Below are 142,892 nucleotides of genomic sequence, written 5' to 3'. Positions count from 1 at the left end.
ACCCATTTTAATCGTACAGGTCAATGAGTTTTGACAAATGTGTAAATACACAAAATCACAATCAAGATGTAGAATATTTTCATCACCTCAAAACAGTTCCTTTAGGGCCCTTTCCTGTCCTCACCCCATCCCAGACAACCACAGATCTACTTCTCTTACCATAGATCAGTTTTCCCCTTTCTAGAATTTCATATAAATGTTGTCATTAGTGGCACCTGGGTGCCTCAGTTGGTTAAGCATCCAACTTCGGCTCAGGTCATGATCTTGGGGTTTGTGAGCTCAAGCCCCGAATCAGGTGAGCTCAAGCCCTGCTTTGGGCTCCACACTCCCTCTCTCTCACTCTCTCTCTCTCTCTCTGCCCCTCACTCACTCACACTCTCTCTCTCAAAAATAAATACATACATACATACTGTCATTAGGGGCACCTGGATGGGTCAGTCAGTTAAATGTCCGGCTCTTGACTTTGGCTCAGGTCATGATCTCATGGTCATAAGATCGAACCCCCAGTCAGGATCTGAGCTGAGCTTGGAGTCTGCTTAAGATTCTCTCTCTCTCTCTCTCTCTCTCTCTCTCTCTCTCTCTCTCCCTCTGCCCCTCCCCAACTCTAGTGCTCACTCGTTCTCCCTCTCTCTCTCTCAAAAACAAATAAACTTAAAAAAATGTTGTCATTGGATCTGGCTTCTTTTGTTCACTATCGTTCTTGACATTATTCATGGTGTTGCATCTATTGCTAATTTGTTCCTTGTCTTCCCAAATAATTTTTAGAAAATATACTTTTTTTTCTTTAATTAATTAATTAATTAATTTTATTTAATTTATTTATTTTGAGAGAGAAGAGAGAGAGAGTGTGTGTGTGTGAGTGTGAGAGGGAGGGAGGGGCAGAGAGAGAGAAACCCAAATGACAGTGGCTTGAGTCCATGCACGCTTAGTGTCCTCATGTCCTCGTGTTACAGGAAGCACGTTGCTGAGCAGTGTCCAGGGCTGGAGCAAGGCCCCAGGTGTCGTCAATGTGCCAGGATTTCTTTCTCCTTGTCTCAGGCCATCTTTAGTGAGGGCCTCTGTCCTCATGCTTTCAGGATGGTTTTTCCAACTCTAGGCACCGCACCCCATTCTGGGCAGTGGGGTTTCTTTCTTTTCTCTTTGTCCTGTTTCTATTATTTCACTCAGCGACAGGGGGATTTGAGAAGGAATTCAGAAAAAGTGCAGGCTACCATGTTAAACAGAGGTTGATTACCTACATTTTGATGAGAGATGTCGGAGACCAGAGTGGCCTTCCATCCAAATGAATGAAAAAACCTCTCAAGTGTGGGGAAAGGGAGAATAATTTTGGACTGCTCAGGCTTCCAGGAAACCCCAGCTAACCAATTTTGGCAATCAGTTATCATCACTGCATGAGAGATTATAAGGATGATGACGAGAGACAGTATCTTCCGTCTACACTCTCCCGAAGTCTCAGCCCTTTCCTTCTCTGAGCCTTGGTTCCCAGGGAACTATGCTAATTCTCATTCTGGTTACTTAAAAAACTTCCAGTTACTGGCCAAGCTCAATGTGTTTGAAATTGGCAAACATTATTCCTTACAAAGTGACATCTCTTAAGCATTCAAGTTAATTACACTCTTCTTCTTTTTTTTTAATGTTCATTTATTCTTGAGACAGAGCGTGAACAGGGGAGGGGCAGAGAGAGAGGGAGACACCAAATCGGAAACAGGCTCCAGGCTCTGAGCTGTCAGTACAGGGCCCGACGCGGGGCTCGAACCCACGAACCGTGAGATCTTGAACCGTGAGATCATGACCTGAGCCGAAGTGGGACACTTAACCCACTGAGCCACCCAGGCACCCCAAGTTAATTACACTCTTGAACACACATTTTCTTCTGTCCCTGAAACCTTCAATTCACTTTAACATTTAGCATTCTAAAATATTTAAAACAGGAAAATTAAGCTTTGGCAGGCTTGGGATGAGCACTGGGTGTTGTATGGAAACCAATTTGACCGTAAATTTCAGATCAACAACAACAACAACAACAAAAGCTTTGGCAGGCAAAGATAAAAATTACTAAGATTTCTTGGTCCCCTTTTCCTGGTTCATGTGCCATTTCTTGCCAGGGGGGCTCATAGCTAATCAGTGAGTGGGACTCCACTAACAAAACCATTGGTAAAAGTCTATTTTGGGCACTTTATGGCAACTTCTAAATAGGAACAGCAGTCTTAAAGCTGAAAGATACGGTCATATTAAACGTGGCATAAATATTTGACCTACTGTAACTATTAGGGATCATTAGGAAGGGAAGAAAAATTCTGGGAAATACCGAGTGTGAACAATAACTTGTTCTTGGCTACGAAGTTCTCTGGCCAAAGCTCTAGCACTGAGTGGACAGAAAGTGAATCTTCTGTGTGTTTACTGCCATCTGCTGCTGCCTCGAATCAGAAAGGCATTTTGCAGATTATAGACAGGAGGACGATTTAAAAAAAAAAAAAAAACAAAGCTCATTTTGCGGACGTTACACGTCTTTTTTTTTTCTTTATTGCTAAATACTTGGCCCAAGTATGTTCATTTTTTTCTGTGAGCCCTGAATGTCCTAAGATATTTGTGAAGGGCAAGAAGCTTCTACCTGGTCATTTGTGTCGATTTCCCATCATGCAACTGCATTCATTTTGAATATCAGTTTGTGTCAAACTGTCTAAAATTCAAGGGCGATAATCGGGAAACATATACACTTTTGCACCAACAAACTGTACGGTTCTTGTAACATTAAACCTTGTTAAAGCCCATTGAAACATGTCGTCCTAAGTTATTTGGAGTAACTACTTAAGAGATTTATATAACGAAAGTGAAAGTACTTGTTTCGGCTGGTCCGATGGCAGTGGGGTATCAGAACTTATTAACATTAGTGTCACTAAAGTTGGTATACACCCCCCCACTGCTAAATTTGACTGGCTTTTTAGGTTTGATTTTGTGTCCGATTACAAAGATAACCTTGCGTTCTAACCAATTACAAAGATAACTTTCCAAACTTTTCACTTTGGGGGAAAACAGTCTTAAAATGAGTGTACGTATAACAACCAGGAACAACACTATTCTTTTTTCTAAGTTTGTTCTTTTTTGTGTAATTTTTAAAAATATTTATTTTATTTTTCAGAGAGAGGGAGGCAGAGCGTGAGCAGGGGAGGGGCAGAGAGAGAGGGAGACACAGAATCCTGGACTCGGGCTCCAGGCTCTGAGCTGTCGGCACAGAGCCCGACATGGGGCTCGAACCCACGAAGGTTAGATCATGACCTAAGCTGAACCGACTAAGCCACCCAGGCGCCCCTCTAAGTTTAATTATGATGGTATGTAATCTCTCTCTCTCTCTCTCCCTTTTATTTTCCTGTTTTTTTGTTTTTTGTTTTTTGTTTTTTGTTTTTTGTTTTTTTAACCTGACATGGTCTTTTGCAGGTTTGATTCTTTCGTTTGTACTTAGCCTAAATGCAGACAATTTCCTATGGCTCCGGCTCCAGGGATTGAAGCCCATCTCCTCCGTAGAAGCCCTCCGGGATAAAGGTGAGGGTTGAGCCTCAGATGGCAGCTGAGGAAAAAGGTGGGCTCTACAGGGTGCCTGTTTGCTGGGGAGGGAGGAGCGGTTTCAGGGGACTACAGACAATCTCCCCTGCTTGTCCCCTTTTGAGGATCAAGGCTCTCCTGGCCGTCCTGGTCCCCTATTGTTTGAGCTGCAAATGCTTGTCAATATCTGTCTCTGGGAGCATCCCTCGGCAGCTCAGCCCTCCCCACTCTGTTCAGAGGAGTTTGTGTATGAGAACCAAGGTGCGGGGCAAAGAGGGAGAAATCCGCTAGTTTCTCCCCCACCCTGTTCTACTATATTTGCTTTAGTTTAAAATAATAATGATGATTAAAAACAATAATAAAACCAGCATAATCTTTCCTTCCTAGAAAATAAGTCTGGCCACTGGAGCAAGGCAGAGAAAATAACAAGGGTAATGTTTATTCCCCAAAGCTCCTGATTGTGGACAAAAATAATACATATTTCTTTTTCTGTTTCTTTTTTCTGCAGTGGGAAAGAGGGGCAAGGGCTGGTGGCTGAGTGACAGAATTACAAATAGGCTGCATCCCCAGAAATACCACTTTAGATGATGTCTAGTCCAAACCTCATCGTGATTTCAACTGGTTACAGGAAATGATGAATCAGAGCAAACAAACATCTGGGTAATTGAAGCAACTTTCCGATTGCTCCCCAAACCACTTTGCCTTTTGTATCTGAATAGTGTTTCCTCAGTTGCTTGAATTATGCCCTCTGCTCTTGTGTGTGTGTGTGTGTGTGTGTGTGTGTGTGTGTGTGTGTTGAGATCAGAGTTCCAGAGACAAGCACAGCAAGAACTGTGTACAGACTCACACTGTGTGGCAAAGTGGGCTTGTAGCAGCAGCCCCACGACGTCTCCTCTGCGTGGTCCCTTAAGGACTGATCATTGTTTTGATCCAGATATCAAATGTCTTGCTTTCCAGGGACCAGCTCTCTGATCACCACCCTCCACCCCATCTCTGAACCCCCAGCCACTGCCTTTGGCAAAAAACACCCTCCATCACCTCCAGGCAGAGTCCCCTGTGTGGCCCTTACCCTGCTCCCTACGGTCTCATTTTCTCATTCTCCACCCACTTTTCTGGCCGGAGAGTTAGTGTTTCTCAAGTTCTTTCCCCCAAGCATTCCTTGTGCCCGGCACCCAAACTCCCACTTCCCAGGTGCTCGATAAGTGTTTCTGGGGGCGTCAGTTACGCATCCAATTCTTGATTTCGGCTCAGGTCATGATCTCGTGGTTCGTGAGTTTCAGCCCCGTGTCAGGCTCTGTGCTGACAGCTCAGAGCCTGGAGCCTGCTTCGGATTCTGTGTCTCCCTCTCTCTCTGCCCTTCCCCCACTCACACTCTGTCTCTGTCTCTCAAAAATAATAAACATTAAACAAAATAAAATTTAAAAAAGAAAGAAAGAAAATGAAATTCTCATTAAATTAAAAAAGATGTGCCTCTGGAATGGATGAACAATTGAGTGAATAAATATTTCATAAAATTCACTGAGCAAATATGCAAAATTTTCAAAGCCTTGGTTTAATAGCTTATTCCTTTTTAAAAAATGTTTATTATTTATTCTTGAGAGAGCATAAGCAGGGGAGGAGCAGAGAGAGAGGGAGGCAGAGAATCCAAAGCAGGCTCCAGGCTCTGAGCTGTCAGCCCAGAGCCCGATGCGGGGCTTGAACCCACAAACCGTGAGATCCCGACCTGAGCCAAAGTTGGACACCTAACCGACTGTGCCACCCAGGCATCCCCAGAAATAATTATTTTTCCTTCCTTGCTTCCATCTGTGCAGAACGGAAGTGTGAGCTTCCTACTGCAGCAAGGAGTTAACCAACAACAGAGGTTGTACTGGGAAAGAGACAAAATCGACCACAGGAAGCTGGATTCTTTGGTGACAACCTACCTCCTCGGTGGCATGATCTCCTTGCTGTCAGTGACGGATGCTTCTGAAGAACCTCCGGGTGGGTTTCTGAGCACCACCGCCTCATGTGACACACTGATCAGCCCCGGGGGCCAGAGGACACCCCCAGCTGCTTAGTCATTGTTGTCACTACTGTTGTAAAATAGATCCCGAAGAACATTTGATTTTTGTTTGTGGAACAGCTACTAGTCCCTGACCCCTAGCCCCACAGCCGGGAGCCTCAGAGAAGGTGGCCCACATTCCTGGCATGGTGTGATGGTGTTGGGGTGGGCAAGAAAAACTTTGTCCTCCAAAAATCAAGGTTGTGTGTTTCGATGTGCCTGATGAATCATTGAGAGACCTACACGGATCTGGCCGTATTTCAACTGCCCGGGCCGAAGCAGCTTCTGTGGAAAGAGTTTAAAGAGATAGAAAGACACAGAACACCTTTTGTTCCTTTATTTTCTTATTGGATTCAGGCATTCAGATCACAGGCTGACTATGGAGATGATGGAAAAGAGACTTCGGTGACCACACATAACAAAGAATAGAGTCTTAGCAAAAGCAGTTCGGAAAAGTCGCTAAACAGATGACTATCGGCCTTTCCAAGCACCAACATCAGTTCCCACAGAGGGAGAAAAATCTGATTTCCAGAGTTACCACATTCCAATATTCAAACTGTCCAGTTTTCCACCAAACATTATGAAGCATATAAAAAAACAGGATGGCTGAGCCACAGGAAAGACAGAAATTGTCAGAAACCATCCCTGCGGAAGCCCAGACGTTAGACTTATGAGACAAAGTCTTCAGATGAACTGTGTTAAATATGCCCCAAGAACCAAAGGAGCCATGGACAAAGATCTAAAGGAGATCTTGAGTCTGAAGTGTGAAAAAGTAGGGAATCTTAACACAGAGATAGGAATTATTTTTATAAAGAACCAGAGAGAAAGTCCGCAGCTGGAAAGTACAATACCTGAAATGAAAAGTTCAGTTGACAGGGTTAACACCTCAGAAGAATACCCTGGGGCCCGTAAGTCATTGCTTCCCGTTCCAACCATATGCTGCTTATAAGACACTCACCGTAGATCTAGAGACACAGGGGTGCCATAGGACCCAGCAATTCCACTTCTGGGTATTTATCTGAAGAAAATGAAATCATTATCTTCCAAAAAAATATCTGTCCCCCCATGGTCCTTGCGGCATGATTTACAACAGCTAAGATACGAAAGCAACATCAGTGCCCGTCGATGGATGAATGTTTTTAAGTTTTTCTAAGTTTCTTTACTTATTTTGAGAGAGAGAGAGAGAGACACAGTGCGAGTGGGGGAGGGGTAGAGAGAGAGGGAGAGAGAGAGAGGATCCCAAGCAGGCGCCAAGCTGCCAGAGCAGAGCCCAACACGGGGCTCCAACTCAGGAAACCGCAAGATCATGATCTCAGCTGAAACCAAGAGTCGGACGCTTACCCAACAGAGCCACCCGAGCACCCCGCATGACATGTTCTTTATGTATATAGTATACATACTGTATATTTACAATGGAATATTATGCAACCGTTACGAATGAAACCTTGCCATTTGCAACAACATGAATGAAGCCTGAGGGCATTATACTAAGTGAAATAAGTTAGACAGAAAAAGATAAATATTGTGTGATCTCACTTACATGAGGAGTCTAAAAAACAACGACAAAACAAAACAAAACAACAGAAAGCCGCGAGCACACGGATAGAGAATTGCTTGGAGCAGGGGGTTTGGGGGAGGGGGCGGAAAATGTGTGAAGATGGTCAAAAGGTACAAATTTTCGGTTATAAAATGAGTAAGTCAAGAGGATGTAATGTAGAGCATGGTGACTATTGTTAATAATACTGTACTGCAGATTGGAAACCAGCAAGAAAACTGAACCTGCTCATCACAAGAAACAAATTTTCTTTTTTCTCTTTTTTTGCCTTAATGTTTATTTATTTTTGAGAGAGAGAGAGAGAGAGAGAGAGAGAGAGCACAAGCAGGGGAGGAGCAGAGAGAGAGGGAGACACAGAATCCGTTACAGGCTCCAGGCTCTTGAGCTGTCAGCACAGAGCCTGACGCGGGGCTCAAACTCACAAACCGTGAGATGGTGAGCCAAAGCCGGACGCTCAACCGACTGAGCCACCCAGGCACCCCACAAATTTTCTATAACTACATACAGTGACATGTTTCCTGGACTTACTGTGGTGACCATTTTGAAATACATACAAATATTGAATAATTATGTTGTACACCTGAGACTAATATAATGTTATCTCAATTATACCTAATAATAAATAAATAAATTGCAGCATACCTATAGCAAGTAAATAAATTGAATTAGTACTTTTTAATGTTTTTTCTTTATTCTGAAAGGGAGAGTGGGGGAGGGGCAGAGAGAGGGGGAGACAGAGAATCGCAAGCAGGCTCTGCGTTATCAGCACAGGGCTCGATCTCATGAACTGTGGGATTATGACCTGAGTCGAAACCGAGAGTCGGACACTTAACCAACTGAGCCACCCAGGCGCTCCTGAATTAGTAATTTGAAAGATTCCTAACAAAGAAAATCCAGGATCAGATGACTTTATCGGTGAATTTTACCAGACATTTAAAGAAGAGTTAATATCAATCCTACGCAAACTCTTCCAAAAAACAGAGTAAGAGGGGACACTATCAAAGTCATTCACTGAGGCCAGCATCACCCTGGTACCACAGCCAAACAAAGACACCATGAGGAAATAAAACTGCTAACATCAATTATGAATATAGACCCCCAAATCCTCAACAAAATAATGGCTAACTAAATCCAACAGCGCATCAAAAGGATTACATCCATGGCCAAGAGGCATTTGTCTTAGGAATGCAAGGTGGTTCAACCCAAGAAAATGAGTCAATGCAATAAACCACGTTCATAGAACAAAGAGGAAAAATCCACAACGATCATCTCAAGATGCAAAAAAGGAAACCATGGGACAAAACGCAAGACACCCTTTCATGATAAAAACACTCAGCAAACTAGGACTGAAGAGGAACTTCTTTAACCCGATTAAAGGACATTTATGGGGTGCCTGGGTGGCTCAGTCGGTTAAGCATCTGACTTTGGCTCAGGTCATGATCTCGAGGTTCCCGAGATGGAGCCCCGCATCGGGCTCTGTGCTGACAGCTCAGAGCCTGGAACCTGCTTCAGATTCTGTGTCTCCCTCTCTCTCTGCCCCTCCCCTGCTCATGCTCTGTCTCTCTCTCTCTCCATCAAAAATAAATAAACGTTTAAAAAAATTGTTTTAAAGACATTTATGAAAAATCCACAACTAACATCGTGATCGTTGGTGAAAAACCGAAAGCTTTTCTCTCAAGATCAGGAACAAGGATATCTATATTCACTACAGCCATTTAACACTGTACTAGAAGTCCTAGTTAGAACAATGAGTCAAGAAAATTTCCCTGTCTTGGCTACTGTGAATAGAAGCATATGTTTTCCCCAAACAAGGCAGAAGGCAGAGGCCTAGGATTCCACTGGGTTCATTACCAACCACAGCCTAGTTCAGTGGCCCTAAGTTGTCCCTCTGATTTTTCCATCAAATTATAAGACAGTTCCATAGTTTATGCTAATTGAGGGGTTAATTCCAAAGTGGAGAACTTTCTTCCTACTGCCCTCCTTCCAAGAGTTTAGAAGATCCCTCACTGTTACCCTTATGTACCTCTGACGTCCTTAACTCAAGAACTCAAGGTGAAAGTTGGAAGATATTAGCGTCGATGTCCCCGGCACGGTGAATTTCTGGCTTGATGAGGATACCTGTTCCCAGCCAGGACCCCACAGTGTGCGTTACACTCTGTGCCTCTGGTTGAAACTCTGACTCAATCCCTTCCTTGAGGTATCTTGGTCTCTCAATCGCAAGGGATAAATCGCTTTACAAGGAAGTAGCTAAATGTTGGTCAACTTTGAGTGGACCTGTTTGTTTGGTTTTTTTAACTAAAAAAATTTTTTTAATGTTTATGCATTTCTGAGAGAGAGAGAGAAAGCAGGGGGAGGGGCTGAGAGAGGGAGACAGAGACTTTGAAGTGAGCTTCCTACTGACAGCAGAGCCCGACGCGGGGCTCGAACTCACGAACCGTGAGATCATGACCTGAGCCAAGGTCAGGTGGTTAATGGACTGAGCCACCCAGGTGCTCCTGTTTGTGTTTAATAAAAAGATGAGCTTTTTACCTTAGACTTACAGAATTATTGAGAAGATAATACAGAGAGTTTCCAGATACCCTGCGCCCAGGTTTCTCTTATCATTAGCAGCGTGCAGTAGTAAGGTACCTTGGTCACAATTAGTAAGCCAATGTTGATACTTTATTTTTGGGGGGCACTTTATTATTAAGTAGGGCGATACTGGATTCACATTTCCTGCTTTCCCCTAACGTCCATTTGCTGTCCCGGGATCTCCCCCAGGATACCACATTGCATTTAGTAGTCAGGTCTAGACTTCTCTTGGCTGTAACAGTTTCTCCAGGTTTTCATGTTTTTGATGACTTTGACAGTTGTGAGGATTGCTGTTCATGAAGTTCGTAGAATGTCCCTTAGTCGGGATTCCTCTGATGTTTTCCCTCATGATTAGATCCGGGTTATGGGTTTTAGGGAGGAAGACCTCAGACATGAAGTACCGTTGTCATCACTTTGCATCAAGGTTACCTACTATCACTATGCCTTATCACTGCTGATACAACCTTGATCACTTGGTTGAGGGTTTGCAAGGTTTCTCCACTGGAAAATTGCTCTTTTTTTCTCTCCCTTGCCATACTATCCTCCGTGGTGGAAAGTTGACTGAGCCAGTGTTTTAATGTCATCAACATTTCGTCTTTACATTCTCCTGGTGGCCTGACTTCCCTTGGTCATAACAACACCCACGTCTGTGTGTGCGCGGGCACACACACACACACACACACACACACTTCGTACATTGGCTGCCACAGACACCTTTTCCAGATGGCTCTTTCCCTTCCTTGTGCATAGTTCGTTTTTGAGTCTTGCCAGTGAGTCTGAACTGTACTTTGTAGGGTTTTGTTTTGTTTTTAATTTTTTTTTAATTTAAATCTAAGTTAGTTAACATACGGTGTAACAATGAGTTCAGGAATAGAATTCAGTGGTTCATCACTTACATATAACACCCGGTCCTCATCCCCAAAAGTGGCCTCCTTCACGCCCATCACCCAACACTCCTCCGGCAACTCTCAGTTGGTTGTCTGTACTTAAGAGTCTCTTATGGTTTGTCTCCCTCTCTTTTTATCTTATTTTTCCTTCCCTTCCCTTACATTAATCTGTTTTGTTTCTCAAATTCCACATAGGAGTGAAATCATGTGTTTGTCTTTCCCTGACTTATTTTGCTTAGCAGAACACATTCTAGTTCCATCCGTGTTGTTGCAAATGGCGAGATTTCATTCTTTTTGATCCTTAATATTCCACTGTATATATATACCACATCTTCTTTATCCATTCATCAATCAGTGGACATTTCGGCTCTTTCCGTACTTCAGTGATTGTTGATAGCGCTGCTATAAACATTGGGGTTCATGTGCCCTTTTGAATCAGCATTTTTATATCCTTTGCATAAATGCCTAGCAGTGCAATTGCTGGCTCGTAGGGTAGTTCTATCTTCAGTTTTTTGAGGAACCTCCATCCTGTTTTCCAGAGCAGCTGCACCAGTTTGCATTCCCACCAGCAGTGCAGAAGGGTTCCTCTTTCTCCGCATCCTCGCCAACATCTGTTGTTGCCTGAGTTGATTTTAGCTATTCTGACAGGTGTGAGGTGGTATCCCATTGTGGTTTTGATTTGAATTTTCCTGATAATGAGTGATATTGAGCATTTTTTCATGTGTCTGTTAGCCATCTGGATGTCTTCTTTGGAAAAGTGTCTGTTCATGTCATTGCCTTTTTCTTCACTGGATTATTTGATTTTTGGGTATTGAGCTTGATAAGTTCTTCATAGATTTTGGATACTAACCCTTTTCTGATATGTCATTTGCAAATAACTTTCCTCATGGCGTCAGTTTCCTTTTAGTTTTGCTGATTGCTTCCTTTGCTGTGCAGAAGCTTTTCATCTTGAGGAGGTCCCAAGAGTTCATTTTCGCTTTTCTTTCCCTTGCCTCTGGAGACATGTCAGGTAAGAGGTTGCTGCGACCAAGGTCAAAGACGTCGTTGCCTGTTTTCTCCCCTAGGATTTTGATGGCTTCCTGTCTTACGTTTAGGTCTTTTAATCCATTTTGAGTTTATGTTTGTGTCTGGTGTGAGAAAGTGGTCCAGGTTCGTTCTTCTGCATGTCGCTGTCCAGTTTTCCCAGCACCACTTGCTGAAGGGACTGTCTTTATTCCATTGGGTATTCTTTCCTGCTTTGTCAAAGATTAGTTGGCCATACATTTGTGGGTCCATTTCTGGGTTCTCTGTTCTGTTCCATTGATCTATGTATTTGTTTTTGTGCCGGTACCATACTGTCTTGATGATTACAGCTTTGTAATGCAGCTTAAGGTCCAGAATTGTGATACCTCCAGCTTTGGTTTTCTTTTTCAAGATTGCTCTGTCTATTTGGGGTCTTTTCTGGTTCCATAACAAATTTTAGGGTTGTTTGTTCAAGCTCTGTGAAGAATGCTGGTGTTATTTTGATAGGGATTGCATTGATTATGTAGATTGCTTTGGGTAGCATTGGCATTTTAACAATATTTGTTCTTCCTATCCATGAGCATGGAATGTTTTTCCATTTTCTGGTCCTTGTCCAATTTCTTTCACAAGCTTTCTATAGTTTTCAGTGTATAGATTTTTCACCTCTTTGGTTAGGTTTATTCCTAGGTATTTAATGGCTTTTGGTGCAGTTATAAAGATCAATTCCTTGATTTCTCTTTCTGCTGCTTCATTATTGCTGTATAGAAATGCAACCGATTTCTGTACATTGAGTTTATATCCTGTGACTTTGCTGAATTTGTGTATCAGTTCCAGCAGTTTTTTGGTGGAGTCTTTTGGGTTTTCCACATAGTATCGTGTCATCTGCAAAAAGCAGAAGTTTGAGTTCCTCCTTGCCAATTTGGATGCCTTTTGTTTCTTTGTGTTGTCTGATTGCTGACGCTAGGACTTCCAACACTATGTTGAACAACAGTGGCGAGAGTGGACATCCCTGTCGTGTTCCTGACTTTAGGGGGAAAGCTCTCAGTTTTTCCCCATTGAGGATCATATTAGCAGTGGGTCTTTCATATGTGGCCTTTATGATATTGAGGTATGATCCTTCTATCCTTACTTTTTTGAGGGTTTTCATCAAGAAAGGATGCTGTATTTTGTTAAGTGTTTTTTCTGCATCTGTTGAGAGGATCATATGGGTCTTATCCTTTCTACTATTAATGTGATATATCATGTTGATTGATTTGCAGATATTGAACCAACCCTGCATCCCAGGTATAAATCCCACTTGAACATGGTGAATAATTCTTTCAGTGTATTGTTGGATCCGGTTGGCTAGTATCTTATTGAGAATTTTTGCATCCATGTTCATCAGGGAAATTGGTCTGTAGTTCTCGTTTTTAGTGGGATCTTTGTCTGGTTTTGCAATCAAGGTAATGCTAGGCTCATAGAATGAGTTTGAAAAATTTCCTTCCATTTCTATTTTTTGGAACAGCCTCAAGAGAATAGGTGTTAACTCTTCCTTAAATGTTTGGTAGAATTCCCCTGGAAAGCCATCAGGCCCTGGACTCTTGTTTGTTGGGAGATTTTTGATTACTGGTTCAATTTCTTTACTGGGTATGGCTCTGTTCAAATTTTCTATTTCTTCCTGTTTCAGTCTTGGTAGTTTATATGTTTCTAGGAATTTGCCCATTTATTCCAGATGGCCTCATTTGTTGGCATAGAATTGTTCCTAATATTCTCTTATTATTGTTCGCATTTCTGCAGTGTTGGTTGTGATCTCTCCTCTTTCACTCTTGATTTGATTTATTTGGGTCCTTTCCTTCTTCCTTCTGATCAATCTAGCTAGGGGGTTATCAATTTTGTTCATTCTTTCAAAGAACCAGCTCCTGGTTTCATTGATCTATCCTACTGGGTTTCTCTTTTTTATTTCAATATCATTGACTTCGGCTCTGATCTTTATTACTTCCCTTCGTCTGCTGGTTTTGGGCTGAACTGTACTTTGAATATTCTCACGAAGCAAGAGCTTGGCAAGCGGGTGTCGTTAGAGCAAGGAGACAGTTTCTGTGACCTGCAGTGATGAGGCTGTTGGTTGTGGAGAAGCCTTGTTTGTTTGTTTAATGCCGTCAGCTGTGACACGTGTGACAGCTAATCACCACATCACTCATCTGCCATGTAATTAGCATCTCCGTTAAAACAGCGCCCACTAGCAAGTATCATTAAGTTTAAATTGGATCCCTGGGCAATGTTCTAATTACAATATTGGAATTTTTAGAATTAACTCATAGCAAGATTAATTTCCTACTGTAATTAGTGATTTTCTCCAATTGGACAGAAATATGCACCGTGCATTTTTTTACAGTGGATTTTTAAAAAATTTTTTAATGTTTATTTATTTTTGAGAGACAGAGAGACAGACAGACAGACAGAGTGCAAGTACGGGAGGGGCAGAGAGAGAGGGAGACACAGAATTGGAAGCAGGCTCCAGGCTCTGAGGGGTCAGCACAGAACCGGATGTGGGGCTTGAACTCAAGAACTGTGAGATCATGACCTGAGCTGAAGTCGGACGCTTAACCGACTGAGCCACCCAGGTGCCCCTACAATGTATTTTTTGAAGTAAATGTTGATTTCATCCTTGTAACACTAAGGTGGGCTTATGTGTCTGATTCATTCAAGTAATTACATTTCACTTCTTATTAAAATACATTATGTATATAATTTATATATGTAACATATACCTCATATGTAAATATTATATGTTTATATATGTAGAAGTATGTTTGAATGTTTATATATGTATAGACAGATATACTATAGAGAATATGGAATGTAATAGTCTGTGTCACATCATATATATTCTATATTCTATTGTATGTTATATTATATACAATCTATTGTTATATTCTATATTCTGTATTCTGTTGTTATTGTTGCTGTTTTCAGTGAGCTCTTCGCCCAACGTGGGGCTCAAACTCGTGACCCCACGATCAAGAGTCACATGCTCTACTGACTGAGCCAGCCAGGCACCCTCTATATTCTTATGAGAATATATATGCATGTTTATAAAATATTGTGGTTGAAAATGGGGAATGTGGTGAAAGTGGGGAATGGCAAGATGCCATTTCAGAGCGAGGTTAATTACACCATGCAAAGTAACAAAGGCACATGGAGGACGAAAGCAGTTGGGATACAGGGACGTTGTGTTTTAACTAAATAGAAAATAGGGGCGCCTGGGTGGTTCAGTCAGTGAAGCGACCAACCCTTGACTTTGGCTCGGAGCACGATCTCACAGCTTGTAAGGTCGAGCCCCACATCCGGCTTCGCGCTGACAGCATGGAGCCTGCTTGGGAGTCTCTGTCTCCCTCCCCCTCTCTCTTCCTCTCTCTCAAAAATAAATAAACAAACATTAAAAAGAAAAAGAAAGAAAATATCCTCCTCGGTATTGACCCTATGATTTTTCAGGCTCCTGCCGGGCAGCCACAGGACGCGCTAGCCCTGGCAAACAGGGACGGCCAAGTGACAATGTGAACTTTCAGCCCCTACCCCAAGGCACCTTGCCCACTGCCACTGTGTTTCCCCAGGCTGCACACTGCACAACTCCAGAGAGCACCATTCATTCAGGGTCTGTAGCATGGCCATCCTGAGAGGCTCCTGGAGTTCTACCACGTGACTCTGGGTCTTCCACAAATTATGTATGTGGCAGAGAGGTTTCCTGAACACTTGCCCCACTTTTCTCTTTCTTTTTTTAAAACCCATAGTGCTCCTCGGATGCTAGTCTTTAATGATTCACTCATCTTGTATCTAATCCATTTGGATCTACCATCAACACCTGGGAAGGGCAGTCTGACCCTTTTTCACGTTTGATTCTTTCGCACCATGTCTGTTTTCAGTCGCTGGACAGATAGGTATCAGTATTTTTTTTTTTTAATTTTTTTTAACGCTTATTTTTGAGACAGAGAGCATGAACAGGGGAGGGGCAGAGAGAGAGGGAGACACAGAATCTGAAACAGGCTCCAGGCTCTGAGCCATCAGCACAGAGCCCGACGCGGGGCTCGAACTCACGGACCATGAGATCGTGACCTGAGCCGAAGTCGGACGCTCAACCGACCAAGCCACCCTGGCGCCCCAGGTATCAGTATTTCAGTCTGTGCCTCCCGGCGGGCTTTCCTTCTCTTATTTTGAAGAGCAGGCATGGAGAATCTTTTATTTCTTGCAATCCCACGCCCCACCGTGGTAAAAAGCGTATCAAAACCGGCTGAAATAGAGAACCGCTTAAACTCGTATTGGAAACTTGTATGTAGATGTTCATGGCAGACTTAGTCGTAATATTCCAACTCACATGTCCATCAGCTGCTGGGTGCACAAACAAAATGGGGTATATCCATACAGCAACACCTTATCCTGCCATAAAAAGAATGGGGGGCGCCTGGGTGGCACAGTCGGTTAAGCGTCCGACTTCAGCCAGGTCACGATCTCGCGGTCCGTGAGTTCGAGCCCCGCGTCGGGCTCTGGGCTGATGGCTCAGAGCCTGGAGCCTGTTTCGGATTCTGTGTCTCCCTCTCTCTCTGCCCCTCCCCCGTTCATGCTCTGTCTCTCTCTGTCCCAAAAATAAATAAACGTTGAAAAAAAAATTAAAAAAAAAAAAAAGAATGGATTACTGCTACACCATGGCAGAACCTTGAACACATCATGCTAAGTGTAAGAAGGCAGACACAAAAGGCCACATGTTGTATGATTCCATGCGTACAAATGTTCAGAACAGGCAAGTCTATAGGGACGGGAGGTCAGTGGTTGCCAGGGTTGGGAGTGACTGTCAGTGGATATGGGGTTTCTTTTCGGGGTAAAGAAAATGTTCTAAAATTGGATAGGAGTGATGCTTGTGAGTATACTAAAAACCACCGAAGTATACACTTTAAAAGGATGGGTTTTACGGTGTATATGTCAACAAAGCTATAAAAAGTTTTTTTAAATCGTATCAGAATCACAGAGATGCATTTTAGCGGTCTTCAGACACATTCCTCCTTTTACATAGGAGGAAAAGAAGGCTCAAAGCAGTTGCTTGCTTGTCCGCAGTCACAATAGTCTGTTAATGGCACCACTATGATTCAATTGCGAGGAGGAAGGTGTTTTTGTGGGGGTACGCATCCCATGTATGGAGTTGTTGATGTACCCGCGGGATGGTTCTTATACCTGGCTCCTTTCTGATCTTCTCTCCAGTGAGGAGCCCATCTCCCTGGTTAGGGATGAATGTAATGCCTTCAACTCACGCACTTTAGAAAGAATAAACAATGGGGCGCCTGGGTGGCTCAGTCGGTTCAGCCTCCGACTTCGGCTCAGGTCATGATCAAGCGGTTCGTGAGTTCGAGTCCCGCGTCAGGCTCTGTGCTGACAGCTCTGAGCCTGGAACCTGCTTCAGATTCTGTTGTCTCCCTCTCCCGCTGCCCCTCCCCTGCTCACGCTCTGACTCTCTCTGTCTTTCAATAATAAATAAACGTAAAAAAAAAAATTATAAACAATCAGAAGCACAAAACTGCATTGAATTAATCAATACAATGAACATTGTAAGGATACTTTCAGGGGCACCTGAGTGACTGGCTCAGTCAGTTAAGCGTCCAACTTCATCTCAGGTCATGATCTCATGGTTCATGAGTTCAAGCCCCATGGCTCAGAGCCTTCTTGGGACTCTTTCTCTCCCTCCCTCTGCCTCTCCCCTGCTCACTCTCTCTCTTTCTCTCAAAATAAATAAACATTAAAAAAAATTTTTTTTAATGAAGAATACTTTTAGCCCATTCCTAGGCCAGAAAGGACAAAATTACAGAAAAAGGGGAGACTGAAGAAGAGAAATGAGGACACAAGAAAGAACCCCAGAGACAAGGGCCGAGACCCCGGTCTCCTCCTCTCTACGCCACCTTCCCCTTCTGCTGGCGCTGAAGGAACAATAGCTCAGAATCCCCTACGCAGACCCTCCAGTCTCCCCAGCACCCCGGGAGGCCTGGCCCAAGACCACCTTGACCAAACGCCACTCCCAGGCCTCAGGGCCAGGACCTATACCTTTGGTGATTTCTCTCCTGCTGCTGGGAACAGACACTGCTCAGCTGGGACACCAGGGAAGTCACTGGGCCATTAACGCTGGCAAGTGAGATTTATTGAGGGGATTCTCTTCCAGACAAAATGGCACTGACTTTGTTAACCTTGGAGGAGACATTCCCCAAGGCCTCCCCAGTTCTAAAAGTCCTTTCATCCAGGATCTTAAGACTAGAAAGAAGGAGTAGATCAACACCTCAGGGCAGAGCACTTGCTGTGGGTCAGATAAAACTTGGAGGCCCCCTCAGGGCTGCTAGAGCCACACGGGAAGACAGAACAGCCTCGTGCATGCGCCACTGTTGGTCCCGCTCAGGAATGCAGACCACTGTCTCCTCAGAATTGCAACTTATGGCCAACCGGACGGCTCAATTGCTTAAGCTGCTGACTCTCGGTCTCAGCTCCGGCCCTGACCTCATGGTTTGGGAGTTCGAGCCCCCTGTGGGGCTTTGCGCTGGCAGCATGGGGCCTACTAGGGATTCTCTCCCCCCCTCCCCCCGCCCCTCCCCGCTTACTCTCTCTCTCCAAAAAATAAATAAACTTTAAAAATTAATAAAAAGGATTGCAATTTACTCTGACAAAGTTATTAGGCAACCATTGTGAGGCCTTTCGAGGGAGTGGATTTTATTTTTTTTATTATTTTTTAATTTTTTTAAAAGTTTGTTTATTTTTGAGACAGAGAGAGACAGAGAGTGAATGGGGGAGGGGCAGAGAGAGAGGGAGACACGGAATGGGAAGCAGGCTCCAGGCTCCGAGCCATCAGCCCAGAGCCCGACGCAGGGCTCGAACTCACGGACCAAGAGATCGTGACCTGAGCTGAAGTCAGACGCTTGACGGACTGAGCCACCCAGGCGCCCCTTGTTGTATTTTTTGAAATCGTGTATAATATGTATTACTTAAAATTGACCATCTTACCCATTTTTAAGCGTACAGCTGGGTCGCCTCAAGTACTCTCATCCTGTCGTGCTAGCCACCTTTGGAACTCTTCATCTGGCGAAGCTGCAACTCTGCTCCCATTATACAGCGCCTTCCCGATTCCCTCCCCCAGCCCTTTGCAGTCAGCATTCTACTGTCTGTCTTTCTGTCTGTCTGACCAGTGTAGGTGCCTCACATCAGTGGGATCATACAGTATTTGTCCTTTTGCGACTGGCTCATTTCACTCAGCATAATGTCCTCGGAGTTCGACCACGTTGTAACAGGCGTCAGAACGCCCTTCCTTTTTAAGGCTGAAGAAGATCCCGTTGTGTATAGATGTGCCCCATTTTGCTGACCCGTGCACCTGTTGATGGACACATGGGCGTTTCCACCCTGGCTGCTGGGATTAATATCTAAGTTCAGAGCAGCGTTATTCACAACAGCCAAAAGTGGAAATCCCCAAGCGCCATCAACCGATGAATGGATAAACAAAATGTGGTCTGTGGGAACAACGGAGTAGTATTCAGCTTCAAAAAGAAGAGGCGCCTGGGTGGCTCGGTCGACTGGTTGAGCGACTGACTCTCGGTTTCAGCTCAGGTCATGATCTCGAGGTTCGTGAGTTCGAGCCCCGTGCTGACAGTGCAGAGCCTGCTTGGGATTCTCCCTCTCCCTCTCTCTCTGCCCCTCCCCTGTGTGCGCGCGCTCTCTCTCTGTCTCTCTCTCAAAGTAAATACATAAACATGGGGCGCCTGGGTGGCGCAGTCGGTTAAGCGTCCGACTTCAGCCAGGTCACGATCTCGCGGTCCGTGAGTTCGAGCCCCGCGTCGGGCTCTGGGCTGATGGCTCAGAGCCTGGAGCCTGTTTCGGATTCTGTGTCTCCCTCTCTCTGCCCCTCCCCCGTTCATGCTCTGTCTCTCTCTGTCCCAAAAATAAATAAACATTGAAAAAAAAAAATTAAAAAAAAAAAACAAAGTAAATACATAAACTTAAAGAAAAATAAATGTTAGGAAGAGAAGAGAAATTCTGACCCATGCAAGAACATGGATGGACCCGGAGGATGTTAAGTTAAGCCAGGCACAAAAAGGACAGAGAGCGAAGGATTCCATTTACTTGCGATCCTTACAAATAGTCAGATTCACAGAGACAGGGAGGAGAGAGTTGCTAGGGGCGGGTAAGTGGGGAGTTGTGCAACGGATACAGAGTTCCAGGTTTACCGGATGAAAAGAGTTCTGGAGATAAATGGTGGTGATGGTCACACAACACTGTGCACGTATTTAATGCTACTGAGCTGCACAAAGATGGTTAAATGGCGAATGTTATGTCGCATATATTTTCCTGCAATAGAAAAGAAGGTGAAGGTGGGGAGCAAATGGTGAGGTTGCGCATGCCTGTGGGAACGGCCCCGAAAGACAAAGATCCACTCGTGCAACAGGTTACAATTGCTGGGCCCATGGGACCAGCAGCAATTAGAAAGACAAGGGACAGGGGCGCCTGGGTGGCTCAGTCGGTTGAGCGTCCGACTTCGGCCCAGGTCATGATCTCGCGGTCCTTCGGTTCCAGCCCTGCGTCGGGCTCTGTGCTGACAGCTCGGAGCCCGGAGCCTGTTTCAGATTCTGTGTCTCCCTCTCTCTCTGACCCTCCCCTGTTCATGCTCTGTCTCTCTCTGTCTCAAAAATAAACATAAGAAAGAAAGAAAGAAAGACAAGGGACCTGGGTGGAGTAGACTATTCCTTGCAAGCCACACTATTCCTACCATCGGCTTGGCTTGGAGTTGTAACAGTGTGAGTTGTAAAACACTTGTGCCTATCAGAGAAAAGTTAAAACACTCCTTTGAAACAATATATTCATTTCAACATCCAATGAGAAGGTTACCTGTTCTCTAAGGAGAATAAAATATCCCACATTAGAATACCAATGTAAGTACCACTGTGGAAGTGTCGGCTTAGCCCTGGTCTCCAGACACAGATTAGTTATTTATGCACATTTCCCTCGTCTCACTAGAGGGGCAGCCCTGTTGGAATGTGTGTGCGTACCTACAAGGAAGGAGCCTGAAAGATTACCAATGCTCCAAGGCCTGGGCTCCATGTACAGTTGTTCAGGGTGTACCCTGAGCAAGGGTACCAAATATACAGGGATACCACTCCCACTGCATATATCTTCACTGTTTTGCAGTATATTAATTTTTTTAACAGAGAGAGTGATCAGGGAAGAGGGGCAGAGAGAGAGAGGGAGACAGAGAAAGAGAGAATCTCAAGCAGGCTCAGTGCTCAGCACAGAGCCCGATGCAGGGCTCTGAGATCATGACCCAAGTCAAAATCAAGTGTCAGATGCTTAACCGACCAAGCCACCCAGGCACCCCAAAATATTAAAATTTTTATTATAATTGCATTGACTCCAATGATGGGTAATATATATATATATATATATTTTTTTTTTTTACAATGTTGCAGCAATAATATTAAAGTGGGGTTTTTTTAAACAAAATTATTGTATCACATTTACTAAAAGATGGAAGAAGTCTTGTTCTAACAGGATTGATATCGATCATTCCACTTGGAATTCCACAAGAAAAAGCTTGACAAGAGAAAAATCTTGTTGATGTCTCCCTGAAGTAGTCTACGCTTCCAAAAAAGGAGCTCTTTTTCTGCCCTGATTGGTGATTGCTTTCAAATTAAACAAATCCTCTCTTGGCCCTAGCTAGTACGTGCCTGATTTGACACTTTGCATTGTGGTTCTTCTCTTCAGCTCTTTCTTTCCCGTGTCAGACCTGTATTGCTGAATTCCCAAATAATACCTACAAGTGCTTCCATTGCGTGATAACATCAAATATCATCTAGGCAGAAATTAGAAATTACTTCATACTGGTTTACTATTTTATATTATAAACATTGTTTATTTGTTGTTGAGGGATTTCATCAGTACAAAAACTCAGTGCTCAAACGTAATACAAGTAAGTGTAAAAACTGCCATTTCCTTCTTACAAAAGTAGGGCCTGTATATAAGACTCCTGTGTAGCAAATTATTGTATCCTGGTGATTTTCAGCTTTTATAGTGATTTCAAATTGATATTTCTATTAGTTTGTCTTTACTATTTTGACATTTTTTTAATGTTGATTTATTTTAGAGAGAGAGAGACAGAGCGTGAGTTGGGGAGGGGCATGGAGAGAGGGGGACACAGAATCCGAAGCAGGCTCTAGGCTCTGTCCGAGATGTCAGCACAGAGCCCGATGCAAGGCTCGAACTCACAAACTGTGAGATCATGACCTGAGCCGAAGTCGGACGTTTAACCGACTGTGCCACCCAGGTGCCCCAATATTTTGACATTTCTACATGGTTTATACATTACATGGAAAGATTTTTTAAATTAATTTCTTAATTTATTTATTTATTTTGAGAGAGAGAGAGAGAGAGAGAGAGAGAGAGAGAGAGCAAGTGGGGGAGGGGCAGAGAGCAAGGCTGAGAGAGAATCCCAAGCAGGTTCCGTGCCATCGGCACAGAGGCCAAGTTGGGGTTCAGTCCCAAGAACTCTGAGAACATGACCTGAGCTGAAATCAGGAGTCCAACATCCAATGGACCCAGCCACCCAGGTGCTCCCACATAGAATGATTTTATATTTTTGCTGGTGTTATTATTGGCATATACATGACATTGATTAAAATTCACCTTTTACCACTTATATCGCTAGCCTTGCTTATGGCAAATCCACCTTCACTCCTGGAAAGGGTGAGGAGGGCATATAAAACACAGGTTATAGACGATGAATGTGGAAAGAAATGCCCAACCTTCTCCCCCACCCCCCACACACGTAAACTCTGGCCGATTCAGGAGCCAACTCCGTGCAGCCAGCCCAGAGGAGGGAAATAAGTCCCCCAACGTGAGGAACGAGGATGGGCGTCTCTCTGGGAGATTTGGAGGAAAGTCAGGGGAGCAGCAGCCCGGGAAGAGGTAGAGATGTGAAGAGCTTTGTGGCTTTTAGGGAAATGCTGGGGCCTGACAGCAGAAAGGGAACAAGATAAAGTGTCCCATGAGCAGCCACCTACAGACGGGAGTCAGCCTGTCAGGTCCCGGGAGGCTGTGAACAGAATCCTTTAGACCCAATGCCCAGATTGAAAAACAACAGAAGCAGCAGCTTGTCCTTGGGTCTGAGGATCTAAGGAGAGCATGCACCGGGAGGGGGATGCGCCGGGGTGGGGGGCACACTGCAGACAGGCACGGGCAGCCAGACACTGTCCAAGGGGACCGAGAAACTAGAAGGTGGTCTGCTTTTATTTATTTATTTATTTATTTATTTATTTATTTAGAGAGGGGTGGGGAGAGACAGAGAAAGAGGGAGAGAGAGAATCCCAAGCAGGCTCACAGCTGTCAGCACAGAGCCAGATGTGGGGCTCGATTCCATGCACCCCGAGATCCTGACCTGGGTGGAAATCAAGAGTTGGATGCTTAACCGACTGAGTCACCCAGGTGCCCCCGGCCTGCTTTTTATTATCCCCACGTGCTGGTAATTTTAAACAATGCCAGAGACAAAGTGCTCCTTGCCCCAAATCTATTGCTCATCCAAGTTCTAAAACATTGTTGCAGTTACTTTTGAATTTAGTATCTATAAGATTGGAATTAGCACATGTTTAAATGTTTTTATTTATTTTTGAGAGAAAGAGAGAGACTGAGCACAAGCAGGGGAGGGGCAGAGAGAGAGGGGGAGGCAGAATTTGAAGCAGGCTCCAGACTCTGAGCTGTCAGTACAGAGCCCCACGCAGGGCTCGAACTCACAAACTGGGAGATCATGACCTCAGCTGAAATTAGAAGCTTAGTTGATTGAGCCACCCAGGCACCCCTCGAATGAGAACATTTTTAAATGTTTCCTTTAATACACATCATATTCCAGGGCACCTGGGTGGCTCATTCTGTTAAGCATCTGACTTCGGCTCAGGTCATGATCTCACAGTTTGTAAGTTCGAACCTCACTTTGGGTGAGCTTGAGCCCTCTTCAAGTGAGCAGGAGCCCTGCTTCAAGTAAAAACACAAACACAAGCCCTGCTTTGGGTGAGCCCCACTTCTCTTTCTCTGCCACTCGCTCACCTGTGCCCTGTCAATCTCTAAAAACAAAACAAAACAAAAACAAAAAAACCACACTATGTTCTACATGGGAGTTAATTTGGAGACCTCTCAGGCATAGAGGCAACCAACACACGTGGACTCAGCTCAAGCATTTGTTTGAGGAAGGAGTTCCTCTGGTTCCCCACATTATTTAAGGTAAATCACTAGCTCACATCTATGAACCACTTCATTCAACAGCAGGATTCACATTCTTCTCAAGCTTACATGGGACATTCACCAAGACAGACCACATTCTGGGTCATAAAATACACCCTAACAAATTTAAAAGACTAGAAATCATAAACTGTTTGCTCCAGACCACAATAGAATTAAACTACAAACCAGAAACAGAAAGATAGCTGGGAAATCCTAAAATGCTTAGTAATTAGCACACTTATAAGTAACCCATGAGTCAAAGAAGAAAGCTCAAGAAAAATTTTTAAATATTTGAACTAAATGAGGATGAAAATACAATTTGTCAAAATTTGTGAGATGCAGTGAAAGTAGAGAGATATTTATAGCATTGAATGAATGTATATTGCAAAGAAGAAAGATATAAAATCAATTATCTAAGCTTTCACCTTAAGAAACTAAAAAAAAAAAAAAAGAGCAAATTAAATCCAAAGTCAGCAGAAGAAAAGAAATAATAAAAATTAAAGCAGAAATCAATGAAATTGTACACAATTTCATTCAAATCAATAGAGAAAAAACAAAAACAAAAACAAAAGCTGGTTCTTTGAAAAGATCATTAAAATCACTAAACTTTAGCCAGGCTAAGAAAAAAGAATATCTAAGTTACTAATATCAGAAATAAAATAGGGACATCACTACAGATCCTATAGACATTCAAAGGATGAGAAGCAAATATTGTGAACAACTCTATTCCCACAAATTTGATAACCTAGATGAAACAGACCAATTCCTTCAAAGCCACATACATCTGCTAAAACTCATACAAGAAGAAGTGGACAATCTGGGTAAGCCTATGAAAAGACATGGAGAAAACTTAAAAGGCATATTACAAAGTGAAAAAAGTTGGTCTGAAAAGCTACATATTATATGATTCCAACTGTATGACATTCTGGAAAAGGCAAAACTATGGAGACAGTAAAGGGATCAGTGGTTGCCAAGAGTTGGGGCAAGAGAAGGATGAGAAGGCAGAGCACAGAGGATTTTTGTAAACCTACTCTGTATGATACTGTGATGGTAGATACCCATGCACACTTAGTGCACAACACTAAGAGTGAATCCTATTGTAAACTGTGCACTTTGGGTGATCAGGATATATCAGTTTGTCCATTGTAACAAACATACCAACCAGGCTGGTTCAGAATATAGATAATGTGGGAGGCAGTGGGTGTGTTGGGGCAGGGAGTACATGGGAAATCTCTGTATAGTCTACTGGATTTTGTTGTAATCCTAAAATGCCCTAAAAATGAACCCTATTACCAACAACAACATCAAAAAAATTGTAGGACAACGATTGTTCGTACAAGAAACCGAACTTGAGTTACTTGATTTCTATCACTGTCTATCATCACTTGGGATTTTTATTTGTTAAAGTTTAATTTAAAATTAAATTAATTTAGAGGAATTTTAAAGTTTAATTTTAAAATAAGTAGATTTAAGTTGGTTTTTAAATTTAAATTAAAATTTTTTTAATTTAAAATTTAAAACACTGTTTTCAACAAGGAAGCTCAGAGGGAATTGCAAGATGTGATTTTTTTTTTTTTGGTAGTAAGAGCAAATTTTAATTCATACATTAAATAATTTACTGAATGTAAAGAAAATCTTTAAACTGTAAATTTCTTCCTTTTCAAATTGTTGGTGGATTGTTTTAAAACGAACGAAGGAAACAGAGATTACTCCTAATGATCGCGGGGAGTATGACTGAAAATAACTACGGTACAGACGAAAGTTCCAAATGGCCCCCTCCGGGGTCAGGCAGTGGTCCCGGCGGCTCCACCTGAGGACGAAAACTGCCGCCGAGCAGCGCGGTGCCCGTGTCCGGCTGCGCGCCCGGGTTGGGCGGACCGTGCTGCGTCCCCGCAGGACCCGGGACGGGGGGCGCGCGCGCTTGGGCAGGACCGCGCAGCCCGGGAGGGGCAGGGCAGGACGCTGGGGCAGGTCCTGAGGGAAACCCGGGAAGGTGCCTCCTCCCCGACTTCGGCCTGCGGTTACCGTGAGCCTCGTTTCTGCATCGCAGCTTCCTAAAACTGACTTCTACTGATACGTTGTCTCAGCCTCCTTGGGTGTCCCCTTCTGTTTCCACAGGGGACCCCCAGAGGGCTGACAGCACCCAGTTCTCCTAGAAACAAAACCTCTCGAGAGCACTGCCACGGAGACCGGCGGGTAGAGAGCAAGCGAGGCCCCCAGGACCCATGGTGGAGATCAGGTCCCCGCGGTTGGGCTCCTGGCTGGGGACACACGGCCGCCGAGCATCCATGCACCTGTGTCCGTCCTGGCAGGGGCCATCCCCAAAGGTGGAAGCGACCCGCGCTCAGGTGCTGTCTCAACAGGCGTCCTGCCTAGGAAGACGCCCTGATGAGACAGATTCAGATTTAAAGAAAATCGGGTGATTTCAGCGCACTGAACAGAACCGCCAGGACGCACCTTTTGGATTCTGGTGGATGTGGCTGCCGCTCGTTTGCATGCACATCACCCACAATGCTCCGAGCAGCGTTGCCTGGAACTCTTTTAATTCCATTGAAAAGGGAAAGGCTTTTTTCATGACAAAGTTGCTTAATGTTTTTGTCTTAAAATATATGGTTTATATTTGAAGTGTATAGTTATGCGTTTAAAAGCAAACCTTACTACAATCACCGTAACTGTAGAGAAGATGGAACTCTGGAGACTTATATAAGGGGCAGTGCAATACTGTGTCCTGGCTGGTCCGAGTGCAGTGGTGTTTACAATTAATTGATCACAGCCAGTTACAGATTTCTTTGTTCCTTCTCCACTCCCACTGCTTCACTTGACTAGCCTTTTGCTGCAGGGGCGGGGAGAAAAGGAAAGATAAAAATTTTTTCCCCTATAGGCCAGCCGGGTACTAGGTCCTGCTTGATGGCTTATTAAACACACCAGAAAACGCATCGTGCATGCCAAGGACCTGCCAGCAGAGATGACTACTGGACAGCAGCATGTTGAGCGATTATCGGTCTGCCTGGATCATGCTGAAAAGGAAGGTCCTCTTGTCTCCTGGTTATTTCTTGAGAACAGGGAGAACCAAGGGTTTAGGTGACCTGGGGAATAAACCGTGCCTCATGCACCTCCTTATCCCCAGTGTCAGGTGTGCAGGAGAGAGGGCAGGAAAGCAAGGGGCAGCATCATGCCCTGGAAAGAACACAAGTTGCAAAGTAATGTGCATAGAATGCTTCTATGTCACTCTATAAAGCAAAACAATGAACATATCTGTGCGTGAGTTTGTCTGTGTTCACAGAAAACACGGAGAAAGAAGACAAAGGAAATCCGAAGGCTGTTACACCATGGCAGAAATGAGGCTTTACTCTGTGCTGAGTCCTGGATAAACTGTTTATGCACCCTTATGCATTCCTCAGTCTCTGTGGTTCACGGTATTAGCTCTAAGCCTTGGGTCCACCAAGCTTTGCTTTTCTAGTAAAACAGAGAGGTTTTGGTATTGAAAAAAAAATCCCCTTTCTCTTCAAATGCCAGGTTTTTGCAAATCAAGATGATTTTGGCTTCAAACTACAGTGTATGCAATAATAGCAGGATATACCTTGCAATATTTGGGATATACTTACACTAAAAAATGATTTGTTATCTAAGTATCTTGTATTTTATCTGGAAACCCTATCTTAGTCACATGAGTCTTAGGAAAGAAGTAACCCCAAACTCTTTTCTTTCTAGGGTTATTATATTACTCTGGGCTGGCCCCATTGCTGCATTGGCCATTCATTATTGCTTTGCAGGTATTATTATCTGGTTAGGAACCCTCTAGAAATGAGATACATACATCATCAAGACTGATGGGGGGGGGTGCCTGGGTGACCCAGTCAGTTGAGACTCTGACTCTTGGATTGCGCTCATGATGTCACCGTCATGATCCTACAGTTCATGAGTTTGAGCCCCGCATGGGCCTCTGTGATGGTAGTGAGGATTCTCTGTCTCCCTCTCTCTCTGCCCCTTCCCTGCTCATACTCTCTCTGTGTCTCAAAGATAAACAAATACACACACACACACACACACACACAAAAGACTGACGGGATTGTGCAGTCCCCTAACCTGTGGAATGAGATTTTCCTAGGGTCAGAGAAATTGACTCTGTTCTCGAGTTTCTTAGTTTCCATGTTCACACTTATTCCACCACCAATTACTTACATCCCCTGAACTCGGTCTTATTTTATTATCTAACTATCTTTGACTTTTTTTTTTTTTTTTTTTAACGTTTATTCATCTTTGAGAGAGGATGATCTGGGAAGGGGCAGAGAGAGTGAGACACAGAATCTGAAGCACGCTCCAGGCTCTGAGCTGTCAGCACAGAGCCCGATGCGGGGCTCGAACCCACGAACCACAAGATCATGCCCTGAGCCCCTGAGCTACCCAGGGGCACCTACCTATTTGTATTCTAATACAATGTTTCCATTGATTGGGACACCACAGCAATTGGTTTCATGGTGTTGTTGCCATTGTTTCTTTGTCAGTTTTCCATTGTGGGGTAGCAGAGAGATTTCTTGGAAAAGAAAGGTAATTCTGGCCCCTGCAAGTGGTGAGCTCTGTGGTTGGCCTTGAGCTACTGGCATGTTCTCTCAGAACCTCAGTTGCTTCATTTGTGAAATGGCAACGTCTGCCATACTAACCTAACTGGGTTGTAAAGAATACTGTGAAATAACAATATGAAATAAACGATACGAAATATTTTGCACCTTATAAAATACAGTGCAAACATAGGGGTTTTCTTTAGCAAATACAGACCATTGGCTATGGCCAATAGACTGTTGTTCTCTTGTAGTACCACTTATTATCATTATTCTTCAGATATGACAGTCCTGTGTTCATTGCTGGTGTATGATCAGAGCATCATCAATTGGCTTGAACGATCCATTGTGAGTAAGGTGGTTCTCCTAAGTGTGTATCCATTACCGAGGAACCAATGAGGTGTACAGGGAAGGGTGTGAGATCTAGATTGAGAACACCCACTGGGAGCCCTTGGTCTCTCTAAGCCCTAGGGTGCTGCTCTTAACCTGGCCTTACCTCCCAGTGGAGTCACCTTGAGACTACACAAGACCGTACTCACAGAAGCGCTAGGGAAATCCAATGTCCTCTCAAGATACCTTGGATTGCCTCTACCTATGAGGACAAACCAAATCTTTTCCTTTATAGGATACACATTTGTGGCCGTCACACGGTACTATGCCTGGTTTCTGTTGCTGTTAGGAATTACACTACCATCCGGTAAAGGTGAAAGGCGGACCAGTGTTATGACTCCTACTGTCAGATGAGGGGGCAGCTGAATGGCTTTCTGAAGGTCACTCAAGAACGCAGGGGCAGAACCACGATGAGAAAGTGGCTCTGAGGCCCCACCTGGATGTCCCACAGTATACTCTGCCCTTCTCCACCTTCTTCTGTTTTCAGACTCTTGGGCTTGGTTTTCCTTCTTCCAAAATGTTTTCTCCTTGAAAATGTTCACATCTCTGTCTTCAAAACTTTGCAGGATTGTCAACTCTGAAATGTCTCTAATTCTCCAATGTTGTCTATTAAGTGTTGTATCATCAAATATTAGTCTCACATTCTATTGATATTCAAAACATTTTATAATCCTTACATATCTTCAAAGATGTTTCCTTTGGGTTGGTTTCGTGGGGTTTTGTTTTTGTTTTTGTTTTGCAAATGACATAAAGAATATAGAAATTAAATAAATAAGGGGCACCTGGGTGGCTCAGCTGGTTAAGTGTCTGCCTTTGACTCAGGTCATGGTTCACGAGTTCAAGCCCCACATCAGTCTTCTCAGCACAGAGGCCACTTCAGATCCTCCGTCCGTCTCTTTCTCCCCCTCCCCTGTTCTCTCTCTTCCAAAATCAATAATTAAACTTAAAAAAAAAAAAAAAAAGAAATTATATAAATTAAACAAAACTCCATTCCATTAAAAGGTGGGGGAGGGTCGCCTGGGTGGCTCAGCGGGTCAAGCCTCAGACTCTTGATTTTGGCTCCGGTCATGATCTCAAGGTTCCTGGGATCGAGCCCCATATTCCACTCTGCACTGACAGCACAGAGCCTGCTTGGGATTCTCTCTCTCCCACCCTCTCCCCCCACCTCTAAATAAATAAACATTTTTTTTTTAAGTGGGAAAAATAAAAGCCTTATTCACCCCACCACCATTTCCTTTCCTTGATCTCTTAGTGTACATACTATATTTATCATCTCTATTTTATTTTGGGGGGTAGGCAGGTGGTCCGTGTTGGCTTCCCTAAGTTCATCATTAGCTCCTGAAGGTTGAGGTAATGGATTATATTTTAAAACGCGTGTGTTGCTGTTGTTATTTGGTTGGTTTTTTCTTTTGTTTTGTTCTTTGTTTTTTTTTGTTTGTTTGTTTTTTGTGGGTTTTTTTTTTGTTTTGTTTTGTTTTTTGTTTTTTTTTTTTGTATTCCCAGCTCTTATCTCAATGATACAAACATGGTAGGACTACTTGGTAGTGTTGACTTGAAAATTTTTTAAGTAGAAACAGACACCTTTAAAAAAAAAAAAAGAAAAAAAGACTAGTCAAGTGCAGTAGTGAGAAGGGGGGAAAGAGTAGAACAAGGAGTTCGATCTGTAACTGACTGTGAACAATCAATTGAGATAACTCACTACCTTCGGACCAGCCGAGAGACCTGGTTTCTGCTTCCAGTATTTAAAGCCCAAGTATGTATTCATTTTTAGCTTGTGGTGATACTTCAGTTACTGTTTATAAACAACTATATTCACAGGACACAACTGTACGCATCCTCTAAGAACTCTTCAGTGCATCCATTTACCAGGAGATACCGCAAATGTATTTAACAACCGGAATCAGGAGCACTGCTGAGCATCCTGGGAAAGAGAATGCAAAATTAGCATCTCGCCACTAGGGCGTCTCTTTTCAAGTCCTGTTTGTCTGGAGTGGATCCAGGCGCAGCGTCTGGGCGAGCTGCCCAATCAGCGCTGACCTCCTTTGTTTATCGCGTGTGACCAGGGGGACCTGTGAGGTCCGGAGGCGACTCCAAGGCGGAGCACACGAAGTCCTGTGCTTCCCTGCCTCTGTGACCCCAGCAGAGCTCCGCACCCTGGAAGAGGCCGCCCTTCCATCTTGGCAGAGTTGCTCCCGTCGGAAGGGCAGAGATGCCTCCCCCGTCTGCCCAAGATCGTCGTCCTCCTCCTTAAACCCCGACTGATGGAAAACAGAAACCACTACAGGAACGGGAGGAGGAGGCATCTGAAACACCCCCAAACCTTGGATGCTGCTTAGGACTTCAGAATTCAAAAGGCAGAAGCCAAGATGACCAGGGGAAGCAAGCGGAACAGATTTCGGTAAAAGTGGCAGAGAGGCAAACCTCAGAAAGACCCAGAGTTCGCCCTCAGGGCAAAGAACAGCGAGAGGACAGCAGGGATGAACCTGGAGAAACAAGGATGGGAATATTCTGGAACAGGACGTAGAGGCCCCCAGAGCTCACAGCTCCGTTTTGCTCCCTAGGAAGGGCAGACCCAACTACAAGAGAGCAGACCGGAGGGAGTGGGGGGTGGGGGGAACAGGGCGGGCAGGAAGCTGCCCATCCCCCCCCCCCCTTGGCCAGAGAAAACGTGCCCCTGGGTACCCCAAGCTGATGTCAAAGGAGAATCGCTATCTGATTCCTTTTGGGGCCAAGCACAATGCCTGGCAGGTAGCAGGTGCTCAGTAAACGTGTTGTTGAGTGAATACGTGAGATTAAGGAAAATGAACAACCTCGGAAAACTAGACATAGGGAAATGTCTCCGTTTTCCGGAGGAGAAAAGTGAGAGTAAGAGTTTCATAAATTACCTTCTCTAAATTGCTGTCGCTTTCTGGCAACATTCTGGTATGGATTATGAAGGAGGGGGATATGACAGCGGGAGCCAGCTTGAAATTAACAAGGGAAAAAAACCAAACACCAAACAGAATAGTTACTTTCTGTTTTTTCAGTGTCACTGGTGTTTGCCTCCGTCGATTACATCCCTTCTTCTGCCTGTGTGTGGGTTGGGTCCAGTGGGCTGGAAGTGATTCAGCTGGATCACAACCTGGATCAGAGGCTGCTGAGGGGGATTGATGCCATCCTGGGAGAGGGGCGCTGGTGTCACGTGCCATGGTGTTGTTCGTTGGCCAGACCCGGTCTGAGCTGAAGATGGCCCTAGATTGATGGCACAATAGGTGATATGTTGTAAGAATCCAGAAGGCACTAGAGATCTACAGCTTGGGCTCAACTCACCTCACCTGGGTCCTAGATTTCACTATCCACTAGCTGTGTGTCTTTGGACAAGTTGTTTCCCCAGCTTGAGCCTCAGTTTCTCACCTAAAGTGGGCATAATCAGAGTATCCATTTTGTAGCAGGTTGGGGGGACTAAATGTGAGGCCATGTAGAGAGTTGTTCAGCCTGGCTCATTAAAGAGCCCTATAAGGAAGTTAGCTCTTGGGGCACCTGGGTGGCTCAGTCTATTAAGTGCCCGGCTCTTGACTTCAGCTCAGTTCATGTTCCCATCCCTCACTGGACTCTGTGCTGACAGTGCAGAGCCTGCTGGGGATTCTCCCTCTCCTCTTTCTCTGCCCTTGCCCCACTGGCTGCCCCAGGGGTGGCAGGCTGGGTCTAGAGCAGTAAGTGTAATACGATTCCAAGCCCAGCCTGGTCCCCAACACCCACCAACCTCCCTGCTCGCCCTCTCTCAAAATAAATAAATAAACTTAAAAAAAATATATTTTTTTTTCTTTAAAGTTAGCCCTCAAGGTTCAGAAACTTTTTCCCTGGCTCAACAGACACAGACTAACAAGAAACTAACAGATACAAACTAACAATATAATTGATACAAATCAACAGAGCTGAAGTTCCCCTTTTCAGTTAAGAATTTTTTTTTTTAATCTGAGCAGATGCCAGATAAGAGACTCTCACAGAGTAAAAATACAAATACCAGCTTAGTTACACAGAAGTTGGCTGTCGTCGTCCCTCTGAGATGCGCTCAGGTCAGGTGGCGCCCAGAGCCCAGGGGACAGTTTTTAAAAAGACAGCGGCAAACCAGAGTGTCCTCAGGGGAAGGTGACTGACGTAATGGTAATTTCCACTTCCTCCCACTCTGACTTCACAAAAATGCTTTCAACTTAAGGGCTCAAGGAGCCCCACGTGAGTTACCACACCACCCAGCAATTCCACACTTAGGTAGGGACCCCAAAGGCTTGCGAGCAGGCGCTCAAACAAATCCATGCACACGCATGTTCACAGCAGCATTTCTCACCGTAGCCCAAACCCGGAAATGCTCTGGAGTGTCCCGCAAAGCGTGAACGGGTCACCCAAAGGTGCTCTGTGCCTACAATGGAAAATCATTCGGCCATGAGAAGGGATGAAATACTGCTACGTGCAGCCACATGGATGAACCTTGAACACGCCATTGCTACGTGGAAGGAGCCACACGCACAAGGTCACCCTAGTGGATGATTCCAGCTGGGAGCTGTCCAGCATCAGTGACTCCACAGAGACAGAAGGCAGACCGGTGGTTGGTAGGGGTGATTGCCTAAAGGGCACCGGGTTCCCTTTGCAGGTGATTAACACCCGTTAGAACTAGATGGAGGTGGGCTGCACAGCGCTGTGATTGGACCAAATGCCACTGATATGTACAATTAAGATGGTGAATTTTATGTTCTGCGAATTCTTTTTAATATAATTTATTGTCCAGTTGGCTTCCATGCAACCCCCAGTGCTCATCCCAACAAGAGCCCTCCTCAATGCCCATCACCCATTTTCCCTCTCCCCACCCCCTGAAGTCTTTTTTTGTTTGTTTGTTTGTTTTTTCAATATATGAAATTTATTGTCAAATTGGTTTCCATACAACACCCAGTGCTCATCCCAAAAGGTGCCCTCCTCAATACCCATCACCCACCCACCCCTCCCTTCCACCCCCCATCAACCCTCAGTTTGTTCTCAGTTGTTTGTTTGTTTTGAGCGTGAGCAAGAGGGGGAGGGGCAGAGAGAGAGGGAGAGAGACAGAATCCCCAAGCAGGCTCTGTGCTCACAGCACAGAGCCTGACTCGGGGCTCGATCTCACCATGAGATCATGACCTGAGCCGAAACCAAGAGCCAGACGTTCCACCGGTCGAGCCACCCAGGAACGCTTGTCCTGTGAGTTCTACCTCAAGTTCTAAAAATATTTTCAACTAATCACACCCATTACATTTGGTCCTCGTGACAATCCGTGAAGGCGTAGGATTGGTGGTGTTTTTTCTAGTCGTATGGCTGAGACAAATGAGGCTGGGAGTAGTCTGGGGGTTCCCCATTAATAACCAGCTGGGTGGTGGCAGGCTGGGTCCGGAGCAGTGAGTGTAATACAATTCCAGGCCCAGCCTGGTCCCCAGCACCCACCAACCTCCCTGCTTCTCTGTCGCAGGCGTGTGGAGATGTGCCTGCTTCCCACCCTGCCTGCTGGCCCAGAGCCCTCCCCTGGAGGGCCACACATCCTGTGGCCAGACAGCCCTGCAGAAGGCCGAGGGGACTGTGGGGCCGTCCGTCAGTTCTGTCCTCCCTTGACCCTTCACCTTGTGGCCTGGTCAGCCCCACAGGGTGAGAAACACTGTGCGGTCAGGGCAGGCCCCTCCGTCCTTCGCAGGAGGCCCCATCCGTGGGCTGGACCAGGGAGGGCCCCCGCCTGTAGGGGCAGGTCCGTGTGGGTGACACAGAGATGCATCTCAATGTTATCTTACTTTTTTAGATGGCCAGCTGCCCTTGGCCTCCTCCTGTGTTACTTCCCTGGACTGCAAGGGAGTGAGGGAACAACAACAAAACTGGAAGGAATGACAGTTAAAATACTCTATGAGAAACTGGTGTAGACAGAAGTCTTTTTCTTACAACCCACCGGCATCCACCGGGACAGCTGGCTGGAAATCAAACGTCTCTCCTCTTAAGCCCCGTCCTGCCTTGGAATCGTGAAGATAAAGCCAACAGCAACAACAAAATGAGATAAAGAGACACCCCCCATGGGGCTTCCCTGGCCCCATGGGGGTCCGTCTGACTTTGGCACCCAGTTGACAGACCCTTTCGGGCCCAGTGGAGTGGCCCCCTGGGACAGGGCCCTGCATAGTCACACCAGGGATACTGGCTGTTTCCCTGGCTTGGGGGTTATAACAAAGCACCACAGGCTGGGGGAGGCTTAGACAACAAGGCACATACTTCTCACCGTTCTGGAAGCCAGAAGTCCAAGGTCAAGGTGCCCATGGGTTCCGTTCTCTGAGAGGACTCTCTTCCTGGCTTGTCAACGGGCCACCTTCCCCCTGGGTCCCCACACGAGGGAGACAGACGGCTGTCTTTTCCTCTTCTTGTAAGGACACCGATCCCATCATGGGGGCCCCCACCCCCGTGACCTCATCTCAATCTACGTGCCTCCCAGAGTCCCAACTGCCCAAATGCCATCCCACTGGGGACTAGGGCTTCAACGTACAGATGTCAGGGGGACACAAATGTTGGGTCCACGGCCCCGGTTCCTGCTGGGCTTTGCTTTTTCTCAACGCATCAGTGCATGGGCTGCAGTGGTCCCAGCAGTGAGGATGGACCCACTGGCCGCTCCCCACCGAGGCTCCCAGGGTGCAGTTCACAGTAGGTCCTGGAGCCCCATGTCCCGGCAGTTGTGGTGTCATGGACGCAAACCTGGGGGTCCCTGTTCCCCAAGAATCTGTGTCCATGGCTTAGCAGGTTTCCTCTTAATCCTTCAAAGATAAAGGGCCCGCCTCCACTCCTCTCCCCACAGTCCCACGCAGGTGCTGCTGCCTGCCAATGCGGGGACACTGGTGGGCGTGGGGACAGGAACCTTCAGTAGCTCTGGGGGGCTTTCTGGTGTCCCCCAGGCCCCCATACACCCATTCCATCCGAGGCATCATTTCCTAACTCACAGGGGAGTTAAAAGCCTAAAAAAAAAAAAAAAAAAAAAATCCCTCCTGACTCCTCTGGAATTTCAATGGACCGCCTCCTCCCTACGGCCCCCACTCCAGAATTTTCTCCTCAGGTTTCATCCTTCTTTCCATAAGGAGGCCCTCTCCTTGGTCCCCACATCCGTCTTCCTTAGAAACAGAGCCTCAAAGGGCCGGAGAGAAGGGCCCCCTGGCTGGTGCCAGTCTACATGACTGGATCCCTCCCTCCCCCCGCGGAGAGGCTCAGGGGACGCTGCCCTCACCCCAGCCCAGCCCAGCCTGTGCCACGTTGCCCTTCCTTGGGAACATTTTCTCAAAGCGCTTCTAGGGGCGCCTTGGTGGCTCAGTCAGTTATGATCTCACAGTTGATGAGTTCAAGCCCCACACTGGGCCCTGTGCTGACAGCTCAGAGAGCCTGGAGGCTACTTTGGATTCCGTCTCCCTCTCTCTCTGCCCCTCCCCACGTCAAAAATAAATACACATTAAAACGAAACATTCTAGGCACTTCTGAAGAGCCAGGTCACCTTCCTCTGCCCCCCTCGGTGACCACTGTGTATTGTAAACAGACCCCTTCTAAAAACAACATGGCTCCCTCTCCACTCCTTTGGTTTAAAACCCAGAAGAGGGGAGCTGGGAAGAAAGGGCCAAGGGACACTTCAGTCTGTGACCTGAGTGACAAGGGCAGGGCCGTGTGAAGAGGCTGGGCATCTGGCCGCCACAAGGTCATCGCCTCAGGAGCCTGGGCTGGTGGCAGCACAGGGGACAACAGAGTCCGCGCCCCGTGCCAATTCAGCAATGAGGGAGAGTCTTGGAACCCCAGGACATTGAAACAGAAAATACGGACGGTAGCTTCGTAGTTTGTAGTCTGGGGTATTTGGAAGGGCCCTGGGCCACCTCCGTGACTCGAGCAAGCCTATTTCTTCTCCGGGCCTCAGTTTCCTAAACAGGAGGGAGTTAGAAGCATCAAGGCTTCGGCAGGAACAGCAGATGCTGGTGGGCTTGGAACCCGGCTGGCTCAGCCCCCAGGGAACTGCTGCTGCTTCCGAGGCCCAAACTAGCTTTGGGGTGAGCAAAGGGCAGTGGTAAGAAACGTGGCTTAGCAGGTGTCCCTGTCGGGGGTGCTCCCATGGGGTCAGAGAAATAACGGGAAGAGGCTGACCACGCGCTGCACCCAGGTGACCCTGGAAATGGGGCGCGTCTGCCTGGCCGGGCGGCCGTCCTGTGTTCCAGTGTGGTTCAAGCACAGGCCACGGCCGGTGCCATGTAGCCAGCAATCCAGCAGAACAACCCAAACCCAGCCCAAATTCCAGCACTAGACTGCAATCTCCAGCTTTTCCGAAGGAAACCAATTCTTAAGCCTTTTTGCACTCCGTGCATCCTCTGTGATTGTAAAAGTCAGGAAGAACAAAGAGGGGTTTTGGTGAGGTCTGCGGTTTCTAACAGAATCCAGCTCTCGGGAGCCTTTTCTTTGGCCCACATAGTACCGTTACGACAGTGAATTAGATGCAACATTTTAAAACTGGGCGATTTCATGTTAAAATCCTGGCTTTTCTTTTTAAAGCACCTGAACAGCCACAGCAGGCCCGGATTCCCCCAGGCCACGAGTACCCCCTCTAAGTGGGACACAATCTCAACTGTGCCCTGGTCCCCACCACTCCCTAGTGCCCACCCGCCCCTTTGTGCAGTTAACCTGCCTGTCCAGCCCCTTGAACACTGGTTTTCGACCTCTGACCTTGAAGGTCCCTCAAGTCTCCAGCCAACGTGTTACCTGTGATTTCCAGGTAGGATACTCTCGTAGCAGGCAGGGAGAGGGAGAATTCAGGATTCCTACATAATCGTGACTGAGGCTTCAGTTTTTAATCCAACCTGAGCTGAGCTCACAGAAGAAAAGCCAGAAAGAATACAGAGCGTTCCCTTCCCACAAGATTCCTTCTGCAGGCAACAGCCATCACTTTCGAAAAGGCCCCCGTCTCCATTTTTACTAACAAGTGGTCCTTTGTCCTCCTCTCTGCCACAGGATCCCCATAATCTAAGGTGTGTTGGAACACACTGAACTGGAGAACTCTGGGGCTGGGCCAAGTGCACAGGGAGCCGTGGTAGCCAAGGGGGAGGAGGGGACAGTGGGGCCCTGCCCGGCCCTCGAGCCTGGTCAACCCAGGGATCTGGTTCTCCAGTAATTCATTCCAACAGCGTTCGTTACTGTGTGCTTGGCCCTGCCCCCCCCCCCCCCCCCCCGCAGCTCACGTTAGCTTTCCCAAGCCCCGTGCTAGGCCCAGCGAGCCCCCCGTCACGTGGGAACTGGATGGCTTTAAAGGAAAGCCACCTTTCCTTTCCGAGGTGCCAGAGGATGCACTTTAAATACCTGGGATTCGGGGCGCCTGGGTGAGCGTCTGACTTCGGCTCAGGTCACCATCTCACGGTTTGTGAGTTCGAGCCCCGCGTCAGGCTCTGTGCTGACAGCTCGGAGCCTGGAGCCTGCTTCGGATTCTGTGTCTCCCTCTCTCTCTGCCCCTCCTCCCGGCTCACGTTCTGTCTCTCTCTCGCTCTCTCAAAAATAAACATTAGAAAAGCAATAATAAATAAATACCTGAGATTCACGGTCCTAGGAATCAAGGAACTACAGTAATGTGCCCTCTCGGGTGAATCTCCCTTGGCCTCGGCCGATAGCATCTTGGGAACACCTGAGTGAGAACACCTGTAACTAGCTGTTGCGTGCACTGTGATGGGCTCAGGGGTGGGCTTGTCCCGGCCCACACCCTTCACCCCAGGGCCCGTCCACGGTGACACAGGAGGAGAGGAGGGAGGGAGAGACATCGGTGCTTCCTCAGGGCCGGGGACACTGGCACAGGGAGAGGGTGGTTCACCACGCAGCTCTGGGGACCTGTGTGGTTTGTGCTATAGAAGCCAGGTGAAGCCCATTCTTCTCTCGGAGTCCCTGGAACGCTCAGGCCTTAGAGGCTCTGTGAGCTTCTTCAACAAGATCCCCATTTAAGCTTTTTATTTTTTTGTAAGTTCTGATCTCGTCAAATTACTAACAGAATTCAACTTTAATTTTTTTTTTTTAACATTTATTTTTGAGAGACAGAGCGTGAGCGGGGGAGGGACAGCGAGAGAGGGAGACACAGAATCCGAAGCAGGTTCCGGACTCAGAGCTGTCAGCACAGAGCCCAACGCGGGGCTCGAAGTCGCGGGCCGCGAGATCGTGACCTGAGCTGAAGTCGGACGCTCAACCGACTGAGCCACCCAGGCGCCCCTAACAGAATTCAACTTTAATGGAGCATTTATTAATCTTCTTTAGAAATGTTCTTTCAACACACCTTGGGAAACGCTGGGGCCTTAACTAGTTCTGAGTTCTAGTTCCAACTGGCCAATTTACTGGCCCTATGGCTTTGGGCAAATTACATTTTTTTAAGTGTTTATTTTTGAGATAGAGCACACATACACGCACGCACAAGCAGGGGGAGAGGCAGAGAGAGGGAGAGAAGAGAATCAGAAGCAGGCTCCGGGCTGTCAGCATAGAGCCTGACACAGGCCTGACTCTGGGCTCAATCCCACGAAGCAGGAGATCACAACCTGAGCCGAAATCAAGAGTTGGATGTTTAACTGACTTGAGCCACCCCAGCGCCCCTGGGCAAATTATTTAATCTCTCTGACCTCCACTTCCTTCAGTATGTGATGGAGGTCATAACACCTGTCCTGTCTTCATTTCAGGGGTGAAATGCGATTCTATTTCGCAACTTCTGAAAACTGATACTAGGCCCCGATCCTGCTGGATCTGATTCAGTAGGCCAGCACTGGGGTCCACAAAGAATCTGCATTTTATACATACAAACAGACCCAAACCCTCCATTTGTGGTCTATCTTATCTGCACAACGCACGGTCAGGGGCCCCCTCCTGGCCCATCACAACGGGCTGGAGAGACAAAAAGACAAGCACTTCCCACATAGATGGGAAAGGCCTCAGATTTAGCATTTCAGAGCTCTGCAGAGCTTTGCTCTGGTGTCTGATGTTCTGTTCACCAACTTCCTCTTTTATGTACCGGGAATCCCATCGTTCAGTTGGCACACGCTGGGTTAGAGACAATCACTGACAAGAGGGGTGTGCCTTTGTCAACGAGAACTCCAAGCCTGGGACTCAGCGATGGACCTACCCGCGACGAACCCCTGCCAGGGACGAGCTGAGCCAGCACACGTCCTGCACGGGGTCCCTACAGGCACGCTGCAGAGGCTGGGGCTTCATGTTACGCAAGGAGTTAGGTAACTTGCCCACAGTCACACGGCTAAGGAGCAGTCAGCTTGGATTAAGGCTTTGGGAACAGCACATGCCGGACCCCGGATCCTAGCAGGCACACAGTCAACGGCTCAAATCTTCAGCCTTCCGGATTTGGTGCTGTTTTCTACACTCAGCTCCCTCCAGGTTTCTACGTACCTCCTGGAGAGGCCGAGACCGCGAACATCGAACATTCCTCAAACTTGTACACGCGACACAAACAACAGATTCAACTGATCCCTTGTCACTGTTTCTGCCGAGTGGAGGCTGCAGGGAAAAGCCAGTGGGTGACAGGCGCAAGAGACAAGCCCAGAGCAGGCACTGTGCGGAGTCAAACAGACCAAACGTCAAGAGCCATTTTTGAGACACGCGGGCACACGTGACCGTGCACCGGGTACGGGATGAAATCATTCACTTTGGTGGCTGTGCTGAGGTGCGAAGAGCATCCTCAAGTCCGCAGCGGCGACAGAGAAAAGAAGGGGGACGGACAGATGAAGATGCGGCAAAATCCCGGTGACCTGTTTCACGTGGGTGATGAGCAAATACACACAGCCTTGTGTGTACCGACCACACCGAAGCCCCAGGAAAAGAACCACTCAGTTCTCCCGGCGGTGCCGGAGGGGTTTGCCTCTTCAAGCCCCACACCCACCTCCGCTCCGGAATCTTCTGGCATCCAGCCCAAGGGGAGGCCCGCTCCTTGTCCCAGTGGGAGAGGACACACAGGTGGGCCTAGACCTACTGCACTGGCCACTCGGAGAACTTACCAGAGCAGCACCACCCTCCCGTGTGCCTGGGCCACTTGGCTGGAAAGAGGTCGTCTGGAAAGGCCCGCCCAGGCGGCCCTGCCCAGGCAGCCCCGCCCCAAGACCTAAGACCTGCTTCCTGGCCCCCAGCAGGCCCCCTCCACAATCACACGTCACTGCTGAAAGCTGCCGCTGGCTTCAGAACTGTCCTCCTCCTCGCTTCTGTGTTAGTCACGTCAGGAGCAGGGGAGTGTCAGGGGAGGGGAGGTGGAGGCGAATGGAACCGCTGGAACGAGGCTCCCATCACGCACGAATCCCCCAGACCCCCGTGTCGGGGCCGCACCACGCCCTCCTCCCGGGCCCCTGAAGTGCTGGGGACAGTCTCCTCAGCCTCCACCCCTGCCATCCACACAACCGGGAACTAGATCGCCGATGCCCCCCCCCCCACCTCCGCCAGGACACCCCACTCCCCGAATGCTCGGGGGGTCTGTGGCAACAGGCACCTGCAGGACGGCCAGCCCTCCCCATCCTCAGCTCAACCCAGGCTCCAGGACGAGCGGACATTCTCTGACACGGTGACGGGTAATTTTCAGTAATTGCTTTATTCCATCATGACTGCCTACCCTATCTTTTCCATCACCCGTGCCCTAGGCCACCTCTCCTCCAGCAGTACTGACGCCGAGAGGTGGGGCCGGCCTAAGCAGGTGGGCAGGCGGCCTCCGTCCCCCCGACCCCGAGGCGGAGCCCTGGAAGCTGACTCCCAGGGTCTAGGGGACCCGGAGACCTCCTCGCCCCACAGTCCTGGGCGTGAAAGCAGAAGGCACGATGACGCCCAGTCCCGCAGAGACGGGGGCGGCTGACATCTCAGCACGGGGCTTGGTGACAGTTCTTGGTGCCGTACGGGAAGAAATGAAAACGAAAGCACACGGACCATCAGATCTTCAACTAGTAATTCCTCAGACAAGGGTAAAATAAAAGGCAAAAAAAACAAAAAACAAAACAAAAAAAAATGTGATTTGGCAAACTGTTTTCTTAAATTTTAAATTAAAAGAAAAAAACATTCACACAGAAAAGATTCAACTTATCTGCTTTGAAGAAATATATTAAAGAAAATGGAAGGTTAAAAAAAAAAAATCAAACCCCAAATAATGGTAAAAATAGACGTATCCTCTGTAAAAATCTGGGCTAATCTACTGAGTCATTCATATCTATTCAGTATTCAGAGCATGAGGTGAAACACCAGAGTATAAAAAAATTAAAAACCAAAAAGAGATACTGCCCTTGCGCTAACCCGCCAGCCGCACGGCTCGCTGGGGCTCTGGCCACCGGCCGCTGGTGGCTACAGTGTGTGGTCCCTCCCGCCCGCCACAGACCTCACTCGAGGCCTTCAAAGCTCCTCCCTGGTCCTGCTCAGTTTTGTGGCGTGTTCTTCTACAAACTTGCTCAAATGTTCCAGATCTCGGTTTCCATCCTCAAACTTTATCGGGTTCTTTTTGTCCCCGCTGGGGGCAAAGTAGATGGTCGGGAACCCCTCGACTTTGTAGCGGTTGTTGGGGATGTCGTTGGCGGTGGCGTCCATCTTGGCGATGACCAGATTCTTGTGGCCCTTGTACTTCTTGCCGAGGGCGGTATACTCGGGCTCCAGCTGCTTGCAGTGCCCGCACCAGGGCGCGTAGAATTCGATAAGGACGTCCTTCTTGGGGTCCATCACGATGGAGTCAAACGTCTTCCCCACCACGACCTTGACAGGTCCCTTGTTGTTCTTGGGCACCGGCTGGGACTTGACAACCGGCTTTAGTTTTCCTGCCCGGGAAAGCAAGCAGGGGAGCGTGTGAGTGCTGCAAAGGCCCTGGGCTCTGGCGGCCCTCACAGGACCAGGTGGCGAGGCCAGCCCGAGTGCAGGACGGGCGAATCCAATGTGCCAGGCCAGGTGGAGCCCGCCTCCACTAGCGGGCCCCTTAGCTCTCTAGCCTCCTCACCCCTTCCACTCTCCCAGTCCCTGTAAGGGCCAGAGAGCCTGTCGATGGTCACACCCCAGGCCCGATGGGACGCTGGGCCCCGTCCGGCGAGGAGGTCACAGGAGGGGGGCCACCTGGTACGAAGGGGCTCCGGGAAGAGCTGGCAGCCGGGGCGGGGAAGGCCTGCAGGTACCAGCACAGGGAACGTTGACAGAGGACGGAACGAGGTCCGCAGAGGACTCCGCCCCACGCCAGAAAACTGGGCCGAGGTGCTCACCCAGATCAACAGAGATACCCTGATGCCTCAGAGCAAGTTTTCCACGTGTACAAAACTTACTTCTAGGTCCAAAAGCCTGCTTTACACATTAAACATTTTTAAAATAGGGCTTCTCGAAATTTCTGAGATACCAGCCTTTTGTTACAAAAAAAAGCAAGCGAGCATGGGGCCTGTGTCTGTTCTCCCACCCCCCCCGCCCCAGGTACAGGAGAGCACACGCAGGGCCAGGCTCACCAGAAGGGAGTCGGGGGATGCAGTGTTGGAGCACCAGGTAACCACCCCTCCCGCCCCCAGGCTCCATGTGGGGAAGCTCGAGGCCAAGGCTCACCTTTTTTGAAAGCTCTGACGAACTCACGGAGAGTGTCAGAGTCAAACTCATCGGGCTCCATGGCGAACTTCCGCCCGCCCTCGTCCAGGATGGCTGCGTTGACGTCCTCGCCGCTCTCGCTGAGCCCCAGGTCCTTCACCTCCGTGGCAAAGTCATCCTCATCAGCCACGGCGAAGGTGTACTCGGGGAAGTCCTTGGCCACCTCCAGGACCTTGTTCCGCCAAAACTGAGTGGCTGAAATGGGACGGAGCACTGTGAGCTGAGCCGTAGAGATCAAGTTTAAGATTCTGTGGCTCGGACTCTCTGACCAGGCTCAAGCCTCACTTGGAGAGATAAGCATTTCTGAAAAGCCCCTCTGTGAGCAGGTGGACCTTGCTCAAAAGCCCAATGAGCCCAAGTGGCCTGTGCCCAGTGACATAAACCAACCCCTTCCTGCCTGAGGATCAGGGGCTGGTCTAGTCCCAGCTCTGCCGCCCCATCTCTAAGAGATCTTTGGATTCCACACTAAGCTCCCCTCGTGCTAAAAAAGGAAGGAAGAAGGGCAAGTCTATGTAGCAAAGAAGGAAAATTGCCTCGGAACCACAAATGCAAAATACACCCTTGCAAACCCACAAGGTCTTAGGCGCAGGATTCCTAAGTGCGAGAGCCAAGAGCCCCCACCAAGAGCCCCCCTCCGCTGGACAGGCCCTGGGGTCTCACCAGCTCTGTAATCAAAGCTGAAGTCCACGCTGTAGTAGACGACCACCAGGGGGCGCCGCGTGTACCGCTTGGCGTCATTGGAGGTCTTGCGATGGCCCACCAGGGGCAAGGTGTGCTTCAACACGTGGTCCCTGATGGCTGACCCCTCGGTGGTGCTCTGCAAAAAAAAAAAAAGGGGGGGGGCAGGTGAGGAGCAGTTTCACGGAGGCGGGGCTCATCTCACCCCACCTTCCGCTGCCACTGTTAAGGAGTAACAGCTCCGAAGGGACGTCTGAAGGGGAGCTGCTGGGGGAGCACACCCAGTAAGACCCTGGTGTCTTTCAGGGCCCCTTTCCTCCACTGACCCCTAAGTGAGCTTCTCAGGCTACGGCAGACACCATGTGACCTTTCCTCTGGGTCTGAGGTGTCAATTAGGAACAGCTGCAGGGGGCGCCTGGGTGGCTCTGCCGGTTAAGCATCTGACTGCGGCTCAGGTCATGATCTCAGGGTTCGTGGGTTTGAGCCCTGCATCAGGCTCAATGCTGATCGCGCGAGTCTGCTAGGAATTCTCTCCCTCTCTGCCCCTCCCCAACTCACGCTTTCTCTCTCTCTCTCTCTCTCTCTCAAAATAAACAAATAAAACTTAAAAAAATTTTTTTTAAAGAAAGGAAAAGAAACTGCTGCCGGAAGGCGGGCTTCCAGACAACGGCTGTTCCCACGGCTGAGCAGAGTGGAACGATCTATCTTCCCCTCATGTGACCTTCACTACAGCCCCACCGGGGGCATTTTACAGAGATGAAGGGAGGGAGGCTCAGGGGCACACACCTGCTGAGCAGCTATGCTGGGCTTCGAATCCTACCTTGAGAAACAACACCCATGACTACCGGTTACACCAGAGCCCGGCCAAGCTCTCAGGGAAACGCAGAGCCAGACAGAGCTGCGCGGCTGGAGGCTGCTGCACCTGAGGCCACCCCTCCTGAGACAGGGCCAGGAGGCGGGGCGTGCGGGGCTCAGCTGTCTGGTACCAGGCACCTGTCCTTGGACAGGCTCAACAACAGTGGCTCTTAAAGCTGGTTCACGAGGCTTCCCAAGTGTTTTCCAGATGAGATGGACCCGACTGACAATTTATGCAGCACCTGTGACCAGCTGGGCACAGCAGCAGTGGCCTGGGGACACGGAACTCAGGCGACTGCCCCAAGGGACGCGCAGGGCCCCCTGATTCATGGTAAGACAGTCTGAGTCAGAACCTCCAGACACCAGCCTCACAAACACATTACAGAGGAAGAAACTGAGGCACGGCCAGGCTGAGTTGCTCACCCAGGTCACACAGGTGGAAGTGGTTGGGGAACACCACACTCTTCGCTCTGGGCCCCAGTCCTGTCAGGATGGGACAGTCAGGGAGGTGGCCCTGTGTAGCACTAAAGGATGGCAGGAATTGCCAGGTGGGAGGGGGAAGGCGCTCCGGGGGAGGAAACAGCAGGAACCCAGCAGGGTACAAAGTCCCAGGGGAGGGGAGGGAGCAGGGGGAAAGTGCTGGAAAAGCACACAAAGAGGATGGCAGGTCAGGACAGCCGCTGGACTGAACACCTGGAAGGTGACCTCAAGAGTAAAGTAGAGTGACCCCAGGGCACACGTGCTCTACAGCTGGGCATGTGCCACCCACAGGCCTGAGCCCGAACTCAAGGGCAGAGCTGGCCTCACATCCTGCAAGCAAACAGCTACTTTCTTCTGGCAATGCTTCTTGTGCTGACTTTACACCTGGCTTCACCGTACCTGTCCTGCCTTGGTCTTTCCTTTGCCCAGATTTCCAAATCCACCTTTTACAAAATCGCATTTCACTGTGTTGTGTAAATTTTTACAAAGCAGTCTTAAATAATTCTGGCAACAAAGGTGGCATGTAAGCAATGCCAATCTATTTATTTGTTTTAAAGTTTATTCATTTGTTTTGAGAGCCAGAGAGCAAGCAAGCAGGGGAGGAGCTAAAAGAGAAGGAGAGAGAGAATCCCAAGCAGGCTCCGCACTGTCAGCACGGAGCCCGACGCGGGGCTCGAACTCACGAACCGCGAGATCATGACCTGAGCCGAAATCAAGAATCGGGACACTTAACCGACTGAGCCACCTAGGCGCCCCATCACCGATCCATTTAAGGTAAAGAGTAAAAGGCAGCGATGCATATAACAAACTAGACCAAGTGGCCCTTAACCTTTTGGGGGTTAAGGACCCCTTCAAGCTGTCTATGGAAAGCTGCAGACCCCTTTCCTGGGAACATGCACACCACCTGGAATGGTGCCTGATTCCTGGGGTCGCCTGAAGAGGAGGCGGAAGGGACAGGAGAGGGAGCAGCCCCTGTATGTCCAGGGGAAGAGAGAGGGACCCTGAGCCTGAGGAGATGAGCAGATGTGGCCACGAGTGAGACTCCAAGGAGGAGCCATGGTGTTCACGACCCAGGGAATCAGAAAGATTCAAGGTGGCCTCTCCAAGGCCCCACATGCTCCCTGTTCACAAAAATGGATCAGAAGGTACGAGGCTGCTCCCTATGGTGCTCACCCTGCCTGGGCCGCCACATCCTCCAGGTCCCAGGAGAGCCCTGGCGGGGGAATGGGGGCACTTGCAGCTTTCCCTCAGCCTGCCCCTAACCGGTAGTGGCAGTCTGGGCCATAGCTCACTGCTCTGCAGCCCAGTCTATCCAAGGAGAGCTCTGGGACCCTTGGCATCAACGGTTCTTCCAAATCTGAAGATCCGCTCACAGAAGCGCCAGGCACCCGTGAAGCACTCCAGACACAGAGCTGGATCCAGGCTCACCCCGGGCCAGGAACCCCTCACGCCCTTCTCAAGGGAGCGTGTCACACGGTTTCGGAAGAGGGGGGCTGGGGAGGCCAGCGGAAAGAAAAGCAAGGCCAACCTCATGTGCCGCACTCCACAGCTCCATCCGGTGGAGAGAGGCCTGCATCGCTCTGTACCCTCAGGGCCTCGCCTACCCTTTGGCTAAGGGGGCCTAGGTCAGAGACAGGAGCACGTCCTGGCCCAGAGCAATGCTGGACATGCAGGCCAGGCCCGCAGTGGCTGGACGCCCAGGGAAGCTGGCACTGGGCTGCAGGAGCATGAAGAGAGGGAGCAATGCTGGCAGGGGTGTGAGGCCCCCAGGCCCCCCAATAAACCACCGACCACCCTGCTGCCTGCGCTCACGTCTTTAGCCTCCCAGGAAGCTGCACCTTTACCATGGGGGTCGGGAAACGGGGGCCTGGAAAGGCTCCAGGCTCAGAACCGCAGCGTTGGCTCAACCAGCAGCCTGAGGCCGATCAGAAGCCTGGGTGTACAACACAGTGAACAGTTCCACATGCCTGAAACTAGTATTATGTTGTAGGCTAACTGGAATTTAAATAAATATTTAAAAAAAAAAAAAAAAAAAAGGCAGCCTGGGACTGCGGTGGCCGCTGAGCCCTCACGCACCTGGATCTCCATCACGTAGCTCCTGGGCTCGAATTTGGACTGGAATTTCTCAGGCTGCATTACAACCAACTTCCCAGAGGAGACTTTCAAGAACTTTGCTATTTCAGTGCTGAAAGTGTGGTGGAATTTGTAATCTTCTCTTAGGTTGTTGGCTGAGGAAGTAACAGAATGGTAAGTGCACAGTTTATTAAACTGCCTGACAGATCTAGGCTTAACTCATGACTCTTAAAGCTGTTGCCCTGCAAAGACCATGATTCCCACTGTGAATTCTGTGTGGACGATACCTAGAGTATGAACACTTGAAGTTTGGATTTTAAAACTTGGTACAGGTGTATTGCCTTAGAGCCTCTATATCAGAATTGGCTTAAAAAAAAAAGATAACCGTTCACAGAACAGCTCAGAGCTAACTGGTCAGGAGCTACTGTCTCCAATGCTGAGAAATACATTAAACCCCCAGACAATCCGTGTGAACAGGGGAGCGTCACACTGTTATACCCACATGGCGGCTTTTCACACGCAGCCCCTGCAAGTGGGCTGGCCTCTCCCCCTCGGACTGGTGGCTGGCCCGTTTGCAGGCTGCAGGCCTTTTGCTATGCACACTTTCACTTAGATCTTGTCAGACCCTCAAGATGAAACCCCCAGCCTGAGAATACTCCAGAACGGGGGTTGGCAAACCTTCCGGAAAGGACCAGACAAGATCTTCGGCTCTGTAGGCCATACTCTCCTAAGCACTCAACTTTGCATTCCAGTGTGAGAGCAGTTAGACAGCATGTAATAAAGCGTGGCCATGGCCCTGAAAGACTAAGGAGACCAGGCAGGGGCTGGATTTGGCCCGCAGGCCGGTTTCTCCATCCGTGCCCTGAGTCCCCCGGGGGGGGGGGGGGGGGGGGTGGAACGCACGTCAGTTCTCCATGCTGTCCTCACTGAGGCATCCAGACCCATCCTGAGCGGAGTCTGTGGTCCAAGCACTGGGTAAGACCTCCAATGGGACGGTCCCCCCATCCTGGAGGGCGACTGGTTATAGGAAACATACGTTCTGGGGGAGGTGGGGGACGGCTTTCAAAATCAGCCAGACTTAGATTCAAATCCTAATTCTGAGACCTGCTCATTATGTGACTTTAGGCCTCCCCGGGCCTCAGCCCCTCCTAAACAGAAACACGGAAGTCTACCCTGTAACCCCTGGGTAGGCTGGGGCTTCCCTCGGCGTGTTTCTTCCTGGCTAGTTCCCAGCAGGTGACACGGTTACTTCATCAGTTAAGACTGATGAAGCACCTTGGCTCCCACGTTGGACACGGAAATGGGATTTCCCTCTACTGTTGGTTTTACCACGTGCATCTGCACTTGATGGACACACGATCGTTCTCGTGCAGCACAGAAATTAGCACTAAGTGGCAACCGGTGCATTGAAAAGTTGCAGCCGCTACTCTAAAGCAGAAAACCGAGCCGTGTTTGGAGTGAGTGGGGGGTAGGGCATCGGAAAGGACGCAACAAGGCCGGAGAGCATCCTCAGGGCTGCTGAAAGAAAACATCTTCCACTCCTGACCCAGAGTCATCCAGGAGGGCAAGTACGCCTGCCACCAGGCAGGAGCCTGACAGTGGGTCTCAGGATGGGGCGAGTGCGACGTGCCCCACAGAACGCCACCTCTGACCGCTGTTCACCTCTCAACACTAACACTGGACCTTAGCATTACCAGGCACGTTTGCTAGGTGCTTTGTCCACATCAGCTCAATTAACGTAACAACCTCTGATGTAGAAAACACCAAGTCGCCACCTGTGGTCCTTATGCTAATAATGGCAGAGCCAGGATTCGAACCCAGACCGGAGTCAGAAACCCTCACTTTCTGGTCAAGACCCTGCCCTTGCAGAGGGACTGGGAAGGGGTGCCTGGAGAGACAGGGAGACAATGAACATGGATGAACGTGACCGTGGCCCTGCTCCTCCTCAGAGCCCAGGGAGACGGCACACTCAGTACACGATCCTATCACCCGTGTGTATTCAAGGCAACAGGGACTGACCTCTAACCCCAACCCCAGAAAGGCAAGTCTGTTCCCACAGATGCTATTGCAATCCTTCATCAAGCTCAAGTGACGCCCCAGGAGCTTCACACAAGAGCAGCAGACTCCCCGACAACCTTAGACGGCCTGGGCACGTTCGCTTCATCCAGCCCAGAGCGCCACTACTTACCGGCTTCCTGGTACTGCTGGTAGGCCGGGTCACTCTCTGCTGTAAAGACCCCGATGATGATGACATCGTCCCCGTCCTTCAGGAACTCCTGCACCTGCTTCAGAGCCACGATCGCCTTGGAGGGCGGCCCCGACTGCTCGATCATGTAGTCCACGATCCCTGGGAGCCGAGCACATGCCTGAGGAGGGGCGAGGGGCTCCGAGGCACTCCACCCACGGCTCTCCCCACCCCCCTACGTCCCCCAGGACGCCCCCCTCCCCGCTGAGGGAACACCAGGAGGCAAGCCTACCATATTTTTCCCGTGGGCCGTTGTAATCAAAGGGTTTTCCCTTGCGGAAGATTTTCAGGGTGGGATAGCTAGAGACGTCGAACCTCTTAGCCAGGTCTGTTTCGGCAGTGGCATCGACCTTGGCCAGGGGGATCGGGGGGGAGCGCTGGCTCAGCTCCTTGGCCGCTTTCTCGTACTCGGGGGCCAGTTTCTTGCAGTGTCCACACCTGTAAGAAGCGGCCATTGTCAGGAGCCTGTTCCAGCACGAACACAGCCTCCCATCCAAGCGAGACACAGAGGCCCGGCCCTCGAACAGCTCCGTTAGACCCTGCAAACCTCTGAACGTCTCCTCGGGGAGGGTGTGGAGCCGGGCCACTCCGGAGGCCAGCGTGACAACACAGGTGCCACTCACACAGGGTGCACACAACACACACACACAAACAGGAGGGGGGGGGTGGGTAAGACATGTGAAAGGCGAAGAAAAACAATGATTTTTCTCCATTGCAGTTGGGACAGGGAAGGACACAGGTCAGGGATGGCTCCATACAGGAGGTGACAGTTGATCTGGGACAAGAGAGACAGGTAGGAAGCAGATGTGAGTTGGTCAAAGGTGGGTGAGGGGAGGACAGACCGAAATAACCACATAACAAAAGCACAAGGATGAACAGTAACCAACCCTCACAGACGCCACCCAGCAGGGCAGCAGAGGGTGGGCCTGAGGACTCTGTACCAAGAACCGACGGCTCACACGGGGGCAAAGACCTCGCAAGTCACAGGCTCTGCGTAGTGAGCTGAACAAAGCACTGCCTTGTCAGGGTCCCCGGGACGCCTCGGGGCTGCACCCTACAGCAAGTGAACTGTCTGCAGCTACAAGGGAACTGTTCTCCGTGGGGTCAGAAACCAGGTGAACCTGCTCTCTGAGCATTTACTGAGCCTGTGAAGTCAACGGGCAGCTGAGCCCAGCCCCCGGCAACTAGAACTTAGGATCCGTAACCCGTCGTGAGACGTAACCTCACAGCCGTCTCTCCTCCAGCACCGGCACCACCTCCTGGGTCCCCTTTGTGCCGAAAACCTCACAAGAGGGGCCACGGCCACTCTGCTCTCCATGTGCCCCAGGCCTTCCTTCCTCCTCCCACCACCCCGTCTTCCCTCCGCACGTGCACACCCCGTGAGACCAAGTGCAGTGACTTCTGCTGCAGAATCCAGAGCCTGGGGTCACTGTCGTCTGCCCCACGGTCACATTCCTGACTCTGGTCTACACCGCACACCCTGACAAAGCAAGCCTGCTCCAGAATCAGAACCGCTAGCTGCCCCATGATGAATGCGCCAAGGTGAACTGCGAAGGCTGACCATCCTCCTGGACCCCTGGCCTCGACGCTCACACCTCCCTTGAAGACGGTCCACTTTGCTTTGCTCTGTCTTCTCCGGCTGCCCACACCTCCGTGCTCTCCTCAGGAAGCACAAGAATCACATACAGCACCTCCACCAGCCACTCTCCGACTGCCTTTCTTTCTGGCATCTTCTTTCCCATGTCCGGGTCCCCTCCCCTGAATGATCCCTGCCCCCACATTCTGATCCTTTCTGCTCTCCTCTCGAGTTCTGTCATCGCCTACAATCTGGGGGCCAGAACTGGCCACGTCACCTGCGTATGCTGGGGTCACGCAGGCCACACCCCTCCTCAACTCTAAGGGACTGGCCCACTTCCTCCGCAGAGCTGGGGATTCCAGTTCTCGGACAGGGAGCGGGCTTCGATCCCAACCCACGTGCTAGGGCCACAGCCCCCAGACAAGAGCTCCTCAGGCGCCCCCGGCCAGGTTCTGCTGTTTCTCTCCTACAAAAGCTGAAGCCCTGAGGCCGGGGGGTTGGGCAGGGGGCCCGGTGGCATCGAGAGGCCAGGGTTGTGATGGACGAGAGGAGAGGAGGCAGGACAAGTGGAGAAGGCAGGAGGGCCGCGGGACCCTTGAGGCTCCGACCGGAGAAGGGGACACATCTGGAGCATGAAGCGAGGCTGAGGGTCATCTTCGAAGATCTGTTCCAGAACAAACAGCCACGAGTGGAGACGAAGACAGATAAAACCATGGTTCGAACCCCTCAGGAGGCAGCAAGGCAGGAAAAGGCGGCCCGAGGCCACCAGCTGCCACCACCCCGCCCACCGCGGTGGCAGCTCCGCTCAGTCCTCCTCATCACAGCTGGATGAACTTCCGTGAACAGCATTTCCACACCTGCTACAGCCGTGTCCCCTCACACTGCCCCCCAGGGCCACGGCCGTCCCAGCGCCTTCGTGCGTGTTTCCTCAGGGACACACGCTCGGCACATCGCTGGGCAGGGCAGGTGCGTGATGACAGATGGACCCAGCAGGCGCAGGCCTGGCGCATGAGGGAACATGGACCGCCTCATGGCCCCAAACACAGGCTCCACTCTCCTCTGTGCTACAGGCCTGTGTCTACCTCGTCCTGTCATCTGGGAAAAGACCACCGCTCTCTGGAGGACTCAGCAGTCAGTTCAGCCTTCACGCATGGCTGGGCGGAGGGGGAGGACCGTGGCAGGACCCCGTTCTGCTTCACACGCAGGCGTCTGTCTCTGACGCCCTCTACCCAGGGGCTATGGGGGAACCGAACGCGGGACAGGGCTCATCGTACCCGAGTAACATGGGACAGACGGCATCTTACCAGGGGGCATAGAACTCCACCAGAATGATGTCTGCATCGTTCACCACTTCATCGAAGTTATCCTTGGTCAGCACAAGCGTGACTTCTGGTGGGGGCGTCCAGTTGGGCTGGGAGATCTCTTTGACCTTGGCCACAATTTCTGAAAGAAACCACACAAGACTGAGCACGGGCAGACCTCACCGCAGAGGCAGGCGGGGAGGCGCCGACAGACAAGTGGCAGGGCCTCGAGGAGAACGAGAAACGTCTGATTTCCCCAAATCCACTGGCAGCTCTCGCCAGCGCCGCTCCGCAGTTTGAGGCCACAGTTCAGGGTCGAAGGTCCATGGTTTCCACCAAACCCCCTCCTGCCCTTTTTCCATCCCCTGGTGACTTCTCCGACAGCCCAACGCCAGCTGGCGAGTGAGACCCTGTTCTTGCCCCACTGTGGTGCTCACCGCAGGCCAACAGAGGGGGTCTCCCAATGTCTGACCACACGTGCCTCGGAGTAGCCTCGAGGGCGTCCCCTTCTCAGGTACAAAGCCACGCGCGTTTCGTCATGTTACATCCGGCACGCGTCCCGACACGTCCGCAAAAATCAAGGAAAAGGAGGAGGAGCAGCCCCTCCCCCTGCTGCCCAGGCCGCGTCGGCGTCACCTCGGAAGGCGTTACAGACAGGCCCGGTCGTGGCCCCGCTCCCCAGAGATGGAGTCAGCGACATGAATGGGACACAGAACGGACTCTCACAAGGCACCTTCCAAGTGGCTCTTAGGAGCAGTGCGGGCACACTTTACATTCTTCCTTTTTTCTTTTGCTCTGCACTCACCAAGGCGCCGGATCTGAGAGCCACTCCCGCAAAGCAGGAGCCTTCAGACAGAAGTAAGCACAGCAGCAGACGCACGGCATGTCCACAGCGTGAACCCCCGCGCCACCATCATCGGGGAGGCCCATGTACTAAAACGCACTTGGAGGCCACACTGCTCTCAAGATTCCAAACTGGCCACACCGCTAGGGATCAAATGTTGATGAGCCTGTTTAAATTTTTACTTTATCTATTTTGAGAGAGTAAACGTGTGGGCATGCTCATGGGGCGGGGCGGAGAGCAGAGGGAGGGAGAGAAAATCCCAAGCAGGCCCCACGCTGTCAGCAGAGCCCAACTCGGGGCTCAAACTCACGAACCAGGAGATCATGACCTGAGCTGAAACCAAGAGTCAGACGCTTAACCAACTGAGCCACCCAGGCGCCCCAAGCCTGTTTACTTTTAAACGAGAAGTACACGGCTTTCAGCCTGTCCTTCCATGAAGTTCCTCTATGTGCTGACATGGGTAAGATGTTATTTGTTAGATAAGACATGAATGTGCACATGATATGCTGACAAGTGTGTGAAAATCACACACACACACACACACACACTTGTTCTTACGGGTACACAGTAGCTCTGAAGGACACAAGAGAAACGTGTTACACTAGCCACCTTCCTGGAAGGGAGCCAGATAGCCAGGCTCAGGGAGGAAAGACTATCCCTGATGTACCTCCTTGAGTTCTGAACCACGCAAACGTATTTCTGGTAAGTTCTCAGACAGATACAATATGAAAGTAAGTACTGATGGATGTGAGGTCTTCTTCGTGCACCTACGATGGGCTCCAGTGCTTAGAGGATCACAGGACTGACCCTCACACCAGCTCAAAGAGAATTCAGATCAGACCCAAGTGACCTCCCGTTCCTCGGACGAGGAACTTGAGACCTGGCAAGGAGAAGACACTTGTCCGGGACCAGTGCTATGTCACGACTGTAAGACCCAAACCTTAGTCAGTGCCATACCACACCAGGAAAGGAAAACGTAACATAATTTTTTTTTTTCTAGTGATTAAGAGATATGGTGAAGAGGGGCACCTGGGTGGCTCAGTTGGTTAGTTCTCCAACTTCCGCTCAGGTCATGATCTTGCAGTTTGTGAGTTCGAGCCCTGCATCAGGTTCTGTGCTGATAGCTTCGAGCCTGGAGCCTGGAGCCTGCTTTGGATTCTGTGTCTCCCCCTGTATCTGCCCCTCTCCCCTGCTCACGCTCTCTCTCAGAAATAAACCATTAAAAAAAAAAAAAAGATACGGTGAAGATACCACAACTTGATTTGTTCATTCGTTAAAAAAAGAATTTAGCTTGTGCCTGATGTCAGTCAGGCAGGGATCCCTCGGGTTTGGTTTTGGAAGAACCACCTGGCTCCCAGTGCCTGTAGTTCCTAATATGGGGTTCTGGACCCACAGCCTCAGTAAGCCCGGGGAGCCTATAAGGAATGCACATCATCGCGCCTGACCTGAAGCGCAGTGAACTGGAAGGCTGGGGATGGGGCTCAGCACGGGCTGCGGGAGCCCACCAGCTGAGTCTGACGGAAGCTCTACAGCACCGCCGAGAACCTGGCCTCGGGCAGCAAGTGACACACAGCCTCCAGGTCTGGAGTTTCATGGTCTGAAACGGGAAGAGACCCCTGCCACCCTAGGACAAGTTTATTTTCATCTCAGTTACCTGGAACATTACAGCAGGGACCACTCCCAGCCCACACAACTGGTCTTCCTCTCTATTACCCAAACTCCCCCTCTCTCAGCTTTCCTGTGGGAAGACAGTCCCGGCCTCACCTCCCCCTGCAGCTCAGGCTCCACTCACCTTCCTGGGTCCGGGAGCCCTCGTAGTCCACAGCCTGCCCCTTCTTAAGGACCTTGATGGTGGGGTAGCCACTCACGCCAAACCTGCCGGCCAGCGCCGACTCCGAGGTCGCGTCAATCTTGGCCACAGGAATGGGAGGGTCGTTCTCCTTCAAGGCACTGGCGATTTTTTCATATTCTGGAGCAAACTGCTTGCAATGTCCACACCTGAGAAAGAGATTTAGGGAAAGAGAAGCAGGTTAGCTGTACCCACGGAGACTTATACCCAGCAATGCACACAAACGCCGGGGCACCGGGACCAGAATGGTCACAGTCAAGAGAGACAGACACAAGTAACACAACGAGGAAGCCACGGTGGCTGGAGTCAGACAGACGTAGGCCAGAGTTCCCGCTCCGGGCTGGACACACACTCCCAACACCTCCAAACCCCAGTGCTTTCACCTGTAAGCTTCTCAAAGTCCATCAAGGGACCCCTTGTGAGGGGTCTATGAGGTTAAAAACTCTTTACCAGGGGCGCCTGGGTGGCTCAGTCGGTTAAGCGTCCGACTTCAGCTCAGGTCATGATCTCACGGTCTGTGAGTTCAAGCCCTGCATCGGGCTCTGTGCTGACAGCTCGGAGCCTGGAGCCTGCTTCGGATTCTGTGTCTCTCTCTCTATCTCTGCCCCTCCCCTGTTCATGCTCTGTCTCTCTCTGTCTCAAAAATACATAAAAACATTAAAAAAAAAAAAACCAAAACTCTTTACCAAAGACCCTTCTGGTTGTCTTCGTGCATTCCCTCAGAGCACACAGTGGAGTTTTCCAGAGGCTACATGACAGATCACAACGTCCGCATAGTGATGTTAACACGTAAGGGTTATTATTAAAGATGAATTAGTATTGAAATTTCTCTGTTTTAATGTTCAATATGGTACATACTGATTGCCATAATCCACATAGAAAGCTGTCTGGAGGGCACCTGGCTGGCTCAGTCAGTGGAGCGTGTGACTCTTGATCTTGAGGTTAGGAGTTCAAGCCCCATGTTGGACACAGGGCCTTTAAAAAAAATAAATTAGCTTTCTGTGCCCTTAGCATTCTTGCAGCCATGGTGAACGTTCCTAAAACCCGCCGGACTTTCCACAAGACATGTGGCAAGCGCCAACCCCACAAAGTGACACGGTACAAGAAGGCAAAGATTCTCCTTACACCCGGGGAAAGCGACATTATGACAGGAAGCAGAGTGGCTATGGTGGGCACACACAGCTGATTTTCCAGAAAAAAGGCTAAAACTACAAAGAGGATTGTGCTGAGGCCTGAATGTGTTGAGCCCAACTGCAGATCTAAGAGAATGCCAGCTATTAAGAGACGCAAGCATTTTGAACTGGGAGGAGATAAGAAGAGAAAGGGCCAAGTGACCCAGTTCTAAGCTTCTTCTTTTGTTACGTTATGAAGACAACAAAATCCTGAGGTTACGTTCACTTCAAAAAAATAATAACAATTAATTAACTCCTTAAAAAGCTATTTGGAGTCACAAGCAAAAAGTGAGAAGTGGTGATCTATTATTACCGTTAGTAATAATATGACCTCACGAACCTGTTGTAAGGACTACTTAGTTACCTTGTACGGAACACCTCTCACTTGAACATCAAACGCGGGACCAACCACGTGAGTATATCTTAACTATCTTGTCTCAAAAGTGAACCAAGGAGGGCAGAGGAAAGAGGACAAGAAGGAACAGAGGCCAGCAGGAGAGGGGAGGAGGAAGGGACACAGAGCTGTTAACACTGCACACAGTGTGGGGTGGGGGGGGAGGGAGGACAGAACAAGCGGGGCCCGGGGACTGTGCGCCCTTCCACACCGGAAACCACCATGGGGCCAGGCTTGCACTCGGGCAGCACGTGGTGGGAGCAGGGAGGTGGGGTGGCCTTGACACAGGTCAGGGTAGAATCTCTAACAAGGGACGTCTGTCGCCAACGCAGGTGTCCGTGGCGGCACAGCTTGTTAAACGTGCCCACGCCCCGGCCGTGGCTATCAGAGGTCACGTTCACATTCTGAACTGCTAAGGACCGCGTTCCACGAGGGCCGGCTCCCTGGACGCGGGGTTCCTGGCGTTCCTGCACCCGGACACTCCCACCCTGCCGGGGTCTGGATGCCCGTGAGGCACCAAGCATGACAGCCCAGAGGAACCCCTCGTCCAGGCTGGCGGAGCGAGGAGGATGCGGGTCCTTACCATGGAGCATAAAACTCCAGCAGCACTGTGTCTTTGTCAGCCACAAAGTTATCAAAGTTTGCGTCGTTCAGGATCAGGACCCCATTTTCTTCCTTCACTTCCAAGTCGTCTTCCTCCTCATCGTCGTCATCGTCCTCCTCCTCCTCTTCATCCTCAATGGCATCTTCCTTATTAGAAGAATCTGAGCAGAAAATACCCACAATGTTGGGAAACTGGGGACTCTCCTCCTTAAAAACTTTCCTAGCACCCCAAGCCCTCAAAGTGTGGCATGAGTCCTGAGTGGCCCCTGAGGACCACCACGAGCCGGGGTGGTGACATCAGGCCTCCCCCACCCCAGAAATTCAGGGTAGAACCTGTAACAAGGAATGTATCTGTCGCCAACGCGGGTCTCCGTGGCGGCTCAGCTTGTTACACATGCCCACGCCCCGGCCGTGGCTATCAGAGGACACGTTCACATTCTGAACTGCTAAGGACCGCATTCCACGGAATTCCGCTCCCGGTCTGTACACTGGGGAGCCACTTAGGATTTCACTTCAAGGGAGGTCCCGGTTAAAGGGTTTGAAAACCACAGGTCTAGAATTTAAAGGCTCAACGCCCCAGCGAGGCTTGAGGGTAGGACGAGCAGCCTGTGCAGGCGCAGCCCCACACCCTGCAGCCTAGCTCCACGTGCCCCCTGCCCAGCCTGGGGGAACCCTCACCGTCAGCGCCTCCCCCTGCACTGGGATCTGATCCGCTCCTCAGCACCACCCCTCTGCGGGCTTTCCAGGCCTCGCCCCTGTAGCAAAGCTCCTTTATCCACATCCCACGCTTTACTTTTTAGGGCACCTCATTCTCTGGTTACCCCATGTTTGTGCTCCAGGGCAAGGCCAACTTTCAACGACATCTTCTTCCTCACTGACTACGCTTCCCACAAGTAGGGCCTCACTCAATCTCCCGTAACAAACAGGTGCCGGGCCCCCCAGACAGCACCACGCTTTTCGCTCTGGAGGATGGACTACTGACCAATTCCAGTTCTCTAACTAACCCCAGTGATCTCCAGGGTGGGAGCTCTCCCATGAAGAATTGTGAAGATTTACAGGGTCAACACGCGTCAAAAATACACAACAAACCACACCTTCATGGGATGCCTTGCCCGGAAGCAAAGCTCTCTTCCCAGAACACGAGAATCTGGGAGTTTAGCTCACTACCCAGGAATACAGGAATCTTCCACCAAACTACACGTACGGGGCACCATGAGCTGTTGTTAACCAGGATCCCCGGCTGCTGTCGCATCGGCAGACAGAGGTGCAGCAAGTACCAGAACGGCAGCAACCCCGGAGCCAGGTCATGGCCAGGGGCCCGTTCTTCCTTCCAGAGGGGCTCCCCGGGAGACAGAGCAGCCCCGGTGGTTCTGTGTTTGGGGCTCAGGGTGAAGTCAGCCTCGGGATTCTGGAACCTCCGGGACTCGCCCCGGCTCAGCCCTGCCCCTGACTAGTCCAGGGCTGGCTCCGCGGCTGCCGGGACGAGCCAGGGGATGGGTCCGGGTGGCCTGGCAGCTTTGCCCGTTTCTGTGAAAATCTACCAATCGGCAAACTAATTATAAAAAACCCTCAATCCTCAACCGCGTCCCTTCACGCATCCTGCTGCTTTTTCCTGGCTTCCACGTCTCTCTCCAGCTTACGGTGTAAGATTTCCTCCTTTGTGGGGGGGAGGAAGAATGGCCTCTAAAATCCCAAAAGAAAAGCCACCGATTTGACAAGTACGAACCGAGCAGACTCTCCTTTCCTGGGACTGGTGCCCCCCAACCCTGCCCCCAGGGTCATCGCCGTCTGACGTGTGCTCTTTCCCTGGTCTCCCTCCTCCGCAGCAGGAGCTGCAGAGGACGGGCGTGCAGAGGCCCCGGGCCCCCAGCACTGTCACCGGGCTTCCTGGATGTGGAGGAAGGCGGGACCTGGGGGAAGACAAAGCGGGCTCGGGCCCCATCTCCACCTCTTAGGCTGGCAGCCTAAACCGAATCCCCTCCCCTGGTCACTGGCAGGCAACACCATACACCCAGGTCTTCTGTCAATCTGAGAACCTAAGGCTCTTGGGAACCTGAGTTTAAAACCGGCTGGCGAGGGCTCCCCCAGGTTCTTCTGGAAATACCACCCACCCCAAGCCCGCAAGGCAAGAACTCAGTACTGAGCTTTCCTGTTATGGCCTGTGGGACAGCAGCTCCGTTGGCTCTCCAGAAGGTCAATCTGCCCACCCTTCGCTTTAAAGTCCTACCCACGATGACCTGTGTAATGGCTGCGCACTTGAGGGCTTGACACGGGAATGTTCTGCAGGTTCTCTGCTTCAAGTCAGGGCTACGAGGCACCCCACGCCCTGCCTCCAGAGGCTCGCATGGGCTGGACAGCCTGCTGACAGCAGTGAGGAAGGGCCTGTGGGCCAAGCAGACCCACGCTCACTGCCTGAATGCCCTGCACATTCGAGAATCAGATTAACTTGCAAGCAAATGGAAAAGACTGGAGGCCGGCTGAAAGAAAGCACCGGGAAACTTAATCTGCGCTTTAAGCTAGGAAATACAGCGGGGGAGGAGGAAGCACTTGGCGATCCACTCAGAGCATGGGGATAAGGTGAATTTTACAAAAAGAAAAAACAAAGATGCCTTCTCACCTATGCTCAGCCTGATCGGGTCTGTGAGCACAACTAGTGAGTTTCAGGGCTCTCTTGATTAAGTGGGTTTCCCTGAGCTACCACAGGACAGAGTTCCTTAAGAGTGAACTCATTTCGGGGTGCCTGCTAGCTGAGTCAATTAAGCATCTGACTTTTGGTTTCGGCTCAGGTCACGATCTCACTGTTCATGAGTTCGAGCCCCGAACTGGAATCCTTGCAGAATCCACGCTGACAGTGTGTAGCCTGCTTGGGATTCTCTCTCTCTCTCTGCCCCTCCCCTGCTCATGCTCACTCACATGCTCTCTCTCAAAATAAATAAATTAAAAAAAAAAAAAAAAACTTAAAAAAAGTGAACTCATTTCTTGATACTTGGAAAAAAAAGGTTTTTTTGGTTTAAATGACAACAAACAAAACGACAGGCATTCCCTACGTAATTAAAGACTCTCAAATGCGTTAAGTCATGCCCCTACCTTTCCATCCCTTCCCAGCTTGCAGATAACCCCAGGACTGGACGCACTACAATCTGAGCAGGCAATGGCTCTATATTCCTACGTACTAGGAGCCCACCCACTCCTGCAAGGAAAACACCCCACATTAAAAAAAAAATTTTTTTTAATATTTATATTTGAGAGAGAGAGAGGGAGACACATACACACACACAGAGCGTGAGGACAGGAGGGGTAGAGAGAGAGGGAGACACCAAATCCGAAGCAGGCTCCAGGCTCTGAGCTGTCAGCACAGAGCATTATATGGGGCTCAAACCCACGAACCGTGAGATCGTGACCTGAGCTGAAGTTGGATGCTTAACTGACTGAGCCACCCAGGCGCCCCAAAAACATCCCATATTTTAATGGGCAGGCCGTTTTTTCACTGGGCTTCACTTTTAAGACTGGGACATTCTAGGATAGAAAATACATCCACCTCTTTGTGTAAGTGGCCTCAGATGATCTCTGAAATGGTTCACTACTCACTTGACCCGGAAAACCCGACAAAGTCATGCAAATCAAGAGGTTCAAATCTTCGTGTTCACTTTAAGAATACACGGGAAACTGCCCAGGCCATCAAGGGCATGCATATCCGAAAAGCCACCAAGCATGTGAAACATGTCACTTTGCAGAAGCAATGTGTGCCATTCCCACACTACAATGGTGGGGTTGGTAGGTGTGCCCAGGCCAAACAGTGGGGCTGGACACAGGGTCGGTGGCCCAAGAAGAGTGTTGAATTTCTACTGCACATGCTTAAAAAGGCAGAGACTAATGCTGAACTTAAGGGTTTAGATGTAGATTGTCTGGTCATTGAGCACATCCAGGTGAACAGAGCCCCCAAGATGTGGCAAAGAACTTACAGGGCTCATGGTCAGACTGACCCATACCTGAGCTCTCCCTGCCACATTGAGATGAGCCCCCACGGAAAAAGAGCAGACTGCTCCTACACCAGGAGAGGAAGTTGCACAGAAGAAAAAGATATCCCAGAAGAAACAGAAGAAACAAAAACTTATGGCCCGGGAGTAAATTCTGCACAAAGCACAGGCAAATAAAAGTAAAATCAGAAAAAAAAAAAAGAAAAAAGAAAAAAGAAAAAATCCAAAGCCTTCCAGAATCTTCTGGATGGATGCCATTCTCTTTAGCATGAGGCCAATGAAGCCCCTCACACCACCTCCACAATGCTCAGCCTACATGGTAAGACCACTCCAGAAGTGGGGGCCCCTCCTCCAGCCAGGCCTCTGCCATCCCTGCCCACTCTCCAAGGTTTATCTGATGACAACACCGGAGCCTTGCCCAGCCTGGACACAGGCAACTCCTTTCAAGATGTCCTCATTCTACCTCCTCAGCTGCTCACTCTTCAATCCCCACCAGAGAAGTGCCTAGAACAGGTGGATAAACTACCATCAGGTAAAAACCATGAAGTTTGCATTAAACAAGGAAAAAAAGAAATTTGTCATCAGACAGATCATTAGAGGTGATATTTATTAGGTGCCAAGCACTGTGCTGAGCTTTTTAAACACATTCTCTCACCCCTGGAGGGAAACATTACATGCACTTTACAAATAAAGAAACGAAGGCACACAGAGTATTAGTCACGTGCCCAAGGATCACAAAACTACTCAGCGGATGGAGAATCCTGACCACTCAACTGCTCTGGTATACTGTCACAGCAGATTTTCTTTGCAATATGCCGAAAGTTTTAGGCGGAATCAGGTGGCAATTACTTCTCAGGAATGAAGAGAGAGGGGCTGAGCAGTTCTTTAGCACTGCACCCAAGTGAATTTCCACTTCACTTTTAAATCTAAACCAATCCCAGATAAAAAAGACAACCACCTGCATCAAAGTATTTTCCTTCACTATTTTTAGCTGGATGTAAAGATGTGAAAAGTACCATTGATTTCTAATCTGAGACACAGAAAGTCCCACAACCTAAGGCTTATACCACCGGAGCTTAAGTTCTATTTGGTAGCCATATTCTCGGGATGGGGGAGGGGGAGGAGTGTCATTTGGATCCCAGACACCACTGTGCCGTCTGAAAACATGTAAGAGGCAAAACAAAATCAAAACCTAAAGACTGGGAACATCTAGGGTGGAGGGAAATGTGGCGCCAAAATAAATCCGCAGGACAAGTTACCTATGAAAGTGAAGGGGCAGGGAACCCCTCCCTCAGGTCAGGGTAGGGACTAGAAGCCCCTCCCCAACACGCCCCCACCTCAAAAGCACATGCCCTGCAAGACCCACCATGACCATGACAACTCCAGAGATTCCTGGGATCACCCCAGGGGCAACTGCTTCCCAGGGCCTTCATGGGGTTAGTGACCTGTCACCCAAATGATACACTTGCTGGTCCTAATAACCCTTGGAGTCCACCCAAGTCTGCCACTCTCTCAGGCCTCTTGAGAACTGCCCCCAAAAGAGTCACTGGATCAAAATCAAGACAAAATTATTTTGCTTTTTAGCTGCGTTCCAAAAGCTACTCTCCATCCTCACTAGTCCTCAAACTTTGAGGTGCCTCCCAAAGTTTAATGTGCATATGAAATCAATGAAGAAGTTTAAATGCAGATTCCAGGGCACACCCCTGCAATCTGCTTTGGTATATTTTGGGTTTCTGTATTTAAATAAGCATCAGATGATTTGAATAAAGGTCCCAAGACACACCGTTATCTGGTTCCTTTCGGCAGGTGCTTTTTCCACCAAGTGCCGAATTTTACTTCCTTTTCTGTTTTGCCGAAGGCTTGAATCAGTGACCCACACAGAAGTTACTCAATCTGTTTGAAAGGGTATAAAGTTCACACACTTCCCCCTACGCACTACTATTAGAAAAGGGGGGGTTATTTATACTGGAACAAACTGGCTAGGAAAAAAAAAAAAAAAAAAAAGGTCATCAGGAGAAAGGCCAGAGAGGAAGAAAGTTAAGACCAGGAATGGGATGCCTGTTCTCTAGGAACAGTATTCTTTTCTTGACTACTACTGCTTTCTAATTATGGACGTTTTCTCATACCATTTGTTTGCAGCGAGCTGGTTTCAAAGAAAAATGTGGCAACGATGGCTAGTAGCTGTCTAATGTCCGTACTAGAGCGGGAGCTCTATGGGCCATGGCCACGCTCATCCTATACTCCCAGAAGCCTGCTCGGTGACTGGCACATAGTAGGTGTTGAATAAACAGGCGCAGAGGAAATGGAACCTCTGGTTTCTAACAAATGCAAACCAAGCCGTCCCTTTCTCCCTCAAACCAAAACCCAGGTGCTATTTCTTCCCAAATCTACAAACCGCATTTTTAAAAAGTAAGATGCCTGCGGCCCGCCGCTGCCCGGGAAAGCTCCCACTCTCGCCCCTTCGCCAAGACCTGTTTTGCCAACAGTGGCCCCCTCTGCCTTCCCGCTCCCTGGGCGTGCTCGCCTGGAAATTTTAACCAGCACCCTTGCCAAGAGCGAGCAGTCAATCTGAACACGAATAAAAACTGATTACAATCTGGGTGAAGGAGCCAGTTGCAGAAAAGGCACCTGACACCCTCTCCGCGTCCCAAACCTGGTAGGCAGGGGCTTGCTAAGAGGCCTCCGCCGCCGTCCTCTCCCGGGATCTCCTAAGCGATCCCGCCCACCGCTACTGCCCTCAAACTCCAGCAAGTTGCCGCCAGTAGCGGAGGGGCTCCGCACGGAACCCACCGGTCCAGGGTCGCACCCACCCCGGATCTCACCCGTGGGCCCCTGCGGCCCATCAGGCGCGGCCCACCGCTGGCCGCTCACCTTCGTCCGGCCCCCCGGCGCTCGCCACCGCCAGCAGCTGCGCCAGCGCCAGGAGCAGCACCAGCAGGCAGGCTTTCCGGGGCCTCATCGTGGCAGTGCGCAGCGCGGCCTCCCCACGCCTTCGGCCCCTGGGCACTCCCGGAGCTCGGGCCCTCGCCTCGCGAGCGAAACCGGAGGGAAAGCGAGAAACCCCCCCAGGAAGTCCTCGCCGGCGCTCGGCTGGGGGCGGGGAACCCACCGCCCGGCCAATCCCAAGCGGACTGGAGGCACGGGCCGCGTGCGCCTCGCTGCGCGTCGATACACCGCGGCGCCGCCCTCCTCGCCGGCCCTCCTCCCCGTCCTCCTCCGCGCGCCCCGCGGCTCGCGCGTTTAAAGCTCCGAGCCCTAACGTGAGGTGCCCCCTTCTGATTGGCTGCGCTGCAGCCACCAATCAGCGGCTGCCACTCGGTTTGCCGGGAGCGCACAGGCTGAGAGAGGGAGTGAGGAAGAACAAAGGCGGCGGGCCGGAGCCAGGGGGGCGGGGCCGGGCTGCGCATTGGGGCGCGATTGGCCGTCGGCGCGCTGGGCGGGGTGGAACCTGGGAATGTGGGGCGGGGCGGGGCTCCCGGTCCCTCCGCGGAGCTTGGCAGGAAGAACACGTGTCCTTAGAGGAGCTCCAGGGAGAAGGGCAGTTCGTAAAACCAGCCCCATAAGAGGAGGGTTGAGGTCGAAGCAGCAGAGGGGACTGAGCCAGTTCTGTTAATGGGAAAAGAAGGGAAAGTGGCTCTTGAGTCTGCTCTTTGTTCGTGGGCTTCTCAGTTTTTGTGTGTGTGTATGAGCAAATAAAAGTTTGCATTTTTCCCCCTGGGTTAAAACATATTGAGCTGGGGAGCGGGGATGAATATGCAGTAAAGGTAATCCAGACCTAAGAGTTCTGGAAGCTGCTCCCCACGGTTTCATCTGCGAACAGACCATCAGTTGCTTGTCCAAACTTTGTCTCATGTTGTTTATTGCTCTTGTGATTTTCAGCAAAGGTGCAATACCAGGTAGGCAATCTAGTGGCTTACATATATCTAAATATGGTCCAAGTTTTCCCTCTTGACAACTGAAAAGAAGAAAATTAGGTTAAAATAATTTTTGTAAAAAAAAAAAAATAATTTTTGTATGCCAAACCTGTGGTTTGAGATTTCTTCCACATGTGAGGATTAGTATGCCCAAAGAATTAAAGAAGACAAATTGGGGAGGGGAGAGGACTGTAGTCCAGGAGAATTTTTCTGTGTATACAGATTACGTTAGGAAGAAAGAAAGCTGGCTACTTACAGGCTTTATCATTTAGACCATTTTAATTTAAAAATTTTTATTGAATTCCTATCAATCTGATGGTTCTCTCAATTTTGTAGGGCAGAAAGACATTCTGCAACTAAGTATACACTGAGTGACTTATTAGAATGCTATTATTGTAGAATATTGAATAATTCAATATCATTTTATTTTTATGTATTTTTTAATTCCAGTATATTGAACAGTGTTGTATTAGGTGTATAATATAGTAAATCAACAATTCTATACACAACATGATTCTCATCACCTAGAGCCCACCCAGAATTTTTGTCTTTCATGGCAATTTTCTACAGATCTATATTTTAAAGAAGTTTTTTCAATGTTTACTTTTGAGAGAGAGAGAGAGACAGAACATGAGTGGGGGAGGAGGGGAGAGAGAGAGAGAGAGAGAGAGAGATGAAGACACAGAATCCGAAGCAGGCTCCAGGCTCTGAGCTGTCAGCACGGAGCCCAGTGCAGGGCTCGAACTCACAAACTGCGAGATCATGACCTGAGCTGAAGTCCGATGATCAACCAACTGAGCTACCCAGGCACCCCTCTATAGATCCATATTAAACTGAGAGGAAAGAGAGCCCCATGTGCCTGGATGTGGGACAAATACAACCAATTTCACTAAGAATCTCTATTGACACAAGGTATGAAAGGAAACGTTTCAAAATGCAGTATGAACATCTGTGTGTGTGTGTGTGTGTGTGTGTGTGTAGTCAGTATCACATTACTTGTGAAACTAAACACATTCCTTTTTTATTTTTTTTTTTCAAAAAAATAATTTTTTTTTTTTGACAGAGAGAGACAGAGCATGAACGAGGGAGGGGCAGAGAGAGAGGGAGACACAGAATCGGAAACAGGCTCCAGGCTCTGAGCCATCAGCCCAGAGCCCGACGCGGGGCTCGAACTCACGGACCGCGAGATCGTGACCTGGCTGAAGTCAGACGCTTAACTGACTGCGCCACCCAGGCGCCCCCACATTCCTTTTTTAAATGTTTACTTATTTTTGAGACAGAGAGAGACAGAGCACAAGTGGAGGAGAAGAGAGAGAGAGAGAGAGAGAGGGAGACACAGAATCTGAAGCAGGCCAGACTCTGAGCAGGCCAGACTCTGAGCTGTCAGCACAGAACGAGATGCGGGGCTCAAACTCACAAACAGAGATATCATGACCTGAGCCAAAGTCGGATGCTTAACTGACTGAGACACACAAGGGCCCCTAAATACATTCTGTTTTAAAGCATTTGTAGTATAGGGGTGCCTGGGTGGCTCAGTGGGTTAAGCTTCCATGTCTTAATCTCAGTGTTGGGAGTTCAAGCCCCACACTGGGGAATTCATTTCCACAAATACCTGCTTATTCAGCCAGATATTGTAACCAGAGATACACCTGTGTGTAATTTCCTATCCTACATTTTAAACTTAATATTACATTATAATCATTTTTCCCATACTGTTATCTTGTCTTCCTAGAGAACTGTGCTTTCTCTTGAAGGGTCTGCCTTTAACTAAGAAGATGAGAGATGGAGAAGAGGTCCTGGGCCCACACTCAGGACGCTGTTAGTTGCCTGAGAAAATACCCACCATACTCCTTCAATTCATTCTGTGCATTGTTAGGACACTGTACTTAGATTCTATCATTGCATTTTAGGGTATAACGATATTTCAGCAGCTGCAGATGAGACTGCTTTTGATATGTTTCAAAATAGGGAAACATTCACACATGCAGGTGTGGCCAACCATTGAAAGTAAGGCCAAGTTGACATTTTTTTTGGCAGGAGGTTGTCTGTGACAAGACATTCTTTCCAAGTTTACAGAAAGAGGTAACTGGCACAGTTATTTCTTGGTTAAGCCAATGGTCTTGGCCACTATTTCTCATTGTTCCAAGGTGAAGGAATTCTTAAGATGGTTTAAGAGTCAAACTAAGATTATTCCCTTAGTATTTAAATTTTGCTGTCACCAAATGCTAGAAGGTTCCAGGCATTTGGTAGCTGTTACTAAAAAGACATTACTGGTATTTGTGGAAATTAAACAGTAAGAGTTAGGGGTGCCTGGGTGGCTCAGTCAGCTGGGCATCTGACTTTGGCTCAGGTCATGATCTTGCGGTCTGTGAGTTCAAGCCCTGCATCGGGCTCTGTGCTGATAGCTTGGAGCCTGGAACCTGGTTCGGATTCTGTCTCCATCTCTCTCTGCCCCTCCTCCACTCTCACTGTGTCTCTCTCTCTCTCTCAAAAATAAAATAAAAACATAATAAATAAATAAACAAACAGGAAGAGTTAAATTAAAGATATAATAAGTTTATATTACAGACAAAAACTACTGTATTTGTTGTGAAAGGGTAGGAGTAGAGGCTCTGGAGTTATATTACATGGTCTTGAGGTTAGACCCGACCACTTTATTCACTCATTCAATATTTATTAAGTACCTACTATGTGCCAAGTAGTTATCAGTGTGCAATCTTCCATGTGCTTTGTAATATTTTATGCTATTTTAAAGTACATTTTATTTTTTTATTTTTTTATTTTTTTTAATGCTTATTTATTTTTGTGCGAGAGAGACAGAGCATGAGTAGGGGAGGGGCAGAGAGAGGAGACACAGAATCTGAAGCAGGCTCCAGGCTCCGAGCTGTCAGAACAGAGCCTGATGCCGGGCTCAAACCCACTAACCGTGAGATCATAACCTGAGCTGAAGTTGGACACTTAACTGACTGAGCCACTCAGGTGCCCCCAAAGTACATTTTAAAAATTTCAAATTCCTACTGTTCATTGCAAATATATGGGAGTACAATTGATTTTTTGTATTGACCTTGAAGAATGCAGCCTTACTAAACTCACAATAGTTTTGGTAGCTTTGTTGTAGATTCCATTGGATTTTCTACATAAATCATATCCTCTGTGAATAAAGACAGTTTACTTCTTTTTCATTATAGATGCCTCTCATTTCTTTGCCTTTCCTTATTCCACTGGCCAGAACCTCCAGTACAATGTTGGAAAGAAGTAGTAAGAGTGAATATCCTTGTCTTGTTCCCGATTTTAGGGAAATAATTCAGCCTTTCCCATTATAGGATGTTAGCTATAGATTTTTAGTAGATGCCCTTTATCAGGTTGAGGAAGTTCCCTTCTGATTTCTAGTTTCCTGGAAGTTTTTTGTTTTTTAATTAGGAATGGTTTTTCTTCTTTAGTCTTTTCATATAGATTATTATATTGATTTTCTTTTTTTATGTTTATTTTTGAGAGAGAGAGAGAGAAAGTACAAGTGGGGAGGGGCAGAGAGAGGGGGACACAGAGGATCCAAAATGGGCTCTGCACTGACAGCAGAGAGCCCGATGCTGGGCTCGAATTCATGAACCACAAGATCATTACCTGAGCCAAAGTCTGATGCTTAACCAACTGAGCCACCCCGGTGCCCCAATATAGTGATGGATTTTCAAAAATTAAACCAACCTTGCATTCCTGAGACAAACTGCACTTGGTCATGATGTATTATCATTTTTACATATTGTTGGATTTCATTTACTAAAATTTTATTGAATTTATACATCTATGTAAAAGGGATATTTTTGATGTCACATAATGTTGGCCTCATAGAATTAATTGGGAAGTGTTTGCTCTCAGTTTTTTGGAAGAGTTTTGATATATTTTTCTTTCTTAAATGTTTGATAAAATTCTCTAGTGAAGTTTTCTTTGTGGGAAAGATTGTAAGCATAAATTCAATTCCTTAATAGACATAGGGCTATTCAGGTTTTCTATTTCTTCTTGGGTGAGCTTTGATAGTTAATGGGAATTTCCCCATTTCACATAAGCTATCAAATTGATTGGCATAAAGTACATAATATTCTTTTCTTATATGTTAAGTAACTATAGAATCTGTAGTGAGGTCACCTCTCAATGCTATGTTGATAATTTTTGTCTTCTCTCTTTTTTTTATTAGTCTGGCTAGAGATTTATAAATTTTATTGGGCTTCTCAAAGAATCAGTTTTTGGTTGCATCGATTTTTCTTTTCTGTTCCACTGATTTCAGCTCTAATATTTATTTCTTTTCTTCAGCTTACTTCAGGTTTCATTTACCTTTTTTTTTCCCTCCAGTTTCTTAAGGTGGAAGCTAAGGTCATGGCTTGGTGGCCTTTCTTCTTTTCTAATATAGGCATTTTGTGCTACAAACTTCCCTCTAATTATAGCTTTAGACCATGAATCGGGCAGGTGGTGATGGTGGATATAGGAGAGTCTACACAAGGAACTAGAACACAAAGGATGGGAAACATAACACAACTTGGATGCATAGTGAGAGGCATTCCATGTAAGGGGAGCCCATGCAAAGAACTGGAACGTGGAGAATTTGGAGAAAAGCAGGTTATTTAGTATAGCTGAGATATAGCCACAGGAGGTACGGCAAGGGATGAAGCTGAAGAAGACAGAGCCAGATAATAAAAGGCTTTGGGGGCACCTGGGTGGCTCAGTCAGTTAGGCACCTGACTGGTTTTGGCTCAGGTCACGATCGCACAGTTTCGTGGGTTAGAGCCCCATGTCTGGCTGTGCGCTGATAGTGCACAGCCTGCTTGGGATTCTGTGTCTCTCATTCTCTCTCTGCCCTTCCCTATTCGTGCTGTCTCTGTTTCTGTCAAAATAAATACAGAAACTGTAAAAAAAAAAAAAAAAAAAAAAAAAAAAAGGCCCTGGCCTGATGGCAATGAAGAGTGAGTAAAGAATTTTAAGCAGGGGAGTAGCATGATAATGTTTGCATTTTATAAAGATACTCCGGTGATCATGTGGAAGTAGAGAAGCACCCAGAGTCAGAAACACCAGATAGAAGGTGGTCTTGGAGCACCTGGGTGGCTCAGTCAGTTAAGCATCCAACTCTTGTATCAGCTTCATTGATGATCTCACAGTTCATGATTTCAAGCCCCATGTCAGGCTCTGAGGTGCCAGTGTTGAGCCTGCTTGGGATTCTCTCTCCCTCTCTCTCTGCCCCTCATGCATGCACGAGCGCTCTCTCTCTCCTCTCTCAAAATAAATAAACTTCCCTTGGGAATGAGATTAGTGTCCTTATAAAAGAGATCCCAGACCCTAACCTCGAGGCCCCAGTGACAGACTGACATCTAGGGATCAGGAAGCGGTCCTCACCAGATGTGGAATCTGCTGATGCCTTGGTCTTAGACTTGTAGCCTCTGAACTGTGAGAAATAAGCTTCTGTTTTTCATAATCCACCCAGTCTGTGGAATCCTGTGATGGTAGCCCGAATGGACCAAGACAGGACACGATTCACATTGTATTCCCTGTCGGTTGTGATCCACCATTTACATTCACTTAGATTCCAATGTTAACAGTACTTCCTCAGTTGTGTGCAGAGTGGCCCTGAGGTTTCTTTATGATGTCTTTACAAATGTTCAAGAAGAGTAGATGATAAGCCATGACCTAATCACCTCTCAAAGGCTCTGCTTCCTAATACCATCACATTGGGCATTAGGATTTAACGTATGAAATGGTGGGAGAGGGTGGACGGGGACACAGACATTCAGTCAATAACATACTCCCTTGAGTTGGGCAGTCCATGGCCCTGTCTTTGCTGAAGCACAGTAGAAAAAGCAAAGCTCCCTGTGAAAGGAACTGATTTTGCAGTCTTGCCATCTAGTGCTCAAACCTAATACACACTCTGTAGATGGTATTTTGACATAATCTCTAAGGAATTCTGTTGAAAAAAATAAGTCTATGGCAGTAGACTTGATACATTAAATTGACCCACTCAGGGATTTGTCCATCACCTTGTTCTCACTGCTCTGGTGAGATGTCCAGTTGAGCTAACAAGCTACCGATAGGCAATAAAGAAAAGCCACTGGTGGGGGGTGGTGCCCGGCTTTGGCTCAGGTCATGATCTCATGGTCTGTGGGTTCCAGCCCCACATTGGGCTCTGTGCTGATGGCTCAGAGCCTGAAGCCTGCTTCAGATTCTGTGTCTCCCTCTCTCTCTCTGCCCCTCCCCTATTTACACTCTCTCTTTCTCTCTCTCTCTCAAAAATAAATAAACATTTAAAACATTAAAAAAAAAAAAAAAAAGAAAACCCATTGGAACATACAGTCACTTCCAGTGAGGGAAGTCTTTGGCCACTGGTGAATGAGAAAGTTAATTTCACAAGTCTTTTGTTCACTGATATTTTAATATGGAATGATTTACTGTGGCTTTTTTTTTTAAACCACAGAAGCTTGTACATCTGAAACTAATGTAACAATGTATGTCAACTATACTTTAATGAAAGAAAAGGAGAACCTGGGTGGCTCATTTGGTTAAGCGGCCAACTCTTGGTTTAGCCTCAGGTCATGATCTCGTGGTTTGTTCATTCAAGCTCCACACTGGGCTCTGTGCTAACAGCACAGAGCCCTGAGTGGGATTCTCTCTCTCCTTCTGTCTTTGTCCCTCCCCTGCTCATGCACTCTCTCAAAATAAATACACTTTATAAATAAATAAATAAAATAAAACTTCTCACACAAAAACATTATAGTGATTTAAGTCCTAGAGATAGTTCACTTACATGATTTTAAGCAGCATAGAATAGTTGGTAATTTGTAAAAATCAGCATCATGTTTTGATCCTCTAAAAAAAGCTGCAGTTGCATTTAGGTGAATTACATTAAATTGCTATAAATGCTGATCTCATTGCCATTGTATGGAAAGCTCTAAAGAGAAACATATTCTGTAGGCTTTAATTTCATGAATGAGCTATGGCTTCTCCATTTGGTTAATCAAAATATTCTGAAATTGCTTGGAGGCATTTGGATAAGCCATATTATATCTGTTGTATAACTATGTAGGGATCATAAAACAATAAGCTCTCTTCCATTTTCACAGCACTTGGATGTACCCATGAAAGTAACTTTTTTGTAAACAAAATGAGATTTAAATTCTAAGTTGGATATCTATGTCTTGTACATAAGGAAATTATTATCAGCCAATGTAAAGCTGAAACATTTCAATGAACAGATTAAGGTTATCAAACATCTGTTATTAAATTAATGTTTTAAAGGAGTATCTGGGTGACTCAGTCAGTTGTGCGTCCTACTTCTGCTCAGGTCATTATCTTGCAGTCCGTGAGTTCGAGCCCAGTGTCAGGCTCTGTGCTGACAGCTCAGAGCCTGGAGCCTCCTTTGGATTCTGTGTCTCCCTCTGTCTCTCTGCCCCTCCCCCGCTTGCACTCTGTCTCTGTCTCTCTTAAAAATAAACACTAAAAAAAATAATAATGTTACATAAAGCATAACACAATGGGACAACCTACATACTTCAAAAAGCTTTGTGGGGTACCTGGGTGGCTCAGTCGGTTCAGCATCCGATTTTGGCTCAGGTCATGATCTCATGGTTTGTGAGTTCAAGGCCCACGTCCGGCTCTGTGCTGACAGCTCAGAGCGTGTAGCCTGCTTTGGATTCGGTGTCTCCCTCTCTCCTTGCCCCTCCCCTACTCACACTCTGTCTCTCTCTCTCTCTCTCTCTCAAAAATAAATAAGACATTAAAAAAATGTTAAAAAGCTTCATTATAACTTGAGAGAGAAAAGTTCGGTTTTTGTTTTGTACAGTTTTGTATTTTTTAATGATTTTTTGCCAATGGCCCTGAAACACCAGCAAGACACAGAAAGTATTTTAAGCTGCTACCTTTTGATCCAGGTTGCTGTAGGTTTTGTGCGCAGGGTCTCTGGGTAGAATCCCTGTGCATGCAACTCTGGAGATGAATCTATGCGTATCCTCATAGGCTTAAGCAAACTGAGTGGTTGCTTGGCCAGTCTTTGCACAGAACTCTTCCCTTGCCTTTGAATTCCGACTTTGAAAATCTGTGTCCTAGGGACTATGGCTATCTGACCTTCTCCAAAGCATCTTGTGGAGGAGAAAGTGACTTCTCCTCTCTAGCACCTAAGTAAATCACAGCCTTTCCTGTACAACAATAAGGATTCAGCTTCTTGAACTTCAGGGAGGTTGTTAATTTTGTCCCCAGATTATTACTGGCATTGACCCTGAATACATGATATACCAAAGTATATGGCAATCAAAATAAGGATGCCAGGACTTGGGCAGATTCCCCATAAAGAACAGAGAGGAAATGACCCAGATGCCTCAGATCCTCTCAACTATGTTACAGTCACATTTTCAGCTTATGACTGGTGTCAAAGGGAGACTTTGGGATAAGGCTTATTGTATAAAAGCAGAAACTTATATTTATTTATTTTTTTTAAAGAATGGCTTCCCAGGCCTTTATCCGCCCCCCCCCCCCCCCCCAGTTTATTTATTTATCTGGAGGGCAGAGATGACGTCTTGGTCACCTCTTAGGGTTTTTGTCCTGTTTTTGATATCAGCTTTATAAATCAAACAGTGAATAAACCAACATCTCTTATTCCTTTCTAGAAGAGCAATGAGCCCTCTTTTCTAGTTCAGTCACTTCCATTCCCCAACCCCCCCCCCCCCCCGCCCATACCAAGGAGACTAAGAGAAGGGATTTGTATAATCTCAGTACAGCGTCTCAAATGCCAGTGCGATTGCCCCAAAACAGCCACGCTCTGGTCTCTTCAAATCCACAAGCTCACCAGCATGGGAGTTAACTGTCTTTTCTGTCTCCTTTCCCCTGGATCCCCAAAGAGCAAGTGGCTCTTGCCCATTTCAGTCTGGGGTATCGCGACTGGTTTGGGACTATCACCGTCTGAAGAGAGGTCACCGAGAGGTGGATTAGTTTCCTCCAACTTTACGTCCAAAAGCACATTCAGTGGTGCTAGAATTCCCATGTTTCACGAAAGGCACAAGATAACCGGGCGAGAGGAAATACAAACAAAAACCTAACCCCCTGACGACCCTGTGGTGCCGGGAAGGGAAAATAAAACGGTCAGCACTCCGAGGATGTAACCTTTACTTGGATTTGAGGCGCCGGTTTTGGTACACCTGTCACGTGACGAAAGAGCCCGGGATGGTAACATTTTGTGGTAGTAGGGGAGATACTACCCCAGGAGAAACGCTGGCAGGCATGCGCAGATGGTAGCCTCTAACCCAAGTATTAGGACTGTTGTGTTCAGAACAGGCCGTTCCAACCGTTCTCTAAGAGGCTGGACAACACGGTGCCAGGAAGGAGCGGAGGAAACGACTGGCTGCAGCTTAGGCAGCAGATGCCAGGAGACAGCGCGGTCGGGGCGGGGTCGGAGGAGGGGCGGGGTCGGGGGCGGGGCCGGCGGGGGGCGGGGCCGGCGGGGGAGCGCTGCGGTCTGAGGTTTACACTGCCTCCTTCCAGGGACCGGAATCTGCCTTCTTTCATAGACCACACGTGGACCGCTTTGTCGAAAATGCGCATTCCTTTCCTCCCTGGCTCTGTTAGCCTGTCCAGGCTGCGCTTCTATCAGCTTCTAGTCTACTCGGGCAGCAGCCACCCACTCGTCGTGTGTCGGGGCTCAGCTGAGATGACTGTTTCTCCAGGACCGCTTCCCTGGTCCCTCCAGGTTGGGTCAAGTGACCTTCCTGTGTGTTACCCTCACACTGCCGGTTTCCCTCTAGCCTGGCGCTTTTTCCACTTCACCATATCTGCCCGTTTACTCCTCTTTCTGCCCACTAGACTGTGAGTCTCCCGAGGGCAGGACAGTACCTGGCCATCTCGGTGCTGGGCAAACGCACAGGACTGCTTTTGTTTCTGGTGCTGCCCTTTGACTGGGTGTGATTTCCAAACCTCAGCCATGGCTGTCACACTTTGCCGTTGATGTTTATGATCTCAGCGAACTACTCCTAATACTATAGCATTAGATCACATTTATTTAAACGATTCCCAAATCTATAAGTCTATAGACTCACTTTTGGGGTTAATTTCAGTCATATATCCTCTTGCATATTACATGATCTCCTTTTGATCTTTTCTGCTTCTACACCGATTCGTGTTGTCAACTAAACCCTTTCGGTGAACTGTGTCGCCACCTTTTCCTTTCCTTCCTCTTTCTCTTCTCTTCCTTTCCTGAACAATTCAGTTCCAAAATCATTAAGTGGAGCCATTTAATGGTGTGGTGGGCATCCACACCAGCGGTGGATTCAAGCATGGGGGGAGGTCAGTCCAGAGCTCAGTGTCACACCCACAGTGGGGCAAGGAGGGCATCTGCTAAGGGCAGGGAGTGGCAGTGGCCAGGTGAGATGGGTTACATACAAGGGGATCGGTCAGATACATAACTATATTAAGGATAGTGGGAGCAAGGCTTCTCATTGTCGGAGACAGAGTTACAAATACGGGAAGGGACAAACTTGAATGGACCCTGTGGTGTTGGATTGAAATCGGCGGTATTGCTGGGGCGTCATTTTTAAAAAAGAGAAAGGGAAATGTGTAAATGTAAACATGTATGTGTTATGTGTATGTACGTCCTCACTCTAGGCACTGAGAGGGCCCCAGAGTAACAATGAACACTGCCGGTGGCAGATCTTGGCTTCTGATCCACTGCCCACTAAAAGGAACCAGGGGTCCCTGTTGAAATGTCAGCTCCAGCACTAGGACAGGGAAAAACGGAAGATGAGCCTGGAATAACTGTGCCAGAGAACAAAGGAAGTTGCTCAGGAATGATGGGAACATGTCAAAAAGACACAGAAAGAAGCCTGTGTAGGGCCCCCTTGTGGGCCAAACTTGGGAAAATTGGAGCATTAAAATAAATACTGACAGAAAGGAATTATAAACCACTGGATAAAATAAGACTAAAAGAACCTATGGGGCCACAGAGATATAAAATTTATACCTTAATCAATGGAGAATTCGATGAGGAATGGGATATTTACAAGGCTTCAAATACATCCCCACGAAATCACCACATAGTTAATAATCACAGAGAAGAAAACAAGCAACTTCACAGTGGAGAAGTCTGGCAGACACAACCTGGGTCAACTGATTAAGGTGAACATCATCAGTAACAGAACAAATTGAAATCCCGTGCTACCCAACAAGATGTGATGAGAATACAGCATCACTTCTTGTCCATCCTTCTGAAGGGAAATAACCTGAACTTAACCCTGAAGACTCATCAGGCACACTCAAACTGCGGGACATTCTACAAAGCAACTGTCCTGCATTCTTGAAAGGTATGAAGGTCCTGACAGCCTGAAGCTGTCTCTTTTTTCTAGAAACGTACCGAGGGCTGAAACAAGCAAGCTGCAACACCTGAATGTTTTTTTCTACCTGCCAAGTCCACAGTGCTACATGCTAGTATGTACACGGTCAGAGCCCCAAGATTCAACAGGTGACAGTTACTATTAACGAAGACTGTCAACTTCTCAGACCAAAACACTCATTGCTTTTCTCCATTCTACTTTCTCTAAGCAGCCAATTCCAGACTTTAGTCTCTATTACTTGCAACCCCCCCCCTTTCTGTTAGCTATCTCTATGTCTTTATTTTTTTAATGTTTTATTTTTATTTTTATTTTTTTGAGAAAGAGACAGAGTGTGAGTAGGGGAGTGGCAGAGAGAGAGGGAGATACAGAATCTAAGCAGGCCATAGACTCTGAGCTGTCAGTGCCGATCCTGACGCGGGGCTCGAACTCATGAACCATGAGATTGTGACCTAAGCCGAAGCCTGACGCTTACCGGACGGAGCCACCCAGGTGCCCCAATTAGGATTCTTTATTTTGTAAAAGAAAACTCAACCTGAAACACTTTAAACAAGAAGTAAATGTTTCTGGTTCACATAACTGAGGAGCCAGGGGCAGTATAAGTTCAGGCGCAGCCCACGCCAGGGCTCAAATGATGTTAACAGGAAGAGGTTTCCCTGTCTCTCAGTTCTGCTTCCATGTGTTGGCTGAGCAGTTCTTAGGGCCACATCCTTCCTCGTTCTGATCCAGCAGGAAGGAGGGTGTTTTTCCCCCATGTAAGTCACTTTCAAAGAATAAAGGAGTTATGACATGGTTTGCAAATAGTAAAATTGCGGGAGGTTTTCTCTTCTCCCTGCCTGAAAATTCTAAGAGAATGGAGAAACGGAATGATGTTCCCATACAGTTACACTCTTTCACTCCTATGTGGAAGACTTTCTGAATCGCTGCTGAGTCTTCAACAGGAAGTGGCTTCAAAATAAATATATGTGACTTCAAAAGTCATTGGATGGGTAGGTCAGGAAATCCTACTGATAAAGAAGGTTGCCATCTCATGAAAGCCTGGCCAGTCAGCAAACATAAAGAAGGAATGAATTGCTGGGACTTGCCTAGTCTTTGATTTCATGAATTACTCTCAATTTTTCAACAAAGCCCCATCATGCCTAGAAAGATCAGTCTCATAGATACTCCTTATAACATGCGTGAAGGGTTCCTTCGGATGCTCATCCAGATCTTCCTCCTGTGCTCAGAAACAGACGACTACATCATCAAAGGACCCTGTCGCCTGGCCCCACAAACACACTTGCCTTTGTCGCACGATGGCTCCACACCTGTCCTCATCAGAAATATTTAGACACCTTCTACATTTGTTCGTCTCAGATAAGGAGTTCGTGGATCTTGAGAAGCCACACTTTTCAATATGTACGACAGGCACGGCTTGCAACGATTTTGCTGGTCCTTTTTCTGCAAGTTAACCTATACTTCACCCAAACCAGATGTGCCCCCTGGCAGAGGTAGAATATTGAATACATAGGTTCTTGTTTTAGAAGAAGGATCTGTGTGTCATGGGGCAACTCGTAAAGCAGTCATGGGAAATGCCACAGACACTCACTTGTAACTAGAGAAACACAACTTGAAATGAGTAGTTTGAATCAATCAAATGAACATTTGAGGGGCGCCTGGGTGGCGCAGTCGGTTAAGCGTCCGACTTCAGCCAGGTCACGATCTCGCGGTCCGTGAGTTCGAGCCCCGCGTCGGGCTCTGGGCTGATGGCTCAGAGCCTGGAGCCTGTTTCCGATTCTGTGTCTCCCTCTCTCTCTGCCCCTCCCCCGTTCATGCTCTGTCTCTCTCTGTCCCAAAAATAAATAAACGTTGAAAAAAAAAATGAACATTTGAGCACATACCACAGGACACAGTCATGTCAACGTGGTAGTGTGTGATGAAGTATGCACAGAACTGCCTTCAACATTTTCTGTGATTCAAACACTCATGCGTTTAGGAGAAAGAAATACAGAAAGTTACATCTGCAGAGGTTTCTACATTTGGTACTGTGTTGCTCCACTAAAATGAAATTTAAACTGAACACTGATTATTTGGCCCAAGAACACATTACAAGTGTCAGAACACCAATTATCTTTAGCACCATAAAATCAGATAGTCACTTTACCTAGAAGAAAGTGACAAAGGGGAACAAGGAAAATGTCTGAAAGCTGGATATGTCTGATAACCTGGAAAATGTGGAACAGAAGCTAATTAGGCAGTCACAACCCAAGAGAAGCAATATTGTGAATTTTATTAATATTTGTTAAAGGAAACAAGTTCTAATAGGTATTTGTTGAAGGGAAGGAAGGAAGGAAGGAAGGAAGGAAGGAAGGAAGGAAGGCAGGCATAGAACTGAAACTCAGGAAACCAAAGTCGTATTATCTGTCACGTGGAGGAAGTCACTTCAATCTCTGTAACTCGCTTTACTCACCCATAAAATGAGTGAGTTAGATTACAATCACTAAGGATTCTATTTTTAATACTTTTTTCTTCTTTCTTTCTTTTTTGCATCAGTGAAAAAGGCAGTAAGAAATTAATTGCCATGTTTCTTGGGAAACATTGTTTCAAATTAGGCTAAGTATCGGAAATTGAGTTACTGTCACCCCGGGGGTCTTTGAAAACCTTGAAACTAAAATAAGACTTAGGACCATCATTACCATTTTCTTAAGAACTACTAGAGTGACGGTCCCTATCACTGCAATTTAGAGTTGTACTATCTATCATACGTCCCCCCGTCCCCCTGTAGGGCTTCTTTCCTTTTCTCAGCCATCATTTCCTCTGTTCTTTCTCCTATTTTGCACCTCATCAACACGCAAACTCAGCTTCAGGGAAACTAGAACTCTCAGCCCAGGGCTGACTGTAGATTCAGTAGCTATGTGTAGGGCTCTACGTTCATTAATTCATTGATTGATTCAACAAGCGTTCGGAGAGCGCCCACTGGGGCCATACACTGGATGGGTAAGAAGAGAAAAAAATCAGTCTCTACTTCAAGGAACTCAGTTCAGGGCTGAGCGCACGGATTTGTCTGCACGGCCCTCTCCGGATACCCAAAACACAAGCTCAGGTTGGAGGGCTGGGCCAGGGCTGCAGATTCCACCGTCCGACTTTCTCGGAGGGCGCCTCCTACTGGCTGGAACCGCACCAGCAGGCCACCCTGGGACCGAGAGCCAACCTCTCTGCCCGGCCGAGATGTCACGGCTCACACCTGATGCTGCACCTAAAGCAACTGCGTGATCCAACACCCCAGGCTGGTTCCAGCCGGAGTCTCGCTTCCGTCCGGCACCAATTGCCCCTTCCTGATGCCCAGTCACTGCGGCAGCCCCCATCCCCACCCACCCCACACACTGCCACCAGGAAATCTGGGCGGTCGACCTCTGGGGGCGGCGCCTGCCCCGGCGGCGGCCGTCGCCCTGGAGATACGCAAGGCACCCGGGAAATGTTGCCTTTCCTGCGCCCGAATTCGGCCCCCACAGTGCCGCCTGCGGGCAGAAGGAGCAGATTGCTCTGGGAGCGTCGGCAGCTCTGTGCATCCTTTAACAGCATCCGGATCTCCCCTGCTCTCCGGACTGGGAGAACTGGAATTGCACTCCACAGCTCTGACCCTTCCTCCTTTGGAGGCTACACAAGGTTAGATCCAAGACTGACCGGCATATAAGTCATGGAATTGGACCGTGCATAACGTTCCTTTTTCTGCCTCAATTTTTCCTGACCCAAATTGCCCCTCTTCAAAATGAAATTGTGAGTCATTGCACCCCTCCACCCACCTTTCCACCACTCACTTACTCACCATGGTGGTTTTCACCGTTCCGTCGTTTCAGGAAAGGTCTGGACTGCCTTGGGCTCAGAACAAGTCCTTTAGCTTCTATGAGGAGCTTGGGGGTGGGCGGAGGTGATAAGGGAGGCAAACTGAGGAAGGTACTCTAACGATGAGTAAAGGCTAGTTAGTAATGTTCGTTATGTAGATTTCTCTGGTGCTGTCTCCAGGCCGCTAGAGTCTAATGTTGTCTCTGGATTAACTTTTGTCCTTCCTGTTAAGTAGGCATCGGTAGAAACCAATGGGCGATTTCCCAGGCACAGCTTTGGAAATTGACGTCCTGCTTTTAGGCAAATGGGGGGAAGGCAGGAAACTTGTATCTGCTTCCTTTCCATTGCTTTCCTTATGCCAAAGTGGCATATTTGGGGGTGGCATATTCTACTACTATTCAATGGTCAGATGACCCAGCTAGCACTCGCCAGCAGGAGTGTTTGTAAGTTAAGGATGTAATGTGGAGGCTGTTATTTTTTATTTATTTTGAGAGAGAGAGAGTCAGGGAGGGGTAGAGAGAAAGGAAGACAGAGGATCCAAAGAGGGCGTCAGCAGCAAGGCCAATGTGGGGCTCTAATTCATGAACCATGAGATCATGGCCTGAGCCAAAGTCAGACGCTCAATGTACTGGGCCACCCAGATGCTCCGTTCCATTTCATTTTAAAACTTCTGATGACAGGGGCACCTGGGTGGCTCAGTCAGTTAAGCATGAAACTTCGGCTCAGGTCATGATCTCACAGCTCATGAGTCCAAGCCTCACATTGGGGCTCTGAGCTGACAGTTCAGAGCCTGGAGCCTGCTTCAGATTCTGTGTCTCCCTCTCTCCCTGCCCCTCCTCGCTCATGCTCTGTCTCTTTCTCGAAAACAAATAAACATTAAAAAAAATTTTTTTAACGTTAAAAAAAATTTCTGATAACAAACTGTCCTTTGTCAATTATACCTAAAAGTTTCTGGATCTGTAGTTATTTAATCACTCCAAACTGCTCTTGTTAAGTTGATGAAAACCTCCCCCGCAAACTTGCTTGGTAAAGAGTAAGGCAGTGAATTACATTCAGTCTGAAACATGTTTGTGTTTTATCCCTAATCATTTTGTTCTTATAATCATAAAGGGTTTCCATTAATTCTGTGCTTTTCTTCCCTATTAAAAAAAAAAATACCTTTCATTACTCTTTTGGTCTCTTCCAGGTGCTAATAATCTCCTTACGCCTGTGTGATTTTGTCCTCAGTAGTTGGTGTTTTTTTTTTTCTGTTCTCTTTCTTTGTAATCTTCTTTCGTATTTTGAAAATGTTTTCCCCTCTCTTCTGCAACAAATTAATTGGTTTAGTAACTGTACTGGTTTTATTACTTTAAGCACTTGGTATTTCTCATGCACAGAATATGAATTCCCTGAGTTTCCAATTAAGTTTGGTGGAAGGATCCCTGCCCTCGTACCTGGGGACCCACAAAGAGTCCCAACCCAGCCACTAACTATGGGTGAGACATTTACTATACCTTTGGTTTCCTCCTCTGTAACATTAGAGATTGGAATAAAAAACCTTCCTGCTCCTTATAATGCTAAAATTTGGAATTTAGAATTATAAATTATTCTATATATTTATTATATTCCTTATATATTTATCTCTATATAAAGTCTAAAAAGAATTGAAAGGAGTACTTGGGTTTAGTTGGATCTTACCTTTCTTCTTGACTTTCTCCAAGGCACCTCTAGTTTTTAACAATATTTTGAACACTCTGGATCTTTTACCATCTGTGAAATCCTGCAAGGGTAACAGGCAATAAGTGAGAACAGCAAACTAGAGGCTCCGGCCTTCGGTCTCCCATGAAACCTCTGCTGGGTTCCTGATCACATCCTGCTGGCAGGGTCCCCACCACGGGCATCCACCTTCTCTGCTTACATTGAGTCTAGCTCCACACGTCGAGGTTGGCTACTCTGTGAACACAACAGACATCACCGTGGCTCTGAGTGATTGTAAACCTGCCTAAATGATGTAATCTTTTAACGTTGTCAGTGACCTTTGCTGGTGTCCCACCACTTGAGGAAAGAGGGTACTCTTAAACCACATAAGAATTTATTCTGACTTAAAGGTCTGTTTTCTTTGCCCCATAAAACCTAAGACCTCTTTTCCTTGGATTCTCATGCTTTAAAAAAAAATTTTTTTTTAATTGACTTATTTATCCTGAGAGAGACAGAGACAGCTTGAGTGGGGGAGGAGTAGAGCGAGAGGGAGTGAGCATCCCAAGCAGGCTCTGCACTGTCAGCGCAGAGCCCAACACAGGACTCAAACCCACGGAACACTGAACTCATGACCTGAGTCGAAACCAAGATGCCAATGCTCAACTGATTACACCACCCAGGCTCCCCGGATTCTCATCCTTCTTAATGGACATAGGGCTGCTTTGCTGGAGCCAAAAGGGCTTTTCAGTAATGTTTTCCAAAATGAATCCTGCAGAACTCTATGTCCCCAAGGTCATAGTAAATGTTTTTGAAAAAGAAAGAATCCCGAGGTCAAATATATTCACAATTTAAGAATATACTATACATTAGGTATTCCTAATAGACTGCACGTGTGTGTGGTGGGGTGGAGGGAACGGAGGAAAACTGTTTTTACCTCAATTGGCCATGTGGTGCTTTTCTCTTTTTAAAAGTACACCTTTGGAGGGGTGCCTGGGCGGCTCAGTTGGTTAAGTGCCCGACTTCAGCTCAAGTCATGATTTCACAGTTCGTGGGTTCAAGCCCCATGTCGGGCTCTGTGCTGATAGTTCAGAGCCTGGAGCCTGCTTTGGATTCTGTGTCTCCCTCTCTCTCTGCTCTTCCCCCACTCATGCTCTGTCTCTCAAAAATAAACAATTAAAAAAAAAAAAAGTATACCTCTGGAGCCAGTGTTCCAGAGCACATCATCTGTGAAACATTGTTTTAATAGTGTTTGTTATAGGTTAGTTGCAGTCTCATTTTCTGTCATCCCTCCAAATTTCAGGTCAGCCATTCTTTACACGAAACATGAACCCTCTGAAAGTCAGGAATTCCTTGTCTGGAGTGCAATTCTGTCCCTAATGTACAAACATTCTGTGCTCCTGCCGTCTTCACCTCATGTAACAAGTGGGGTAATCTCCTGGACTTCTGTTTACTTTTAACATTTGCTTTCAAACTCCACACTAAATTGTTGTTGCCTGTACTGCTGCATGACAAAGCTGTCTAGCTTTATTTATTTTTTTCCTGAAGATTTTAAGTAATCTCCACACCCAATGTGGGGCTAGAACTCACAACCCCGAGATAGGTCGCATGCTCTGCTCACTGAGCCAGCCTGGTGCCCCTTGGCTTTATTTTGTCTTTACTCAGATTTAGTCACTGCTTAGATAGGCACTCTTGGTAATCTCCTTCACTGTCTTGGCTGTGAACAGCTTCTCTGTTCTGCAACTCCTAAACCTGTACCTCCTGTCCAAATCCATCTCTCATCTAAATTCTAACCCTATACATCTTAGCATCCTCGCTTTAAAAAAAAAAAAAATTGTTTAGGGGCGCCTGGGTGGCGCAGTCGGTTAAGCGTCCGACTTCAGCCAGGTCACGATCTCACGGTCCATGAGTTCGAGCCCCGCGTCAGGCTCTGGGCTGATGGCTCAGAGCCTGGAGCCTGTTTCTGATTCTGTGTCTCCCTCTCTCTCTGCCCCTCCCCCGTTCATGCTCTGTTTCTCTCTGTCCCAAAAATAAATAAACACTGAAAAAAAAAATTGTTTTAATGTTCATGTGTCATTTGTTTTTGAGAGAAACAGTGCGAGCAGGGGAGGGGCAGACACAGAATCTGAAGCAGGCTTCAGGCTCCGAGCTGTCAGCACAGGGCCGGATGCAGGACTCGAACTCACCAACTGTGAGATCATGACCTGAGCTGGTGCTTAACCAAGCCACCCAGGCTCCCCTTAGTACCCTTGCTTTTACATTTCTTCAACTCAGATTACCAAACTTTGATGAAATTATCAGTTTTCTTTAGGGGGATCTATATACAAAACCGCCACGAAACATACCGTGAAGCCTCAGCATTCATGTAAACAGACCAGGATTCAGAGAACTTGTTTTATTGCTCACAGTTTCAAAATAAATGAATCAAAACCAAATTCAACATTATATCAGGGCTGCAACAAAATTCACACATACCTGAACCCTCACTTTAGAATCATACTGTGGAAAAGGAGAACAGTGGACATTTAATAGCCACCTCATCTCCTCAACTTTGGGAACAGTACTGGAAGGATTTCCTTTTGTCTTAATTCAAGCTGGGATTTCAGAGCTAGCTGAACATTTGGGGGGAAATTACCACTTAAGATGGTAAGAAGAACAGATATCTCTTTTATCAATGGATAGGAAATAGAACTGGTGATGTTTTAAATGTTTATTTTAGAGAGAGAAAGAGAGCGCCCGCGCCTGAGCGGGGGAAGGACAGAGACAGAGGGTAAGAGAGAATCCCAAGCAGGATCGGGCTGTCAGCATGGATCCAGATCTGGGGCTTGAACCCACCAACCTGAGATCATGACCTGAGCCGAAATCAGGAGTCGGATGCTCAAGTGACTGGGCCACCCAGGCGCCCCTTCCTGGTGATGTTTTAGCCGAGAAAATCCTTTGTGGCTTCTCATACTCCTAACTTGGTTCCATTCTTGGTCAAAAAAGGGCCCCTGTTCCTAAAATCTGTCTCCCGGCGGGTTTCGCTATGGCTGCTGTGGATTCCCAGGGAACGTCAAGCCTGCCGAAGGCTCTGGACGCCCTTCCCGGCCTCAACTCCAGTCAGCCTCGATCATCGCGAACAGCTGGCTGAGCCTCTTCTTGACGTCAGGCTCGCTGGGGGCACTGCAAGATTTGGCGTGCACGCGTATGTGTTCGGCAAGTTTGGACTTGTAGATGAAGCCCTTGCCACAGTCGCCGCAGGCGAACGGCCTCTCGGGTCTGTGTATGCGCTGGTGCCTCAGCATGTGTCCCTTCTCTCGGAAGTTCTTATCACACTCGGGACAGTGGAAGGGCCTCTCGCCTGTGTGCAGGCCTTGGTGGCTGAGCAGCTGCGCCTTCAGGCGGAAACTCTTGTCGCACGTGGGGCACTGGAAGGGCTTCTCCCCCGTGTGCGTCCGAACGTGTTCGATGAGCTTGGACTGCTTGGCGAAGCCTTTGCCGCACTCGCAGGAGAAGGGCATCTGCCCGCCGTGCAGCAGCTGGTGGGCCTTCATGTCGGCCTTGACGCGGTAGCTCTTGCCGCACTCGGGGCACTGGAAGGGTCTCTCGCCTGTGTGCAGGCGCTGGTGACTAAGCAGCTGCCCCTTGAGGCGGAAACTCCGGTCGCAGCTGGAGCAGCGGAAGGGCCTCTCGCCGCTGTGCACGCGGAAGTGCTCGGCGAGCTTGGACTGCCGGGTGAAACCCTTGCCGCACTCCCCGCACGAGAAGGGCCTCTCCTTGCTGTGGGTGCGCTGGTGGGCCTTCAGGATGCCCTTGAGGCGGAAGCTCTTGCCGCACTCGGGGCACCGGAAGGGCCTCTCCCCGCTGTGCACCCGCAGGTGCTCCCGGAGCTTGCAGCGGTGCGCAAAGCCCCTGCCGCACTCGCCGCAGGAGAACGGCCTCTCCCCGCCGTGACGGAGCCGGTGTGCTCTCAGCATGCTCTGGAGGCGGAAGCTCAGCCCGCACTCCGGGCACTGGAAGGGCTTCTCGTCCGTGTGCAGGCGCCGGTGCCGCAGCAGCTGTCCCCTCTGGCGGAAGCTCCGGCCGCAGTCGGCGCACCCGAAGGGCCTCTCCCCGCTGTGCACTCGGACGTGCTCCGTGAGCTTACACCGCTTGGCGAAGCCCTTGCCGCACTTGGCGCAGGAGAAGGGTCTGCCGCCGCCGTGCGCGCGCCGGTGGACCTCCAGCGAGCCACCCGGGCGGAAGCTGTCGCCGCACTCCTGGCACCGGAAGGGCCGGTCTCCCGCGTGCACCCGTTTGTGGCTGGGGAGCTGGGACCCGGCAGCGAAGCGCTCGCCACCCTCGGGGCAAGACAACGGCCTCTCCCCGGCGGGGCGGTGCCGGACAGTCTCCGCGGCCCCCGGCCACGGGCCAGGCTTCCCTCCCGAGCGCAAGCTGGCCCGCCGTGCCTTCCCTGGGAGGGCCAGGTCGCCTTCGCCACGGGAGACCAGCCTCCCCCTGCTGGGCTGGCCCTGGGGAGCCGCCAGGCTGTTCTTCGGGAGAGCGTTCCGGTCGCACCTGGGGCACTGGGAAGGCCTCTCCCCCCTGCGCCGGAGGCGGTGGCCGAGAAGGCTCTGCTTGCGCGGGCCGCACCGTTTACATCCAGGGCCCTGCGGGGGGCTCGTCCCCACCGGTACAGCCAGATGCCTGAGCAAATACCGCTTCCGGTGGAAGCTCCGCCCGCAGTCGTGACACCGGAAATGCCTCCGACCCTGAGGGATGCTGCGCTGTTGCTGTGGATCGGCTTGTTTGCTGAATTTCTTCCAGGGCCTACACGGCTGGTCACTCAAGTGGCTCTGGTGCTTCTCTAAGTGATTCTTCTTCCAAAAGCTTTCCTCACTAACAGCGCTTGGGTGCTGGGTGCCCTCCCAGGAGCTTTCCTCCTGAAAGGCAGGGGGAGCCAGAGTTCTGGGACTTGGGATTCCTTCTCTCCGGGTAGGTTCCCTGCAGCTGGGGACTACTGGAATTGGAGCCCATGCGACATGTCTGTGTGGATTCACGAGAGCGATCCTCCCGTCAGGCCTGAAGGAAGCATCTGCCCTTCCTCCTAGTGAGGGTTCAGAGGGGCACTGGCCCTGTAGGAGATCTACTTGGAACCGGCATTTAGCTTCTCCTGATTTCACAGCTTGTTGACTTCCTGAAATGGAAAACAAAACTTCAGTCCGTATTTCTGTCATGATTAAAGGCTTATATCACCAGGAAAGGGAACAGTAACAGTGACCTCTGGGAACCCAGCTCCCACGGAGCTCCACAACCAAGGACATTTCAGTATGGTTCCATTTAATGACCAGGAGTTTGGTGAGAGTCTCCTAAAATTAAACCGAAAAAAACTTATCTTAAAAGAGGAAAATCTAGGAGCGCTTGGCTGGCTCAGTCGGAATAGCATGCCACTCTTGATCTCAGCGTCATCAGTTCGAGCCTCATGTTGGGTATAGAGATTACATAAATAAACTTAAAAAAAAAAAAGGAAAATATAGGTCTTAATAGGGCCTATGCTCTGAAATGAGACCGTCTGGGTTCAAATCCCACCTTTCCGCTGTCTAGCCTCTGTCAAGTGAATCTCTCTTGGCTTTGGTTCCTTCTCCCGTAGAAACGGAAACAACAGGACATTTGATTGTCATGATTATTGAGTTCCTGCAGTTACAGTGTTGAACACGTGCCTGGCATACTGCACACTCCATGTGCTCACCGCCATGACTACAGGACCATCCAACTTGTGCCGTTTTGATGTGGAGGCATTTCTGGAGTCAGGATGATGACGGTGTCACTATTAGACCCTAACACCACGGTCCCATTTCACCCAGGGGATGTCCCTCAGGCCAGGCAGCAGGGCTTGGGCTCTGTTCCCCACTCCTCGCCCCTATTCCCACCAACCTTTTAAAAAGGTTTCTTGGAAGAACTGATAACAGATGGTAAAAAGTGAAAGAATTTGTGAAGCAAAACTCCTTTACTGTCCAGAAAGCAGCAGCAACAAACTAAGCAAACTAAACAAATTTCTGGGAATGATGCTCCCGTTGGCTTTCTCATTCCGTATTTTAATGCTGCCTTTTAAGAATCCAAAAATTTCAGACTCTCCTATGATAACAAGAAACAACAGAGGAGAGCTGAGTTTTAGGTATTCAAGTAGAGACAACAGTTCCCAGATAGGAAGGAAGCAATTTTGGTCACTAGGATTTAGATAACCAGTTTCGCTACCACCCCGCCCCACACCAGCCCTGCCTACTAACAATAGTGCCTATTTACTGAGCTCTAACACTTTATGTATACTAACCTATTTAAACCTATAATGTAGGTGCTTTTATTATCTTCATTTCATAGGCCAGGAAATTGAAATATCGAGAGGTTGAATAACTTGCCCAAGGCGACCCAGAAAAGCAAGATCCAGACTCAGAGTCCAGGACCCATACTCCTAACCACTGTGCTTTACTGCCTTTTTCTAGAATATGCCAGACATCAAGCCTCAGCCTAGCCAAACAGGAAGACATGATCAGAGAACTGGAACAAAGATATCTGAATGTGATGTCCTCAGGAAAGGGCCCTAATTTCTTAATACTCACGCCAAAACAGATGTCCCTCAATAACTGGATCAAAATGCAGATCAGCTGAAGAGCAAATTATGTTTCCTGATTTCTGTGATTCTCCCCAGTTCTTGAAGAACTCTTTCCCCTGTTCAATCCGTGATATTAGTTCTGGTTTGGGAAGTCCATCATCTGTACAAAGAAGTTAGACAGGGTATTTTGGTTTCTTTGAGCACTAAATTTAAAGCATGCGGAGTTGTTTTTAAATTTTTTAAATGTATTCCTGGGATAATGTATGAGAAGAGATGTCAAAAAATAGATTATAGGTTTGCACAAAGAGGAGTAAAACTGCCCACACATCCTAAAAGTTCTTCCTAATCTTTCTGGACCTGTTAAATCAGTTATACTGTTTAAATCCTGTCTTGGTCCTCATATGTCTAGCAATATGTATTTAGCCATGGGTTTCATAAAACTCACTAGTAGGGTGCTCTGAGAATGGTGGGACAGCTCTGGAGACAGCTGGACAGATATCACAAGAGGGGGAGATGGAAAAATAACTCGAATGCCTGTCCTAGGCAATTTCAAAGTAGGTAGCTCCAGCTAAAATATTCTCAGAAGTTCTCTGGTGACGGTGCTAATCATGACTCCAAACACGGTGGAGTTCTGCTAGAATAAAAAGGGTTGTAAGCAATGCAATAAACAGACGAAAATAGTTACAAGATTCTTTAATATATGACCCCCATTTCCCAAAAGAAATGTTTAATTTATTTATTTTCAAGTAAAATTTTCTTTCAATAAAATATATTTAACAGAATCTAAAGTATGCTTCATAGGTTGCTAAAGGGAGATCAGTGTATGGTTCAAATAAGAGAAAGAGGGTATGCTGGGCAATGCCTGCCTCAGGAAGAAAATGTCAGAGTGGTGTAGTACATGTGGAGACAGATCACTGTTCTAGATTCCTCCTTGTCCTCTGAAATCTGACTTCAATCCCAAAAGAATTCTAAGACTTCTTTCATGAGAAAAGGAATCCCTATCTTTTGTTTAAATCCATATACCTATTCTATCTGTTGAAATCCCAGCATCTTTTAAAATAAAAGTATTTTTCCAAAAGTAAAGCCTGGGTGGCTCAGTCAGTTAAGTGTCCAACGTTGGCTCAGGTCATGATCTCACAGTTTGTGAGTTCAAGCTCCACATCAGGCTTTGAGCTGATGGTGCAGAGCCTGCTTGGTATTCTCTCTCCTTTTCTCTTTGCCCCTCCCAAGCTTGTGCTCGCTTGCTCTCTCTCTCTCTCTCTGAGTGAATAAACTTAAAAATTAAAAAATAAATAAAAAAACAAAACCAAGAAAACAATTCAATTTATAATAACACAAAAAAGAATAAAACATTTATGAATAAATTTAATAAAAGAAATCCAAGACTTATACAATAAAAACTATAAAATATTGTTCAAAGAGATTTTGTCATAAATGAATAGGAAGATATCCCATGTTCATGAAAAGGAAGCCTTGATATTGTTAAAATGACAATATTCCCCGAATCCAATCTGCCTTGTTTTTTGACAAACTGATCCTAAAAGTAATGGTAATCAAAAAGACAAACATATATACATCAATGAAACAGTATTGAGAATCCACAAATAAAACTCTACATTTATGGTAAACTGATTTTCCAAAAGGGTGCCAAGAGAATTCAATGGGGAAAGACTTTTCAACAAATGGTGTTGGGACAACTGGATATCCATATGCAAAAGAAGTTGGATCCCTACTTCACACTGTATACAAAAATTAACTCAAAAGGGATCAAAGACCTAAATGTAAGCAATGAAACTCTAAACCTCTCAGAAGAAAACATAGGAGTGAATCTGTGTGACTTTGGATTAAGCAATGGTTTCTTAGATATGACACCAAAAGCTCAAGCAACGCAAGAAAAAGAAGTTGGGCTTCATGAAAATTGACAACTTTTGTGCTTCAAAGGATAGTATCAAGAAAGTGAACAGGGGCACCTGGGTGGCTCAGTCGGTTAAGCATCCAACTTCGGCTCAGGTCGTGATCTCAGTCTGTGAGAAGAGATGTCAAAAAACAGCACCAAGCCAGCTTAGGATCCTGTCCTTCCCCTCTCTCTGCCCCTCCCCCACTCATATTTTCTCTCTCTCCTCTCTCTCTCTCTCACCCCCCCCCCAAATTTAAAAAATAAAGAAAGTGAACAGACAACCACAGAATGGGAGAAAATTATCTGCAAATTATGTATCTGATAAGGGTCCAGTATCCAAAACAAACAGGGAATTTGTTTTTAATAGGCTTTGAATGCAACACAGGGCTTGAACTCATGACCCTGAGATCAAGACCTGAGATGAGATCAAGAGTCAGATGCTTAACAGACTGAGCCACCAGGCGCTCTACAAATGGAGAACTCTTAAAACTCAACAATAAAAAGACAAAGAAATAAATTTAAAAATGAGCAAAGTATTTGAACAGACACTTCTCCTAAGAAGGTATACAAATGAAAAGATGCTCAACACGATTAGCTGTTAAGGAAATTCAAATCAAAACCACAACAATATACCACTTCACATCCATTTAATCCTGATGTTTGGAACATTCTTTCTGGGTAGAACAGGATGGATGATAATAAGATTATCTTTCTTTCTCTATAGATTCAATTACTTTAATTGGTTCTTCAGTAAAAATAAAAATATGTAATATCTTAGATTATATGTTTTAGAAACAACACTCTCTATGTAAAGCCTAGAAAACTTAATTATGGTAAAAGAATAGAATATGAAGTATTAGAAACCTTATGATATAAAGAAGTGGTATGGCTGTTAGGAGCTGGCAGAAGAGGTGACAGGAAGTACAGGAGAACTAATCACCTTATCTTCATACACTGAAGTAATCGAGATGTAATGTGAAGTTCACAGAACATGATCTAGAAGTTTATTATTTAAGTTATAAAGTTAGCCCATAGAGGCCTGAAAAAAAAAAAAACCTCAAAATTCGGGGGAAAGGGAAAAAAGGAGACAGAAGATCCTGTAAGTGAGTTAATCCCTCATTTTTCATAGTAATGAGTTAATGCTGTCTAGACGTGATAAATCAAGAAACTGAGACACAAGCATGATAGTAAGATTGGAGGAAACCACAGTAAGAACTGAAACAGAAAAGGTTAAACGTGGTTGCCTTGGGAAATGAATTGAGTGCAGGAGTGAGGATGAAGCAGAGACTTTATCATTCGACACTTCTCTGAACAGACTGATTCTTAAAAATCACATTTGATAAATTAAAAAAAAAAAAAAAAAACAACATATGAAGACCAAGTAAGGAAAAAGACTGAAAAGAACACATTACTATAACCAAGCAGAGATAGCTCCTGTTAAACATCTCAGGGTATAGCCTTACAAAATCTCACTGCAGGGAAATATTATAGCTTTTCTGAGTTATACAACCCCACTGTAAAAGCTGACAAGTAGGGACACTACCCATATTAAAAATAATATGGGTACATTATGGATAGGAGCTAGGAGTGCTCCAATATGGAAATCATGGCACCCTATGACTGTGTAGCAACTAAAAGTCCCGAGTCCTGGTGTATTTAACATATGACTTTAGGGTAAAACAAAAATACATTTCTGAGTTAATTTCTGAGAAATCTGGCCACCTAACAAACAGGAAACTCAAGTGGCCAAGACCTCTTTCAGGCCCATTTCCAGGATCTACCCACAAAATCAAGCACTTCTTACCTAGAGAAACAAGAATCTCATAATTGGTTCTCATTACATGCTTGTAAAGCTCCTTCTGCCATGCCTCCAGATTCTGCCATTCTTGTTCAGAGAAATAAATGGCAACATCTTCAAAAGTCAGAGGTAACTGAAATTACAGACATAATACATACACAGTCATTATTGCTTCAAAATGATTTCGGCTCCTTCTCATCAATGTTTTTCTTTCTTAAGTAAACTCTACCCTCAACGTGGAGCTCGAACTCACAACCCTGAGATCAAGAATCACCCGCTTTACCCACTGGCCAACCAGGTGCCCCTCCTTTTCATCAATTTAAAAGACTTTTTTAGAGGATCCTGTTCTTGTGTATTCAGCAGCTTCCTCCTTGAGAACTGCTCCTCCCCCTACTCCAACCATGTGGTTCTGTTAACCACCATACCTTACGTGGTTCTTTATGGTTGTTCAAGCTACATATGCATTTGTATAGGATATTTTTCTTCTTTTAAAAACAAAAGAGGGAATAAAACACTGTGTAACTTCATTCACTTAATATGTCAGGTGTTTTTCCAGGTCAGTGTGTATAGGCAAAACCAGGTTTTTGCAAACTGCATTATATTCCATTGTGTGGGCACACATACCCCATGAATGGGACATATGGTTTCCATTTCCTTTATAAATTACAAACAATGCTCTGATATGCTTCCTGATATACTAGTGCTTTTACCACTGTAAGATAAAGCCTAAAAAGGAGAACTACTAAATCAAAAGGTATAAAAATGTTCAGTTTAATAAATACCACTAGACTGCCTTCCAAAAAAAATCCAGCACTTTTGCCCTTTTGCTAATAAGATGAGACTTATTTCTTTGCACCTTCATCAGCACAGCATGGTTTTAAACCTTTATTATTTTTTTTTTGCCAGTGCAATGGGTAAAAAATTTCCTTGTTTTAATTTGCATTCATTTGTGAGGCTTAACATCCTTTTCATACTTTTCGGGTGTGGAGGATGTTCCAGTATCTTTGTACATGTCTGTTCACATCCTTTGCTCAACATTCTTGTGGACTCCTATAATTTGAATGAACTTCTTTATATCAGGGTGAATCATTCTTTGATTGACTAGCAAACATTTTCTCCCCCAGTCGTTTGTATTTTGATTTTATCTTCTGCCAAATAGAGCATTTTGAGTCTTTAATTGATCTGTCAGTCCTTTCCATGGTTTCCAGGTTTGTTTTTTAATTTTTTAAAGGTTTATTTTGAGAGAGAGATGTGAGACTGAGCCACCCAGGTGCCCCCATAGTTTCCAGCTTTTTAAGTGTCCCCCACACCAAAAAGTTATACAAATATTCTACTAATATTTTTTGCCCTTAGATTTGCAATTTAATTCTATAGATGAGGGGCACCTGGGTGGCTCAGTCAGTTGAGCTTCTGGCTCTTGATTTTGGCTCAGGTCATGATCTCACAGTTTGCGAGATGGAGCCCTGCATCAGGCTCAGTGGGGAGCCTGCTTGGGATTCTCTCTCTCCCTCTCTCTCTGCCCCTCCCCTGCTCACATAATCTCTTTCTCTCTCAAAATAAGTTAATATTTTTAGTAAAAATCAAAGAAAATTCTACAGATGAGATTGGCATCTTTAATAGATACATATGGAGAGCCAATCACACACCAGTAAGTATACTATCCTTTCTCCTTAGATTGGAATGCCAACCTTTAATCTTTGCATGTATTAGATTTTCATAAATATGTGAATCTATATATTCTCTTACACTTTCTATATGTGTCTGATTACAGTACCTATGCAATATTGTAATAATGGGATGGTAAGTCTTACCCTCTCCTCACATTCTTTTCAAAGTTACTGCTGTGAATTCGTAGATATGTATCCTTCCTTATAAACTCCAAAACTATTTAGTCCAACAACAACAACAAAAAAGTGCATTGGAATTCCAGTCTGGACTGCATTAACTGTATATATGTATTTAGGAAAGATTGATCTCATCTAGAAACATGTTCTGCATTCATTTGGTCCAGCTTGCTATCCTTAATAAACTTAATTATTTTCTTCATAAATGTTCTGAGTCTTTTTTATTAACTTTATTTCTGGTATTCTGTGGTCTTTCCAACAATTGTAAATGAGACCACCCCTTTTGGGGTGCCATTTCAATTTATTATTAATAGTTTTTTAAAAAGTTACTGATTTTTGTAAACTTACTGTGTATCCAATTAATGTGTCATATTATTTATCAATCCTATTAACTTTATGGTGGGATACAATAAAAATTCTCAAATAAAGATAATTTCTCCATCTTCTACACTGCTTTTCTCTTATATTATTATAGTTTTCAGGAGAACCTCTTTTGTGGCTTTAGGGTTTAGTATCTTGATTTGGAAGACTTTTCCTATTCTAAAATTATAAAATATTCTCTTAAATTCTTCATAACATTCTTATAACTTTTATTAGACTTAAACCGTTTTCCATCTGGAACTTATTTATGTGTAACATAACAGGAAGGAACATAATTCTTTTTCCAGGTGGATTTTCAGTTATCACAAAACTTACTCAACAGTCTATTCTTTCACCATTGATTTGGGATTGTTTTTCATTAATTAGGCTTCCATTTATAGTTGGCATTTATACTCCATTTATACTTCCATTTGTCCTTTTTTGCTCCAATACTGCAGTATAATTCTTATAGTTTTATCAGATATTTTGCTTTTAAAAAAAAAATTTTTTTTAACCTTTATTTATTTTTGAGACAGAGAGAGACAGAGCATGAACGGGGAAGGGTCAGAGAGAGGGAGACACAGAATCTGAAACAGGCTCCAGGCTCCAAGCTGTCAGCACAGAGCCCGACGTGGGGCTCGAACTCACGGACTGTCAGATCATGACCTGAGCCAAGTCGGACGCTTAACCGACTGAGCCACCCAGGCGCCCCTAGATATTTTGCTTTTTAAGGGGGCATGGCCATCTACCACTAACCTCCATCATTTCCCATAGGAAAACGTCTTGGCTTTTCTTGTCTGTTTTCTCTTCTACATAAATAGTAAAGATATTTTGTCAAATTTATACAAATTCTCATGGGATTCTGATACGAATATGCTTAATATATTAATTTGGGGAGAAATGGACCTCTAAAATATGGCTTCTTTCCACGCAGAAACATCTCTCATTTTTCTAGACATTTTATGTGCTTTAGTAAAATTAGTTTTCTTCATGTAGATTTTACATAATTCTCAACAGGTTCATTTCTAGGGATGGTACAGTTTTTGTTGCTACCATGTTTTGGGTTCTTTTTTCCCCCCACTAAAATTTCTAATTATGAAAGGTTGGGAAGCTAATTTCCTTGTTGGCTAACACTTTAGTTGACTGCCTTGGAGTGTCTGTGTTGAGAACGAGATCTGCAAATTAACATTTCTTTTAACCATTTAAGCCTATCATTTCTTATTTTTCTTATTGTATTGGTTGGAATGATGTTGAATAAGAGTGGTGATAGCATGCATCTGTCTAAGGTTTATAACTAGAAGCATGTAAATTATATATTTGTTAAAGTAATTTACATTAAATGCACATTCTTTTATGGTTTCCTTTTCTCTCTTTTTCAAATTATATTTAAGATTTTTTTTTTCGTTTTAGGTAATCTCTACACCCAACGTGGGGCTTGAGCCACAACCCTGAGATCAAGAGTCACATGCCCTACTGACTGAGCCAGCCAGGAGCCCCTATTGCTTTCTTTTTTAAGTTTTTTAAAAATTTATCTATTTTGAGAGAGACAGAGAGAATGCAAGCAGGGAAGGGGCAGAGGGAGAGAGAATCCCAAATAGCTCCCCACTGTCAGCACAGAGCCTGACATGGGGCTGGAACTCACAAAACTGCGAGATCATGACCTGAGGTGAAACCAAGAGTCAGAACTCAACCAACTGGGCCACCAAGGCTCCCCCTATTGTCTTCTTTACATCAGTTTTAACTCCCAATGTTTTGCCATATGTGTTTACTTCCTATGGGTATTAAAGTACAGTTTGTTTCAACTTTTATTTTTATTCATCTTTTCATTATATGGAATATGAAGCTAAGATTTACGTTTTTAAAAAAATGTAATAACTCCTTTACATTTATATCAGAAATTCATTAAGTTTAATGAAACAGTCATTTCTGCTATGTTTTTAAATTGTGAATTTGCCCTAACATGATTGATATTGGGTGACTGGGTGGCTCAGTAGGCTGGGCGTTTGACTTCAGCTCAGGTCATGATCTCACAGCTCGTGAGTCCGAGCCCCAAGTCAGGCTCTGTGCTGACTGCACGGGGCCTGGAGCCTGCTTCGGATTCTGTCTCTTGTCTCTGTCTCTGTCTCTCTGCCCCATCTGCTCACGCTTTCTCTCTCAAAAACAAACATTAAAAAAAAATTGAAACAAAAATAATTTGTCACAAAATTTTACACTTGCTTATATGCAAGTTTGTCAGTGAGAAACTCTAGGTCAGTTCCACATGAGGACAATTTTACACCCCAGAGGACGTTTGGCAATGTCTGGGGACGCTTTTGTCAGGACTGGGCAAGCTGCTACTTGCATGTCGTGGATACTGGTAAACATCCCACAGAGCACGAGACAGCCCCCTACAAGACAAACTAGCCAGTTACAGAATAACAGCAGTGGTGAGGGGAAGGAACCGTGCCAGGCTGCCACAGAGAGATGAGAAGGAATATACAAAACACGCCCGCGCATACCCTTCGAGAAGAATCCACCAGCTTCCTCAGATTACCCTGTTTTATGAGCCCAACGTCTCCAAACCTGGTGTTGAAACTTTCTGTCTGACTTCGGGTAATGGTCCTTCCACCTCACTGCCCCTTCTTACACCCACTTCCATAAGCAAATTTCAGGTAGTTTTTAAGCTAGTTTATTTTGTTAATAATTTAACATGCATAAAAGTGTGTTTTTACTAGGTTCCTATCTTTTCAACATGTCACTGACAAACTTTTTGAATGTTGTGTATCTAAACACCATTCCTCCGGTAAGCTATGGTTTTTACTACATGATTTTGCATTGCACTGTGATTTTTAGAAATGCATGTGATGTGTTATAGCAGAAATGAATGCATGTTTTTGTTTAAAATATACTTATTCTCCTCTGATTAAATTCCTTACTTTAAAAATGTTTTCGGGGCGCCTGGGTGGCTCGGTCGGTTAAGCATCCGACTTTGGCTCAGGTCATGATCTCACAGTCCATGAGTTTGAGCCCCGCGTCGGGCTCTGTGCTGACCGCTCAGAGCCTGGAGCCTCTTTCAGATTCTGTGTCTCCCTCTCTCTCTGCCCCTCCCTGTTCATGCTCTGTCTCTCTCTGTCTCAAAAATAAATAAACGTGGGGCGCCTGGGTGGCGCAGTCGGTTAAGCGTCCGACTTCAGCCAGGTCACGATCTCGCGGTCCGTGAGTTCGAGCCCCGCGTCGGGCTCTGGGCTGATGGCTCAGAGCCTGGAGCCTGTTTCCGATTCTGTGTCTCCCTCTCTCTCTGCCCCTCCCCCGTTCATGCTCTGTCTCTCTCTGTCCCAAAAATAAATAAACGCTGAAAAAAAAAAATTAATAAAAAAAATAAATAAATAAATAAACGTTTAAAAAAATGTTTTCAAGAAATGCTCAAAAAGCCTTCATTATTAGTTTAATTTTCAGAAGTTAAAGATTCAGAAAATTAGAACATTATAACAAGTATCCTGGGTTGTTATCAGTATACTACTGATTTAAGAATTCAACATTTTTCTTCAGACTTCCTTTTAATGAAATAGAATATGACAGATGAAACTCAAGTCCTCTTTAGTCCCTCTTCAATATTTTTAAAATCTTTCTAAAATTTATTAAAGTTTATTTATTTTGAGAGGGAGGGAGGGAGGGAGGGAATGTGTGAGTGGGGGAGGGGTAGAGAGGGAAAGAGAATCTCAAGCAGGTTCCCAACTGTCAGTGCAGAGCCCAACGTGGGGCTCAGTCTCCCAAACCATGAGATCATGACCTGAGCTGAAATCAAGAGTCAGCTGCTTAACCGACTGAGACACCCAGGTGTCCTATTGTTTTTTAAAAATGTTTATTTATTTTGAGAGAGAGGGCATGGGCACTGGGAAGGGGCACAGAGAAAATTCCAAGCAGGCTCCATGCTGTCAGCACAGAGCCCGACTTGGGGCTCGATCTCACAAACCGTGAGATCATGACCCGAGCCAAAGTCAAGAGCTGTAAGCTCAACAAATCGAGCCACCCAGGTGCCCCTTCAATATATCTTATACTCAGTCCTATTCTCTCTTCCCAGAAGCGAACATTATGTGCATGTAGTAACTTTTCAATTCATGTTTTTAATTTTTAAATACACATAAGTATCTATAAATAAGTATTACTTTAATTTTTATGCACAAATGCTTTATTATACTGCAGCTTGGATTTTTCATTCAACATTTTGAGATCTGTCCATATTGATATATACAGAATTGATTTAATTTTGTGTCGTGTTCTATTATCTGAATATGTCACAATTTTTAATCCATTCTTTTATCCACTGACCATTTGTTTTCAGTTTTCTGAACTGACTGTTCAGATCTTTTACCTATACTTTTTACTGGGTGACTTATGCTTTCATTTCTAGGATTTCTTTTTTTTAGGTTTACTTATTTTGAGAGAGAGAGGGACAGCACAAATAGGGGAGGGACAGAGAGAGGAGAAGGAGATTCCCAAGCAGGCTCCATGTCATCAGCGCAGAGCCTGATGCAGGGCTCGATCCCACAAACTGAGATCATGACCTGAGCCAAAACCAAGAGTCAGATGCTCAGCTGACTGAGCCACCCAGGTGCTCATTTCTACAATTTCTTTATATAACTTGTATATTGATTAATTGTTGACTAAATTAGGTTACAAATACTTTCTCCTTGTGTATGTCTTCTCTGTTATTTTTTTTATTTTTTAAAGTTTATTTATTTGGGGGGGGGGGGGGAGAGAACGAGCATGGAAGGGCAGAGGATCCAAAGCAGGTTCTGTGTTGACAGCAGAGAGCCCTACACAGGGCTCAAACTCACAAACCATGAGATCATGACCTGAGCTGAAGTCGGAGGCTTAACCGACTGAGCCACCCAGGCGCCCCTAAAAAAATTTTTTTAAACAAAAAATAAAATCTGTTTACATTCACAAAAATCTTACTGCCATTTTGATAAAACTGCGGTAAATTTACATATTAACTTGGAAAAAAAGTATCATCTTTACTGTATTTAGTCTTTCCATCTACGGGCCTCGCTATCTCCCATTTATTTATAATTTCTCCATAAAAGTGTTGCATATCTTTTGAATATTTAATCCTAGGAATTATGCTTTCTTAGCTGAGACTATTAACGCTACTTTGAAATAACCTCATGAATTCATTTAGTGATCAGAAAAAATGCTCGGGGCGCCTGGGTGACTCGGTTAAGCGACCGACTTTGGCTCAGGTCATGATCTCTCAGTTTGTGAGTTCAAGCCCCGCGTAGGGCTCTGTGCTGACAGCTCAGAGCCTGGAGCCTACTTCAGATTCTATGTCTCCCCCTCTCTGCACCCCTCCCCTGCTCACCTTCTGTGTCTGTCTCTTAATAATCAATAAACATTAAAAAAATTAAAAAAAAAGAAAAAATGCTCAATATGAAAGTTTGTAAGGTATTAAAAAAAACATAATAAATGGTCATTCCTTCTAAACCTCGATTGCAACAAAACATTAAATAAATAGTGTGTATTCTGCTTAGATTTTTATATCCTATTCTATTCCTTCCGACCTGTCTTCCTTTCTTCTTACACTCAAACGTTAGCAGATGAATTATCGTATTCAAGCCGCTGCCAGCCATCATTTCAATCACTCAGAGTCTTAAATTTTTTAAACACTTGTTCTGAATTCAGTAACTGCCATGTAAAACTGGCTGAGCTGTGACACCCACAAGGGAACCAGACCCATTTCTCTCCTTTTCCCTTGTCAGCCCCCGCCACGCCCGGGCGCCCCCGGCCAGGCAGGGCCCGCTGCTGAGTGGGCCTGGTCCACGCTCGGCTTGTTCGGGAGTGCGGCCACCGGCTCCGTCCACGGTCCGGACCTTACACCCGGACAGACGCAGCTCCACCCGTCCTCCGCTGCCACCCCGCGAGGACCCCGGATGGAGGCCCGCCACGCCGGAGCCCGAAGACCCGCCCCGAGCCCCGAAACTGGGAGTCCGCGCACGGAGCCTTTCTTACCGGAGCCGGCTCGGCCATGGCCCTTTACGGTCCCTCCCGGCCCGCGGCCCCGCGGGGACGCTAAGTTCCCGGGCGGCCCCGCGGAACCTCCTCGGGCGCACGGCCTCCAGCTCCGCCCAGCCCCGCAGGCCCAGCCCCCGCGCGGTGCACGCTGGGACTCGCGCCCGGCCCGGCCCCACAGCGCCCCCTGCGGCCGGGAGGAGCCAGCGCCGTCCCCGGGTCCTGGCGCTGGGTCTGGGTCTCCAAGCGAGGAAGACAGACCGAGAGGCACTGAAAGGAGCTGGAGAGAGGAAGACGGAAAGGCGGACGTGGGGCTTCAGCTGCAAGTGGGGGAGACGACTCGCTCTTCACTGAGCCCCGGACGGAGAAGGGGCGCGGGGCTGGTTCCTCCCCGAAGCGGACCCCAGGCGAGGGGAGGATCATCTGTGAGGCCATACCGGGAATGAAGCGGGGAGGTGAGCCGGCCCAGGGGGTCAACGAGCAGGTCCCTGTCATGGGCAATGGGGAGTCCGTCCGGCGATTCTAAGAGTGTGCAATACCCCCCTACCCGCATCAGAATCCTCCCACCAGGGACCAGGAGGCTGGGAATTCATCTTCAGGGAGTCAGGCAGACACATGGCATCGCTGACCCCGTGGACTTAAATTAGGACGTGACTTACAGTCTATAAAATCCAAGAAATGGTCTTATAACCTAAATGTGAAATGGATCTTCAGTTTACTTCGTCTTTCACTCTTAAGTACCCAGTGTGATTGAAGTGCTGGGATATATGTCATTGCTTCCCCCTACCTTAAAGGTTTTCTTTAAGAAAAAAAAATTGGGGGGCGCCTGGGTGGCTCGGTCGGTTGAGCGTCCAACTTCGGCTCAGGTCATGATATCGCGGTCTGTGAGTTCGAGCCCCGCGTCGGGCCCTGTGCTGACAGCTCAGAGCCTGGAGCCTGTTTCAGATTCTGTGTCTCCCTCTCTCTCTGCCCCTCCCCCGCTCATACTCCGTGTCTCTCTCTCTCTCTCTCTCTCCCCCCGTCAAAAAAAATAAATAAATAAACATTAAAAAAATTTTTTTTAAATAAAAAAATAAATTTAAAAAAATTTGAAATTTAACAACAATAAAGCAAATTTAAAAAGAAGTAGGCAGCTCTTTCTGCCCGTGGGTCGGTCCGGTGCTTTAGTAAAACCACATTTTTACACTGAAGACACACATCTCAAGAATTATTTCTTGGCCATTGGCTCTGAACCCTGACACTTCAAACCACATCATTTGGCATCCTAATGATTCTGAGGCTTAGTCCAAACTTGGACGCCATTCAAAATACTGTTTATATTACCAAGACTTTGGCTGGAATGTCATTTGAGAGCCATGCATAGACTCAGCTAGATGGCCATAGCTTTAAGGAACTAAGGTTGACTTTTCGAAGAATGAAGCCAATAGAGCCCCTTGGAACTATTGACCTTGATGACGTTTTGGGGTGATGGTGGGGCGGGGCGGTCCAGAGCCAACAACCAAGAAAAAAAATCCTTGAAAATGCCTTTGGTGCAAAAAAAGGTGATTTTATTAAAGCATGGGGACAGGACCCATGGGCAGGAAGAGCTGGGTTCCTGAAAGGTAACTCATTATATACCCTCAGGTTGGGAGGGAGTTAGGGGTAGAGTAAGTCTCGAAGGTATTTTGGAAGCAAGGTTTCCAGGACCTTGAGGGGCTACCTGTTGCTAGGGAAACATTTACTACCATTTAAGAAGACCTCAGTCATGAGACCCTTCAGATGTATATGGGGGGTGAGGGGCATAAGCTTGGGGTAAGATTGCCAGTATATATCTCGGGCGGTTGAAATGAAGTAGAATTACAGGATCCTCGAGGTTCAGGTAATGTTAAGCTAAGATTCTCTTTTGCCTGTAGCAAAGTGTCATCATCTCGGCAGCTGAGCTCCTTACAGGGAGGTCACTGCCTGTTTCAGGGACTTACCTATGGGCTGTAAGGCAGTAAGGGAATTTAATTTTTCATTTGCCTTAGTTTCCTACATTAAGCATGGCAAGCACTTAAACCTCTTTCCTTTGTTCTTGGGTAGGCAGGAGTGTCTGAGGAATATCATACATATTCCACCTTCGGGGGGGGGGGGGGGCGGTTGCTGTTAGCCTGTACTTTGTCTTCAGCTTGCCCCACACTCCCTCATCAGCCTGGTACCTTGCTTAGAGTTTCCAGCAGCCTTACCAGGAGTCTGGTATGTCAGCTGACACGGCTTCTTATTCCTGTGAACCTGTGGAAACCTCAAATTGCTCTTCAAACGACAATGAAGGACTTTGAGGAAAGTTCTGATTAACTATCAGAGTGATGTGGGAAACAAAGGCAGAAGGAGATAGCAGGTAACATTGAATTTCCTTATGGCCTGCAGCACATTGACGAATACTCGAGGCCAGCAGAGTATATAACTTTCCTGCAGGAACTCCCTACTGTCTTAATGTAAATGGTTTGCCAGAGGGGAAAACCACCTTAGCTTGATAATAGCTAGGCCCCAGGATCCAGTGTCTTTAGCATATGAAAATCCTTTGGGAAACTTCCTCTAGCTTTTACCTCCCCCAACTCCCAAGTATATTATCAGTCACTCCATGGGGCCTGTCCCCATGCTTTAATAAAATCAGTTTTGCAAAATAAATAAATAACTGTAAAATTTGTTTATAATTCTGGCACTCCAATGTAAATGTTCTATTTTTTTAAATGTTTTTATTTTTGAGAGAGATGGAGTGAGCGGGGGAGGGGCAGAGAGAGAGGGGGACTGAGGATCCGGAACGGGCTCTGTGCTGACTGCAGCAAGCCCAGTGTGGGGCTCAGACTCACCAACCGGGAGATCATAACTTGAGCCGAAATCGGACACTCAACCAACCGAGCCACCCGGGTGCCCCAAGATTTTCACATAAACTTCCAGTCTCTGCCCGCAGACATGTACTTATTATATGGTTCTGAGACATACGTCACTTTGTTTCTTTTGTTTTTCATTTACCACATCAGAGTTTTCCATGTTTCTCATAATCTTACAGTTCTACTCTTAAATGGATGTAATGCAAGGCAATGCATTAATCTGCATGGACTGGGCACGTTAAAGACAGAAATGAACTCTCTCACAGTTCTGGAAGCCCAAAGTCTGAGATTAAGGTATCAGCAGAGTTGGTTTCCTCTGAAGACTCTCCTTGGTTTGCAGATGGATGCCTTCTTCCTGTGTCCTCCCAAGGATGTTCCTCTCTCTGGGTGTCCTGTATCCCAATCTCTTCTTATCAGGATACCAATCTTATTGGACTAGGGCCCACCCATAATGACCTCATTTTACCTTACTTACCTCTTTCAAGGCCCTGTGTCTAAATATAATACTGTTCTGGGCACCTGGGTGGTTCAGTCCGTTAAGCATCTGACTGCGGCTCAGGTCATGATCTCATGGTTCTCGAGTTCAAGCCCTGCATCGGTTGTCGGGTTCTGTGCTGACAGCTCAGAGGCTGGAGCCTGCTTTGGATTCTGTGTGTCCCTTTCTCTGTGCCCCTCCCCCGCCATCTCAAATAAATAAATATTTATATACATATTTATATAACATAGTTAAATAAATAAATAAATAAAGTCCTGTTTTGACATACTGGGGGTTAGGACTTCCAACATATGAATTTTTGGAGAATACCAGTACATAGTAGGTAGGGTAGTGTAAAATATTCAGGGGCCATTAAAAAAAAAAGTGGCCATAAATAATGCTGCTTGAATATTTCCATGCGTATAGTCTTAAAACACAAAAAGTACAAAGTGCAAAGGACAAATACATGAAATTAGATTAAGATTTAAAACTTTTTTTTCAAGAAAAAAATAAAATAAAAAATAAAACTTTTTTTCCCCCACCAAAAACCACCATAGCCTAACCAAAACTAAGTCAGACTGGGGAAAGATATTTGCAGTAAGGAAAAACATCTAGAGAATATAAATAACTTCTAAAAATCAAAAGACTACTCAGGAGGATAATGTGCAAAATTATGAATAGTGAATTCAGGAAAGGGGGAAACATGAATAGGCACAAAATACACAAAGGTGTTCTCTCTTACTGTTAGTCAGGAAAATGGCAGTATCTGCTTTTGAAGATGCGCCCATCCTACATCCAGCAAGTCTTAACCTTGGTGCTGTTTTTGCACATTTACATAGGAGCCACATTCAAGAATCTCCATAGCAGCATTGTTTTAAGAGCAAAAACAGGAGAACAATTTAAGTGTCTATCACCCAGAGGATGGATCTCTTGTGGGTTTTTCCCCCATACACTGAAAAGTAGCAGCAAAAACTAGTGAGCTACAGCTGAAAAGAGCATACGTGAATGACATTAACATAAGGATGACTGAAAAGGCACGTTGTAGGTTACGTACAATATGGTAGCCCTTACAGAAACTTTAGGACATATAAAACAGTACTATATATTATTTAGAAGTAACACGTATGTAGGCAAAGTATGCTGACATGTACAGGAATAAATACCCAGTTTGGGATAGTAGCCATCGCTGGGAGCTGGGATGGGGAAGGGGTGGGCAGGAGAGGATGGAAACCAAGGTTACACAGGTGCTCCATCAGTACAGATGGTCCCCGATTTGTGATGGTACCACTTACGATTTCTCAGTTTTACAATGGTATGAAAGCAATACGCATTCCGTAGAAACTACGCTTTGCATTTTGATCTTTTCCTAGGCTTGCGATTTGTTGGAGGATCCTCTCTCATGATGCTGGGTAGATGCAGCTTGCAGTCAGCCACACCGTCACAAGGGGCACAAAACTGATGTGCTTACAACCATCACCCACACACCGGTTGTTTGTCACTTTCGCTACAGTATTCATACATTACACGAGCTATGCAACACTTCATTATAAAATAAACTTTGTATTCAGTGATTTTGCCCAACTGTAGGCTAATGTAAGTGCTTTTAGCACGTGCAAGGTAGGCTGGGCTAAGCTATGATGCTCATTAGGTTAGGTGTTTTAAACAGTATTTTCAACATGCAATGGTTTTATCAGGTTGCAATCCCATTTTAAGTCACAGGTCTGTACTGCAAATGACTTATTCAAGAGGAGCCAACTGCTCACAGGTGAACATTCTTTACACCTTCTGAATATCTTTAACACTATAAGGAACATTTAAATAAATGAATCAAGCCATCAGAGTATTTGCCATCTCCAGGGGAGGGACACAGGCTTGTAAAGAACAATGTGAAAATAATATCCAATACTATTAGCAAAGTACAAAGTGCTGTGGGAGCATCAGACAAGGGATTAGCTGGCTATCTCCAGAGGTAGAGTTCATTGAGAACTCCTAGCTTTTTGACTATGAAACTAATTCTTTCACAAAATTTTAAAAAATATTTATGTACACACACACACGATTTATGTCTAAACTTCATCTCACAAATTTGGTATATAGAACCTAGAATGTTTAGTTCTAATATTGCATTGTGATTTCCTCTTTAACCAGAGTTCTTTAGTGTATTTTTAAAGTTTCCAAGCCTAGGAAGTTTTGTTTGTTGTTTAAAGTTTTCTTTTTTATTTCTAAGTTAATATTTCATGGTAGAAGTTGGATCACAATGAAATGAACTTTAAAAAATATGTGGAGACTTCATTGTGCCCTATTACATAGTTAATTTTTGTAAATGCTCTGTGTTTAAAACTGATGTTATTTCTGGGGTGCCTGGCTGGTTCAGTCGGTTAAGTGTCCGACTTCGGCTCAGGTCACGATCTCGCGATTCGTGAGTTCGAGCCCCGTGTCAGGCTCTGTGCTGACAGCTCAGAGCCTGGGGCCTGCTTTGGCTTCTGTGTCTCCCTCTCTCTCTGCCCCTTCCCCAACTCACACACTGTCTGTCTCAAAAAGAAATAAACGTTGTTAAAAAAAAAAACAAAACAAAACTGAGGTTATTTCTCATACAAGGTTTTCTGTTGGGTAAAACTTATAAGTTTTTTGCTGTTCACATCAAATTATTAATGCTTATTATTGTCTGCTAGATGAATACATTTACGAAAGGTGTGCTAACTACCCAACTAAAATATGGTATATTTATTTTGGTCATTTGGGTAACTTTTGCTTTTCATAGCACAAGCCTACATTGTTAGGTGTTTACAAGTTCGTGATTCTTAACTCTTCTTAGTTGATTCTTTTTATGGATTTTGCTATAAATTCTAACTTGTTCTCATGTATAGTTTATTTCATTAGGCTTCATTTGACAAATCTTTTTCCATCACTTTATTTGCATTGTTTAGTGTTTGTAGTCATGTCTCTTGTAAACTTTGTATAGTATGAACTTTTAAAACATCTGACAGTCTTCTGATTGTGTACTTAATTCACTATTTTATTATTTTCATCATTTTCTTTTTCTGCCTTCAGATGGATTGGTACTCTTTTTCTTTTCTTTCTTTCTTTCTTTCTTTCTTTCTTTCTTTCTTTCTTTCTCTTCTTTCTTTCTTTCTGTGTTTTATTTATTTTTGAGAGAGAGCACAAGTGGGGGAGGGACAGAGGATCTGAAGCAGGCTCTGTGCTGACAGCAGTGAGCCTGATGTGGGGCTCGAACACACAAACCGCGAGATGGTGACCTAAGCCAAAGTCGGAAGCTCAACTGACTGAGGAACCCAGGCGCCCCTGAATTGGTACTTTACTATATTCCTTTTTTCTTCAGCTGTTTTAGAAATTATATATAACATCTTAGTGATTGCTGTTGATTTTTTAACCATTTTATTGCGATACAATTGACACACTATAAACTGTATATATTTAAACCTTACAATTCGGTAAGTTTTGACATATGTAGAAGATGGTGAAACCATCCTCAAAATCAAGATAATAAACAGACCCATAATCCCCCCAAATTGTCCATGCCCTTATGTTTTTCTCCTTATTCTTGATGCTAGTTTTACCATCATTGCTAGGTGTGGATTTTTACCATCCTCTCATGTAATGGAAGTGCACTTTTCCTTTTTTTTTTAAATGTCTATTTATTTATTTAATTTTTTTAATGCTTATTTATTTATTTATTTATTTAATTTTTTTTTCAACGTTTATTTATTTTTGGGACAGAGAGAGACAGAGCATGAACGGGGGAGGGACAGAGAGAGAGGGAGACACAGAATCGGAAACAGGCTCCAGGCTCTGAGCCATCAGCCCAGAGCCTGACGCGGGGCTCGAACTCACGGACCGCGAGATCGTGACCTGGCTGAAGTCGGACGCTTAACCGACTGCGCCACCCAGGCGCCCCATAATGCTTATTTATTTTTGAGAGACAGACAGAGTGTGAGTGGGGGAGGAGCAGAGAGAGAGAGGGAGACACAGAATCTGAAGCAGGCTCCAGGCTCTGAGCTGTCAGCACAGAGCCCAATGCGGGGCTCGAACTCATGAACTATGAGATCATGACCTGAGCTGAAGTCGGATGCTCACCCGACTGAGCCACCCAGGCACCCCATTAAATGTTTATTTTTGAGAGCACAAGCTGGGGAGGGGTAGAGAGAGGGGGAAAGAGGAGGCTCTGTGCTGACAGGAGCGAGCCCAATGTAAGGCTGGAACTCATGAACCCCGAGATCATGACCCGAGCTGAAGTCAGATGCTCAACAGACTGAGCCACCCAAGTGCCTGGTAGTGCACTTTTCATTTGAAGATTTTGGAAACCTCTCACCATTTTCAGGTATTGCTTCTCAGCCACTCCCTTTATTTTTTCCTTCTGGAATTGTTAGGTATATATCAGAAGCTCTCAATCGATTCTCTATGGATCTTCACTGCTTTCATACTTTTATTATTTGTATTTACCTATCTACTTCATTCTGGGTAAATTCCTAAAGCTTGTTTATTCTATTCGAGATTTTCGTTCAATCAGTAACTTCACTTTCTCATTTCCAAGGTCTTTTTTCATATCCACCTGTTTATCACTTCTGCTTATTTTTTATTTCCTAGTATTTTAAAATGTTATAATTCGTTTATATTTTGGTGAATCAAGCGCACTGGTTTCAGGTATCTTCCAGGTATCTCTATTTAAATGTATACGGAGTGAATTCATCTTCTGATTTTGTTTTGTTGGCTCACTTAAACTTACATGTCTTTATGGGTTTTGGAATTACGGATTGCAGGATCATCGTGCATGGGGAGGGGTAGGGTTTGTGTCTGTGTGAGAATGTATGCACCTCCAACCGTTCTTGTTTAGCTGTCCTGCGACTGCGTCTGCCCGATTCCCTGGGGCCCTCAGGTCCATAATCAAGTCCTACGTAGTTCAGTGCTCCCCCACCCCGCCCTGTTAGTGGGTACATCACAGATCCAGGCATTAAGCCAGAGAATGGCTTGATCTGGGTGGGAAAATGCAAAAACAAGATTAAACCCCTGCCCTGGCCGGAGTGCAGTCTCTGAGGGAAGCAGGCAGGTTACAGTTGAACACTAAGAGTGCTATTAGAGAAAGGGTGCTATGGCATTGTGCACATACCTAAAATGCTGCTGGTGTGGAAACTGAAGGTGGAATGTGCAGGAGTCGGGAAGATGAGGGAGTGGTCATGAGGATATGACGCACTTGGGAAAGACCAGAGTCATTTGGTGAGAGTGAGGTTCATATTGTGAATAGGTAACAAGATTAAGCTGAAAAGGCAGGTCTGGGTCAGCTCAAAGGTTTCTTTCTGATGTCACGTTAGGGAGTTTACGTTTGTAATAAAATTGGAAGCTTATAAAAAATATTTTTTGAGAATAACGTTAGAGTTGGATATTAGGGAAATCAACCTGTTATGAGGGTAATGAATGCACTGCAGGAGAAAGCAGGAAAATCTGCCCATAAAAACACTAAATTTTTTTTAAAGTTGGCTTTGGGAGGAGGCAGCTGGGTGGCTCAGTCCGTTAAGCGTCAGACTCTTGATTTCAGCTCAGGTCATGATCTCATGGTTTGTGAGTTCGAGCCCCGCATCAGGCTCTGCGCTGACAGCATGGAGCCTGCTTGGGATTCTCTCTCTCCCTCTCTGTTCTTCCCCCGCTTGTGTTCTCTCTAAAAGAAATAAACAAACTTAAACAATAATTTTTTTAAAAGTTGGCTTCAGTCAGTGGTGATGGTAGAGATAAAGAAGGGCATTTGTTTGGGAGGAATTTAGGAGACAGATTGGGTGGAGGAAAACCTAGGATCATTATCAGATTTACAGCTTTGGGATTAGCTAGTATAATTTTAGAGGTGGGAAATACAAGAATGTAAGGAAGAGTGCAGAGTGAGGGTTGATATGGATACAGTCTTTTTTTTTAATTTTTTAAATGTTTACTTATTTTTTGAGAGAGAGAGAATGTGAGTGAGGGGCAGAGAGGGAGGGAGATACAGAATCCAAAGCAGGCTCCAGGTTCCACGCTGTCAGCACAGAGCCCAAGGTGGGGCTCGAACTCGTGAACCATGAGATCACGACCTGACCCGATGACGGATGCTTAACCGACTGAGCCACCTAGGCGCCCCTGGATGCAAAGTCTTATCTTGGGCATTTTGTGTTTGAGATGCCTGTGGAAATCAGAAATACTCAGGGGGAAGGTGAACTAGGGAGACGGATGTACAGATTTGAAAGTCATCGGCACCTAGGAGATAAGACATTACTGCACAAGTGGTGGCTCAGGAGAGGAACCGATGACAAACACGCACAGCTAGCAATGGCTGGTGGTGGCAGCGGCAGAGGAGGAAGTACTTCCTCCCCATTCTTGGTATTTCTTCCCATTTAGGAACACACAGCATTCTTAATCTCCGCGCCTCCTTATTCGCTTTGCTCAGGTCTACTAGTTAAGGTTAAATGAGGCCATAGGATTGGGGCCCTAATTCAATAGGGCTGGTATCCTTCTTTTTTTTTTTTTTTTTTTTTAATTTTTTTTTTCAACGTTTATTTATTTTTGGGACAGAGAGAGACAGAGCATGAACGGGGGAGGGGCAGAGAGAGAGGGAGACACAGAATCGGAAACAGGCTCCAGGCTCTGAGCCATCAGCCCAGAGCCCGACGCGGGGCTCGAACTCACGGACCGCGAGATCGTGACCTGGCTGAAGTCGGACGCTTAACCGACTGCGTCACCCAGGCGCCCCAAGGGCTGGTATCCTTCTAACAAAAAGAAGAAACACCGGCGATCCCCCACTCCCACCCTGTGCACAGAGGCAAAAAACAACATAAGGACACAGGAAGCCAGCTCTCACCAGACACCAATCCTGCTGGCCCCTTGGTCTTGGACTTCTAGCCTTTAGATCTGTAAGAAAACAAATTTCCGTGCCTTAAGCCCCCCAGTCTGCGGTGTTTTGTTATGGCAGCCTGACCTAACACACACATAACGTAAGAAACTTTTATCCCAAGGAGCTTGATTACAAAACGGAGGAGGGAAAGGCTTAAAGGAAAAGGTCTAACCTGAATTTCACGGCAGGATGACTAGAATGCTTTCAAAGAGTTTTCCTTCCTCCAGTCTCTCCACTCACTAGAACAAACGTTCTGGAGCTTTTCCAACAAGTTCACTTGAACAGACTGTCACTCAGTAGGTGTGGGAAGGGTCCCTGGGGCCTGCGTCTTCCACACGTATCCCAGGCGAAGGCACGGCGTTGTCCTGAGGTGTGCTGGTGAAGAGGCCGCTGAGGCTGACATACAGCCCACACGCGCCCTGGCACAGGTTAGAGGAAGCGCATTTTTCTTTGCACAAAGACACCACTGACTCGCCAAGAGGCTTGCACCTACAGGAGTGTACCAACCAGACGTTGGTTCTCGTAGACACTGTGACTTGTAGGGTGTCCTTGATTCCAGCTGATTCTGACTCAGGTGATCAGCAACCACCATGTACTACAGCAGTGGAATTTTCCATAGGCCCCAAAGATTCCCTAAGGAAGCACAGCCGTACATTTTTGTAGGAATGATGTTAAAAGACTGACAGTCCATGAGACAGATGAAGGTTCGCTAGAACAGGCTGGAAAATCGCCTTAGAATGATCGATTGGGCCACAGAACAAAAAACGGAGTGATGTCTTGGACTGGCAATATTTTTTCCTTTGGTATTTACCCAAAAGCCCCAATATTAAGGCAAGTATGTCTCCTGGAGAATTGACGTATACTACTGAAAATGCAGAGGGGTTAGTTACATCATTGCTTGCTACCGACAATGGTGGATTTTTCGGTGATTTAAATTAAACCAGAGGGAAACAAAAATTTATGTGCACCATCGTTAACAAAGGAGATGGTAGACAACACTTATTTTTGGTAATATAGAGAAATTCCCCCGCGACACAGATGCTCTCACCATGTGAGAGAAAATGAAAATTCACTATATGAGAAAAAACCGAAAGTCTCAGTACAAATTTAAATAAGGAGGCCTGATAATAGAAAGCAGACTGAGGCGTCTGAGGGAAAACATTTCAGTCTGTAACATTTCTTCAATCGAGCTGTGGTTTCGGAATTTCTTTTATTGTTATTTGAGAGAGAACGCGCGCGAGTGGGGGAGAGGGGCAGAGGGAAAGAGAGAGGGAATCTTAAGCAGGCTTTAAGCTCGGCGCAGAGCCCGACGCGGGGCTCGATGCCACGACCCCGGGATCATGACTTGAGCTGAAATCAACCATCAACCGAGCCACCCAGGTGCCCCAAGGTTTCAGAATTTAATAAAGGTATTACCGTGCTCTTGGATGACGCTGCTAAAAACTGCCGGAATGGCGGCAGAGTCGAGTGTTTCTTCCAGAACCGGCAGGCCTGGTCCACAGGAATCACAGAGGGGAGACGCCTCTTGTGCCTGGATAATTGGGGACCTTTGTCAAGGAGCTGTCACGCCCTGCCTGCTGTGCATCTGGCCAGCGTATGTGAGGCCGGTGTCCCGTGAATCCCTTATCCCCCTTCTACCGTGGATCCGACAGAGCTGCTAACACCACCTAAGAGCTGTCACTGCTGCCTTTCTGCGTGGCTTGGCCTAGACACTGAGGGGCTTTGCCCTGGCATGTACGGCCATATGGGTGTTGAGTGCTCCCATGTACGTAAAGCTCCTTCCACACTCGTCACAAGAAAAAGGCCTCTCCCCTCTGTGATGGTGCAGGTGGGTCTTCAGACTTCTCTTCTGGAGGAAGCCTTTGCCACATTCCGGACACCCGAAGGGCTTCTCTCCACTATGCGTGTGCAAGTGGACCTTCAGGCTTCCCCGTATGCAGTAGCTCTTGTCACACTTGGGACACCGGAAGGGCTTCTCACCACTATGGACTCGAACGTGTTCGGTGAGCCTGTACCGCTGAGTGAAACTTTTGCCGCACTTAACGCAGGAGAACGGCTTTTTGTCACTGTGCTGGAGCAGGTGGCTTTTCAAATTCCCTTTGAGACGGAAGCTTTTATTGCACTCAGGACACCGGAAGGGTTTCTCTCCGCTGTGGAGTCTCTGATGTTCGGTGAGCTGAGACTGCTGGGTGTAGGTCTTCCCGCACTCGCTGCACGCAAACGGCTTCTCGCCCCTGTGTATCCGCTGGTGGAACTTCAGGGAGGCCTTCCAGAAGAAGCTCTTGTCACACTCAGGACACCGGAAAGGCTCCTCCCCACCGTGAAGCCTCCTGTGCTCGGCGAGGTGCGAGTGTCGGCTGAAGCTCCGGCTGCACTCGGGACAGGAGAACGGCTTTTCTTTGGCGTGGACCTTGAGGTGCTCCGTGAGCCTCGACTGCCGAGGGAACGTCTTTTTGCACTCACCGCAGGAGAATTCCCTCTGCCTGTTGTGGACTCTGCTATGGCGAGCGAGCTTCGAGGGCCGGGTAAACCTCTTGCCACACTCCCCGCAGGAGAACGGCTTCTCCTCGCTGTGTAAACGCTGGTGTGCCCTCATGGCGTTCTTCCAAGAGAAGCTCCTGTCACACTCGGGACACTGGAAGGGCTTCTTCCCACTGTGCTGAAATAGATGGGCTTTGAGGCTTCTCTTCAGGCGGAAGCTCTTCTCACACTCAGGACACTGGAAGGGCTTCTCTCCCGTATGAACTCTGATATGTTCAGTGAGTTTCGTCTTGTGCGTGAATTTCCGACCACATTCGTCGCAAGAAAACGGCTTCTCTCCACCGTGGATCCTCTGGTGGGCCTTCACGGCAGCCTTTCGGGAAAAGCTTCTGCCACACTCCGGGCAACGGAAAGGCTTCTTCCCATTGTGTCGGCAAACGTGGGCCTTCAAACTTCTCCGCAGGCGGAAGCTTCTGTCACACTCTGGACACCGGAAAGGCTTCTCCCCAGTGTGCACCTTGAGGTGCTCCGTAAGCTTGCACCGCGAGACGAAACCCTTGCCGCACCGCTCACAGGAAAATGGTCTCTCCCTTTTGTGCAAACACAGATGCTTCTTCAGAGTGGCTCTAAACTGGAAGGTCTGGTCACACTGGGGGCATGGGAGGGGGCGCTGGCCCGTGTGAACAGCCTGGTGAATGATCAGGCTGCACTTCAGATAGTAGCTCTTCTCGCACTTGCCACACTGGAAACGCTTCTTCTTACACAGGACTGGCCGGTTCCACCGGAGTTCAGAGCTCCCTCTGGATTCATTTTTGTGCTGTGGATATTTACAGAGCTGGCTCTTGGTGTGGTTTCTTTTGTGCTTTACCAAGTCTCTCTTTACCTGGAAGACCTTCCTACAGACAAAACAGGAATAAAATCTTGGCCCCGGTGGAATTTCCAAGTGACCTGGGGTACCTACCCGCGTAGGCCATGGATCGTTCTTATCCCGATTAGAGGATATGCTGTCAAGGTTTTCATGTGGAATCCCTATTTCTTGGAGACTTGGGTGCCGTAAGGTGGCTCTTTGATTTGGTAAGATCTTTCTTTCCTCCCCTGGGAAGGTAGCACACGAACCCTGCCTTTGGAGGCCATTTGAACGGCATTCTTCCTCTTCTGCCCCAAGATTTCCTTGGTCACCTGGAGAGAAAAAAAGAAGACCCACCCTTACCAATGATGTGTCTGTGCTACGATGGGGTCAAGAATGGTCTTCACGTCACTACCAGCACGGGAAAAGGAATCCCATTGATCTTGACGACCTTGTGTATCTGCTTGCCACAGGCCAAGTATATCTAACTGTGACGTGCAAATTCTTCCATCAAGTGTTAAGAAATGGCTGCGTGTGGAAAAAAAATTGCAGGCAAATACATCTTGTGAACCAATGGATTATCCTCAGAGAATAAGCAGAAGTTGAAAGAAAATAAAAATGAGCTAGTCTGAGAATATGACCATTCTATTCTAGTTCCTTAAATCTGTGAAGTAAATCACATAATACTGAAGTATAAAGGCTTTGGGTCATATTCTTGCCCCTTCTACTACAGATTTCAGGAAAAGCTCTCTGGAAGAAATGCTAATAAAAAATATCTTTCTTGGCGCCTGGGTGGCTCAGTCAGTTAAGTGTCCAACTTCAGACCAGGTCACGATCTCACAGTTCACGAGTTCGAGTCCCACATTGGGTTCTCTGCTGTGAGTGCAGAGCCCACTTCAGATCCTCTGTCCCCCTCTCTCTGCCCCTCCCCCACTTGTGCTCCCTCTCTCAGAAATAAACATAAAAAAAAAAAAAAGAAAGTATATCTTTCTTAAGAATGTCAAAATGACAATTTACTAAATTTCACAAAGAACACTATGGAAATAATGCCCTTTTCCAAGGAACTTTGCATTGTAAGAAAGATATTAATAGACGCATAGTCACTGCTGTTCCCAGAGCAAAAACCATGATGACAGGAAATGGGGAGCTGAGCTCGCACCATATTCTCACCCGCAAAAACTGGAGCGGTCAATTCCAGATGCTGGCCTGAGCTGATGTATTTCAGAACCGCTTTTTCTCCTACCTGTTGAACTGGGTCCTAGGCCTCTCCTTTTTTAAAATCTCTTAACACAGGAGGAAACCTCACCTGTCAGGAAGGGTGGGCCTGCCCCCAGAGAACTCTGATTATGCTCTGTGGTCACTGTTAACAACAACAGGATGATGTCATTTACTAAGTTAGCACTCCATAGCTAACGCCTAGGTCATGGCAAAAGCGTGCTTACCTGTCTCTTTGAACTCTATTTCTTATCACTTACTATTTATTCCAGGCAGAGGAGCAGTTGTGATTATTGGGTGAGTACCACCTGGCACGAAGGAAACATTCGTTTTTAGGGACAGCCACCAAAGTTGGCTTTGGTACTCAAAAACCTTTCTGGGTCCTCCCTTTCTAAAGGATGAAGTCAAACTTCCTCCTTGGGATTTCTGGCCCCAGCTAATCTGACATCATGTCATGTTTCCCCTTCTCCACCTCCCATACGCTCCCAAGAATCACATTCAGCTATACATTTTCTAAACACAATGGGCTTGTTCCCACCTTTGAGACAGCTCATGTATAACCCCTGCTGATCTTCTCTAACCAAATCCGTCCATTCTTTGCTATTTAAATCCTAATTCCTTTAGAAGGCCTCCTGGGAAACTGCTGTCTCTACTCCACTCACTCTCCTCTAAATCCCTATACAACTCCTACTACCACTGCCACTTACTATTTTATTAAATTGTACACAGTCCCATCATATAGATGACTAGTCCAACAGTTCAATATGATCGACTAACTTAACTGCCATCCCAGGTGAGCACGAAGACCAAATCCTCCAGCGGAACATATATACGGGTATATGTATGTGTCTCCTTCCCACCCCCAGCCTGAGTAATAACTAACACAGTCCTATGAACATGGTAGGGACTCAATGCTCGTTAGATAAATGAATAATAAACATTGGCAATGAAATGAAGTCTTTGGGAATTCTTTTTTTGTTTTGATGGAGCTAGCCCATATGTTCCCTGGGCTCAAATCCCTTCTTCTTAAGGGGAGTCCTATGACTTCCAGGGACTTAGATCTCCATTTAATAAAACATTAGCATAGTCTAAAAAATAACATATTCCCTTAAGCATTTAAAGTATTTCCAACGTTTTTCTTGTGATACAAGGAATTCAAAAAGGAATCCTTCTGGGGCAGCTGGGTGGCTCAGTTGGTTGAGCGTCCAACTTCGGCTCAGGTCACGATCTCACAGCTCATGAGTTCGAGCCCTGCGTCGAGCCCTGTGCTGAGAGCTCAGAGCCTGAAGCCTGCTTCTGTGTCTCCCTCTCTGCTCCTCCCCCACTGCATTCTGTCTCTGTCTCTCTCAAAAATAAACATTAAAAAAAAATTTTTTTTTAAAAAGGAAACTTTCGGGGCGCCTGGGTGGCGCAGTCGGTTAAGCGTCCGACTTCAGCCAGGTCACGATCTCACGGTCCGTGAGTTCGAGCCCCGCGTCGGGCTCTGGGCTGATGGCTCAGAGCCTAGAGCCTGTTTCCGATTCTGTGTCTCCCTCTCTCTCTGCCCCTCCCCCGTTCATGCTCTGTCTCTCTCTGTCCCAAAAATAAATAAACGTTGAAAAAAAAAAATTAAAAACAAAACAAAACAAAAAACAGTATGTTATACCAAATTGGACGGTTTTCCATTTCTCTATACTCAAATGGACACAGTAGTGTCATGGGGAAGATGGCTGTTCCTCAGGACTTGACAAGTGGGTCCTCAACTTGTTCTTTTACAGGGAATTCTTCTTTCCAGGGTCATAATTTTTTTTTTTAACAAAACATACATGGGGCACCTGGGTGGCGCAGTCGGTTAAGCGGCCGACTTCAGCCAGGTCACGATCTCGCGGTCCGTGAGTTTGAGCCCCGCGTCGGGCTCTGGGCTGATGGCTCAGAGCCTGGAGCCTGTTTCTGATTCTGTGTCTCCCTCTCTCTCTGACCCTCCCCCGTTCATGCTCTGTCTCTCTCTGTCCCAAAAAAATAAATAAACGTTAAAAAAAAATTTAAAAAAAAAATAAAATAAAATAAAAAAAACATACACAATTTCCCTCCTTATAAAAGTAATACGTTCTTGTATTGGCTTCCCACTTGAGGAAAAAAAGAACACTCTCCATCAAAACAATGCTTATTCACAACGTCCAGCTGACTATCCACAAAGATAAAAGAAATCAGTCATGACCCTAAATCCATCACACTCACCAAAATACAGCAACTTTCCAGTCTTCTGCGTGCTGCACTGCTCATCAGCAGAAGGGCTAAGTGTCATTCTTTTCTCCAAGGGTCCCTGGTCTCTGATTAACAGCGTTCTCCCTTGTTCCATCCAAGTGATCAAATCTGGCTTGGAAAAAACACCACCTGCAAAGACAGTCCACATAGACTCAATCTGGATTTATCTGAGTTCTTCACTGAACATGATTATAAGAGTTGACTTTGATTCCTGAAGACAGGACATCAAAGTTAAGTTAAAAAAAAAATGGAAACCCGGGGCGCCTGGGTGGTTCAGTCAGTTAAGCATCCGACTTCGGCTCAGGCCATGATCTCACAGTTCGTGGGTTCGAGTCCCGCGTCGGGCTCTGTGCTGATAGCTGAGAGCCTGGAGCCTGCTTCGTATTCTGTGTCTCCTTCTCTCTCTGCCCCTCTCCTACTCGCGCTCTGCCTCTCTCTCTCTCTCTCTCTCTCTCTCTCAAAAATAAATAAGCGATAAAAAAAAAATTGAAACCCTTGAAATTACATGAATGACAACAAAATATAGCCTAACCAAGACTGCTTAGCTTAAATGTTCTCTGCAATGTTTCATAAAACTAAAGGAGATGGGGAAGTTAAGGACAATGATTTTTACTTTTATTTTAATGGTTATTTATTCTTGAGAGAGGGAGAGACAGAGCCCAAATGCGGTAGGGGCAGAGAGAGAGAGGGAGACACAGAATCCAAAGCAGGCTCTAGGCTCTGAGCTGTCAGCACAGAGCCCAATGCACGGCTTGAACCCACGAACTGTGAGATCATGACCTGAGCCGAAGTCAGACCCTTAACCAACTGAGCCACCCAGGTGCCCCTGGACAATGATTTTTAAAAGGCCAACAGACCCAGGCAGAAAGTCTTAAAAAATGATCATTATGAGAACAATGTGAGTGCAATAAAAAGCAAAATCACAGGAGGTCAAGAAGGGAGCCTGATCACTAAACACTTCTGACTAGACTCCCCATATTCAAGGACGCTAACTACTGAGGTGCAGTGAAGGAACCAGGAAGTTGTTAAATGATGGCAATGATGAAGGGAGAGAGAGTAATGTGTCTAATGACATAAGCATGAAGGGAAGAAGGACAGTTCTAAAGTAAAGGAATGATTTTAGAAGATCCAATGGATGCCCTGTAGTAGTGTCACCCACCGCTGAGACCTTGGATCAAGCATTGGCAGCACCTGAAGGGCTTGTGAAAAATGTGGACTCCTGGGCCTGAGGCTGGACCTGCTAAATCCTAATCTCTGGGGCTAATATCTGGATGCCCGTACAGAAAATCATTTGTAAATAATGCCCTTTGGGTTTTAAAAAGTGGGAAAATCAGACTGGAATTTCTAAGCACAAGGACACTAGTTGTGATAACTCCCAACTCAACCCTGGATAAGCACATAGCTCGAGTTTCTCCTACCTTACTGGACTGAGACTGCTCTGCTTGACCTCCAAATGTTGAGGTGTCCTGGGGCTCTGTCCTATCTACATATTCTCCCTAGATGATTCCACCTAGCCCTGAGATTTCAAACACCATCTTGGGCCACCTGGGTGGCTCAAGTCGGTTGAGCGTCCGACTTCGGCTCACGTCATGATCTCACGGTTGGTGGGTTCGAGCCCTGCGTGGGGCTTTGAGCTGACAGCTCAGAGCCAGAAACCTGCTTTGGATTCTGTGTCTCCCTCTCTTTCTGCTCCTCTCCCAGTCATGATCTCTCTCAAAAATAAACATGAAAACAAATTTTTTTTAAACACCATCTATACAGTGACTCCAAATTTGTGAATCCAGCCCTGATCTTCACTTGGAATTCCACTCTTGCGTACCCAATTATAAATATTTCCATATAATGTCTAATAAATATCTCACACTTAAGGTCCTTTCCCCAAGCGTTCCTGATGTCATCGAATAAAGCCATTGGCTTCAACATACTCAAGCCAAAAATCTACGAGTTGATTCTTCTTTCACTTTTAGGCTCAACATCCAACCCACCAGCAATATTCGGGATGCTACGTCCAAAAGACATTCAGAGCCTTTCTACTTCTACCTTTATCACCACCTACGTCGTTCAGCTGCCATGAAGCCTCACCTGCACTGCTGAGGTTCTTGGCTGGTGTCTCTCCTTTCATTGCTGTGCGCTACAATTCATTCTCCCCATGGCAACCCAAGTAATTAATTGTTCCAACAAATTTTGTCTTACTAGTCCTGTGTAAATCCTCTCATCACCTTCCCTTTGTATACAGAACTAAATCGAACTCTGTACCTTGACCTAGAGGCCCCTTCCAGACTTGGCACCACAGTTCTCATCTCCTAGCCTTCTCTGCATGTGTGACCAGCCTTAGCGTGGTTCCCATCACACAATGAGCTCATGCACTCCAACCCTTAAACTTCTGCACTAATCTTCCCTCTGCTTAGAATTTTCTTCCCTCTGATTTCACACAACTGACTCATCTTGTCATCCCTATCTCAGATAGAAGAGATTATAAACCCCAAAAGAGGGAGAGAATCCTACAGGCTATATTGAGATCACCTGTTAAATTGGTAACGGTAGAAATGGTTTTAATGATGTAAGAATGAGTTAGAGCAAGTTGGATAAACGGCAAAGTATAATCTCAACTTTCTCTTCAAATCTACCCCGCGAGTATCTCTCTGGGTATACCTACGTGTCCCATCCCACCGCCCCTTCTCCCTCTACCAGGGAACTTTCCCCCCAGTTCTTATGAGGACAGAAAACTCATCTTGTTGAGGCAACATACGTAGGCACCAAAGTATCAGTTTAAAAAAAAGGATACACTTAAAAAAAGAGAGAGAGAGGCAATGAGGTTATTTAGTAATTCTAACTGTGGGACAAACAAGGGAGGTTTGGGGTGAAAGAGAATTCTGAATTAATAAGACTGGGGGGGGGGTGCAGATATCACTAGATAAAATAATGACCTGTTAAATATTCCCAGGCCATAATAGGAAGTTCAGAAGATATTCTAAGTGGAAACTGGCCACAGAATCATACTCAATAGCTAATACAGAGTGGAAAGCCTAATAGTATTAGGCTGGTTCCCCAAAAATGATTTCTTTGAAGCCAATCCTACCCAGGGAATCAAGAGTCTCATAATTGGTCTTCATCACTTGCTGATACATTTCCTTCTGCCACTTCTCCAGGATCTCCCACTCTTGTTCCGAAAAATATAAGGCCACATCATCAAATGTCATTGTCACCTGGAATCACAAACAGTACATACATACATTTTCACTTTCAGGCTACCATCTTTCAATGCCCATGTCTTTAAGAGACGAGAAGAAACTATATTAAAATCTCATTCTTGGGGCGCCTGGGTGGCGCAGTCGGTTAAGCGTCAGACTTCAGCCAGGTCACGATCTCGCGGTCCGTGAGTTCGAGCCCCGCGTCGGGCTCTGGGCTGATGGCTCAGAGCCTGGAGCCTGTTTCCGATTCTGTGTCTTCCTCTCTCTCTGCCCCTCCCCCGTTCATGCTCTGTCTCTCTCTGTCCCAAAAATAAATAAACGTTGAAAAAAAAAATTAAAAAAAAAATAAATAAATAAAAATTAAAAAAAAAAAAAAAAATCTCATTCTTGGGCGCCTGGCTGGTTCAGCTGGTGGAGCATGCAACTTGTGATTTCGGGGTTGTAACTTTGAGCCCCACAGGGGTGTAGAGATTACTTAAAAATAAAATCATATAGGGGCACCTGGGTGGGCTCAGTTGGTTAAGCCTCAGACTTCAGCTCAGGTCATGATCTCGTGGTTTGTTGCTTTGAGCCCCACGTTGGGCCCTGTGCTGACAACTCAGAGCCTGGAGCCTGCTTTGGATTGTTTCCCTCTTTCTCTGCCCCTCCCCTGCTTGTGTGTGTGCACACGCGTGCTGTCTCAAAAATGAATAAATGTTAAAAAATTTTAAAAAAGAAAATCATATACATATATATAATTATATGTGATATATATATTCTATCATTCTCTCTGGCTGGTGCCATGAACAATGTAATAAAGGGGTCACAGAAGTCTATTTGACCCACATAGTGAATTAATGACCAGCAGGCCTTTGAACACATGCATCACCTAAAGGGGGATCCTTTACTTAGCAACAACCAATTATTGGTATGCAAGACTTTTAAAAAACTTTTTATTTTGAAATATAGACGCAGGAAGTTGCAAAGATAGTACAGTACAGAAAGGTTCCCTGTGTCCTATACCTGATGGGGGAGGAGGTGAGAAGCGGAAGGGGAAAAAATGCATTACATTAGTAAGATTATTAGATATGAAAATCTCAGTAAGGGTAGAAGCAAAACTTGCATAAGTAGGCAGGTTATATACTTAGTTGAATTTAACAGAGTTTCCTGGATTGAACCCAGGATATGCCTATTAAACTCTAAAACCGGTGTTGAAATTTCCCATCAACCACCCCAACTGGTTTCAAATTTTCTGTCATTTCCTAGAGGGAGCAGTCTCCAGTTCCTTTCATTCCCAGTCTTCCTTCCCCTAACTTTTTTTTCATCCGTTTATACAGATGAGCTTCTCTGAGGTTACATCCATCAGCAGAGCACAGAACGAGAACCCAAGAGAAACCAAAGAACTCCGACACACGGCGGAAACAGCGGGTGACAAGAGGGGACGCTTGGTTAGACCCTGAATTTCTCCCAGTGACCCCTTTTCTTCCTATTCCATTGCAGAAACAACCTGAGCACCAAAACCGTCCCTTTACCCGCCGGGGGCTCCGAGCTCAGTCCAGGGTCACGCACGGACAGTCCCCCGCCGCCTCACTGCCCGAATCGGGACCCCACACCAGATCGCGACAGGGACGAGTTTCGACAGGGCCCGCATCCTCCAAGGGCCCCTCTTACCGGAGCCAGCTCAGCCATGGCCCTTCACGGCCCCCGCCTCTGCCCCTGCCTTCGCCGCTGCCCTGGAGACGCCGAGCGCACGGGTCACCCCCCCCCCCCCCGGCACCGCCCACGGCGCGCGGCCTCCCACCCCCGTCCAGCCCCGCTAGGCCCAGCCCCCGCTCGGTGCACGCTGGGACTCGCGCCCGGCCCGGCCCCACAGCGCCCCCTGCGGCCGGGAGGAGCCAGCGCCGTCCCCGGGTCCTGGCGCTGGGTATGGGTCTCCAAGCGAGGAAGACAGACCGAGAGGCACTGAACGGAGCCGGAGAGAGGAAGACGGAGAGGCGGACGTGGGGCTTCAGCTGCAAGTGGGGAGAAGGCTCGCTCTTCACTGAGCCCTGGACGGAGAGGGGGCGCGGGGCTGGTTCCTCCCCGAAGCGGACCCCAGGAGAGGGGAGGATCATCTGTGAGGCCATCCCGGGAATGAAGCGAGGGAGGTGAGCCGGCCCAGGGGGTCAACGAGCAGGTCCCTGTCATGGGCAATGGGGAGTCCGTCCTGCCAGGGATTCTGAGAGTGTGCAACCCCCACCCCCCGCCCCCGCTCAGAATCCTCCCGCCAGGGGCCAGAAGGCAGGCAAGTCATCCACCAAATCCTGCTTCTTCAGTGAAACCACTTCTGGTCTACCTTGGACACACATCGAGCCCATATTTAACAGTAGGTTTTTGTAGATACGTCTCAGGTTGAGGGCATGCTCTCCTATTCCGAGTTTGCTGGGAATTGATATTGTGAGTGGGTGTTTTGTTTGGCCCAAAGCCTTTTCTGCATCAATTTATATTTTTATGTGGCTTTTCTCTCTTAAACAATTAATACGGTCGGTTAGATAGATTGATTTCTGAACGTTGAACCAGCCTTGCATTCCTGCCATAAACCTTACGGGGAAGACCTGTGGAGGGTTGAAATGCTACTCATCTTACAAGCCGACAAATCAGCCTGCCATAGTTTCATAGGCGTTGACAATAGACAAAATTCATGGGTCATAGGCAGCTTGAGATTTATGTTCACATCGTTCATTACCTTGTCCTCAAGTCCCATGGGAATGATATGGGGTGGCCCAGGTGGATCCTGCACACAATGATGGCTTTGTGTTGCAGGTGAAGAACCCAAACCATGGCATTCCCACTCTTACAGTGGAGCTGTTAGCAATTTGCTCGACTACTCTGATCATCTCTCTTTTATTGTTAATAACGACACTAAACGTAGTTATTAAAGTACTTGGATTTAGATCTTTTTTATTATTAGTCTTCTGCTTTTCCTCTCTGCCTTTCATTTCTCTGTTTTCTCTTCTGGATTATTTGACTTTGTTTTAGTATTGCATTTTATTTATTTATTTATTTATTTTTAATTTTTTTTTCAACATTTATTTATTTTTTGGGACAGAGAGAGACAGAGCATGAACGGGGGAGGGGCAGAGAGAGAGGGAGACACAGAATCGGAAACAGGGTCCAGGCTCTGAGCCATCAGCCCAGAGCCCGACGCGGGGCTCGAACTCACGGACCGCGAGATCGTGACCTGGCTGAAGTCGGACGCTTAACCGACTGCGCCACCCAGGCGCCCCTTAGTATTGCATTTTAATTTACTTATAATTTTCACTGTGTCTTTTTATTTTTTTTAATTAATTTATTTATTTTGAGAGAGAGAGAGAGAGAGCGAGAGAGAGAGAATCCCAAGCATGCTTCACACTATCAGCGCAGAGCCCCGTGTGGGGCTCAAACTCACAAACCGTGACATCATGACCTGATCCGAATTCCAGAGTCTGGGGTTTAACTGACTGAACCACCCAAGTGCCCCTCACTGTATCTTTTTATATTCTATTTCGTAGTTGCTTTAGGAACTCTAAAATATGCATTTAATTTTCTTTTACCGTTTTTAAAAGTTTGTGCATTTATTTTAAGAGAGACAAAGAGAGCACAAGCAGGAGAGGCCAGAGAGAGAATCCACATGCCGCAGAAGCAGTCTCCACACGCCGTCAATGTGTAGAGCCCAATGTGGGGCTCAGACCCATGAAACTGTGAGATCATGACCTGAGCTGAAACCACATCAGTCCCTTAATCGACTGAGTCACCCAGGTACCCCTAATTTTCTTTTACTTTGTTAAAAGAGCAGCTTTATTTGGATATAATTAGTATACCATACAATTTTCCCATTTAAAGAGCACAGTTCAATGACTTTTAGTCTATTCACAGCTTCTTCCTTTTTTCTTTCTTTTTAAAATAATAGACTTTTTAAAAATCAGTTTTAAACTCACAGAAAAATGAGTGTTAAATACAGAGTTCTCATTAGTCCCCCACCTTCCCTCGATTTCCCATATTAAAACAAGCATGCAGGATTTTCAAGATTAAGAAAATCCAAGGAAACAGAACTGCACAGTGACCTATATAAAATTCTAACTGTAGAAAATTTAAAAGTCTGATTGTCTCAGAGCTGATTGGACTGACTTGCAATGTTATCATCAATATAAGAATGTTACATGTCTCCCATCCTTTGCCAACATTGTTTTCAAGATTTTATTTTTAAGTAATCTCTGCACCCAACATGGGGCTGGAACCCACAACCCGGAAATGAAGAGTCACATGCTCTACCAACGGAGCCAGCCAGGCACCCCTGCCAACATTTTTCATTTGCTCTGACATCCATTTCATGTAATCATATTTTAATTTTGTTTTGATTTGCATTCATTTCACAAAAATTGATTGACGCTGTGTTCTTTTCTAAATAGAAAAATTTATCCACGTAATTGTAGATTTACATGGGAGTATGAGAAATAATACAGAAACATCCCATGTTTTACTGGTACGCATTTGTATGTGTGCGTTTGTTTAATTTCATGAGGCTGTAGGCTTTTCTATGCACTAATTTCTTTTTCCTCCTCTGTAAACTCTTCATTTCCTATTTGGCAATTCACTGGTGGATCCTAGAAAACGATCTTACCTATTTAAATAAATTTCATATCACATCACAGTCACATCACAAAATCCAGTGATTTTTCTCATATTTTTTTTATTCAGTAGCTTGACTTATTAGGTTTTATAAAATGTATATATTGAGATGTATTCATTTTTGTCTTTGAATTTCTTAGAATTTCTCTCTATACAAGAATTTGTCTTTGAATTGTCTTAGACACTCTGTACATATAAGGTAGGGTAACAAATTACGGAAAGGAATTTTTTTTTTCTTTGAGTAAACTCATTGGCCATGTGGAATTATTGCAGGATATGGTGTTAGATGTGGATATGGAATAATTTTTATTTGTTCTAATATCCACTTTTACCACGTGGAAAGCCTTTGTCCTGCTTTAGTGAAATTCACTTTATGCCGGTAACTAGAAGTGCTCATGAGCCTTTAAAGCCAATGGAGGGGTACCTGGGTGGCTCAGTCGGTTAAGCAGCCAACTTTCACTCAGGTCAGGTTCGTGAGTTCGATCCCCGCGTGGGGCTCTGTGCCGACAGCTTGGGCCTGGAGTCTGCTTTGGATTCTGTGTCTGTCTCTGTGCCCCTTCCCTGCTTGCACTCTTCTCTCTCTCTCTCTCTCTCTCTCTCTCTCAAAAATAAATAAACAGTAAAAACAAAATTTTAAGCCAGTGGAGCCCCTTCTTCTTTATGAATGTCAAGGACACTCACTGACTTCCTTAGTGGTTCCTCTATTTCTCCAGCCTTCTGCCTTCTCCTGCTGCCGGTGAGCTTGGCCGGGTCAGCTCCACATCTTTACTGTTGTCATTATAGCCAAGGACTATTTCTCCTAAAGCTGCTACCAGGTCCTTAAAGTTAGGGGCATATATATTTTTTCCTGGAACGATTACAGTTTTCAGTCTAAGTAAGGTCTGTCCTCTGGGTTTACTGTGTCTTTTACTGGACACTCAAATGATATTCCCAGGGGACCGGAGAAGTGAGCACCTGAAGAACACCACCACGTGTTACACACTTGCTGGGTACATGACAGCCCAGTATCTTGATGTCTCTTCCATGTGTTCAGAAGGAAAGAAATCACGAAGAGGCACGGATGCAGCTATTTTTGTAAAATTCTGCTTACTTTCCTAAACTATCCATTCTAGGTCAGCCTCTCTGCTCTCCACCAGGAATGAAGGTTTTCCACTACATGGCCTGACGAGAATCTCGCCCCAAGCTTTAGGCCATCCCAAGACAACACATCTCCGTTCCCCAGAGTCCTTTCTGGCTGACTTCAGGAGGTCCTAACCCACAAAGAAGCCAGCTATGGTGGAAAGACCTTGAATTTTAGAGTGAGACCTGGGTTTGGGTGTTGGCTCTACCATTTGCCATCTTTGTGACATCAGGCAAGTCATTTGAATACCTGTAACTTTGGTTTCCGTATCTGAAGGGTTGCTGTAATAATTAAGTAAGGGGGGGTGCCTGAGTGGCTCAGTTGGTTGAGCGTCCGACTTTCGGCTCAGGTCATGATCTCACAGTTTGTGGGTTCGAGCCCCGCGTCAGGCTCTGTGCTGACAGCTCAGAGCCTGGAGCCTGCTTCAGATTCTGTGTCTCCCTCTCTCTCTGCCCCTCCCCTGCTCAAGCTCTGTCTCTCTCTGTCTCAAAAATAAATAGAAACATTAAAAAAAATTTTTTTTAATAATTAAGTGAGATGACATAGATAAAGCACTTTCACCACAGTATCTAGCATTTATTCCTCCTGGCCTTGCCTCCTTCCCATCTCCCTCAACTTTAGATTGTCTAGTATGCTGATAGGCACTTCTTTCACCCTACGTGGAAGTCTCCTCGGTTCCCTTCTCTCGAGTCTTCTTTTCTCCCCTAACCTGAATCTCTTGGTCCTGTGTTATTTCCCCACGAATGATTCAGCATAAAGCCAACCTAATAGGCAAAAAATCTTACAGAGTCAAGTCGCCTTTGACATTTCTTAAGTTGCTCCTAAAGTATGGTATAAATGGCTTTATGCAGTTCTGCACAGCATTTCTTATATACACCGATGTTTCAGAACCACTGACTTAGATCAAGGGAAGGAAGGAAAGGAAAGCCCATTTATAGATGTGTATGCATTCAAACCATTCTGCCTCTAAGATAATCATCAAATCTCTGGAGGTAGTGAAGCAACAAATGGAGAAAATGAAAGTGTTGCTGCTTGCCTATTGGGCCTACTCCATTCCACATTAATATTAAATTTCTATAACCTTAACAGAGTCAATAGACTTGTTTAGTTAGAGGATTACCCCACCTTATAAGCACACGGGATGTGATTTAAGAAGTATCCATCATGGGGCGACTGGATGGCTCAGTCGGTTGGGCGACAGACTTCGGCCCAGGTCATGATCTCATGGTCTGTGAGTTCCAGCCCCACATCGGGCTCTGTGCTGACAGCTCGGAGCCTGGAGCCCGCTTCGGATTCTGTGTCTCCACCTCTCTCTGCCCCTTCCATGCTCATGCTCTGTCTCTGTCTCTCAATAATAAATAAAATGTTAAAAAAAAAAAAAAAGAAGTATCTATCACATGGGGGCATTATGAGGGCGAAAAGCTACAAAGTATGTGCTTATTCACACAGTGCTTGGCATATAGTAAGCATTTAATATAAGTTAGCAATTGTTTTTATCATCTTCTTGAAAAGCTTCAGATAAAGAACCTAAAATCCCAGAACCAGATGGAAAACTGTCTTTCTCATTTCACTGAGAAGCATCATATGCACTTAAATGAAAATACATGACGAGTCCCTTTTATTTTTTTATTTTTTTTTAATTTTTTTTAATATTTATTTATTTTTGAGACAGAGAGAGACAGAGCATGAATGGGGGAGGGGCAGAGAGAGAGGGAGACACAGAATCGGAAGCAGGCTCCAGGCTCTGAGCCATCAGCCCAGAGCCTGATGCGGGGCTCGAACTCACGGACCGTGAGATCGTGACCTGAGCTGAAGTCGGACGCTCAACCGACTGAGCCACCCAGGCGCCCCGACGAGTCCCTTTTAAATATGTGGTTAGGAGAAACCAGAGACTCCAAAAAATCATACATATACTCACAAGAGGAGGAAGAATCTTACCTAGAATTACCTATACTATTCTAATGTTTTATTTCTACCTTTTCTTTTGAAGGCCTTACTAAGCCAGGATCTGTTTAAGTTACTAGAATTCACTGTTCACTGGGTTTTGTTTTTGTTTTTTTTGTGTGTGTTTATTTATTTTTGAGAGAGAGAGAGAGAGACAGAGCATGAACAGGGGAGGGGCAGAGAGAGAGGGAGACACAGAATCCAAAGCAGGCTCCAGGCTCTGAGCCATCAGCCCAGAGCCCGACGTGGGGCTCGAACTCACAGACCGTGAGATCGTGACCTGAGCTGAAGTCGGACGCTTAATTGACTGAGCCACCCAGGCGCCCCTCACTGTTTTGTTTTTTTTTAATTTCTTTAATGTTTATTTATTTTTGAGAGAGAGAGAGACAGAGAGACCGAGCATGAGTATGAGCGGGGGAGGGGTAAAGAAGGAGGGAGACACAGAATCCGAAGTAGGCTCCAGGCTCCGAGCTGTCATCACAGAGCCCTATGCGGGGCTTGAACCCACAAACCATGAGATCATGACCTGAGCTGAAGTCGGATGCTTAACTGACTAAGTCACCCCGGCACCCCTATTCACTGTTGTTGTTTCCAGTAGGTGCTAGAAATGAGGTGGCCAGGGTACATTAACCCCCAAGGAGAAAACACACTCTAAACTGCAGCTAAGATTGTAATGTTATATTTGTCAAGTTTGAAGTCTGAGTTGAATCGCCACTTATAGGCAAACAAGGTTGTTTTCTCCTTAATAAGCAGGAGGCAAAATCCTGTTTTCCAAACAGGAATGAATGGAGGAATCTGTGTTGAATCTAGAAATTCAGGGCGAATGTGACAGTCTGATCCTCAGTCACACATTAACAGACCCCTGTCATAGTGTTTTGTTTGGAGATCATATTAGCCATGCCTTACTTGCCATAAGGGGCAAAAATGCATCACCTGGTAATCAAATTACCCTTTCCTTTCTTTAAAAATTTTTTATTACATTTCTTTATTTTTGAGAGGCAGAGAGAGAGCACAAGCAGGGGAGAGGCAGAGAGAAAGGGAGACACAGAATCCAAAGCAGGCTCCAGGTTCTGAGCCGTCAGCACAGAGGCCGATGCGGGGCTCAAACCCACGAACCGTGAGATCATGACCTGAGCCAAAGGCACACACTCAACCGACTGAGCCACTCAGGCGACCCCCTTTCCTTTCTAAAGATCTGACACTGCTAATCTTACATTGAGGAAGCTCTTCTGGGAGTCGTGGTGAACATAAAAAAAAAATATGTGAGTTCAAGACTCTCTACCTGTTATAGTCGAAGAAAATGTAACAATAATACAGATAGGGAGTTCCCGAAATAACTCCCTCAGATCCATATATGAATTTACAAAATGTGGATTTGGAGAAAGAGGTCATGTGGAAGCGTTGGGACCCTGTGGTTGCCTCATCATCTTGTTGAATTAAATGACTTTTGTTGTTCTGGCTGTGTTTTGCTTTGGTGATGTGAAAATTTCTGTTTCCTGAATAATGAAACTTGGACAGAGAGAGGTCCCTTGGGACTTGCAGCACCCCCAGATATGATCAAGAGTTTCCTCTGATAAATCTCATGGTACTGTACCAATGCTGAGAATCCCACAAGTGTGCCAATTGAGTAAATACTTTGTCTGTGAAAATGCCAGTGATCCACAAGGATCCCAGAGATGATACAAAATGCTTCCAGAGGGAGGCTGAAGTATTGAGTCATTGTTTCTTTCACAAAGTCTTCTTCAAAGAATGTGAAGGATTTGGGCACCTGGGTGGCTCAGTCGATTGGACCTCTGACTCTTGATTTTGGCTCAGGTCGTGATCTCACAGTCGGTGAGTTTGAGCCCCACATTGGGCTTCACGTTGACAGTGTGGAGCCTGCTTGGGATTCTGTTTCCCTCTCTCTCCCTACCCCTCTCCTGCTCACTCTCTCTCTCTCTCTTTCAAAATAAACAAACATTAAAAAGATATATATATTTTTTTTAATGTGAAGGATTGGAGAAACAAAACCAAAAAACAGAGAGGGGAGGGCCTTTTTAAAAATTTTCTTTTAATTTTTTTTTTCTTTTAATGTTTTTATTTATTTTTGAGACAGAGAGAGACAGAGCATGAGCATGGGAGGGGCAGAGAGAGGGAGACGCAGAATTTGAAGCAGCCTCCAGGCTCTGAGCTGTCAGCACAGAGCCCAACACAGGGCTCGAACTCATGGAGTGTGAGATGGTGACCTGAGCTGAAGTCGGACACTTAACCAACTGAGCCACCCGGGCGCCCCAAGGGGAGGGCCTTTTTAAGCAAGGCATCAAAACCAAACCAAAGTGTTCACCAAAACACTGAAAACGTTTACACAAAAATTTTAAATTTCTATTTGGCAAGATGCAAAATGGCAGACGTCTTTACTAGGTAAAGTATATATAACAAGAAAAACAAGTGTTTAATTTATATAAAGAATTTGTGCAACCCAATAAGAAAATATCAACAACTCATAGTGGAGGGGAAGATGATGGTGGAGTAGGAGGAGTCTCGGCTCACCTCGTCCCACGAATACGACTAAATAACTATCAAACCATCCTGAATACCCCAGAAATTGATCTGAGGTCTGACAGAAGAATCTCCACAAATAAAGGCAGAGACGAGGCCACATAGAAGTGTGGAGACATGGCTTGGGAGAGAGACAGATCCTGACCACTGTGGTGGGGAAGGAGCCACAGTCATGGAAAAGAGTGAGAGACACATAAGCGCTCAACGGTACACACGAATCCCCATAGCAATTGGCTTGGAAAGCGAGAGGGCCTGAGTTTTGTGAGTTCTTGCAACTCAGTGGGACTTAAAGCTTGGAGTTTTAAAGGTTAGCGTGATTGGCTCCGTGAGCTTGGAGGACACGGGGCTGCTCTTGGAGAGAAGGCAGGGCAAACAGCCCATAGACATACAACATGGACGCAGTCAGTGAGCACCTGGGGCACCCAGTGGGGAGGTTAGTTGCTCATCTTGAAGTGCGTCCCAGAGAGGCAGCGTTCATGGAGAAAGCGCTCTGGAAACAAAGAAACTAGGCCTGCACAGTTTACGTCTTCTGCTCCTCGTCATAAGGACGGAGCACAGTGGCTGACACTCACTACTTAACTTGCTTACACCAAGCCCCGCCCCCTCATGCTCTGGCGGAACTGCCCTTCCGATTTACACTTGCCTCGTTCCCAGCACAGTGGGTCCCTCCCCCAGAAGACAGGCCTAAACCCCTGCCAACACTGCACTTACTGACCCAGGAGTTTTGCAAGGCTTGGTTCCAGCGGTGGTGATCACAAGTCTCACTTCACAAGAGCACACCTAGTTAAAATGTGCCACATTCAGGCCACAGACTCAACACTGCCCACAAGAGGCAAAGAGAGCCTCTGCAGACTGGCTTGAAGAACCAAGCGGCCAGGACACAACAGCAGAGCACATGTAGCACATAGCGAAGACACTCCCAGCCCTACACTACACTGCAGGGCACTACAGGACCTCTCCTAATAAAGGCATTACCCTCAAGAACGGGGGACATAGCTGACTTTCCTAACACAGAGAAAGACACACAGAGACTTAGACAAAATGAAAAGACAGAGGAATTTGTCCCAAATAAAGAATATGACAAGGCCATGACAGAGATCTAAGGGAAACCGATATAAGTAACATGCCTAATGGAGAATTTAAAGCAATGATCATAAGGATGCTCACTGGACTTGAGAAAACAGTGGAGAAATCAGTGAGACCGTTAACACAGAGATAAGGAATAACATAGCAGAGATAAAGGGCTCAATAAATGCAAGGAGAAACATGCTTGATGGAATGAACACTATGCTGGAAGAAGGAGAGGAACAAATCAGTGATCTAGAAGACAGAGGAATGGAAAGTAATCAAGCTGACAAAAGAGAGAAAAAATAATTATGCAAAATGAGAATAGACAGGGAAACTCAATAACGTATCATGGAAGTCCCAGAAGAAGAGAGAGAGAAAGGGGGCAGAGAATTTATTTCAAGAAATAATAGGTGAAAACTTCCCTAATCTGGGGAAGGAAACAGATATCCAGATTCAGGAGGCACAGAGAACCCCCAACAAAATCAACAGAAGCAGATCCACACCAAGATATATTGTAATTACAGTGGCAAAATGTAGTGATAAATAAAAAATTATTAAAAGCAGCAAGACAGAGAGGACAGTTACATACAAAGGAAACCCAAAAGGCTATCAGTGGATTTTTCAGCAGAATCTTTCCAATCGAGAAAGGACTGGCATGATATATCAAAAGTGCTGAGTGGGAAAAACCTGCAGCCAGGAATACTTACCTCAGCAAGGCTATCATTGAGAACAGAAGGAGAGATAAAGAGTTTCCCAGATAAACAAAAACTAAAGGAGTTAATGAGCACTAAACCACTCTACAAAAAATAGTCAAAGGGACTCTTTGAGTGGAAAGGAGGGACCAAAAGTGACAGTATGAAGGTAGGAAACACAAAAGCAGTAAAATAAAATATTTCTGTAAAAAAATCAGTCAAGGAACTCACAAAATAAAAGGATGTAAAATATGATACCATACTCCCAAAAAATGGGGAGGAAAGGAGGAAAGAATGGGTTCAAACTTAAATGGCCATTAACTTAATATAGACTGCTATATGTAGAAGATGTTGTATACAAACCTAATGGTAACCACAAATCAAAAACCACTAATACATATACAAGAATAAAGAGAAAGAAATACAAACATATAACTAAAGAAAACCAGCAAACCTTGAAAGACAAGAAACATTCACAGAAAATCTTCAGAAACAACCACAGAACAAGTAATAAAATGGCAGTAAATACATATCTATCAATAATCACTTTGAATGTAAAGGAATAAACATTCCAATCAAAAGACGTAGGGTGACAGAATGGATTAAAAAAACAAGATCGATCTATATGCTGCCCACAGAAGAATCATTTTAGACCCAAAGATACCTGCAAGTTGAAAGTGAGAAATATTTATCATGCAAATAGATGTCAAAAGAAAGGTGGAGTAGCAGTACTTGTGTTGGACAAAATGCACTTTAAAAAAAGGCTAGTGGAGGGGCGCCTGGGTGGCGCAGTCGGTTAAGCGTCCGACTTCAGCCAGGTCACCATCTCGCGGTCCGGGAGTTCGAGCCCCGCGTCGGGCTCTGGGCTGATGGCTCGGAGCCTGGAGCCTGTTTCCGATTCTGTGTCTCCCTCTCTCTCTGCCCCTCCCCCGTTCATGCTCTGTCTCTCTCTGTCCCAAAAATAAATAAACGTTGAAAAAAAAAAAATAAAAAAAAATAAAAAAAAAAAAAGGCTAGTGGGGCACCTAGGTGTTGAGCGTCCAACTTCAGCTCAGGTCATGATCTCCTAGTTTGTGGGTTAAGGCCCCACATCAGGCTCTGTGCTGACAGCTCAGAGTCAGGAGCCTGCTTCGGATTCTGTGTCTCCCTCTCTCTGTGCCCCTTCCCCACTCACGTTCTGTCTCTGTCTCTCTCTCAAAAATAAATAAACAAAAAAAATTTTTTTTTTAATTTTTTTTTCTTTCAACGTTTATTTATTTTTGGGACAGAGAGAGACAGAGCATGAACGGGGGAGGGGCAGAGAGAGAGGGAGTCACAGAATCGGAAACAGGCTCCAGGCTCTGAGCCATCAGCCCAGAGCCTGACGCGGGGCTCGAACTCACGGACCGCGAGATCGTGACCTGGCTGAAGCCGGACGCTTAACCGACTGCGCCACCCAGGCGCCCCAACAAAAAATTTTTTTAAAAGTAAACACTATAATGACTCAACTTGGAAGCACTCAAATATATATGTTAGTAACAAAACTAAAATAACTGATTGATAATAATACAGTCATAGTAGGGAACTTTAACACCTCACTTACATTAATGGACAGATCATCTCTTTCCTTTTTTTGAAAAAAAATTTTTATGTTTGTTTGTTTGTTTATTTATTTATTTATTTATTTATTTATTTTGAGAGAGAGACAGAGCATGAGTAGAAGAAGGGCAGAGAGAGAAAGAGAGGGAGACACAGAATCCAAAGCAGGCTTCAGGCTCTAAGCTGTCAGCACAGAGCCTGATATGGGGCTCGAACTCATTGACTGCGAGATAATGACCTGAGCTGAAGTCAGATACTTAACCAACTGAGCCACCCAGGCACTCCATTTTTTTTTTTTTTTTAATTTTTTGGGAACAGAGAGGGCACAAGTGAGCAAGGGGCAGAGAGAGAGAGAGAGAGGGAGAAAGAGAGAATCCCATGAAGGGCAGACAGAGAGAGGGAGAGAGAGAGAGAAAAGTGGGGCTCACCCAATGCGGGACTTGAGCTGACCCAAAATGAGGCTTGAGCTCACCTGATGTGGGTCTTGAACTCATAAAACACGAGATCATGACCTGAGCCAAAGTCAGATGCTTTACCAGCTGAGCCACTCAGGAATCCTAATGGGAAGAGCATCTGAACAGAAAATCAACAAGGAAACAATGTGGTTTTTTAAAATGTTTATTTATTTATTTTTGAGAGAGAGTAAGAGAGAGAGCAGGGGAGGGCCATAGAGAGAGGGAGACCGAGAATCCCAAGCAGGCTCTGCACAATCAGCGTAGAACCCAATGAGGGGTTGGGGGCAAGTTCACAAGCCATGAGACCATGACTAGGGCCGAAATCAAGCCAGATGCTCAACTGACTGAGGCACCCAGGCATTCCAAGGAAACAATGGCTTTGAATGACACACTGGACCAGATGGGTTTAACAGATATATTCAGAACATTCCGTCCTAAAGTAGCAGAATACACATTGTTTTCTGGTGCACATGGAACATTCTCCAGAATAGATCACATACTACACCACAAAACAAGTCTCAACAAATTCAAAAAGATTGAAGTGACACCATGCATCTTTTCTGACCACAATGCCATGAAACTAGAAGTCAACCACAAGAAAAAATCTGGAAAGACCACAAATACATGGAAATTAAACAACATGCTACTAAGTGAATGAGTCAACCAGGAAATAAAGAAGAAATAAAAAAAAAATACATGGAAACAAATGAAAATGAAAACACAATGGCTGAAAACCTCTGGGACGTAGCAAAAGTAGTCCTAAGAGGGAGGTTTATAGCAATACAGTTTTATGTCAAGAAGCAGGAAAAATCTCAAATAAACAACCTAGCCTTATACCTAAAGAAGCTAGAAAAAGAACAACAAACCTAAAAAACCAGAAGGAAGGAGATAATAAAGATTAGGGCAGAAATAAATGATATGGAAACTAAAAAACAAAACAAAACCAATAAAACAGATGAATTAAACCGGGAGCCAGTTCATTGGAAAAATCAATAATATTTAGCCAGACTTACCAAGAAAAAAAAGAGAAAGGACTCAAATAAATAAAATCACAAATGAGAGAGGAGAAATAACAATCAACACCACAGAAATACAAACAATCACAAAAGAGTATTATGAAAAAGTATATGCTAATGAATTGGAGAACCTAGAAGAAATGGATAACTTGTTAGAAACATAAAAACTACCAAAATGGAAACAGGAAGAAATAAAAAATTTGAATCAACTAATAACCAAGAAATAAATTGAATTAGTCATCAAAAAACTCCAAACAAACAAAAGTCCAGGACCAGATGGCTTCACAGGCTAATTCTACCAAGCATTTAAAGAAGAGATACTGGGGTGCCTGGGTGGCTCCGTTGGTTAAGCGTCCGACTTCAGCTCAGGTCATGATCTCACGGTTCACGGGTTCGAGCCCCGTGTCCGGCTCTGTGCTGACAGCTCAGAGCCTGCAGCCTGCTTATGATTCTGTGTCTCCCTCTCTCTGCCCCTCCCCTGCTCACACTGTCTCTCTCTGTCTCTCAAAAATAAATAAATGCAAAAAAAAAAAAAAAAAGAAAATAAAGAAGAGTTACTACCTGTGCTTCTCAAACTATTCCAAAAAATAGAAAAGGAAGGAAAACTTCCAGATTCATTCCATGAGGCCAGCATTACCCTGATACCAAAAGCAGATAAAGACAGCACACACAAAAAAGAGAAATGCAGGCCAATATCTCTGATGAACATAGAAGTAAAAATCCTCAACAAAATATTGACAAACCAAATAAAAAAATACATTTAAAAAATCATTCACCATAATCAAGTGGGATTTATTCTAGGGTTGCAGGGGTGGTTCAGTATTCACAAATCAATCATGATATATCACATCAATAAGAGAAAGGATAAGAACCATATGATCATTTCAATAGACACAAAAAGCATTTGACAGAGTATAGCATCCATTCATGGTCAAAACCCTCAGCAAAGTAGGTTTAGAGGAAACCTACCTCAACATAATAAAGGCCATCTATGAAAAACCCACAGCTAACATCATTCTCAATGGGGAAAAACAGAGCCTTTCCTCTAAGGTCAGGAATAGCACAAGGATGTCCACTCTCAACACTTTCATTCAACATAGTACTGAAAGTCCCAGCCACAGAAATCAGACAACAAAAAGAAATAAAAGGCATCCAAATTGGTAAGGAAAAAGTAAAACTCTCACTAGATGCAGATGACATGATACTTTATATAGACACAAAAGGCTCCACTAAAATACTACTAGAACTGAGAAACAATTCAGTAAAGTTGCAGGATACAAAATATACAGAAGGGGCGCCTGGGTGGCGCAGTCGGTTAAGCGTCCGACTTCAGCCAGGTCACGATCTCGCGGTCCGTGAGTTCGAGCCCCGCGTCGGGCTCTGGGCTGATGGCTCAGAGCCTGGAGCCTGTTTCCGATTCTGTGTCTCCCTCTCTCTCTGCCCCTCCCCCGTTCATGCTCTGTCTCTCTCTGTCCCAAAAATAAATAAACGTTGAAAAAAAAAATTAAAAAACAAAACAAAACAAAACAAAATATACAGAAATCTGTTGCATTTCTATACACTAATAATGAAGGAGCAGAATGTAAAATTAAGAAAACAACCCCATTTACAACTGCACCAAAAATAGTAAAAAACCTAGGAAAAACCTAGTCAGGGAGGTGAAAGATCTGTACCCTGAAAACTATAAAACACTGTTGAAGGAGACTGAAGTATCCACAAAGAAATGGAAAGATATTCTATGCTCACGGACTGGAAGAACAATATTGTTAAAATGTCTCTATTACCCAAAGCAATCTACAGATTTAATGCAATGGCCATCAAAATACCAACAGATTTTTCACAGAACTGTAACAGAGAGTCCTAAAATTTGTTTGCAAACACATAAGACCCCAAATAGCCAAAGCAATCTTGAAAAAGAAAAGTAGGGGCGCCTGGGTGGCGCAGTCGGTTAAGCGTCCGGCTTCAGCCAGGTCACGATCTCGCGGTCCGTGAGTTCGAGCCCCGCGTCAGGCTCTGGGCTGATGGCTCGGAGCCTGGAGCCTGCTTCCGATTCTGTGTCTCCCTCTCTCTCTGCCCCTCCCCCGTTCATGCTCTGTCTCTCTCTGTCCCAAAAATAAATAAAAACGTTGAAAAAAAAATTAAAAAAAAAAAAAAAAAAGAAAACGAAAAGTAAAGCTGGAAGCATCACAATTCCGGTCTTCAAATCATTAACAGAGGTGTAGTAATCAAAACATTATGGTGCTTGCATAAAAATAGACACATAGATCAACAGAACAGAATAGAAAACCCAGAAATAAACCCTCAACTACATGGTGAATTAATTGAGAAATTAGTTGGGAAAATTGGACAGCAACGTGCAAAAGAATGAAACTGGAACACTTTCTTATGCCATACACAAAAAGAAATTCGGAATGGATGAAAGACCTAAATGTGTGACCTGAAACCATAAAAATTGGAGAGGAGAGCAGGCAGTAACTTCTCTGACATCAGTCCTAGCAACTTTTTTCCTAGATAGGTCCCCTGAGGCAAGGGAAACAAAAGCAAAAATAAACTATTGGGACGACATCAAAATAAAAAGCTTCCACACAGCGAAGGAAACAATCAATAAAACTACAAAGCAACCTGTGGAATGGGAGAAGATACTGCAAATGACATATTTGATAACGGGTTAGTACCCAAAATATATAAAGAACTTATAAAACTCAACAGCCAAAACCCAAACAATCCAGTTTAAAAATAGGCAGAAGACAAGAACAGAGATTTCCTTAAAGAAGGAGTACAGATCTGGGTGCCTGGGTGGCTCAGTTCGTTAAGCGTCCCACTTCAGCTCAGGTCATGATCTTGCAGTTCGTGAGTTCGAGCCCCACATTGGGCTCTGTGCTGACAACTCAGAGCCTGGAGCCTGTTTCACATTCTGTGTCTCCCTGGCTCTCTGCCCCTTCCCCTCCCCCCCTTCTCAAAAATAAACATTAAAAAAAGAAGAAGAAATACAGATGGCCAACAGACACATGAAAAGATATTCATCATTGCTTATCATTAGGGAAATGCCAATCAAAACTAGAAGGAGATATCACCTCACACCCATCAGAATGACTAAAATAACACAGGAAACGACAGGTCTTGGCAAAGATGTGGGGGAAAAAAAGAACCCTCTTTCATGCTTGTTGGGAATGCAAACTGTTGCAGCCTCTCTGGAAAACATTATGGAGGTTCCTCAAAAAGTTAAAACTAGAACTACCCTAACGATCCAGTAATCACAGTATTGGGTATTTACTCAAAGAATACAAAAACAGTACCTCAAAGAGATACATGCACCCCTATGTTGATAGCTGCATTGTTTATAATAGACAAGCTATGGAAGCAGCCCAAGTGTTCATTGGTTGATGTGAGCTAGGTTTGTGTGTGTGTGTGTGTGTGTGTGTGTGTGTGTGTATGTGTGTGTATGTGCACAATGGAATATTATTCAACCTTTAAAAAGAATGAAGTCTTGGGGCGCCTGGGTGGCGCAGTCGGTTAAGCGTCAGACTTCAGCCAGGTCACGATCTCGCGGTCCGTGAGTTCGAGCCCCGCGTCGGGCTCTGGGCTGATGGCTCAGAGCCTGGAGCCTGTTTCCGATTCTGTGTCTCCCTCTCTCTCTGACCCTCCCCCGTTCATGCTCTGTCTCTCTCTGTCCCAAAAATAAATAAACGTTGAAAAAAAAAATTAAAAACAAAAAGAACGAAGTCTTGTCATTTGCAATGACAGAGCTAGAGAGTATAATGCTATAATGCTAAGTAAAATAAGTAAGACAGAGAAATACAAATACCAAATGATTTCATTCATATGTGAAATTTAAGAAACAAAACAAATGAGCACAGGGGGAAAAAGAGAGAGAGAAGCCAAGAAACAGACTGTTAACTATATAGAGAATAACAACAAAAAAAACATATAGAGAACAAACATGCTTACCAGAGGGTAGGTGGGTGGGAGGATATGTGAAATAGGTGATGAGGATTAAGGAGGGCGCTTGTCATGATGAGCACTGAGTGATTAAAATAAAAACTTGAAAAAAGAGAAAATACCAACAAGCCAGAAAAATGCTTAAAATGTGAACAGTTCAGAGAAAAGGAAATTCACAAGGCTTTTAAGCTGATGATGTTCAGCTTTACTCATAATAAGAGAAATAAATACAAGTAATACTAAATGAGATCTCACTTTTTACTCATCAGGTTGGCAGAGATCAAAAAAGTTCAGGATACAGTGGATTCACGTGGGGAGTGAAACAGATACTCTTATACCTCATGGATATATACCTTTATGGATATGACCTCTACAACTTGTTGATATACTTCAACATTTTATGTATACATACCTTTTGACCTAACAAACATTTCTACTTCTAGCAAAGTTTCCAACAGACCTTATTATACCTATGCACAGAGAAGTATGTTCCAGGATATTTGGGATAGTATTGCTTACATTAGTAATAGTCTAATTAGATTAGAAATAACCTCAGTGTTTCTCCATAGGGGATTGTTGTCAAATAAGGAACTTTTGGTTCTGGGGTTTATCCGATTTGTAAGTTCACAAGTTAGCCTGCTATAGTTTCCAGAGACAGTGCAGAAGACAGGGGACTCCTGGGTCAGAGACGAGGGACTTCATTACTCACAGAGCAGCAGAGAGCATAAGCTTCACGTTCCCATCAGTTCGCCCATACGGACAACTCAGGTGGCTCAGGTGGCTGCTGTACACAGTGTGGTTCTGTGTCACAGCAGGGGGACAGCAAGCTTAGGAAATTCTCAACATAGAGTTGCCAGAGTTAGCAAGTAAAAATACAGATGTCCATTCAATTTGAATTTCAGATAAACAACAAATAATTCTTAGTGTAAGTATTGCACAGTCCACACTTGTTGTTTATCTGAAATTCAAATTTACCTGGGCATCCTATTTCACCTGGCAGTCCTATCCTAATCTTATGAGGGTGATACTAGCATACTTGTGCAACTTCTTTATTTTTATTTTAATTTTTAAATTTTTAAGTGTTTATTTAGTTTTGAGAGAGAGAGAGCACACCAGCAGGGGAGGGGAGAGAGGAAAACAGAGAATCTGATCAGCATAAAGCCCAACGTGAGGCTCAAACCCACGAACCATGAGATCATGACCTGAGTTGAAGTTGGATGCCCAACTGCCTAAGCCACCCAGGTTCCCCTACATGTGTAAATTCTGACCTGGGGGAAGACAGTATCTTTATTATCCTAATGAAGAAACAAGTATGCCTTCTCCCCCAGAGGAAGACACTACCTCTGTTTCACAGATAATTTGCCAGACAAACATCCTGGAAAAACTTGTCCGGGATAAAAGGTGTCACAACACGTGTAGAGACACGTAAAATTTCACATAAACTGAGGTGTAAAAATGGCAACATCTACTTCATGTGGTTGACGTAAGGATTCAATTAGATGATTGTCTAAAGTGCTCAATAAATACGAATCACCAGTTCAATGTTAGTTTTTTGTTTTTACAGATAGGTTTTTTAAAAATATCCCTTTTTGAAAAGTTTATTTTGAGAGAGAGAGTGAGAGAGAATCCCAAGCAGGCTCCATGCTGTCAGTGCAGAGCCCAACGCAGAACCCGAATTCACAAACCGTGAGATCATGACCTGAGCCAAAATCAAGAGTCTGGCTCTTAACCGACTGAGCCACCCAGGCGCCCCTCAATGTTAGTTTACTTCCTGTTTGGTAATTGCCGTTTTTAATTCTTTCCATCCTCTTTTGTCGCTTCTGTGAGTTCACAGCTTGCAAGCCTCTCTCATCACGTGCGTCTGCGCTCTCCTTCCCACGATCCCACATTTTAACATCTAGCAGCACTGCCCCATTTGGAGTTCTCTGGACGTCCCTTGCCGAGCACACCTCCAGGACTTTGCATTGCTGGAATGACTGTGTTCCCTTCTCAGGACATCTGGTAACTTCTGTTTTTCCTTCAAGACTCAGCTATCAGGTCACCTGCTCCAGGAAGCCTTCCTGGAAACTCCCTGAAACACAGAAATACTACAGCTACTGTAGTACAAGCATTTCGTGTTTGTATCTCTTGTGGTTGGAATTACGGAAATTTTCATCTACAACTCCAGGAATCTGATCACTGCACAGTTGCCCGATCTTTCACGTATGCCTAGACGCGAGCTACATGCACTTGTACCAGGGGCATGCTGACCTTTGGTTTTGGACTCAGAGCTTGACCAAATTCTCCCATCCGGGCTTGGCCATTGCAAGGTGGAATAGCTGAATACTTGCTCAGTGTCACTGCTGGTGTTCTTAGACCTGTACTTGAGTCATGACCGTACAATTGGGTAGATTTCTTTTTTAAAAATTTTTTTTTTCAACGTTTTTATTTATTTTTGGGACAGAGAGAGACAGAGCATTAACAGGGGAGGGGCAGAGAGAGAGGGAGACACAGAATCGGAAACAGGCTCCAGGCTCCGAGCCATCAGCCCAGAGCCTGACGCGGGGCTCGAACTCACGGACCGCGAGATCGTGACCTGGCTGAAGTCGGACGCTTAACCGACTGCGCCACCCAGGCGCCCCCAATTGGGTAGATTTCTATCATGTCCCATTGGTGCTTTGATCTTCAGTAGCATGAATATGCCATGTCACTTGTATTTATTGTTAATATCTGAATATCTACTTTCAAGTTTAGGTATTCTAAATTCTTGGTAACTTGGAAAGCTAAATTTGGTGATGTCCTTTAAATTTTTTTTTTCAACGTTTATTTATTTTTGGGACAGAGAGAGAGCATGAACGGGGGAGGGGCAGAGAGAGAGGGAGACACAGAATCGGAAACAGGCTCCAGGCTCTGAGCCATTAGCCCAGAGCCTGACACGGGGCTTGAACTCACGGACCGCGAGATCGTGACCTGGCCGAAGTCGGACGCTCAACCGACTGCGCCACCCAGGTGCCCCTGGTGATGTCCTTTATATGTTGTACTAACAGTCAGTTGAAGTACATATGATTAGATTTTTAAAAAATGTTTATTTTGGGGTGCCTGGGTGGCT

General features: G+C 46.3%; 3 protein-coding genes, 2 long non-coding RNA genes and 1 pseudogene across 8 annotated transcripts; 2 read left to right on the top strand and 4 right to left on the bottom strand.

Annotated features, from left to right (window-relative positions):
• Window positions 1–30,826: 30,826 nt before the first annotated feature.
• LOC147582978 (uncharacterized) lies at window positions 30,827–34,872 on the top strand. Its single transcript, XR_015244205.1, has 2 exons — window positions 30,827–31,198; window positions 34,592–34,872. It is a non-coding gene; the product is annotated as an uncharacterized LOC147582978 (long non-coding RNA).
• A 6,507-nt stretch (window positions 34,873–41,379) lies between these two features.
• On the bottom strand, window positions 41,380–64,670 carry PDIA4 (protein disulfide isomerase family A member 4). Its single transcript, XM_086687526.1, has 10 exons — window positions 64,317–64,670; window positions 57,449–57,629; window positions 55,243–55,448; window positions 52,610–52,748; window positions 49,962–50,167; window positions 49,673–49,831; window positions 47,488–47,639; window positions 44,059–44,215; window positions 43,360–43,593; window positions 41,380–42,599 (listed from the first exon to the last, which is right to left on the bottom strand). Exons 1-10 carry the CDS (start codon window positions 64,402–64,404, stop codon window positions 42,184–42,186), a joined length of 1,938 nt encoding a protein of 645 aa, XP_086543652.1. The 5' UTR covers window positions 64,405–64,670; the 3' UTR covers window positions 41,380–42,183.
• LOC112866550 (large ribosomal subunit protein eL42-like) lies at window positions 56,313–56,701 on the top strand (annotated as a pseudogene).
• A 284-nt stretch (window positions 64,671–64,954) lies between the features above and the next one.
• Window positions 64,955–84,035, bottom strand: LOC147582977 (uncharacterized). 2 transcript variants are annotated; one of them, XR_015244197.1, is made up of 3 exons: window positions 82,204–84,035; window positions 81,685–81,829; window positions 64,955–65,400 (listed from the first exon to the last, which is right to left on the bottom strand). It is a non-coding gene; the product is annotated as an uncharacterized LOC147582977 (long non-coding RNA). The 2 variants fall into 2 exon arrangements; XR_015244196.1 differs by lacking the exon at window positions 64,955–65,400 and having other exon boundaries at window positions 80,989–81,829.
• Window positions 84,036–84,580: 545 nt separating this feature from the next.
• Window positions 84,581–111,893, bottom strand: ZNF786 (zinc finger protein 786). Of its 2 annotated transcripts, none has more exons than XM_086687378.1 (4): window positions 111,023–111,893; window positions 92,470–92,596; window positions 88,776–88,928; window positions 84,581–87,355 (listed from the first exon to the last, which is right to left on the bottom strand). In XM_086687378.1, exons 2-4 carry the CDS (start codon window positions 92,501–92,503, stop codon window positions 85,290–85,292), a joined length of 2,253 nt encoding a protein of 750 aa, XP_086543504.1. In that variant the 5' UTR covers window positions 92,504–92,596; window positions 111,023–111,893; the 3' UTR covers window positions 84,581–85,289. The 2 variants fall into 2 exon arrangements, with proteins under 2 accessions (XP_086543504.1, XP_025785754.1); XM_025929969.2 differs by lacking the exon at window positions 111,023–111,893 and adding an exon at window positions 100,656–100,810.
• Window positions 111,894–112,041: 148 nt separating this feature from the next.
• Window positions 112,042–122,608, bottom strand: ZNF425 (zinc finger protein 425). 2 transcript variants are annotated; one of them, XM_025929937.2, is made up of 4 exons: window positions 122,479–122,608; window positions 120,717–120,843; window positions 117,611–117,766; window positions 112,042–114,510 (listed from the first exon to the last, which is right to left on the bottom strand). In XM_025929937.2, the coding sequence occupies exons 1-4, from the start codon at window positions 122,494–122,496 to the stop codon at window positions 112,556–112,558; spliced, it is 2,256 nt and encodes a 751-aa protein (XP_025785722.1). In that variant the 5' UTR covers window positions 122,497–122,608; the 3' UTR covers window positions 112,042–112,555. The 2 variants fall into 2 exon arrangements, with proteins under 2 accessions (XP_025785722.1, XP_086543521.1); XM_086687395.1 differs by lacking the exon at window positions 120,717–120,843 and having other exon boundaries at window positions 122,479–122,574.
• Window positions 122,609–142,892: the final 20,284 nt, after the last annotated feature.

The sequence above is a fragment of the Puma concolor genome, chromosome A2 (genome assembly GCF_028749965.1).
Source record: "Puma concolor isolate L17-30 chromosome A2, mPumCon1.1.hap2, whole genome shotgun sequence".
NCBI classification, from domain to species: domain Eukaryota; kingdom Metazoa; phylum Chordata; class Mammalia; order Carnivora; family Felidae; genus Puma; species Puma concolor.
The sequence above is the reverse complement of the archived record's forward strand: the minus strand, read 5'-3'. Positions and strand labels throughout refer to the sequence as shown.

Bases quoted from the DNA above. Each gene is read 5' to 3' on its own strand.
- PDIA4 (XM_086687526.1), bottom strand. From the start codon at position 64,404: ATGAGGCCCCGGAAAGCCTGCCTGCTGGTGCTGCTCCTGGCGCTGGCG. The intron at 49,832-49,961 runs GTAGGCTTGCCT...CTCGGCTCCCAG, and splicing joins CGGCCCACGGGAAAAATATG to GGATCGTGGACTACATGATC. The intron at 43,594-44,058 runs GTGAGACCCCAG...GTCCCATTTCAG, and splicing joins CAGCTTTGATTACAGAGCTG to CCACTCAGTTTTGGCGGAAC.
- ZNF786 (XM_025929969.2), bottom strand. The intron at 88,929-92,469 runs GTAAGAAGTGCT...TTCTTTGTACAG, and splicing joins TGAGATTCTTGTTTCTCTAG to ATGATGGACTTCCCAAACCA. The intron at 87,356-88,775 runs GTGAGTATTAAG...TTTCCATTTCAG, and splicing joins TGAGGGACATCTGTTTTGGC to GAAGTCAACAAGCTGTGAAA.
- ZNF425 (XM_025929937.2), bottom strand. The intron at 117,767-120,716 runs GTAGGATTGGCT...CTGTCTTTGCAG, and splicing joins TGAGACTCTTGATTCCCTGG to GTGGTGTTTTTTCCAAGCCA. The intron at 114,511-117,610 runs GTGAGTGTGATG...TTTTCTCTCCAG, and splicing joins TGGAAAGTTGCTGTATTTTG to GTGACCAAGGAAATCTTGGG.